We start from the raw sequence: 144,179 nt of genomic DNA on the forward strand, positions 1-144,179 counted from the left end.
TTCATCTCCGCACCGATAACACAAACATATTGACACTTGAAACGCAATAACTTCACTCACTAGATAATCGATAAAGACAGCAGATTCTATCGCACCCGTCGACATATATGTAGATGGCGCCACCAGGGAGCGTTACATTGAAAAAGTATACTTTGGAACGCACTTTGTATACACGAGGTGAGCAGTGCAGAACGGCAATACTCACTAGCAATAGCATCAAGTTACTTCCATATCAGAATATTTTGGGTGCCTGGTCACAACAGATTTACTGGAAACTGAAAAGCTGCTGAACTCGCAACAAAGATCAACAATCTGACCAGACTGAGACCTCAGACTATTGAGTTTAGTAAGCATTGGTTAGCAACCTGCACATGTGACATATGACAGCGAGATTTTTTTGTCCAAAGAAAGAACCTAAGAGGTCCTTTCAATTGCTTGCTTTTAGCAAGGTTTATCTCATCGCAGTGATATCAGGTGAAGCTTAAGATTTTGGAAACCGCAAATTGCTGTATGAGGGAAGGTGAAGCTGAACAATCTAGATAATTTTCTTCCATTGTTGAAGCAACTCGGTAGTCATACCTTCAAACTGGCTGGAGTTGTTATTAGTATCAATGTATCAATACATTTATGCATTATGCTGCTGCTTGTTAGGGTCAAACACAAAAATATTGAATTCTAAGGGGTCCACGAAATTTTATTTGAAATAATCAAGATTTAACTGAGGGGTTTTGTGAAGAGATCAAATGCGGATTACACACAATAACCACTGCGTAATAAACTGGCATGTCTGCTAACAACACAACTAACCACTTCAAGTACAAGTATAATAAATTGTTTCAAGAAATATCACTTCGATTTTGTTTAGATCATTGCCAAGTATTTGAAATTCAAACCTACTACTAATACAATCTCCGCTCCGAAACCTCAAACAAAAACAGACAATAAAAATATTAAATTCAAGTTGAATATTCATGGATAATTCGAATCCTGTTAAAGTTGCTACAGAACATCAGCAATTCAAATTCTACTTCTAGTCCTTTATAACGCGATGCCATTATTTAAAATTTGGAAAATAAAATATTTACATATGAGTAGAAAATAATCATTTGCTCCAAACAGCTGTGAAATATAAAGTCTCGGAAATAATTAAAATCTTTCGGCTTGAAGAACACCTCAATTGAAATCATTTGATCGGTTCGTAAAAACGAAATCACGTCATTTCCATTTGGTTTCTGATTTTCTTCTTTTACATTTGATTATCTATTTGTTTTTCGGGTTTTAATGTTCCGATATTGTCCACTTTTCAAAATAATCGATTAAAATTTCGCAATGTAAATCTCAAATAATTTACTCTTCTTCTCATGTTTGGATTCATGTCATGTCTAGCCCAATATCACATATCGTTCAAAATTCAGGTTTATTATGAATAAACAGATTTAAACTCTGCTAAGAGTTATCTATTTGATTCAAAACTCGAGAACTACATTATCTGAGTTAACAATTTTATTTCTTGGAGAAACTTATTACCAAACTAATGGTCTAAATAAGAGGTGTTGACCTGTTGTATATTGCTTTCGTAAAAGCTGAACATTTTTGATAACTTTCTTATTGTTTGCCTTTTAAAATGAGTTTCCGTGAAAACTAGATGTGGCTATGGTTTCAAAGGCAATAAAGTCATCCAGGAATTGCTGTTGTTAATTACACTGGTAGACACATAATTTGTGGCATGAAAATTCTTAGGTGTTTCTAATACAGTTTGATACCCTGAAGACAAATCTGAAAACATAATTGTTCTATCAGCCACATATATTCTGTAACCTTTGGCTTTAGATTATACAATGCATAAAATTTCATTATATTGCATTGTCTTATATTTTCATACGCTCAGGGATTTATCCGGTTTAGACCGGTTCTGCTTGTGCTAAAAGCTTACGAACTGTATTTTGGTGTTAAAGTTCGGGACCAAGACAAATCATGGGCTCACATATGAGGGGTGTTGTAAAACCTGTGTAACATTGTTAACAGCTTGGTTAAAAGGTTCGAATCGTAAAATGCCCTTTGCAGTGCCAATGGTTTGGAGAGAACCTAAAAACCATACAGACTTCTATTTTCACGAATATTAAAGGTATTGGACCGAAATGTGAACATACATTTAAGTTCTGTAATTTACCATCAGCTTTAGGACCTGTCAATGACAGCGAACAACTTCCTATTCCAAAAGCACCAGAATCTTGGAGTCTCGATGAAGAACTAGAATCGACTAGCTCTTCAAGTGATGCTACAGAAACGGCAAAGGAAATGACAACCGATCCTTTATTTAATTTACCAGGACGTTCAACAGTGCTGCAACTAATTTCACAGGGTGAACTTAATGACTTAGTTCGAGTTCTAAGCCTTTCAAAATCCGAACTTTTAGCATAGTAAGAAGGGGATCTATCGGGTGATTTTTTAAGAGCTTGATAACTTTTTTTAAAAAAAAAACGCATAAAATTTGCAAAATCTCATCGGTTCTTTATTTGAAACGTTAGATTGGTTCATGACATTTACTTTTTGAAGATAATTTCATTTAAATGTTGACCGCGGCTGCGTCTTAGGTGGTTCAACAAGATGGCGCTACATGCCACACAGCTCGCGATTCTATGGCCATTTTGAGGGAAAACTTCGGAGAACAATTCATCTCAAGAAATGGACCCGTAAGTTGGCCACCAAGATCATGCGATTTAACGCCTTTAGACTATTTTTGTGGGGCTACGTCAAGTCTAAAGTCTACAGAAATAAGCCAGCAACTATTCCAGCTTTGGAAGACAACATTTCCGAAGAAATTCGGGCTATTCCGGCCGAAATGCTCGAAAAAGTTGCCCAAAATTGGACTTTCCGAATGGACCACCTAAGACGCAGCCGCGGTCAACATTTAAATGAAATTATCTTCAAAAAGTAAATGTCATGAACCAATCTAACGTTTCAAATAAAGAACCGATGAGATTTTGCAAATTTTATGCGTTTTTTTTTAAAAAAAAGTTATCAAGCTCTTAAAAAATCACCCGATAGTATACTGTTCAGAAGTTAAGTTTTTGCTTAACACACTAGTGTAGAAACATGACACACGTGATTGGCGTCTATTCATTGATTCCTTTAAACTTAGTTTAAAGGCGGTATTGGTTCATAACGGTAACAAATATCAATCTGTGCCCTTAGCTCATGCTGTTCATATGAATTAATCATATGAGAATATGGGAGTTCTTTTAGAGCACATCCGTTATCATGAGTATGGTTGGGCAGTATGTGGAGACCTAAAAGCAATAGCCCTTCTTCTTGAAATCCAACTAGGATATACGAAATGTTGTTGCTTCCTTTGCCAATGGGACAACCGTGCGAGAGACTGCCCTTATGTACAGAAGCAGTGGCCAGTACGCCAGGCACTCACTCCTGGACAAAAAAAAACGTTATCAGTGAACTTCTAGTTGATTCCACTTTTGCATATTAAATTGGTTTTAATGAAGAATTTTTTTCAGCCAATGGAGTCATTGGAACAAAAATTAAGGAGGGCATATTTGTGGGTCCGTAAATAAGAAAACTAATGAAATATGAAACATTTGAGGAAATGATCAATGAAACTGAAATACTAACCTAGAGTGCCTTTAAAAGCCTTGTTAAAAATTTTCTTGGAAATGTGAAAGCTGACAATTACAAAGATCTTGTGACTGAACTACTTACTGCCTATAAAAAAATGGGTTGCAAAATGTCCCTTAAAATTCACTTTCTGGACTCCCATCTCAATTTTTCCCCGAAAATTTAGGGGCCGTAAGTGATGAACATGGGGAACGGTTCCACCAAGATATTTCTGCTGTTGAGAAACGATACAAAAGCAAGTGGAGTGCCTGTTTGCTTGCCGATTACTGCTGGACATTGTTAAATGATGCTCCAAAAACAAAATATTGCCGAAACACATCGACAGTAACATTTTAAGGTTCTCTTTGGTTAATAAAATAATACAACAATAATATATCTATCGCTGTTTTTCTTTAAACAAAAAAACGCCTAGTAAACAAGTAAGGAAGGGCTAAGTTCGGGTGTCACTCTCCCATGATAAAGTGATAATGGAGATTTCATTATCCGTCATTTACATATTTTTTTATTTTGCTGTAAAATTAATTAGATTAGTAGTTCCTGGGATATGGTTTTTGGTCCATAAGTGGGCGATGCCACGCCCATTTTCAATTTAAAAAAAAGTCTGGGTGCAGCTTCCTTCTGCCATTTCTTCCGTAAAATTTAATGCTTCTGACTTTGTTGTTAGTCGGTTAACGCACTTTTATTGATTTTCAACATAACCTTTGTATGGGAGGTGGGCGTGGTTATTATCCGATTTCTTCCATTTTTGAACTGCATATGGAAATGCCTGAAGGAAACGACTCTATAGAGTTTGGTTGACATAGCTATAGTAGTTTCCGAGATATGTACAAAAAACTTAGTAGGGGGCGGGGCCACACCCACTTTCCCAAAAAAATTAAGTCCAAATATGCCCCTCCCTAATGCGATCCTTTGTGCCAAATTTCGCTTTAATATCTTTATTTATGGCTTAGTTATGGCACTTTATAGGTTTTCGGTTTCCGCCATTTTGTGCGCGTGGCAGTATGCCGATTTTGCCCATCTTCGAACTTAACCTTCTTATGGAGCCAAGAAATACGTGTACCAAGTTTCATCATGATATCTCAATTTTTACTCAAGTTACTGCTTGCACGGACGGACGGACAGACATCCGGATGTCAACTCTACTCGTCACCCTGATCACTTTGGTATATATAACCCTATATCTGACTCTTTTAGTTTTAGGACTTACAAACAACCGTTATGTGAACAAAACTATAATACTCTCCTTAGCAACTTTGTTGTGAGAGTATAAAAAACTGTAGGTGATAGAAGAAATCTGTAGCTATTTTCTGCATTTGTGGTCATTTTTACATAATGAACACTTTGCTCTGTTCGTGTCACAAAAAATAAGGAGTTTTTGTTTACCAGTGTTATCAGAGTAACAGTGATTGATTTCATTCGTGCCACGTTATATAAACCGAAAACCATAAATGCTAGTTATTATCAAGCTATCTCAATATTTACATAAGCACGGATGTATGTATGTACATATTATAATTCTATAGCCTAGTTATAATCGATTCTGCCGAGTATATTGTCAATTTTTTTAAGATATTGTAAACAACCGTTAAGTGAACAAAACATTACACTTTCGTGTAAAATATTGAGACCGTATAGACATTTGCTGTCTTCCTTCTTTTTCTAACACTTAATACCCAACAACACATAACACCATAAATAAGATAAGAATTCGTTCTGTAATAAAACTGACAATAAATTTTGTGAAGAACATTTGTGATAGGTTGAATAAACGCGAGGGACAAACATTTTTCTTCGTCAACTGAGGTGCAAAATGATGAATTGCGCTATAGATTGGAGGTATGGAGCTTGTATTATGATATGTATGTGGTTGCAAGTATGTATCATATGTATTTACATATAAATGTATCTCGGGAATATTTCTCTGTGTAGGTACGCTTTGGAAATCAAAGCACGAAATAATGGGTGGTCGGGCAAAAACTACAACGGTAGGTGTTTCAAATGCATCCACATAACAGTGGTTGCATGCCAAGCGATTGCAATACAACACAACTTCAGAAATTTATGGCCTCTGATTAAAGTACATATCGTCACCTGAAATGCAAAATAACGTAACAACATTTTCCGAAATTTACAGTGGCATGAATGAAAAACGAAATAAAATGGAACATGAGTGAAACAAAATTTTAATATTGGTTAAAACTGGTTTATATCTGACCGCAGAACCTGAAAATGTTGAACATATGTAATATTATGTATGTAATTTGAAGTAGTGAAGCGTAATCAATAAGACACTCAATTTCGAATTTTTTGATGATACGTTAATTTGCATTTAAGGTGACGATATGTATGTATAACCCTAACAAGAAAACAAAAAGAAAGGAAAGTTCGGATGCAACCGAACATTTTATACTCTCGTAATTTGCACGGATTAACAGGCATGATTTGGTAATCCTTTACATTAAAAAAAAATTGCCAATGAATTCTAAATCCTTCATTTGATGAAACCATGAATTTTTCATTTGGTATCTTATTATTTTATATTATAAGGTTAAAGAGACATCTCATTAATCCATTTCTCTTCGTGTCCGAGATAATTTTATTAAACTAAACTTTTTCTACTTCTTTACTGGCGCAGACACCGCTTACGCTTTATAGCCGAGTTAACAATAGCGCGCCAGTCGTTCTTCTTTTCGCTATTCAATTCGAGATACCAAGTGCAGTCAGGTCCTATTCACCTGATCTCTACAACGGAATGGAGGTCCCCTCTTTCTCTGTCGGGTACTGAATCAAAAACCCTTCAAAGCTGCAGTTTTCTTAACTTAAATGAGATAAGTGTGAAATAAACTCAACTAAAGGGGCTATATTGCGTCGTGTACGTTTCAGTGACATAGATTTCTGATTTTTGTGGAGGACATAAAATACAATTATCCTAATTGATTTTTAATCTAATGTGGATATATTTTGCTATAGATGCACTTTTATAAAAGATAAATTACACATTTTTGTGGTAACCTCTGGGCAATCTCCTAGCTCAGAAAAACTTTACAGGATCTGAGAAATTCCGAAAAAACATGAAATTTAAGCATGGACTCTGTGGACAAAGGTATTGAGGTCAACTAGATCGCTGATCATCTGGTAAGAGATCACAAAACCATTAATGCTGAAGCCGCACAATCACAATCACAACCGGTCCACGTGCTATTAAAAACAACATTCAAAAAGAAGAAAAGATGAGAAAGGATTGTTACTGGTGGCAAATACCTGGACTTCTTCGTGCACCAATTTCTTTGAGGATACAACATGACTAATCATCCCACAGACAAAATAAGTCAGGACTATAGGCTGTCACATTCACGAGATGGCAATCTGGTCGATTGAATCTTGGCGCATCTGGAGTATTGAGGCGGAAACAGCGGAAACATTGTAGCTTAGTTGCCATGTAAGTGGAGGAGCCAAGTTATCGGATTTATTCGCTATTGGCTTAAATTTTCTTTATGCGCTTGTATTGAAGGAGTTGATGTAAGAAATGAGGTCAAATTTAATCACGTTCATAGAGGGAAATTCTCCGTTAAATTCTTCAACCTATCACATCTGGTCACTAATTTGTCATTGTTGTTATTATGCAGGTATATCAGCTGCGATAATATAATGCAGACTTCAGAATGCAATTCTTAAAACTAGCCTACGAATCGAGCATATGCCCTTCGAAGGCACTTTAAAACTTGGAAAGTAAACCTTTGGCAAATTTGTCAGTTGGAGACTCATACTTACCCTGATCTCTTTAAATAATGAATTAATGCACGCAGTTTATTTTTAATATTTTATATTTGACGTGGTTTTATTGTTTCTTTGATGATGACTTAATTGAATCTTAAAGTATGTTTATTTGTAATTTTATTACATTTGTGGTTTACACTTTAAAATATACAACAACGCTGCTTCGGCTTACAATTTAACATTTGGATTATACATACATACAATTTATTCTTTATTTATTATATTTACTTTGATAAAAGTTTCAATTAGTTTAGTTAATAAAATAAATAGTTCTTCTTTTGTTTATTGCAAACGCTCTTTACATTTACGATAATTACTTTAATTATTTTATTATAGCTGCATGCAGCACAAATATCAGCATGCTTCATTTTATACATATGTACAGCTCATATGCATACATATTTATGTACATAACACACGTAGAACAATTTACATCACTAGCACTTTACGCGTCCCATGACTCGCCTCTCCTAAGTTTACAAAAAAATTCCCCAGAAGTGGGAAATTATCAGCGTGAGGACATTCAATGTCGAAATTGACTGAAGATATTAAGAATATGTGTAGTATTCATTCAGCAAACCGCGGCCACTTATTTCAAATGCGTTCTGTAGACATCGCGCGTTCTATCACTACCAGCCTCCTACTATGGATGGGAGGAGCCCATGCGCGGCGGTCCGTAGAGAGAATAGGGCGCAAAGTATTGCGCTAGCGCCGGATGTGGTGGCATGGGTAGACCACCCAAAGCGCCGGCAGCAGATGCCAGCGGTGGCGGTAGCATGGAGGGTTTACCGTAGGGATGATAGCGAGCGGCAGACAGTGGACTCAATGGGGGCGTAGGGTAGGTGCGTTGAAACAGTGGATGCGTTGGTGGTATACCGCCTGCTGCGGCAGCGCTCAGCACTGAATCAGGCAGCGATGCGGTATGCGTACGCAAATGTTGGAACAGTTCATCGGAGGTGCCGAAACGCTTGCCACAATACGCCGCATCGGGGCTAATCCACGAACAGACGTACGGCATTTGTGAGGCGGCGGCCAGCGCAGCCAATTGTGCATGATATGATGAAGCAGCTGCTGCGGCGACTGCAGCTGCTGCCGAAGAACCACCTCCGCCCAATGACGATGCTTTGCTGGAGTTGCTATCGCATTGTGGACAACCAGCCGGGCAAGGTTGGCCGGCGGCTTTGTTGAGAAAATGTGGCGAGGATGGACAGCCGGTGCAGTAGGGATCACGACAGATGTTCGGTGTCATTAAAGCGGCCGGATCGATGCCCTTCAGGCGAGCATAATTCAAGTAGGGATGCATTGCGGCCGCTTTGAACATGGGATGATGTTGTGACATAAGCGCACTAGCTGTCATTACGTCCATGGGATATGACAAGCCGCTCGTCGGATTGCCACTCGGATATCCAGCATAGTAAGCGGTATTGCCTGGTAGCGATCCCGCGCTCGTTGTGGGAACACCTGCAGCTACGGCGGCAGCATGCAATGCCTTCACATAGTTCGCCTCTTTGGCTGCAGCTATAGCTGAATCCGTAGCAGACTGCAAACGTGATTGGCTGGCAGCAGCTGCCGCAGCCGCAGCGGTAGGACTAATTTGTGCGCTGCTAATACCGTGACTTAACGCTGCCGATTCTTTAGAGGATGCACGTTGCTGTGGACTACTACTATTACTCATGCGTTGCTGCATATCCATAACAGCGCTAGCGGTACCTATTGGTGAACTCTTTCGCAAACCGTTGATGCCGGTCGCGGGCGAGTCTCGTTGTGAGGTGGCACTTTGGTTTGAGTCACAACGTTGCTGTTGCAGTTGTGCAGCATGCTGCTGGCCATTCAATAGCATTATGCCACCGCTGCCATTACTCTTTGGTGTACGCACTCGGCCGCCGTTGCCGATGAGATTTAAACTGTTCGTCGACGCACTGGTGCTTAAGTTTGTGGCGCGCTCCGTTTCGGCTTCAAGTCTCTCTCGCATGTGATTGTTGTTGATTAAATTATTATTCGACTCATACGGCTTAAAGCTGGACTTGATGTGTTCGACGGAGCCGGTTGATACGGACGATGATTGACTGCTCACTGGTGAGGATTTATCACGTCCATCAGCACCGCTGGACTTCAATGTCGATTTGGTAGATTTCTCAATGTTGGCAGCAAGCAGTTTTGGATTTGTAGTATCCGCACCGATTGCGCTGCACGTCTGCGCCAGCAAAGCTAGCGGGCTGCTTTTGGCGTCCAGCTAGAGGTAGGATGAGAGGGAGAAAAGAATCACAAATTAATAAACATAATCATAAGTGAATTGAATTCATATATTATGTTTGAGTAATATTGAAGTTAGACATAGTTAAGGTTGTATGTTACTGATGTAGAGCTTACCGACACTAAGAAAATAGGTACTGAAGTTCTTGATCATATTTGAAAACAAAGTTTTTATGAAAGTTTTTTTATTCAAAATGAAACAAATCCAATAGAGAGCAGGTATCGAGAGTACAGAAACTTTCTCCACCATATATAGACCGCGTCAGATACGGGACTCGGGAAAACCTCATATCTGAATCAGTTTTGGTGAATAAGCGAGCAATTATTGCTCAAGCGGCCGGTTCTGAAAGACCAACGAGGCTGTAGGTCGAAGTGATTCCCATCGACTAATTATGGAAACAGGTAGGCTTACCAAATAAGTCAAAGCCCATGAATTATAAAAAATCAGCAGTTTAGGAAGTGATGTCATACTTCTTGAACTAAATTCGTATTATAGTGGACGTTATTATTGAAGAAGCAGTCCAAAATATTCTCCATTTATTTCTTGGAAACAATTGCCTTTAGTGGCTATAAATCCAACTTCGGTTGGTGGGTCCATCTGGCATTTGAGCAATACAGTTTAATCCGCGTCTTATCAGTTGTTGGCTCTGTGAGAAAAAATACTTTGTTCTACTATTACTCAGTCCGCCCGGAAGGATCCAAATTATGCAGTATACTAGAGATCTTCAAGGCGCACTCAAATATATGTTTAATACTTCTTAAAGCACAAAACATTTTGAAGTTCCCAAAGTATTTTTTAGTACTAATTGCCACAGGGTGGGAAAAGTAAAGTTCAGATTTCGCCATAAGCAAGTTGCAAGTGACGTAAAAATTAACGACATAAATTCTAAAGATAAACTAAATAAAAACGGAAGTAAATCGAGTGCTGTAAGACGTCAACACACATACACACAACAGCATATCTACTGAAATATTTATGGGCAAGACATCGTTACCGCGCCAGACTGTAAAAACGATCAAAAGGGGGAACATTTTAATGCGTAATGCATGCGTTTTCGCATCAGATAAGCAAAGAAGCAATAAAGCCGGAAAGTAAATGTCGGAAACTCACTTGCTGTTATGTATGTATTTATGTATATGTGAGTATATTCGTACTAACAGCATATAAAAACCACATAAAAATTGCACATTGTGGTTTGTTTGAAGACGGCAACATAAATGCCATAAAATAAACATGCGAGAACATATACAGGGTGACCAAATTGAAATGAGTAATTTGAAAGTTGTATTATATTGTTAGTCGCAAATAAGAGTAGAACAACAAAACGGTTTAAACGCGGACGAAAAATTTAAATTCTAGAGTAAAAATCAATCTCTTTTGACATTCGTTTGTTATAAAGGGTGGTTCACGGTTTATTTCATACGGAATATAAGAAATGTTTTCAGACGATCAATATCTTGGCTTAATTAATTCACAAATTATATGATGTTTAGTGTTTGAATAGTATTTCGATCCACTTTTCCTGCACAGCCCGTCTTATTCCTTCAATAAAACACCTTACGATACAATACAGATTGGTTTCCAAATAAACAATCATAGCACAACTATTGAATTCACCCAATTCCACCATAAGAACTCCAACGGAGTGGAATCACATAACCGAACAGGATCATTTATTGATTGAATCGTTTTCATGTTTGCTAGAACTTGCAGCAGTATCTTGTTGAAGCCATTTTTAACTGAATATTTTAATTTTGACATAAAAATTCAAACTATGTGCCTGTGTCGCTCACTATAGATGAAAATGTTGTGCCGCCGTGCCTTAACTGGTAGAAAGAAAACCTAGATAACTTTCTCCAATATAGATAGTTTACTGCAAGTTGGATATTTTTCTACAAAAGTTACCCAGGAGTCGGACCCGCCCTGACAAAAGAATTGTCAACAATCCTTGGGCCTATTAACGAGCTTAAAACCGCGACAGCCAGAAATCTGCGAGCAAGTAATGCAAAATGTGGAGAAATAAGAGTATGATCATATAGAATGAAACTGTCACTTGACATATGTTTTCTTCAAAATACAGTCTTGACTTAATGTAAATAAGCATGCTTAAAAATTCATTCAAAAAAAGTATTACTTTTCATAGTCATTAAATGTTCCATATAAAAGTGCACATATAAATAGTAAGTATTTAATTGTGTATATTAAGAACACTATATTTAGCGATATATTTATTTAATCAGGCTTGAAAACTAACTAGGTATATTCATTTTTTTTTTTTGGGAGTCTGCTCTTGCCCATTTTTTCAGTGGCGGAAACTCTTAAAGGGCTATACCAGTGTGACACTTTAAAAAAAAAATTTTTTATTTACTTTTTCGATAGCTTATATTTCCATAAATATTCTGTGAAATCGGGAAGGTCGTATCTTGAATAGTTTTTAGATGGCAGCGTTCTAAAGAGCGTAGGTCACTGTATAGAAAATATCTTTAGGTTTAAGAAACTTTTCAATTTTTTTTGTTTCAGCAACGCATTCGGCCGAATCATGCCAGCAGTTGCGGCACTTTTTTTTTGCACCTTCGAAGACAACATAACTCCGTTATTTTTCAACATTTTTGTAAAAAAATCTTAAAATATACTTAAAATATACCTTAATTTGTTCAAAGAAGTTCAAAATATTCAATCGCGTGCTTTCTCTTATAAAAAAGCACGAAAATCGCCTAATTTTTCATGCATCACACTGGTATAGCCCCTTAACAATAAAACAGTTGCCTGATTTTTGTAAATTTAAGGTACGAAAATATTCGAATTATTTATTGTATATATTTAATTTTTAAATGATTTTCAAAAAAATAAGCTCAGAAGTGAAAGAGTATTTGGCATTTGCCTAAGACGATAAATTGTCTAATCTTTCGCCATATAGACTTGTCCATACAGTTTTGGGAGGTAACCCCTAATGTACCGTTGTCTTAGATAATAATCTTTATCAAATTTCATGAAGATAATTTGTGGAGTAAGAAAGTCTTCCATATAAGAGCTTGATTTAGAGCGGTTGGTATTTATGACAGCTATATGCTATAGTGAGCCCATATCGGCGGTTCAGACAGCTTTTTAATAAAAAAAAAGAACGCGTGAAAAATTTTAGATTGATAACTCTAAAACTGAGAGACTAATTCGGGTATATACAGACGAACATGACTTAATGGTTTTAGATCGTTATGTTGATCATTTAGATGTGTGCATATATGTTTTATAGAGTATCTGACATTTCCTTCTGGATATTATAAACTTGGTGGCAGTCTTAATATAGGATATCTCATGTTCAGGGTAAGAAAGTGGTAAATTAAGTAAAAGTAAAGGATTAAGTAAAGGTAGAATATTCTGCATAAAAGTGCGCTAACTCCAAGAGATTTTTTTATCTTGTGAATTTCGTTAAACTCACGACAGAATTAAATTTAACATATGTCTAAAGACAGTTTTGGCATAAGTCATCCTTCTTAACGTATTATTTTACTACGGTCCGTTCTATTGATCTTTTTCTTAAAATACCTAACGGGATTCATTGATAATCCTTAAAGAAATGTAAATAGTAGCTTAATATATGGCATACTAATTTACTAAGCATGAATTATACGTTTATAGCATTTAAGTATTCTCTAGACATCGTACTTCCTTATATTGTATATGTAAGTACCAACTAAAGTTCCTTTATGCACCAAGACTGAGCATCATATATGGTACGTAAAGTGAGTAAATTCTATTTTACGAGTCAGCATCTTAAGTGACAGAACGTGACTTTGCTAATCGACATATTTGTATCCTGGCAAATAAAATATAAACAAAAGAATATGCGTGCTCGTGAAGTAAAATAGGAGAACTGAATGACAGGGCGTACGTTGCTTTAATTTAAGTCATTTAGCTAAATGACAATTGCAATACAACAAATGGTTGCGCAATGAAAAATACACAAGATGACTATAAAAAGTAAAGAGGCCGGTTAATATAAGAATCCATACGAGTGTGTGGTAAAAGTGAACAGAGGAAGTGAACTCAGTAAGTAATAAGTCAACAAAATGTTTATGACTTTAACGTTTTCGTTGTTGCCAATACCAACGAATGCTTTTTATGACCGTAACTATACACATTAATATACGCTGGTGCTCAAAAGGAAAGGCTCAAAGAAAGTTTTGAATGTAAAAAGAAAATTAAGTGTTAGATCAAAAAACCAAGCAAAGGAAACTTCGGTTGAACTGACTTCATTTTGATCGATTAGTTTGTATGGCAGCTACATACAGGCTTTGTCCGGAAAGTAATAGGACTAAGTCGATTTAAAAGAATTTATTGAATCAATCGTTACAATTCTTTAATAACTTTCAAAATAGGCTCTTTCTGCGTCGATGCAGCGCTGCCAGCGCGATTTCCAAGCATTGAAGGCGTCACGGAAGGCATTCTCCGGAATAGCCTTGAGAGCCGAGGTGCATGCTGCTTGCATCCCCTCTGTCGTCTTAAAATGCTTACCTTTCATCGGGCTTTTTAGGCATCGGCCTTCTCAGGAGGAACAAATTCATGGTGGATGATGCCTTTGATGTCAAAAAACACAACGAGCATCGTTTTCACCGTGGATTTGCTAATTTTTCCCTTTTCGGGCGAGTAAACGCTTCCCTCCAAAAAGGCCCGGTGCCACCGAAATACACCAAGAAGTGTAAAGCAACTTCTCAGTAGGCCTGCTTGATCATATCAAACGTTTCTGTAGCAGATTTACCAAGTTTCACAGATTTAATAGCATACCTTTGCACTAACGAATGCTGTATTTTCCACTTGCATCACTCACAAAATCATGTCATGCGAAAAGGTTTGTCCTGACTCTCCAGGTGCTCGGAGACAACTGACCAGCTGCTCGTTCGTTAACTAGGAACCCCCTCTACCGAATCCAGTCGGTGTGCCCACCCTCCGTAGTTAAGTCGCGGAGGAAGAAAATCAGTCCTATTACTTTCCGGACAAACCCTGTATATGCTTTTTTAGTCCGATTTGAACAATTTGTTTATAGATTTTAGCGTTGTCTTAGGCAATTATTTCTTGAATACACCTATATCGTTAACTTAACATACCCTGTCCTGGGTATAAATGGGGAAAATGAGTAGGCGACTTTCACAAAAACATTTTTTAACGCAATCGACGTCGATGGACGTCTTATGTCTGTCCGAAATACTAGCTACCAATTTATTCCTAATTACCATATTTTTACATCAAAAATAACGAGAGCAATAGAAAACACCTCTCTACTTTCGTTTTTTGCTGAAACAATTCTACCGCTGCACCTATTCAGTTGAACCGAAGTGTAGTGTTTCGGCAGAGAGCAATGAGAAACTGCCGCTGCTACTGCTTGCAATTGCCGCAATGTGCTGCTCATTGCTCTTATATAATTGCTTACCGTCATCGTCATGTGGTTTACGCAATATTCATTGTCATCTAAGAAAGCTTGTTGTCTTTGTTGTTTTCGTTACGGCTGTGAGATGCGATAAGAATTTATGATTTTGTTAATGTCTTTTTAGTTTCTTTTTTCGCTCCTTTTCGCTTTGGCGATTTTGAATTTCTTGCTTTGTTCACATTTTGGTTTTTATTTATTTGCTTTATTTATTTATGGTTTGAGTTTTTTGCTTGCGCAAATTTTTAATGTTACCACATTTGTTTGCACATTTGTGCATACTTAGGGATGTGGCATGCAATCTGCAGCAGGCCAGCCGCCACAAAGATAAGATATTTACGAGTGTTCATTGCGTTTCATAAGCTTTCGCGTTGGCAAATCTCATTTGCTGCATATAATTCTTCTTTAATGTCTTTGGTGTTGCAAATTTCGTTTTGTTTTTGCTTTTGCATTTTTATTGCCCACAATTGCTAGAGGCGTAGAAACGCGCTGCCGCCACATTAGCGGTTGTGCCGCTGCCGGTTCTTTGCCACATTGGGTGGCGCGCAAAATTATTTTGGCTAATTTATGGCGCTATTATTCTTGCAGAGTGTTGAATGTTGTTGGATATTCATAAAAATCTACAAATGTTTGCTTGTTTAAGATTGCGCGCTTATTTGGCCTGCTTTTTAGTGCCCATTTTCGCCTCATTAGAGTGTGCAAATAGACATCATGAAGTACTGCTAAGATTTTGCACTTTCGCTTTTGTTAGCGAAAGCTAGAAAATATGTGCATTTGGGCCGTTGGAGACCACATTATTTTTAAGAAACGTTTAAATTTAAAATGCTTTAGAACTTTCGTGAACTAAATTTTATGCTGCAGCAACATATTGCAAAAGAGCGGGACAACTTTACCCAGTACCATCTTAATATTATACGAGTATCAGTTGACTGGTTGCAAAGGTAGGAGCGACTGACCGTACTCAAACCATCATTAAGCCAACTGTTCTCCGAGGCTGTAGCCCATTGCGCCCTATTTGGAGCACATCAGATTTGAAAAAATATGTGGCTTTTTCCTACCTATCTGCAATATCTCTTATGTTGGAACACTGAAAGCTGTACAATATATCCATTGGAACCGGTTGTACATTCGAAAAGGTAGTGTCTTATTATTATCGACACATGTTCTACTGCTTTACCAATATTCTGAAGTTGAAACTTTAGAACAAAATAACCTGTGATGACCCCTACTTACTTACTTATACTTACTTTTATCTATAAGAGCCGACTTTTTGGTTTTAAAGCCATCACCACTAAACTAAAGTATTTTTGTGGTATGCGGTATGCTGTTAGTGTTGCAATGCCATCACATTAGTAAATAATATTATTTTTATGCTCTTGCAACCAGTTGCTACAGAGTATTATAGTTTTATTCAGCTAACGGTTGTACGTATAACCTAAAACTAATCGAGATATATATAGGGTTATATATATACATATAAATGATCAGAGTGACGAGAAAGGTTGAAGTCCGGTCGACTGTCTGTCTGTCCGTTCAACCGTACATCCGTGCAAGCTGTAATTTGAGTAAAAATTGAGATATGTATCTTGATGAAACTTGGTATAAAGGTACAAAACAAATTCGAGTTCGTAGATGGGCGTAAACAGACCAACCACCAGGACTAAATTAAGATATATAGTAAAACTGTAATTTGGCACAGGAGATCGCAGTAACAAGGGACATCTGTGAATAAAAAATTTTGAAAAAGGGGGCTTGGCCCCGCCCCCTAATAGGTTTAATGTGCATATCTCCTAAACCACTAAAGCTACAACGACCAAATTCACCCAGGGTAAATATAACAGAAAAATGGATGAAATCCCCATATAACGGTAGTGTTCAAATCTACAAAAAGTTGAATTAATCAATAAATAAATATGCCCTTATGAACTCTATGAGAGCCGGTGTGAAAATTGGACGCTGGGCGGGGCACCGCCGACCTTTTGGTGAAATCCCATATCTCGGGACCCGACCAAACGATTTCGACAAAATTTAGTAGGTGGCATTATTTTCATATTCCTATATCACGTTGCGAAAATGAGCGAAAGCGGACAACAACCACGCCTACTTCCCATATAGCACAATTTTCTTTTTCCACTTGATTAGTTCAGTTTCCAGTAAAATCAAGAAGCAATTAATATAACGGAATTAAATTTTACACGAATAATGCCTTTAGTGTGGGCCACCTTATGACAGAAAATTGTTCAAATCCAACTAAAACTGTTCAAGACCCTAGGTACCGAGTATGTGGACCCCAGTACCTATAGTTGACTTTTGTTCGAAAATATCAGTTAATGTGTGAGATTTGGAATAGAAATTCAAACAGAATCCCTTTCCTGCAGTAGCAAATCTGTGTATCCAAAATGGGGGGAAACTGGTCAATACTTCCCAGAGCCCCCATATACCTAATATAAAGATTTTAGAACTTCTTGTTGACTTTATGCTGGATATATCGACCAATATTTGAGTTATCTCAATGAGAATTTCAGAACGTATTTGACTTATAACAGTATATAATTGTGCCTAATATAGATATAATTGGGCGGAAACTTGACCTAGCCCCCAAATAACCATTCCCAGGATTTTCGAACATTCGGTTTTTGTATTGAGTTTGGTTTTTCTAACAAATCTTATGCCAAATATATATGTAGGCCAGTATATAAGTTATATATGGTGTATGCATATATAAAACTGCTTAGATTCCGATCCTATGGTTGACGTTTTACATCGTAAAGTATTTTCCTGGCTTTGATTCAAGTAAGTTGCAAGAGTATAAAATTTTCGGTTGCACCCTCACTTAGCCTTTTTTACTTTTTCATATAAATTTTGATTAGAAAGAATCTTATTTAGTATCAATTTGTTTCCTTTAAGAAAATATCAGAATAGTCAGTTGACCCTGAAACAAAAATTTTCATTAAGACAGAAAAACTTTACAGGGTGCCTCAATTATATAATATGCAAGTGGATAAATATGAAATAGTTTCGACAATTGACTGAGGCAGAACTGAAATCAACGTCATGCTTACTTGGCGATTAATAGTTTTCTATCATAGTCATACTATGATTCAACAAAAATTTCGTGGGAGTCTGATGTCTCCACCAGAAATTTGAAACGTAAAGGGCACCTTAACAACCCTTGGAATGTTAACGTTTTAAGACAAAAATTTCCGCTGGAATCAGCACATTATTGAGCACAAATATCAAATAAATGATTTTACTTTCACAGTTGTTTTGACAGTTGTCCCTGTAAGAAATTCTGTGCCTAAAGAAAAATTCCTCATATGAATGAAAAAGCGAATCGGGAACCACATGAATATTATTTTCAGTACTGAAATTGTTGATTAAGTTAGTTTATTGCTTAGTTCTTAAAACCCGCTACGAAAAACCCAAACTACATATATTTTATTTTGGTCATTTTGTTCACCCTTTGAAAAGAAAAAATTACTTCTAAAATTTTTTGTACATTTCCCGATGTATTTTACCCGATTATTTTTACAATCTCTATGTTAGATATCTCGAAAAAAAAACAATTTAAGAATTGCCCACATAAAATTTATAAGCGGCTAAAAATAGACGCCACTGCTGTATCAACTTCAAAGTAACATAATGCAACTTGCCGACACTGATTTTGCAAGGCGTCGTAAATTTCTATAGTTGATGCGAGCGCCAATAAAATATTTTATGAGGTTATTGCTCGGCTAATTTTAATAGGCGTTTTCGAATTCGCGAAGCATTGAAAGTGCACAGAAGACTTCAGCAAACCAATTAGTAGTACAATATGTACACAATACACAACATCTGATATTTTGGAGAATATATGTGTGTATATACTTTGTATTTGTGAGCGTTTGTGCTGTGAAATGCTTTTTTTGTATGTATGTAATTACTCATAAATAACTCGTCATAACGATTAGGCTCATAAAAAGCAACAGTAAATTCAATCATAAATTTAATTACAAAATTGCATGCAATTTAGGTCATAAATGTGGAACTGATATTGGCACGTAACGAAATTGCCTTACACGGGCATATGTACATGCTACATACATATGTATATGTTTTTATATATGCATGCGATATTATCCGCGTTTTGCAAGAAACCCGCATTTATTATTTTTTAATTTTTTACTAGTCTGTCTTTCTAGTAATTGGGAATAGGTTTTCTACTAATTTCAAACGGAGTAATTTATACACAATTATCATATCAAATATACCTAAATATAGTATGTTTTGAAAATATAATGTAAGTACATCGCCTACAAATCAACAAGAGTTCTCATACATCAAAAAAGTTTGTCACATTAAAACGGAATTTAATATAAATATTAATCGTATGTAATATTTTCATAAAAACACCATAAAATACGGCGCCACAAATTGATCCACATCTTCTCCCAGTCCCAAACAAATTATCTTTATCATTTCCATCCCTTCATATATTGTATATCGAGAAATATGTCTTAAGAATGCTAGATGGGAATATTTTACATATAATAATACTTGTACATTTCCAAAATTGTATGAAATTTGGATGTAAATAATTATTTTCTCCTTTAGTTAAAATTAATATAACGATTTTCCTTCAACTAGTGGTCATTAACCCATTAAACGCGAAAGCTAAATAGCAAAGATAGAGGAACCAAACTTTGTGTGGATACTACAAGGGTTGATATGTACACAAAACTGCAAACAAAAGTTTCGACCCCTATCTGGGGGGGGGGGTCTGCACGACCCGTGACATATATGTAACGCTCGCGGGTTTCTGTTATGTAATACAATGTTTGATACTAACATGTAAATAAACACTTCCATTGGATTTAATTCATCAATTTTATTATTTTAATTATAAAGTTTACAAAAAGAAAACGAAACAAGTACAAACGTATGAAAATTCATAAATTTTTGGTTGAGAAAGAAAACTCAAACTGTTCTAAAGTGAAAGTTGTAGCAGCAATCCATACACAAACCTACGTCACACTTTACACATTTGGTGTTTATTGATCGCTGGCAGTTGTTTTCAGCACAGCGTCTCCTGGTATGATTTCTAACTATGAAATGGCCAATTCGGTCATATCTAGCATCAAGCTCAATTTGCGAATCCGGACGTCTAAATCCCCATGGTCAATGGTCAAGCAATGGTTCTTCTAAACTGTAGCTGGGTTAGCCCGTGTCCGCCTTTTCTATGTAAGAGCCAAGCATTTTGAATGGAGACATCAACCAACCAGGTAAAACTTGAGAACCACCACTTCTTCTCTCTAGCTCCAATCCTGTAAGCGTTAACGTTTTGGTCCATACGGTCTGTTCCGCCCATATTCTTGTTATACATTACGATAGCATTGGGGACTTGAACCTGAATTCGAGCATGTTCTGCCCTAGAGTATCTTCCAGCTGTCCCTACCGGTCCCTTCCCAAATAAAGTTGGTGCAACGGAAACTACTGCATTGTCTACGAATTTCGTGACTGTAATATCGCATTCAGAAATCCGGGAACTAGCCACATAACCACGTTCCTTTTTTTTCAACTTAACCTTCAGTGGCAAAGGGCAAGACATTGGTATTGAATTTTGCCGAATTGTTCCAGTTCCCTCATATCCCATTTTTTTTAGTCGAACCAAAACAGGTATTGAAGTGAAGAGATTATCGAAAAAGAATTGAAATGGAAGTGGCTTCCACGTTTCATCGAATTCATCGATCATTGAAAACAACGGAGCAGCATTCTTTCCATAGTTTGCAGCGTACTCTTCGTTCGTCCTAGGGTTTTTTCCCTGATACATCTCGAAGTTTAGAAGATGACCGGAAGGCGTATTGATACAACACATTTTATAACCAAATCTCAACGGTTTGCCTCTAATAAATTGTTTACAACCGTACCTGCCGTAGTATTCCATCATTCATTCATCGTAGGACAAATTCCGCTCTGGATGAAAATTTTTAGCAAAATTCGCTTTCAAAGCATCAGTTAGGGGTCTCAATTTCCATATTTTATCCGATAAATCTGTAAAGTGTAGATTTCCAAAAATAGTTCGAAAACGATTACGCCTCATCGAGTCAATAATCACAAAATTTTGAATATCTTTGTCAACGCTCCAATATGCTTCTTTGTTTGGAGAATAGGTATATCCACTTATTATCAGAATTCCTAAAAAATACTTTCATTTCACCAACTGTAATATTTGGGTTCCTATTGTTATTTAAGAGCGAATATCTGTTTGACTCGTCACACAGCATTTGAAATAATTCATCATCAAAAAACTTTTGGAATTGCTCATATGGCTCTAGGTTGCTGCAGTCACTGTAATTACCCTCAGGGAAAATTGGAGATCTAAGTTCGATATTATCATCGACCCACGTAAAGGATGGTTTGGCTCTCTTAGCCTTACTATGTGACTGACCTGCAGTTATCTTACGACGACGAGAATTGGTTTGCTCCCTAGGCTTTTGAGTTGAACGCGATGTACTCGGCTTTTCGGATGCTTGCGCAGAAGCAAATGATTCCTCCAAAAGGTTTACATACTTCTAACTCTGAGATAGAATGATTCAAACAGTCTAAAATTTCAGCGTCCATGTCAAAGTCGGGGTTCTCTTCAAAGTCGGTATTTTTTCTTGTAACAATTTCACAATCCTCGACAAGCAGTGTATGTGACAAGTTTTCCAAAGTACCGCCGTCTTCATCTGCCGAATCATCACCTGAAAGAGCACCCGCGTCAGGAGCCTCTATACATATAGCTTCCACTTCTTCTTCTTCATTATTTGTCAATTCGTCCAAAACTGCGCAAACTTCTTCAACAGTTAGTTTTACTTTAATAACGGAAGAACACGCACATAAATATGTATATTATATATAGTTATACAATTCATAAGGTGAACCTGCGAACGTGACATATATGTAACAGCTACACAAGACGAAAAAAAAACCTTCAAATAAAGTCATTTTAAATTTTTTTTTAATAGCATAAAATTTCAAACACTATCAAAATATACAAAACACTCTTTTCACATAAATCGGTGACACTTTATTAAAAATCGTACTTACCGACAACGTGTTCCCATTTCGACAGTTTTTTTAGGTGTATGAAATCGGCTTCGTGGTCACTGCGTACCTATTTTTGCTACACTAAACGGAAAGGGCAAAATATAGCGCACACTTATTCTTTGATTTGTTCACTTCAATTCTAATTTATAATTTGGAACATTTAAAATTGCATTTCGATAAAGTCGTAGATTTATGTGAAAGATCGGAGCGTTACATATATGTAACACTAGCGTTTAATGAGTTAAGGCTACCTTCAGCATTTTATATCGCTAGCTATTTTTTTCTTACTCATTTAAAATAAGACGACTCCATATTAGACGAGGATGAATTATTTTTTAAACCAATCAGGATAAACCTTTAACTTCGGTTGCACCAAAGCTGTAATAACCTTCACAGGTGCATTTACTATAGCACAAAAAGGTATAAAAATACTTCTGTACGGCCTTGAATAATAATCTCTGGTAAATTTCTTGATTATACCTCCTCAAATGCAAAATTGTTTAATATAAGCATGATCGTTCAGTATGTATGGGAGCTGTATGCTAAGTTTTTCATGCAAGGACTTGAGTGGTCAGTTGTGTGACTTGATTTTGAAAATACTTCGTCCAATGAAAAAGTTTTATATACAAGCATTTGATTCCGAAAAATACTTTTGTATGGCAGCAATATGGTTAAGTGGTTTGATCACAACTATTTATACGGATATTGCACTGATGCCTTACCAATAATTCATTTCAAATGACTTGAGGATATTTCCTCAAATTAAGCAGTTTTTCATATAATCACTTGATTCCGATCGTTCATTTTGCATAGCAACTGTATGATGTAGTGATGTTGGGCAATAATCCATAACAAATTTCTTGAGAATATATCATCAAATGAAGTTTTTAATACAAGCATTTGGTTTAAAGTACTCTGATTTAAAGTACTTATTTTTTTCTCTCCCTGTCTTGAATTAATATCGAAAGAGAAACGTAACTTTCAATCGAAATATTACTATTAAATTTAATCAAAAATTCTCACCACAAAATATCTTAATTTTATAGTAAGTCGTTTTTTTATTGAAATCAATACTTTTTGTTGATGTAAAACATACTTTTGTAAATTTTTTCATAAAAAAATTCAAAAAAGATCCCACTAAATAAATTCGAAATTAGTTATACTCTTTCCGGAAATCGAAATAAACCGTTTTTGCGCTGAAACACCCAACCGCCCTTCCACATCTTAATCTCACGTTGCCCATAAATTATTTAATTTTGCTTCAATTCACTTACTTTACCAATGACTCTACGACCGTGTTGCCACTTTTAAAGACTTCATGTCTGATCTACATATATCATGTTTTTACATTATCTCTTAAGGTGGGAGCCTCCTTTAGAGGCTTCAAAAAATCGATTTTTTGAGGATTTTTTTGGGAGGGAAAGAAATAATTGATTAAAGCGAAATTTCTAGAATTTATATACTTAAACATCATTCGCAAGTTTTTGGTTACGAAATCTTTGATATTTTGCTTTTGGGAAGCAATTAACCGATGGATCTCGCATGTGCATTTGTCGGACGGCGGGCAGGATGCAGGTCGCAATTTCTATCGGAAACAGAATATTCAAAGAGACTCATATTTTTTAATAATTATCTTCTAGTTAAACTAAAAAAATTCAACAAAAAAATTTTAAATTTTACAAATTTTTGAAAAAATGTAAAGAAGTGGTTTTTGATCAAAAAAATTATACTTTATGTTGTTTAAAAATATGTTCAAACTTGACTTTTCTTAATTTTATGCCAAAGATAATAAACTTTACTCCAATTCTATACGACGTTTAGTTTTTTTCTATCCTGCCCGCCAGTTAAGACGAATCGTAAAAATGAAAAACCGAGAAATCGCGCGTCAAAGTGTTAGCTTTCTGCCCAAGCGCTAATATATCTGCTAGACGCTCTGTCACTATTTCTCTTCTAGCTTTGAAAATATTTCGAATTCCCATCTATAACTTTGGGGACATATTCTTAGATTATTTTTAAAGAGATTTAAGCAAAAAAATCGATTTTTTGAAGCTTCTAAAGCAGGCTCCCCGCTTAATGAAAACTTTAGAAAATAGCTTAATAACTCATCAATCGACTAAAGCAGTCTTTTCAAGCATTGATTGTATGTTATTGAAACATACTGACATAAGAAATAGATGCCTTTATTCCACCTTCATATTCATATTCGAAGACGGCAATTTTTAGTATTTTAAATTATATTTTATTAAACTCTTGTCAGTAAACGTCAAACTATGTTGCCACTGTAAAGATATTGATATTTCACATGGTCATATTCAACTATTTTGTGGTATTTTTGTAAAATTTCAATCATTATATTCAATCTCTTTTAATCGGACTCTTGTTTTTTAGAAAGTTATTATTTCTTTTTTTTTGACATTTTGGTTGTTCAAAAAGTAACATATGTATGTCATTATAGTATATTCATTGGGAGAAGCTGTTATTTCGTTTCTCTTTTCGCAGACCTTTTTACAACAAAAATTGTTCCATAGAAACTCCTAGTGTTTCCAATGAATATCTTAGGAGTTATCAATTTTAAAATTTTCATCTGGAAATAACCAGTTTTAATACTAATTTAAAATGGATATCTAATTGTTGAGTTCAATTTATGACTTCAAGAAAAATTTCAAACTTGTTCAGTTCCTTTTTTGAACTAACTTTCCGAAAATTTTGTGTAATTTGAATTTTTTACTGTGGTGTTCAGTAGTTATGAAATTAGATGCCATGATGATGTTAGGAAGCCATGGACTCATTTTAAACATATGCGTATACTCTCTTCATATGATTAGGTAAATCGTTACTCATGCAGACTCACTGTCTGTCTAGCGCAGTGAAACTTATATGAACATGTATGTTTACAATATTTTACAGCTTCATTTTCATTTTCTATTTAAGTTGATGCCATAAAACCAGCTGCTGCAATAAAACCGATTTCGCCGCTTGCGATAAATTATACAATGCTATATGCCAATACACTCATAACTCATAGGTAGCATATTATAAAAACCACCGAGAGATTCAGCGCGCAGTTGGAGACGCCAAACGAAGAAGCGAATAGAGCGAACGCCCGGTTATACAAAACTTATCAGGGCATAACACAGTTAACGCGTCGAAATTTTTCAAGTGCCTACATGTTACAATTATGATGAGTGTGATATATGATACACATGAGTACCACTCATATATTTACTGGGTCTCATATATTTTTCGTAAAACCTAAGGCAACATTAGCACACCTACCGCGCCACCCTTCCAACCACGGGACCAATTTAACAGCTCAAGTAACTAATAGTCACTGTCAAGCGACCACTCAGCCGATTCGTGAGGATTGCCATAAGTCATCACACTGGCGCATATATGTTTGTATGTGTGTGTGTGTATGTATATTTACGTTCTTTACGGCACACAATGGACTATTATAAATTAAATGGTGTGATATGGTAGTAGATTGCAGCGACAGCCGTCATAAAAAAGAATAGTGACCGTAATAAAAAATTCTTAAATCGTGGCCGTAAACAAGCTTGCGAAATTCATCACGTGTGTGTATACTCATATTTTTCTGGCTAAATTGTCAAATAAAGTAATTTAGTTATAAATATCACTGCGGACAGCCTGTATGTATGCATATACTAAATTTTCGTACACTTCACTTTTGACTTAAAATTAGTTATGATATGTGAATAATGGGCATAAATTTATTTCTACGCTAACGTAATGCCCGCTAATAAAATGGAATATTTTTTGTTGGAATTAAAAATTTAATTTCTTAGAAATAAACAATTTTGACGAAATATAAATTTTGATGTGTGTTTACTTGTGGAAAATACGGAGTGTGTCAGTAGTATGTTTCCATTTGATTTTTGGGAGCTTTTATGGAATGCGTTCGATATAACAGTTCGACTACACAGACTTGTCATCACTAAGACCTAACGTTATCAGTATCTAATGATCGGAATATTTTATTCGAGCTCTGAGTCATTCTTGGGTAGCTTTTAATCTCTGTAAAGGCTATATTTATAGAAGAAGATGATCACTTCCTCCAAAAGTACTCATTATTGACGAAATTTTCAAAAAAATCACAAAATCATTTCGGATGACCGTAAAAATAAGTAGATCGAAATAGCTGATACTATTCTTAAGATAATTGATTATCTGATAGCAGGGCGGCGATACTAGCCTTGAGCTCATCAACTGTGCGTTCAAGGATAGTTAAAGAATACCTTACCTCGTTATTATAAGCATCAAGTCACTTTGTGATAAGACTATGGGTGCCAGGCCCCAGCGGAATCGCATTTAATTGTAAAGCTGATGAGCTGGCAAGGAAAGGCGCCCCAGCCCTCCTATCAGTAGAATGGGAATCGATCGGTGCCCACTCTCCTCGTTTGTTTGACTACTTGCTAGCTGGGTTTCGCGAGCGCTGGGCTACTGTCGCTGTTGCCAAATACTTATGGCCCAAGATCGATCGTAAGAGCACCAGCGACTCTTTATCCTCAATAAGGCTGACCTGTCCTTAGTTGTGGGGTACTAACAGACATCAACGTACATGCTGTAAGGTTGAAAATCTTACCGAATGCCAGCTTTAGAAGCTCTATGAAACAAGACGTGGTTGAAACATTCCAACACTTATTCCTTGATCATGCCGTGTTTGCGATATGTTAACCGATTCCGTTGGTTAATTTACATGATATTATGGTAATCACTTGGTTCCGTCTCACTCTGGGACTATAGTTGATATGCTAAACCATTTAGTATCTAAAAATTGTTCGATTCACCACTTTAAATTTGATTGACTAGTATTTGTAAAATAAAGAAAAAAATCTCTAAATTTTTTTTTCAAAATTCAAATATTAATGGGAATCTAATTATATATTTGTGGGAAACTTTTTCCTTCCAAGTTCAACGAAATGCGCGGTATCAATTTGTGAGTTTAAGAAACAAATATTCGTATATGAATTGTATTGAGTTATGGAATACTGAAATTGTACAGTTCTCACACTCCTTTCGCCACATCCACCCGCCACGATAATCCATTCCAATTTGTTACACTCTCACAAATAATATGAAAACTTTCGTATGTGTTGGCAACAAATTTAATTTCATATGCATTTGCATAAAAAAGAGATGCGCGAACGAGAGACGCGCTATAAAGAAATAATGCTGGAAAATACAATAATAATAAAAATGAAGTAATACAAGCCAACATGCGCATTTATGCAAAAATATTTGGCATAATCAAAATCATAAATGCCATTAAATTTCCATAAACGATTTTGTCTGCGAGAGTCAAGGCAAAAACGAGATGGTGAGCGCGCACACAGCGCTGCAAAAAGAACGCCCAACTTGTAATGCGCTCGCCGGTTATGCGACGGTTAAAATATGAAAACATTTTTTACGACATATTCACACAAATATATACATATATATATGTATATATTTATGTGCATGTGTTTATAATTTTATTTCTATTTTTTTATGAGTGAAATTGTTTTTCGCTTTTCATACGGTCGGTCACCACCCCACACGGCACGGTCCTGGCACAGCCGCCAACGTTCGTTGCAATTTCACTCTTTTAATGCGATTTTATCGGTTATTCTATAATTCCAACTCAGTTTTTTGCAGTGCGGAAGCGGAACGTCGAAAATAAAACCGAATACATAAAAGCGCTATCGTCTGAGCTTAAAAAGGGAGTTTATGGGCGCGTCTCCTTGAGGTCGCTTGAAATAGCGGTGACAAGGGCATGTGTGAGTTAACTTCGGCATGTCTTCAAGGGTGTTCTACACACACAAATGTGTGTATATGGGTGTTTGGAAAAGTATATGTAAAGAAGTGCGCAATAACGCTGCTACTCCTTCAAGTCCCATCGAAAGCACGCGAGCGTGTGAGTGTGCGACTTGTTTATATCGTTGCAGATATTTCAAGACACAATTTCCGTTTTTATGCTTATCCTGTAATTCATATTTATAGCAGCCATTTTTTGCGATAATGTAACACCCACACCCACAGCAACCTGCAACCACCCACACTGTTCTGACAGCATCAGCACTTTTTTGCATTTCTTAATCTTCTTTTCATCCGTTCACAGCAACTAGTCGTAAGAAAGTAAGCCTTTCGGCGGCGGTGTTTTGCATAGGACTTCGAAATTCCAAAAAAAGCATACAAATGCAGATTAAATGTTGTTGTTTATTTGTATGTTTGTACAAATATTTGAATCTTAAAATTTTATGATTAGTTTTATTAGCTGTTCGGGCTTTTATGGAGCAGACAGTGTCAGTAAACGAAAATAGATATATGGACTAATATTTCATGAATTTTATGATGTTATACAGGTATATCTCTATTAGGAAAAAATTCTGCGAACGAATTGGATCATATATCTTTCAGTTTTCTGTCTTCACCATTAATTCACTTCAGGTTGAACGCATATCAATAGAAGCGTATACACTTTACGGCGCTATTCTCGTCTCATTGCTTAGACTAAATATTGTAGAAAAGTTAGAAAAAAATATTAAACATGTTGAAATGTTTATAATATTAAAATTTGACCTAAATTTACCTGATCTATCCAAAAGCTCACAGTTTTAACTGATTGTTATATCCTAATCGAAGCAATCAATGAATCGATCTATGTGAACCCCGAAAAATACCGCCTAAAGCATTCCCTACAAGTCATAGCGTTTTCAAAAACCGGTAACTGACCTTCGAGTATGGTGGACTAGACTTGCAGTAAAACTTGTTTAATATTTTTGCATCAATGGTGGTTTTTACCATCAAGAGACAATTTTGTTTTAGAACACGAAATTCGCTTTTTGCTTTGAAAAAAATCAGCGGTAACTTTATTTTGAAAACAATGTTGTGAATGTTATTAAACTATGATAGTATTCGAGTTAAGTAAAATCTATCATATGTATATAGACATTTTTGGTTTATGGGAATTGCTCGGCTAAACCAAGCACATTTCTTTTTTATTCATGCCGAACCCTGTTTTCGGTTACGTACTGGCTCACTGTCATGCCGTACTACTATGAGCAAAAGTATAGTAAGACTTTGTTCCTAGAGTTCTTAATTTATTCTTCAAAATTTATGTCGTCCCCTCAATGTAATCCCCCCTGACCTCAATAATTTTCCAATCCTCGAACCAGTTGTTACAGTCAATTTATCGAAGAGCCTTCAATGCACGTAGCGATTCACATTAAGTGTATTCTATTGGCTCAAAACGGTTTCGCCGGAGCGGACGTTTGAGTTTGCTGAATAGTCGGCAGTCACACAAAGCTAAATCAAGCGAAAACGGTGCCACAGTACGATATTGGTAGAAAATTTGCGCGAAGAATCAATGTAGTATGCAACGGTGCATTATCGTAGTGCAAAAACCAAGACTTGTCGGCCCAAAATTCCGACAGATAATACTCAAATAGTATTCCTTGTCGACAGTTTGGCCGATCGGAAGAAATTCGGAGTGCACCAGACCTCGATAATCGAAGAAAACTGGCAACATAACCTAAATTTTTGACCTTTCAGTTTCGGCTCACCTTTGCCACAATACGCGGCCGATTGATCGTCTGTTTCCGAGTCGTAAGCATAAATCCAAAACTCATTGCTAGTAATAATACGTTTCATGACATCCTGGTAGCCGGAAAGCATTATTTCAGAGACGTTAACGCGACATTTTTTTTTGGAACCAATCGTGCTTTTTCTTTCTTTAGAAATCTGATTCTTCAAAATGGTTTTCACTGATCTTTCCGATATTTCAACTTCTGTCAGTAAGACATAGATGTCTCTAACAGTCTTACCAACCTAGAAGAAAAATATTTCGACGATAGGTTTTCCTGCGAAATGAAATTTGAAAAGTCTTACTATTTGTTGCTCACAGTTTTTTAAAGTGGATGGATGATTTCTCGAAAAATTATGGATTTAATTCGAATTGTGTACACATCTTTAAAATATCATTATCTCGTTACTGAGCTCTGGTTTTTTGTTTGTTTCATTAAAACTTATTTTTTTTATCAATAAATTGCGAAAATTTTACCAAAAAAATTTGATTTTTTGTTCAAAGTCGAAGAAAATGAAAATTTAATATTTTTTCCTTCAAACGCGAAATTTATATATGTATGTACTAAGGAATATGTTGGATTTTTTTATTTTTCGATGAACCAATATTAAGTTATGCTGTCCACGGCGAGAGCACTTTTTTGTGGGACACCTGGGAATATGAGGTTTCAACGTCTGAACTTTCAAAATTTTTATATCAAAAATTTAGGAGACATTGTTTAAATATGTACCTTTAATATGCCATATTATGTATTTCAAATATATGAGTGCTTATATTAAAAAAAAATCGTAAAAATACCGTTTTATATACCTCTGAAACCCACCTACGCGTTTAAAATACTTCATTAAGTCCCTTGAACTCAAAAATTTCCTTAAGCAGCTTAAGGTGAAATTATCACTTCAATAGTGTATCTAGTTTCAGTATCGCAAAGGAACTGCGTTAATATTGAGTGAAACAATGTTCGATTTCCAATTAATGTTAGATTAGTTGGACATGCTATGTAAAAAACATTTTCCAGAAATCGCCGTTGACAGAATCCAGATATACATACGAGTGTATACCATACATAGACAAGTTTCTTGCTAACCAGACGTATTGAGTCGAGCTGTCAAATTGACAGCACCATTTCAGCTTTAAAATCAACTATTTTGTAAGCCATTGGTTGTTTTATATATGTATGTAGGTATGTTGTATTGCTTGCGGTAGATGGTTGACTTTACTTCAACGTTTCTACTGAAATTCAATCCAATTAACCACTTCAGTTGTCATTCAATTTGCCATAAGTATTTGCATAACATTTCCACATGTCAAAAGTGTCAAAGTGCAGAGCCGTAAAAGCAACGCAACGCTTTTTGTTGAGTCGGAGCGCTGTTTTAACATTTTGCTGTTTTGACGGCGCGTTTCTTTTCGATGTGTCACTTAATCACTCATATTGACAGCAGGCAGATAACTGCGTGCTCTGAGCGATAAAGCGTCAAATATAAACGGAGTGCAATTTTTTCAAGTATGGCTTACTTGTTGTTGGGATTTTGTCTCGCCTATGAATTTGTACATATTTAATTTTCTACTATTGATTCGAATGAATAAATACATATTACTCGCATACAAAGATTTGCGTTATTACATACTGGTAAGTTGTTGGTATTATCATAATTTCCATTATATTTGTTTGTATCTACTAACAAAGGTGCCGCCAACATCGAAACGTCAGCCTTAGAAACTGTCAGTTACTCAGTAAATTTGACGTGCGAAGATATACACTTGAGAAATCATTCGTTGGCGGTCGAAATGAAAAATAAACGAAAACATTTGTAATGACAAAACAACTTGTTTAAAGTTGCTCGCTAACAAATTGACCGACAATCTTCATTTTATAACAGACAGCTCATTGCAACAACATTCGGCGATGGGAACGAGAATGACTCAGCTCAACTGGCTAAGTGCAAATGAAATGCAAGCCGTTTGAGTGAGCAAGTGAATGTGGTATTTCGCACTTTCAATTGATTGGTTTTTTGTTTGATCTTAAATTTTTCTCCGCGCTTTAATATTGGTTTTATATCAACATTTAATTATTTGAATACTTTGGAAAACGGATTGTTGAAAATTCGAGCTTTTGATATCTATAAGAATATGCTCATAGCTTCGAAAAAATACACATAGTACTTTCCCACATCAAAATCTGAAATTCTCTTTTATCACTGACTTTCGCTATTTTGGCATGTATTTATTCTATTAAAATATGCTCACAGTAGTAGTTCGGTAAGATAAACGGTTTAATGACATGTACACCAAACTAACGCGTGCTTTTACTTCCTGTTCGGATATCAGCATTCAAAAAAGCGAAGGATGTGATGATTGGAAATCATCTAGCAAGTGTTAGAGAGATGGAAAGAGAGCTGGACATCTCACGCGAGTCCATTCGAATGATTCGAATGAAAAATTATTTTCAAGTTTTTCGATAGTAAGCAAAGGCTTCTCGGCTGGCTTGGAACCTTCCTGTAAATTTCAAATGCGTTTTCTCAAAACTATGTTTATTGAACTGCTGACCACTGTAGCTCGAAATTCGCTTGGCAGATTTCAATGAAATTTATGCTGGTGTTTTTTTTTTGGAAACCGGAAAAACTAGTGCCTGTTCGCAATATTCTTTTTAATTTAGATTTTAATAAACAAAATTAACTATTGGGTTTTTCCCGAAAATCTGAAAAAAAAAGTTTCTGAGGCCACCAGTTTCTTAATTAAAAAAAGAATTTTAGTCATTAGAATAAATATTATTCCTTTTTTTATGGTTGATTTTAGATTGATGTGAACGGGGTCAACACAAACAGTCATTACTTTGAAAATCATCAATTTTTTTTCCAAATTTCTGTTCAGTCAACTTTTAACTCTAATGATTCTAATTTTTTTTGCTGTTTTTAAACAAAATAATTTACTGGCTAGATTTAAAATTATAATCATATCATACGTCTGACTATACCTAAAGCCATAACAAATCGACAATGTTAAACATTTTCTAAAATCTGTGAAACAAAACTTGACAGCATCGAAAATTACGGTTATACCACTTTAATGGCATAACCGCTTACTCACTTGTATCGAATATTACTCCTAAACTTTGTTCCTGTTTTACATCTTGTGCATTGGCAAGACTACGCTTTAAGCATCTGAGCTCCCCAGAGTATGATACACTGGAGCAGGTAGCGCTGCAGGCCGCAGAGTCTGTAAAAATTCGCGTCAAGCGCAGGCAGCCTAAAGCATGACTACTCTTTTTGGAGTTAGCAATTGAACTCCATCTGGTGTCGCAAGGTACCAAACTGGTTCTTGCTTGGCTTATTGACCTACCAGATTAACCTAACCTACATTTAAAAAGAGCAGAAAAAAGTAGGAAAATAGTGACTCGATGACGGCTATTATTGGAATCTAGAATGATACAGCTATGCAATAACCTACATAGCTAACTAGTCGTCTTATGCCTTGAATTTGTTTGTGCTCCAAATTTAAATACTAACGTAAATAAAAGCCATTGGAGGTTGTATGACCTAAACTTCTTATATATCTGAGTATTGTAGAATACTTACGTATCCATTTAAACAAATTAAATGCATCGCTTACCTAACCAAAACAATTCCACCAGCCATAATAGCTAATATTTGCGTCTTAACTCAAATTTAGGCAGCTGCAATTTCCGAGTTAAGACATAACATTTATTTTTAGTACAAATATTATAAGTTATTGACATAATTTGTTTACTTTATTGAATAAACTCGGCTTTGTTGCGGTTCAGCACACTTCTGTATTCATAAACACTTGTGTAAACAATTAATTTTAAATAATTTCCAAATTAATATTACCAAGGCTTAAGTAATCAGTAATGAAATGTATAAAATGTGTTACTTAACCATTTTTCGAAAGAGCACTCACTGCTGGTAATCAACAACCTAATATAATTGGTAAATACCAGCTATTAGGAAATCATTTAATTAAATAAAGCACTTTAATTACAATTATAAATAACAGTAAAGACCCGTGTAAAGTCGACAACTAAATAAGTGCCATAAAATGTGCAAAAAAAAATTTTCACTCGACCATAATAATGTCAAAAGTAAATATGTACACGGTTAAGCGTACACACATAAGTGTACAATTGTGTATATAATTTTATTTATTTTCATGAATTTTTTATTTTATTTTTAATTTTCAACGCAATGCAGTCACTTGAGCATGGAATAAATACAAACTGTGCAAATAGCAAAACAAACTAATTGTCACAAGTTGACTAAGAAGAAAAACAACAGAGTTGAGGAGGCCATATCTACAGAGAATGCAAATAACTAAACAAACATTATGTATGTATGAAAGTAGGTGAGTAAGTGAAGAAGAAAGACGTGGATCGGTAAAGGAAATAACACAATTTAAATAGAGCTTGAGCAAATAAACGAGCTGCCTACCTGCGCGATGGTGCCGTTGCTGATAAGTTATTATACACACCTATATAAGGTATATAATGGTTCAAAAGGTATTATATCACAATAGTGGATTGTGCTAAAAATGAACATGTGAACATATGATAATTCAATTAATGCCTGAAGTACAATCGTTTCCTTCAGAGCTTCATGCCACTGTATAGATGGGAACGAGAGCCAATGTCAACTCTAGTTTACAATATACATATGTATGCATGTATGTTATGATGGGAGACCTTAAAAAAAAATAAATTAACTGAAGTATAAAAGATCAAAATCAACAAACTTGTGTCTAAAGATCAGATTTGATAGCATAGTAGAGTCTAAACCGAAATAAATACCTTTTTTGTGCTATTCAGGCTATTCAGCGGGTAGTTTGCTACATGGAAAAGGATTACCAACTGTTGTAGGTTACAAGGAATAAGGCAAAACAACAACAAAATTTGATTTTGTAATTGTAAAATTAAAAAAAAAATTGTATATTTGGATAAATTAATATATTTAATTATACGACTTTAACCAACTTCGTTGCATAACATCTTGACATTTTTATTTTATCGTGTGAAAAAGGCTGAAATTGAAACACAACTTCGCATAATTTCCATAAAACGCAATTTTTATTTTCCCGTAATTATTTCACTTAACAGTATAAACATCAAGTAACAGTGAAGATATCGCAATAAAGTTATGCACAAATAGTATCTTCAAGATACTCGTATGTCATCTCAGGTCTAAAGGGTGAAAGCGAAACTTGAACTTTGCATATCACAAATACCGAATATATGGATCTTTTTTTCCTGAAAACATCTCCATTTACGAAATTTAGAGAGACCGTTTTTTTAATAATACTTTAGTGCTGAAATCAGGTAAATAATCAGGGAGATTATTATCATATCAATATCATATATAAAGTCTTATGAACTCCCTTTAGATTTTAAACCGTATAAACTGCTCAACATGTGATAAATTTTAAAGAAATTTAGATATCATTGCGAACATATCTAATAACAGTGTGGCTTTATGTCTAAAATGGATAAATATCGGGTCACATACATAATACATATAATGATTTTGAAATAACTGCTTGCCTTTGTACCGCTTACATCGGTCACATACTGACCTATCTTTATAAAATTCAGAGATCAATTTTGTCTGGTAATAGAACGTCGTGATACCAAAACCGGATAAAATAGGGTTAATACCATCCCAAACAATATAAATATATAGGTATTATATACTTATTATTTCAAACTTTCATTTGGCTTTATACCAAAAACATCGGTTAATATGCAAGATACGTAGGGAAATTAAGTGAACATACATATATACTCCCCCCATGTCCTATATACCTGTACTGCATATGATGATTTCCATTAGTCTTAGACTTTATGGCCAATATGTTGATCTGTGCGTGCGTTATCTTGAAGAAATTGCGAGAAAACATGCTCTCGATTATACTTGAGTAATGTCAACCGTGGATTTAGTCATGTGTAGAAGTTCACGCAAGTGATGAAAGTTTTTTGATTGACAATCACTTGGAAGTTGCCAGAAACGATTCTTTTATATATTACTCAAGCAGCTCATGACTTCCGGTCCTAGACCAAGTATCCTTTGGGTAGCCAAAGAACATCCGTTTGAAGGTGAGCTAAAGTGAGAAGGCAAAACATCCCCTCCACAGGGTTGTGCGCTGAGTTTGGGACCCGGCACTTAAAAAACGCCACCAATGAAAAGTAGTCATCAGCCTCGGAATATAAACCCCTCTTTTGAAGACGACCACAGCAAACGTAATAAGGACTATGATTTAAGGGCATGCACCTGGAATGCCCGCTCCCTTAATTGGGTAGGTGCCGCTGCCCAGCTTGTTGATGTTCTCGTTAGAGTAAAGGGTGATATCACCGCCATTTAAGAAATGTGATGGATGGGACAAAGACTGAGACGAGTAGATCTTTGTGGCATTTACTACAGTGGCCATATAAAGGATCGCAAATTCGTGGTGGGAGAGCGACTCTGACGGTCGCTAAACGAGGTTTCAGAGAAGGTGACTCCCTTTCGTTCGACTTCTTCAGTCTACTTTTGGAGAAAATAATTCGAACTGCAGAACTGAATAGAGAACCGTACGCCGATGATATCGATATCATTGGCCTTAACAACCGCGCCGTTAGTTTTGCTTTCTCCAGAATGAATAAAAAAGCGAAACAAATGCTAGCTACTTCGGACTGAGAAGGCAATTGAGAAGTAAAGAAAAAAAAACAAAAACTAAACTCTATAAGTCACTCATAATTTCCGTCCTGCTATATGATGGAGAGGTATGGACGATGACAACATTTGATGAGACGACGGTACGAGTTTCGAGAGAAAGCTTCTGCGAAAGATTTATGGTCCTCCGCGCATTATCCACGGCGAATATCGAATTCGATGGAACGATAAAGCTATTGGTCCAGATTTTTCCTAGACCCAATCTACGTGATTGATTTCCATCTATTTGGAATTAGGTGGTTTATATTGATGAAAAAATATATAATTGTGACTGAAGCAACTTTTATTGTTGTGAAAAATTGTATAAAAAAAAGAATTTCGTAAAAGAATTTCGTGTGTAAGTAGGCTCCAGCAAAGACGTATTGAATTGTGCATCGACGACGGTGAACGCAGTGGACCCACAAAAGAGGTAATTATCGCCGAAAACAACAAAAAGTGAAGTTGTTCAAGATAGCGGGCACTCTAGAGATATTACTGAACGAATAAGTACGTCATTTGGTTATCGAATGGAATATTTTTTATGTAATACCTTGAGAAAGGAATGATCATCACACATAGCGTTATTAGACTTCTTAAAGTACCAAATCGCCGAAAAATGGTCTCATTTGAAGTAAGAGAAAGTGCTGTTTCACCAAGACAATGCACCGTGTCACAATTAAGTGAAAACGATATAAAGAATCGAAGATTTGGGCTTCGAACTGCATCTGCATGCATGCTATTCTCCAGATCTGGCTCCCAGTTATTAAAATTTGTTTTACTATGGTAAGCCGGGTACTTTTCAATTGACCTGATACATGCCTCAGTCACGAAAATCGTCACGTTTAACACCATTCCTCCTTTCGTTTCTCGAAAAGGCCTTAAATAAATACAAATTAATGCATGTAAATACAATAAAGTGTAATAACAACAAATGTGCGCAACAATAATAAAATAAGGCAAACTAATAAAAGCAGCAAATAAGCCCAAGTCGTAGAACACACGTTGCGCAAATAGTAAACGGCTAAGTGCCAACAATAAACCGCCGCATATGAGTAGTGGCAAGTGCGACTTAAGAGCTAAATAAGCGTCGAAAGGCATACACGCATAAACAAATATGAATATGTGTGTGTGCATTTACATTTATGTGTTTGCCGTACAAATTAAAACTCCGGCAATAACTGCTTGCGCAAACAATGACACAGCCAATGTACAATTTATACACATACATACATATACAATATGTGTGTGTTCTTGCGTGTCGTAACTCATAAAGGCGCTGTGATGCCGCAGCCCAACAATAAATAGCAGCAACACTCAATACTGCAGCGGTAAACAACACGCTGTCAGCTTATTTGGCATTTAGGCGCGCCACACCATATTTCCCCCTTGTTGTTGCAACTTTTTTTTCTGCATGTTGTTGTTTTTTGCGCTTCATCTTGGTAGTCGCTAGCATCCATCAAATATGCTGACAATGACATATTTTGACAGCGACAGCATGACATGGCATATGCCGCTGTGACAGTTACACGACTTCACTTCACTTCGCCTCGCTGGATGGCTCTAGGTTGGCGGGGCGCAAGCGTCAAACAAACTATGTACCTGTGTGTATAATCAATAAATTGGTGGCGGCGAAATCATTAGCAACCCACATTTGGTATGATTTTCGTGTTAACGCCAATATTTGCTAATGTTATTGCATTGTCATTTCCCTTGAATGACAATGTGTTTTCTATTTATTTCGAAATTTGTTACTGTTTAGTTAGAATTTATATTAGCAGCTATTAGCGTATTACTAATAAGAGGTTTCGTAAATGACTTACTTGAGTTATCACAGCGTTTGGTGTTTTCAGCGCGAAGTTCACGCAGTTTACGTTAGCGATTAGCGTTATCTACAAAAGAGCGGCTAAAAATATTTTTGTTATACCTAATTTATTTAAAAAAGAGCGTATTTGTTCAAAGTAGTCTCATCCAAAATATTTGCTTTATCGGTTTAAGAAATAGATGTCTGTAGACTTTGAAAAGTAGACTTTTTGGAAATTAAATAAATAATGTATAGTATATATTATAGTGTTTCTGAAAGCGCGTGACATTAAAAAGGTATTCGAGTTTCGAACCGTAAGCACTAATGATTAGGGACAATAATATGACATTTATATCTACATATCGTAGAATGACAACTGTATCACTTAATGTCTACAAGTTAAACAAGAACCCTGAAGCGAGGTATAATGTGATTTAGGGTGGACAAAAAAACTTTAAACTTTTTTGCTTATTATCCGAAATGACGAAAAAATTGCTATAAAGTATGTATGAGCTTCTAACAGTAACATTGAGGAATTATTTTGCGAAATAATATAGAGAGTAGTAAAAATTATCTTTTCCAACTTAAGGTTACATTTTGAACTGGAAAACGTTTTGAAAGAGTCAACTTAACAAAAAAAATGTTGGACCTTTGTTGCAGATCGGTAGATTCCGTACAAGAATAAGTTTAAAATTTCACTTAACAACAAGTTTTTTAAATGCATTAAGCATCAAAACAAAATGAGAATATATTCCTGTATTAATTATGTGTTGGGAAATCACAATGCACTTCCTGTTAGTAGTAATTTTAAAAGCTCGAACTCCAATAGAATATTTCCAAACCAAAGTTATTGGAAATTATTTGCAACCGTCTTTGATTCCTCACTTTTTTGCTTTGTTTCAGTTCCGCTCTCTTAATAAACATATGTATTTGTACATATATGCACACTAAAGCGCCTATCAGCGCCAATAACAGAAATCAAAAAGATAGAGGAGAAAAATAAGAGCGTAATTACCTCAATCAAAGGACTGTGGACTTGCAGACTTATACCTGACATCCATCCTGGCTTTCCACCTAAACCAAATATTAAGCGGGCATGGGTGCTGCAGAGGATGTCTTTACAAATTTCAAATGTGTACGGAGTCCATGGAACACTCTGAACACGTGTTTTTCCATTGTCCTCGATTTCTAAGCATAAGGAAGAAGTTAGAAACAGGAAGAAGTGGTAGTTTAATGGAGGAAAATTTGACAGCACTTATGTGTCCGTCCTCTGATAAGTGGAAAGCTGTTCGCGAAGCGGCAACTTCCATCATGACCAAGTTAAGACAGCTACAGCAGATTAGGCGTCAGTCCGGGAGTAGGTCAGGTTTAGCGGATTAAAGTTCCGCTCTCCGGCTTTCGATGGTTCCCTCTACTATACAAAACAAAAGGAAAAAAAAAACACTAGAGCAGTAAAAAGTTGCTTAGAAGAATCTAAATTTTCATGCTACTTTAACCACCTGCTGTCCCCTTTCTAACTTACGTAGGTTGGCTTTCATATTTCGGGATTTGGCAATCCTATTGTCGCAATATGGCAACTGACAACTTTATCGTAAAGTTTGACATTCTTGATGTAACATACGTTGTATACAGTAACTTAAAATATTCATCTCGGAAAAAAATTGAATTAAATTGAGCATATTTTTGATTATTTGTCACAATTTTCGATGTGAATTAACTTATCAAGAGTGCATAGATGAACATATTTCAACTTTAGCGATGAAGCTCCATCACGGGCCAGTGTTTATCGATGGTATGGTGAATTCAATCGAAGTCGCGGATTACATCAAAACAGATTTCGTGAAGGTCGTCCAAAATCAGTTTTTGTTCCAGAAACTATTGATGCTGTGCGCAAGCTGACGTTGAAAGAGCGTTATGTGGCCTATCAAAAGATAGAGGCAATAGGCATTAATGGGATCAGCATGCATTGAATGTTGCGTGGACATTTGACTGTAAAAAAATTGTTGCACGTAGAATCTCATACAAGTTGTCGATTGCTCAAAAAAAAAAAGGCTCGTGCCGATTGGTCGCGAAAATTTAAAAAAATACGATAGCGATGCTTCAAAACACGTCTACGAAAACGCGAGAGATGATGAAACGCTCGTAAACAGCAGTCGACCGCATGTATGTTTCAAGATGAGCCGAAACCAACAAAAGTGGTTTGCGCACGAAGCACTTTCGAACGAACGCTTGCCTGTTTTGTTTTGTTTTGGAAAAATACCATATTTTTTTAGCAATAAGTTAATCTTAATATCGAATGTTTGTATGTACTATAATTTTGATCAGCGATGATTTTGATTACGTAAACTTTCATATAATATTTCATATCTAGTATTTATGACAACCATATTGAAACCTCCTTGTACCATAGATATGTGATATTGTCTAAGTTATCCAGCATATGTTTTTTTACATTCCACTCTTGCTGGCGCACAACCATTAATCAAACCTATCACAAGGCTAAAAACCAATATTTTTCTTTTATTACTTATTGTTGAAAATAGAGAGCCCACAAATATCAAACAAAATGACATTCGAACATAGGAAAACAAATATTCAATGAAAGATGTCAAAAACACTAGGCTAAAAGCAACAAATCAACGCAGAGTCAAGCAAAACAAAAAACACAATCACACAACAAAAACAACAACAACAGCAGTAAGTAAATACTATAAATCTACACTTATGGATACACGATTGTATATAGTACATCAATTTCGTATAACCGATGACGTATGCGTGTATGTCCCGTTGTGAGCGGCAACAACGATTGCAAGGCAAACGAAATCTAGCAACTATGCTGAATAAAATGCAAAAATAACAAAACACACACAGTCACAGCCGCTGACATACCTCAAACTGACAAGTGAAAAGTGCAAAAACATCACATCAATCAGCCAACAAATGAAAATGGAAATGAAAATAAAAATGAAATGACGGCAAAAGCGCTGAAATAAATCGATGAGAGGGCAGCAAAGGTACCACACACACCAGCACATACATACATACAAATGCCAACAGTGTTGATGTAAATTTTAGCAACAAAATATTGCTACAGCTTTATTATTTTGTTTTTGTTGCGCCTTTTATGCCACGGCTCGTATTTCATGCGCGTGGAAAGAAATTACTAAACATATTTCTTCGCCTTATTATACGGACGCTTGCAATTGTTGTTGTACTCTACGCTGTAAATAGTCGCTAACTGGCGGGTATGTGTGCATTTGTGAAAAAATATTGCTTTTGAAAAAATGAATTACTGCCGCGAAAAAATTCGTACATTGATAAATGGCATCATGAAAATATTGAAAAGAAAATGCAAACCGTCCAACTGACAGACGGCGAAAAGAACAATAGAATAGAGCGGTAGCAAGAATACAACATTTCCGTTGTGGTGGCGTGGCATAATATATACATACATCTCAATATAATAAAATAGTTTATCGTTCATATGGAGACGGCAAGAGTGCAGATTTATTTTAATTTCTGAAATATTATGTGTCTTATAATATAAGTACAAGCTGCTAAAAGCTTGCCTCGTTCTTAAGACGTTCTAATTCTCACCATCCATGTATTCAAATATTCTATATATAGGAAAATATTACTGTTGGACAGGGCGTATGAGCAACTTTTTGGCGAAAATTGCTCCAATGTGAATTGTAGATTATTTGTATCGCTTAACAGTGGTATTTGAATTACGAAGTAAGTAATATACTAATTTTCTTTAAGTACTTGCAGCTGCTGCGCTAAGCGATACTTGATGCTTCATGCGTCTATGGAGGTTATTATAGGGCTTAAAATGATTTGATTAACAGATATACGTATGATAAGTCAAATGTCCAATGCACAGATTCCTTAAAAAAATATTAAATTCTTAACCAGCGTTTAGTCCTAAAATATCATTTTTAGATATATGGACACATCACAGTCATTACACAACATATCCTTACATGAAAATACCGCTGACTATAGTCAATACACATCTTCATTTTCTCTGCGATAATTTTTTAGTTCATCGGTCAAAAGTAGTTGTAGTATTTGCTTTATTAATTTGGCAAGTGTGAAGAGCAAATAGAAACATGTGCAATTTAATAATTTATTTGCTTTTGCATATGACACATGTCAACACAGCAAGGTTGACGGCCGTCAAACGGACTGACCTTCAGACTGCTGAGTGATAAATTGCGTTTTGCGGCTAATAAAAAAATGCGGTTTTCATAGTTGGGTTGATGGTCGTCCTTACGCAAAAAAAATATATTTATGTATTTTGCATTGTATACTAGTGCCTGTGTAAAAATAATATACCAATGTATATTCAGCTTTTTTGCCACTAGTAAGAAAAAACTGTTGTAAATGAATAATGGCTGCTCATTTTGCTTTCAATCATGCATAGATTAGTCACATGATGTTTTGTTACTGTCACAATCCTGTTTGATGACAGCTAAAAAATACATAATAGATTAAACAATGGTGTTTGCGTAACAATTAAATGATTGATAGATTGATAATTTTTTGGGAAACCGGTTTTTGTATGCACGTATAATAAGCTTCAATGAATAATGGGGGACATTTGATCCTAAAATTATGCCTTTTAGTGTTCAAACCATACAAAATGTTAACATACATAAGTATATTGGAAAATTTTTCATAAATATTTTGGCTTTGAAAACCTTTAGAAATTATATTTTGAACACAAAAACATACTATGAAACAAAGATAAAATATTAAAAAAATTTGAGACGGGTTGTCAAATTTCTCCCTTACGCTTTTTTGTTCTTTATTCAATGCTTTATAAAAAGTGTTACAGTGATCGGTTTTAGTTCAAACATGCGTCGTTTCGTTCGATAATCTGTTTCCATCTAGATGGCAACTACATAATAGCCCCTCGTAGAAGCCCCGCTCCATATTTGCGAAGAACTCGGACAGCCACTTTTCACAACCCTTTTTTGAGTTCAACTTTACACCAACAAGGGCGTTCGTCATGGACAGGAACATGTGGTAATTACTTGGCGCTAGGTCCGGGCTATATGGTGGATGCGATAAAACTTCCCATCCGAGCTTCCGTAGCTTCTGACGAGTCATCAACGAAATGTGTGGTCTGGCGTTGTCCTGGTGGAACACTACACCCTTCCTGTTGGCCATTTCTGGACGCTTCTGGTCGATCGCCTGCTTCAAGCGGTCCAGTTGTTCGCAGGAGATGGTAGAATTAAGCTCATAGTGGATGATTCCCTTCCAATGTCTCCAAACACACAGCAAACCCTTCCTGGCCGTCAATCTCGGCTTGGCCAGTGTTTGGCAGGATTCACTGGCCTTCGACCACGACCGTTTTCGTTTGATATTGACGTATGTGATCCATTTTTCGTCACCAGTTACCATCCACTTCAAAAATGGGTCGAGTTCGTTCCGTTTCAGCAGCATATCGCAGGAGTTGATTCGGTACAGAAAGTTTTTTTGGGGCAAATCATGCGGTACCCAAACATCAAGCTGTTTTGTGTATCCAGCCTTCTGCAGATGATTTAAAATGGTTTGGTGACTAACTCCCATCTTCTGGGCGATGTCACAAGATGCCAAATGCCGGTCTAACTCGATATTTTCCATGATTTGATCGGTATTCGTCGCCAAAGGTCTTCCTCCGGCTTGTTGAACGCAATATCCAAACTAATCATCCTAGCATCCTTTTGTAGGTTATGTCAAGACCTTTCAAAGATGTATAGTATTGCCAGATACAAGCTCTGTTGCGCCTTATCCATAGCCGCAAAATTCAAAAGACAAAAATGCGGAAGGGAGATATTTGACAACCTCATATTTAAAATAACAAAAATAATATAATCGAAATTTTTACTTCAACATAATCAACTGGAATAGTTAATTCAAACATTAGTCCAAAATAAATAATATATAAATCATATAATTTTCTTGCTTATACTCCATTGTAGTACTTTAAGTTGAATCTAAGCTTAAAGGGGACCAAACTTTCTCAGGAAAGATGATGGTTCTTAATGATATATTTCAAACCGATTGGTTTAGTTTACTGTGCTTAGTTCAAAAACACCTGTTTGGCTAAATTCTATGGACAATTTATTTATTTTTTTTTGTTTAGGACGCTTTTTGTGAAAAAGATTTTGTTCGGTCGGTTGCTGTCATACAATCTGCTCTTGTGGTCCTATCTGAACAATTTTGATAATTTTGTATTACTTTGAATATTAATCTGGACTAAATTTCATGACGATATTTTCTGAAATAAAAAAATTTTCGTTAAAAAATATTGATTTTGATCATTCAGTTGTTGTTTATGTAGTTGTCTGATCTGAACAATCTCTTTGGAGGTTGTACGGTTCCTTGGGACAGTAAACCATATCAAATTTCGAGCAGATATCTCGTCAATTTTAAAAATTTCCTACACAAGGACTTGATTCCGATCATTAAGTTTATATGACAGTTATATGCAATAGTAGTACGTTATGAGTGTTTCGACTAATGAAGATCTACTTGAGAAGAAAATGACGTGTGTTATATTTCAGGTCGATATCTCAAAAACTGAGGGACTAGTTCGCGTATATCGTATATACAAATGGACAAACGTACGGTTAGACGAATATCAGCTCACCACGCTGATCTTATATGTACATATTTTTGTTTTAGGGTCCCTGATCATTCTTCTGGGTGTTATAAGCATTGAGCCAAACTTAATATACCCTGTTCAGGATATAAAAAAATCTCTAAACAGCCATACGAGACCAGCTGAGAAGTGCATATGAGAGTTTTTGTTACAAAATTGGGCTGCTGATTCCAAAAAGTAACTTAAAGACTAAAAATGAATGTAGAGGACATTCTAAATAGAATGTTATGACCAAAAATATTCATAAAATGTATAATATTTATTTTAGATGACATTTAAATGATTTTTTCCGAGGCAGCTGATACTCTGAAGATATGGTATCATAGGAATGTGTTAGATATATCTTTCATGAATATTTGGATATGTGATAGGGCTTATAATCCATCGAGTCACAATTTAATGAAAAGCGGTGTCCAATTATTTTTCATTATCCATTATTTTCATTCACAACATCATCCCAATCTGGTCACCAGGAAGAATCCTCTCCTAAGACCTCAAGCGAATAGGTGTTGGAAAGCAAGTGCTTATATAATACAGAGGTTAATTATTAAAGAATTTTTGAAAACTTTGAAGAACGCTATAATCAGCTTATCGCTCTCGATAGCTATGCTGAACCACTCTGATTAAAGTCAAAAATCACCATTCCTTCTCTTCATCCCTATTTTTTAAACTGGGCTGCTTCTTCTTGCCAAATAAACTGTCTTTCACATTTTCGACTTGTGCCACTTTTGCGGTTAGCTAGTGACGTATTGTTAACGCTGATGTTATGTTCGTATGTAAATGTGCTACTTGCTCGTAGGTGCTAGACTTCAAATCATGCGAGTTGCAAACGCATTGTCTCCTTGTCAATTCATTTACGTTGATTGACAATTCAAAAGAATTCGCTGACAACTTGTATATTGCTTTTGTTCTCTGTGCCGCCGTGTGCCGCATTTGCGGGGGTATTGTGTATGCCTTGCGATTTGTCTAACGGGTGGCTGCGCTTCTAAGTTACAGACAGTCAGAAGAAATGAACAGGTATGTATAAGTATATGTATATTTAGGAACATATGTACATATATACATGTATGTATGCATGTATGTTTTTATTTGTTTGCAAGTGTTTTGCATGTTTCTGTTTGTATTATATTTCATGTGCGCTAAAGAAAAAGCAATTTAATGGTGTTGGCGCCGTTTTGACAGCGCGTGGAAATCGTGTGCTTTGAAGTTGTGCAAATATAGGTAAGGTGAGCGCACCTTGACAAGGTGAGGAAAACTGAAACACAAGGAAATAAACGTTTGAAATTTGTAGAAATAGCTACAAAGCAACAAACTGCGTAGTAAATTATATTGGTTGTATTTTCAAATTGAATAGTATGGCAATTTTTGCTCTGACAGCGGTTGTATGCAAGGCAATTCGTTGTGGGTGAACATTTTATATATTATTTAATTCTTAATTTTTGTGTCTGCCAAAAAAGTCTTTGCTTCTTTTTCAAAATTTTTTAATTGATTGCAGACAATATTGAACATGCATAATTACTTTTGATTGATATTGACGCGCTTGGTTGTTACGCCAGCGCAAAAGTTGTCAAGTTATACACATTTCACAACACTCTTTTTTGTGTCTTTTTTGTAAACAAAAACATTTAGTTGTACATATGCTTCCATCGTACTTACTATATATACATACAGACAAGAGTTGTTAATTCGTTGATTTGTGTTTGTGCAGAATTTTTGTCATTACTCAAAGCTGTCAAAAACACTCGTTTTGACGTAATTACTCGTTAGTTCGCAAACTTGGTCTTTTATAATAGTAGGTACTACCATACATATGTATGTATATATGCATGTTGCAAATAATGTACAAATGAGTATGCAAAACCTACGCAGTTATGTGTTTGAGGGGCAAATTGACATGACATGCCAGCTGTCTAGCGCGTCTGTCAAAATGGCACAAGCCGCATAAAAATGTCATGGCGTTTCCTTGATTAGACAATTGAGAGTTGCTGTCGCATACTTGTATTTCAGCTTACTGCCTTATATGCCATCTACATATAGTCTATTTGAGTTAGCGTACAACTTGGCAAATAACTAAGTGCATAATTATCATGCAAAAGAGGTTGTTTTGTCTAAGCAACTGTGAAGAATTGTAAGCGTGTCAATTAACCCCAGTGCCCTGCTAATATGAGAATTTATCTACTTTACTGCATATATTATTCCCATGTGTTATTAATACTTTTTTTTAAATGGCACGTCATTTTTAATTACAGTTAAATTTCACGCCACAGTTGGAAATTTTCATTTACATATATACGCCTTAAGGAAGTAAGTAAATTATGTGGCAGTGACGACGGTAGAAATAAACTAGTTTAAAAGGCTATTAACCACTTGTTCATCTGTCAATTTCACCACATGTATATGGCATTAGCAGCCGTTTACAGTACTGCATAAAATTGTCTGCTATCTTCGAAGCTAGTAACCTTAGCATGGTTGAGAAAAATATATATATTCTTACTATACACAGTATCCGACAATATTTCCAATTTCAATGCCTTTGATTGCTTGTGACTTATTAACTTTTAAAAAATGATGTGCACATGTACGTACATATATTATGTGAATTAAATTGTAAATCACAATTCACTTAAAAAGTGTGAAACCAAATATTTAAAATGCGTAATGGTTTTCTCATAGCCAATAAAATAAATCAGTACAAAGCGAAAAAAAATGTTTAGTCCTTAAAGGTCAATATATTTTTCTTAAATATTCCTTGATATCGCAGCTGACAAGTTAAGGACACAAGTTTGGCGTGTACAGGGTTTGTCCGGAAAGTAATAGGTCTGATTTTCTTCCGCCGCGACAGTATTTCGGAGCGTGCGCGCACCGACTTGATTCAATAGAGGGCGTTCTTAGCTAACGAACGAGGGACTGGTCGTGTTTCTGTGAGTGGTGTAAGCCGAAGCGTTCGTTAGAGCAGAGGTACGCGAATAAATTCTGTGTGAAACTCGGTCAAACTGCGACAGAGACGTTTGATATGATTAAACAGGCTTACTCAGATGTTGCTTCAGCAAGAAGTGGTGTATTTCGGTGGCACCATGGCTTTTTGGAGGACTAGGAAGAAGTCGCTGATGAAGACCGTACTGGGAGACCTGCGACTTCGTCAAACACCGACAATATGACTCGTGTGCGCAAAGTTTTGAACTCAGACCGTCGGTTAAGTATTCGTTTAATTGTCCAGATGTTAAATTTATCAAAATCTGTGATGGAGCATTTGAAAATGCGCCAGGTGTGCGCGAAGATGGACCCAAAAGTGCTCACTCACGATCAGAAATTGCCTCGAGTGGAAGTGTGTCAAGAAAATGTGAACATGTGTGAAAATGACCCCCAATTTTTAAATATGATCCCGATGAAAGATAAGCATTTTAATCCACCGCGCAGCATGCACCTCGGCTCTCAAGGTTATTCCGGAGAATGCCTTCCGTGACGCCCTCCATGCTCGGAAATCGCGCTGGCAGCGCTGCATCGACGCAAAAGGAGCCTATTTTGAAAGTTTTTAAAGAATTGTAACGATTGGTTCAATAATTTTTTTTTTAAATCGACTCAGTTCTATTACTATCCGGACAAACCCTGTATAAACTCTGTAATTAGTGATCTCAATCTTTTATTACGTCGCTTAAAATCCTGTACTGAAAAGGCTCAACATATGAATTATAAATAAATTCAGTCAAAAATCGCAGACAAGAGATTTCCCAATATTTACACTTGCATTTGCATAATAAATACTTTAGTTATTACATTTTAGTTTTAGCTTTAGCCGATTATGGATAACTGACAATATTTCAAACGAACTACTGTCAAACTAATCAAACGAGTTAAACGAACCGTGCACATTTATAAAAGCTAAGGGGCGAATAGACACTTCATACATGTGTTCCAACAGTAATTCCATACATACATATGAATTTATATATACATTTGTATATAAACTGGTGGTGCGTGTAAAAGTTTTTGCCTTAATTTTCCGCTGTGGTTGTTGCTGTCCATTATATCTTACTGCTGTCTGTTGTCACCCAGACAAAACGTGGCACATTAATCAACCTCAAAATTTTGACAGCTGCAACTTTGCATGCGGCGGTAGCAAAATGTCAACAAAATTATGTAAAATTACTACAAACACTAGTATGTTGGGTGGTACCCAATGACCATGCAAGAAATTTTTGTATTTGTGGTGAAATATTATTTATAAAACGAGGGTATTGGTGATACCTGATGATTGGCTATGGCTGATTACTAGTCTAAGTTGAAATAATATTTCTGATATAATTTAACCTTTCTTTTTCAAACTTCTTTTTAAATATTTGCAATTCGTTTGTTTCCTATTTCCAAGCGGGTTGTTTTCATTTCAACTACCATTTCATTTCACGTGGGCTTTTCTCCGTGTAAAGCTTGTCGCATGTCCACCGCCTTATGTGGTAGTTACTTAATATGAAGTTGACTGGTTAGTGTGTGCTGTTATTACTGATTTATAGAAGTCATAATTTATGCGGTGACAAATGTTGCTGCAAATGATTACAAATGTTGTCTAGGTACAAGCATATATAATTTGTGGAAAAAATGCTATCTTGTCAGTGCTGACTGACAGGTAGTTTCGCTGTAAATTACTATCATTAAAATGAGTCAATGTACCGTGCGGTATTTTGGAGAAATATGACGCGGTAGTGTCAAAAGAGAAAAATTGTAAAATCAAGACTGCTTGTTACTATTTCTAAGGAATCATTAATCTTTTGAAATATTAAAATTAATTTGCATACTATATGATATACTCGTATAGTATGTACGCTTGATAACTACATGCTGCAGTACTTAAATATGTGCCTAACATGTACAACGGGTTTAAAACATATCATACATACATACCAACATTTATTTTATATTTGAATTAGACTCACCTGGAAAGAGAGGAGAAAGTTTAATAAATTTAGTGCTTAGTGTTTGGCAGTGGGCTATAAAATATAATATGTGTAAAATATAAAGAATTTTATATTAGTTGGGCCCTTTAAAAACTGAAGGTGACTAATTTCACGAACAGATGACATGAGAGAGAACTCAAGCTGTTTTCCGAAAATCATAATTCTATATGGTATTAAGTCAAACAGTTTTTTAACGCACTTACCAATATTTTGTGTAGCCAATGTAAGGTAATTAAGTTATCAAAAATCATGAATTCTCTTCCTATAATCGAAATATTGGTTGTCAAATATCTTCCTTCCGCCTTTTTGTCTTTTAAATTTCGCGCTTATGTATAAAGCGCTACAGAGATCGTATCTGGCATTACTATACATCTTCGAAAGGTCTTGACATAACCTACAAAACGAGGCTATGCAGGATTAGTTTGGATATTGCGTTCAACAAGCCGGCGGAAGACCTGTGATGACGAATACCGATCAAATAATGGAAAACATCGAATTAGACCCGCATGTGGCATCTCGTGCCATCGCCCAGAAGATGGGAGTTAGTCACCAAACCATTTTAAACCATCTTCAGAAGGCTGGATACCCAAAAAAGCTTGATTTGGGGTTTGGGTGCCACATGATTTGACGCAAAAAAACCTTCTGGAACGAATCAACGCCTGCAGTATGCTGATGAAACGGAACGAACTTGACCCATATTTGAGGCGGGTGGTGACTGGCGACGAAAAATGGATCACATACGACAATATCAGGCGAAAACGGTGGTGGTCGAAGGCTGGTGAATCGTCCCAAACAGTGGCCAAGCCGGGATTGACGGTGTGTTTGGTGGGATTGAAAGGGAATCATCCACTATGAGCTGCTCCCATATGGCCAGACACATAATTATACCATCTACTGCGACCAACTGGACTGCTTGAAGCAGGCAATCGACTAGAAGCATCCAGAATTGGCCAACAGGAAGGGTGTAGTGTACCACTTGGACAACGTCATACCACACACTTCGTTGATGACTCGTTAGAAGCTACGGGCGCTCGGATGGGAGGTTTTATCGCATCCACCATATAGCCCGGTCATAGCGCCAAGTGATTAACACCTGTTCCTGTCCATGGCGAATGCCCTTGTTGACGTAAAGTTGAACTCAAAAGAGGCTTGTGAAAAGTGGCTGTCCGAGTTCTTCGCAAATATGGAGGGGGGCTTCTACGAGGGGGGTATTATGAAGTTGCCGTCTAGATGGAAACAGATTATCGAACGAAACGGCGCATATTTGAACTAAATCCGATCACTGTAACACTTTTTATAAAGCATTGAACAAAGAGCAAAAAAGCGGAAGGGAGATATTTATATTTAATGAAACCTATTCTAAATACTACTGACTAAATTTAAGGTTTGGAGTATTCTCGGTTATTGTTACTATATTAATGTTTTGAATTTTTTTTAACAATTGTTATTTGTAACCCTTCCTAAAAATCACCGGAAAGAATCTTTTAAAATTCTGTTTAGTGGTGGCGGCCTATTATCCATTTATCATACATATTTTAGTATAAAAGAAACCACTGAAAACTCATCTTTAAAATTTTAAAGTCCTTGCCTCAATGGAAGTTAAATCGATCCTTCACAGAGGGCGAAAACCTTTGCAAATGATAAAAAGTGAAATATGTATGGACGGGTGTCTTTTTTAGACGTGTGCTTTTTAATGAGGCAACTTGATTTAACTCAGTTTGGTTGCCATTTAATACTTTCTCTAGAAAAACGTTTGCAACAAATTTTATACCAAAATAATGGTTCGGTTCGCGCGACCTGATTAGAAGGATGTGGATGGGAACGACATTTGGTTACAACAAGAGTGCGTTATATGCAGTAAAGCCAACGAAACAATCAATTTATCGAAAGCAACTTTTTGTAAGCGCATTATCTATCGTCGTGGAACTGTTGTATAGCCGACATGGTCGTGATGATTCGACTGATTTTTTGGGGTTGTCGAAATTTATTGTAACTAATGCGTTTCTTCCCGAGCGGGAGGTGTATTTGTCTCCAAGTTTTCATCGTTCTGTTGACTAACACATTTTCCAAATAATTAGGAATATTTTTCTATTAGCTCAGTTGATTCTTTTTGATTTGTATCGAAAACAGTTCAGTAATAAAAATTTGGAAGAAGCAAACAAGCCATATTACAAAGAGAAGAAGATTATTTATGTTGATCCGGATTCGAAAAAAAACTCTTACTACAGCGAAATTTGAATGCTAAATAAATATTCATGAAGACCATTTAGATGGAGAGTAAATATGATGTTGTGCTTTCACGCGTTCTTTTCAATCGTCTCTGACGAACCAATTCGTGCCTACTTTCAAAGATTTTAGATCAATGTAAACTGTAAACCCACGAAGTTCTGTTCAATATGAATACTATAAAATATTATAATAACTTAGTCACATGCGTCTACCAACTTGTTCTGCGAAAACTTGTGACAAATTAATTCACACTTATTAACCAAATAAAAATTAAAATAAAAATTCAATAGAAAAGTAAAAATAAATGTTAATGAAGCAATTAAATATACAATAACACATGTGAGCCCATACAAATATAAGTATATGTTCGATATACACAACAAAATACACCTTAACATATTTACATCGAAGTGTGCAACAATTTAGGTGCTAATTCCGTCCAAATGCCATTATTGCCATCATAAATTTGTGTTAAATCGCCGCACCTCAGTTTTCAAATTGCCAATGCGCGACGCAACATTTTAGCTGGAGTGTCGCTTATTTACGTATTTACGTGGCCTATTGAAATTGTCACTCAAATGGAAACATTAAATATTTGTGCATATTGACTTTTTAATTAGCTGTTAGCGCAACAATTGCGGCGAGCAGCTAAAGCGTTTAGTGGTCGCCTAACAAATATACTTGCACATATTTATTTACTTGCCATAAATACAAGCTATTTACATATGAGTTACGGATTAGGCTCAATAGTAAATCGGATTATCTACAAACAGTTGACAAACTAGACCGATTAGGAACGGAAAAAATATATTTGTATCTCCTGAACAGGGTGTGCTTAGTTTGCCATGAAATTTGTAACACCCAGAAGGAAACGCGGGAGAGCCGATAAAATATATATACATATGTATATGCATATATACATATGTATATGCATATATACATATGTATATATATACATATGTATATGCATATATACAATAAATGATCACGGTGACGAGCTGAGTCGATTTAGACATGTCCGTCGGTAGATACGCGAACTAGACCCTCTGCTTTCGAGATATCGATTTGAAAAATTGCATATGTTCTTTTCCTCCCAAGAAGCTGATCATTTGTCGGAATCTCTATTCTTGGAACACTATAGCATATAGCTGCAGCAATAAAAGGCTTACAAAATAAGAACAACAAACATTAGAATCCAGGCTGAAAATCTGAAAGTGTGAGTGTGCGTTCTAGACGACTTCCCGAGAAGCTTAAAGCTTTAATCACCGAAGACTATTTAAATCCAACGTTGTGTCAGTACTGTTTTGCGATTTTGAAATTTGGCTTGTAACGGACGACCGTGCTGGGAGTGTTCAGAGCAACGACGATTTATATATAAAAAAAAAAAACAATTTAGAAAACACGACCTACTTATTAAATAGCGAAAATTAATATGAATAGGTCACAAACTGCGAAAGGATGCCAGAGACGTTTGCCGATCAGCACAAGCTAGCAAAAAACAGCTGCAGATGGAAATGCTTTATTGAGCATGAGAAAATGATGATGCTGATGATGTCATCATAACAGTCACTCATTTCGGCTTTGTTCTATTTTAATACCCTGAACACGAAGTTTGTAGCACCCAAAAGGAAGCGTCGGAGACCCTATAAAGTATATACAAGTATAAATGATCAGTATGTTGAGCTGAGTCGATTTAGCCATGTCCGTCTGTCTGCTGCGCGTCTGTATATTTTCGAACTAGTTTTTATACTCTCGCAACAAAGTTGCTAAGGAGAGTATTATAGTTTTTTCACATAACGGTTGTTTGTAAGTCCAAAAACTAAAAGAGTCAGATATAGGGTTATATATACCAAAGTGATCAGGGTGACGAGTAGAGTTGAAATCCGTCCGTCCGTCCGTGCAAGCGGTAACTTGAGTAAAAATTGAGATATCATGATGAAACTTAATACACGTATTTCTTGGCTCCATAAGAAAGTTAAGTTTGAAGATCGGCACAATCGGCTCACTGCCACGCCCACAAAATGGCGAAAAACAAAAACTTATAAAGTGTCATAACTTAGCCATAAATAAAGATATTAAAGTGAAATTCGGCACAAAGGATCACATTAGGGAGGAGCATATTTGGACGTAATTTTTTTGGAAAAGTGGTCGTGGCCCCGCCTCCTACTAAGTTTTTAGTTCATATCTCGGAAACTACTATAGCTATGTCAACCAAACTCTATAGAGTCGTTTCCTTCAAGCATTTCCATATACAGTTCAAAAATGGAAGAAATCGGATAATAACCACGCCCATACAAAGGTTATGTTGAAAATCACTAAAAGTGCGTTAACCGACTAACAAAAAACGTCAGAAACACTAAATTTTACGGAAGAAATGGCAGAAGGAAGCTGCATCCAGGCTTTTTTTTTAAATTGAAAATGGGAGTGGCATCGCCCACTTATGGACCAAAAACCATATCTCAGGAGCTACTAGACCGATTTCAATGAAATTCGGTATATAATATTTTCTTAACACCCTGATGACATGTACGAAATATGGGTGAAATCGGTTCACAACCACGCCTTCTTCCAATATAACGCTATTTTGAATTCCATCTGATGCCTTCTCTGTATAATATATACATTAGGAACCAATGATGATAGCGGAATAAAACTTTACACAAATACGGTATTTGAAAAATATGTAAATGACGTATAATGAAATCTCGATTATCACTTTATCATGCGAGAGTATAAAATGTTCGGTGACACCCGAACTTAGCCCTTCCTTACTTGTTTTAATTAAATATTTCTCCCTTTGTTTAACTTCAGAACAACAAATAGCATAGTGTTTCGAAACAATGATTCAGTGCGTTTATATACATATGTATCTATATATGTGTAAGTTTCCGAAAGTTCTTTTCCATTGCTTCCACATTGTTCAAACAGCAGGTAAACATCTAATCAGGTTTCGGTGAGTCAAAAAGAGTTTATGAAAGGTTTTGGTTTGAACTTTCTGTTATCTACCCGATTATGCTTACCAAATAATATGTCATGCTAATAGCTAGCTCGCTGCGACACATGCAATAGAACAACAAATTAACTAATAAACTAATTGTCGTTAAAAGTAATTTTTCAATGCTTTAGTTGTGATTGTTATAGCTGTCACAACGCGATTTAATAAATGCGAACATTTCCACTAACAAAGTGTCAGACTATTGATGAGTACAACAACAACATAATAAATAGCAATTATTTTTGTATAAGCGACTGTAATGTGTATTCCCCAACCAACAAACCAATTTTGCATGCTAATTTCAATTGAATTTTCAAATTGATTTTCAAATCACAACATGCACACAAAGCATTTCATTAGTATAAATATATATACTTATAGATATAGCAAGCACGTCAAATAAATTCAGCAGATCGCACTGTTGGCGACACGATAAGCAAATTAATATAACCATTTTTTATATGTACTACTCAACAATTGGCAGGCAGATAGTCAATTTGTGGTGTCCAATCTACTAGTTCGCATTATAAACAGGTGTGTGTGTGTGTGTTTATGTTCGGTCTGTGTTTTTGTTAGCTTAAATCTGCATGTGCTTAACGGTTCTGCTATGTGGCCATATTAATTTATGTATACATTTATAATATGCACAACGCATGCAAATTGAGGCGACAATCAACTGCTCAAATGGTGTTAAGGCGTCAAAGCTTGAAGGCATTGAGCGGCATTTAAGCGTTTTTGCGCTTAAAATCAATTCGCTTGGCGCGGCACTGTTAAATCATTTAAATCGGTCGTGTTGCGGCTCTAATGGTGTCCATTATCGTTAAGTGGTTATTGCAGCTTTAATTGTGTTTGATACACGAGTGTTGAATATATGAAGCGTTAGTAAATGACTATTTTTTTGAAGGCTGATTCGAAGAGCTGCCATGTATATTTTTTGAAGTTATGAAAGGAGTTTTTTAATTTCAAATTTTAAAGTTATCGTGGGTAGCACAAACAGCCTTATGATGGCTTAAGGTTGGCCGGTTGTGGTCAGACGTCCTTTCGACCTCCGGAATTTAATCAACCACCAAGGTTTCCTTAATAAAAACTGATTACGCTTTTCGACACAATATTTTGTTGGATAGTGCAACGAAATAAATTTCCATGCGTTATTTATAGAGCATGTTAATTGTCATAACCTTACTATTATACTTGAAATATGCTTTTCGCTTAATATTTAGCTAAACTTCCTTTAGAGTTTCCTGCCACTGCAAATTGTTGAAATCCAAATTTTCAATTTTATTCAGTTCGCATTTGCAAGAGATTTTTGATTATTGGGTATACAAATAGTACCATATATTAAAAATGTAATTAAAATTTGAAATATATTTTTTAGTAGGTAATCCCAAAAATCTTAATTTAAAATTGAGTTAAATTTTCTAATCCCAACTACATATTGAACAAATAAAATAAATTTTGTATCCTTAATATCATATTAAATAATAAAAACTTAATTCCACATATGAAAATTGAAAAAAATGATAAACTAATGTTAAACATCCTAATTATAAATTTAAAAATGTTTTTGTATCTATAATTTTCGCGCTTTCCTGCTGATGTTCTACCATGTTGAACCAGAGCTCGAGAATCGTCATCGTATTCAATTTTCTAGAACAATGGTCGACAAACTTACACATTCCAACGACTTATGTCGGTGGCGGATTGAGAGGGTAGAAATATGGGGCATTTGATGGATTTCAACTAAGTTTGCTGCTTTCTATAAAGGTTGTACTCTGAAAATCGAAGGAATGGAACATTTTATTGACTGCTTGACAGATAGATTCAAAGGTCTTTTGGATAATGCGACGATTGAAGTTCAAAAGTGAACTTGATCAGTGGCAGTGCCATTGGGGGCAGAAGCAAAAGTCGAAAGACAACAAGTTAGGAGTTAGTTGAAGAATTGCGATGTAGACGTATACCCCATTATTCATAGTTTTCTTCGTATATTCTGCACACTTCCTGTGACGGTTTTTTTTCGACACTTCATCACATAAAAACGCGGCTGAGGCCGAACATGCATCAAGATAGATTGATCGGCCTGGCTGCTGCACACGCATCATGCCATTGAAATTACTGCAGAAGGGGTTCTCGAAAGATTCTCAAAGCTAGAACTCCTACTTTATTTAGTAAGATTTGATATTAGAAGGTCGATTTTAAAATTTTCCATCATGATATTACACTGTATAAAAACTACTATATTTAAGGGGACAGTAGGGTAATCCTTTTAACTTTGTTTTTATTTTCGCATTTTTTGTTCCCTTATACCCTTAGAATTAATGTAGAAACTCACTTTACCATAGGAAGGTTTCGAAAAAGGCCCAAACTTAAAAATTTTCAAAACACACTCTTTTAAACTGGCGGACATGATTCCGGTCGAACTACTCAACCGATTTGCTTAGTTTTTTTTTTTTTAATATTCACAAAACGTCTGGCTATCGTCCTTATATTTAAATTATTTTTTATAATTTATTGACAATGTTATGACAAAATTTATGTAAAAAAACATGGGAGAAATTAAAAAAAACGTTAATTACTTTCTTATTTATCAACATTTTTTCATGATTCTAGTAGGAGCAATAACCATTCACGTACTTTTTAAGAATAAATTGGGTTTTTGTGTTTCAGATGATCCAAACATGAGAAATCGTGTCCACCAGTAAAAAAACGCAACTCATTCACCCAGCCATTTCTCCGACAGATGTCATCAAAAAGTAAAAAATTTCCGAAAAAAATTGTTTATACACTCCACGATATACTACTTCATTATATGTGAACAAAGTTCTATTGTAGAATAAAAATTTCTATGATAAAAAAAGTAAAAAAAAAAACTTCCAGATTACCCTACTGACCCCTTAATATAATAATCTTCATGTTTCACATGAATTTGAGTAGGCAACACTGCCCAAAATGGCGGATTTGACAGATGTCGCATGAAGTCAGCTGCCTCCTTTGCGTTTACAGCATCATAGGTAAGCAATTTTATATTGCTAATTAAATTATGTGCAAGTATATTAACAAAAACAAATTTTAATATTTTTAGATGACAGAAAATAAACAACGCACAGTTTGCTATCAATTTTTCCAATATTCTTAACTTTTCACACACTTTTTCCGCATTACAATAGATTATTGCTTTTAACTTTTACTCTATGTATAATCTTTTAACGAAGTTAATAATTAACGAATTTTTTCGTTAAAAATACCAAAATTTCTATTAATAATTTATCTTATTCATTTTTATTTCACTTTTTTTTAATAAATAAACAAATTTCATAATCAGCTGTCTAATTGTACAAGTCTGCCGTCTGTCACCATAAAATTTCAATGCACATTAGCGTTGTTTAAGGCGCTTTAATTTTGCTCGTCTGTCAGGGCTATAAGGTATTTCGCCTCACTCGGCTGTGCGTTGAATATGCACGAAGTTAATACTCTAACGATCCATCGGGATAAGTACATGCACCAGCTAATTCTATCTCATTTTATTACCGAAGCTTTGCTCTCTTTCCCGAAACGTCTGTTCGTCATCCTTACTTCTTCAAAGTAATCAAATGGTGGGCTCTTTATTGGTGCTGTTCTAAGGTCTGAGATGTTTCTCTATAACCAACTAAAAAATTGGTAAATTGGATTCAAAGATGCACTTAAGGTGTTCAAGAAAAGATTTATCTTAATTAAGAATATTCTGCAAACTAGTTTTCTGTTAATGTGAGTCTCAGGCGTGTTATGTTCAAGATTTATGCCAGCGAACGGGTTACCAGAAAACAGTTCAGTGCGAACTATAATATTGCTAAGATCTCAGCCGATTTATATGACAAAATATAATGAAATTAGGTTCAGTGATTGCACTTCTATCAACGTTTTGTGTTTATCATTTTTGTGTTACATACTAAGAGCACTTTCGGATAAAATTAAGATTTTTTTTGAAACTTGTCTCATTTTTGAAAACACATATAAATATGAAACACAAATATTTCAAGAATTTCAACGACAAAATCATCTCAGTCATATATCCTACACGGAGCTTGTCTGCATATAGATATAACAGGAATTTTTTTTATAAAATTATTAATTATTATTATTATTATACGTTATAAAATTTATTGCTACTACATTTCCGCAAAATGTCCGCACAACCTCAACACATATCAAAATAATTGCGAGTGTGCGTCGCTTTTGACGTTTGAAGCTGTCAAACTACAAACACACATGCATACATAATAAATTGAAGGCGACACGATAAATTACAGTCGACAACTTTCTCTCACCCATTGGAATGCAACGCTGTGGCGTACAAAATTCCCACCATTCCTTCCGCGACAACTTGACACAGCTTTGCTGCCCGTTCCGCCATGGCAACAACGGAAGTTGCCACTTTGTCTTGAGCGAAATAATGCAAATGGCAAACGCGTTGTGGAGTAAATAAATTGTTGCATTTCACGCTGAGCTTGTTGACATGATTATACGATGTTTTTTCCACCGGCCTTTGGTGTTGTTTTTGTTGTTGTTACACTCAACAACAACTCGAGGCGACAAATGAATGCGTAAACGAATGTAATTTTATTGCTGCAATTGCACATTTGCATTAACTTTTCATTTTCGCGAAAGATTTTTGACATTTACCACACCACACCATTCCCACTCATCATCCAAGCTAGAGGCTGCCGTCTGCGCTCCTTTCAGTTAGCGCTGTTGTCGTTGTAGTTGTTGCTCTTGCATGTTGTTGCTGACATCAGTTGTCAACGCATGTGTTGTGCTTAATTATAAATAAAATGTAATTAACGCCTGGCACCCCGAAATGGGAGCAACCGCAACTGTCGTAGGCAGCCAAATGTATGTACACATGTATGTGTGTGTCATATTTATACGAGCTGTAGCGACAGCGGCAGCAAATGTTGCAGCCGTGTTGACAAGTGGCAATTGCAAATTATGCATTGCTGATTTGTGCACGTTGAGTGCGTTGGCTGACAGTGAATATGCGCGGATTTGTCATGACTTAAGTAAAGACACACACACACACGCTGAATATATTTCCAACACATCGGCTGTCACTTAGGCTGGGATGTGAGTGTGCAAATACAAACGGGAGAAGTAAAAAAATGTATATTTGCACATACACACGTACAAATACGATTTGTAAAGGATTTCATCAGCAGAGTATTACAAACTTTTCGAGAGTAAAATTTCACAAATTGTGTTCAGTTTTATATGTCAAGCGAGACTTTTGCGATAGAGCCATTAGAACAACTTAGGAATATTAATTTTTTTTTCTTTTTATGATCTCAAATTGAAGTTCGGTAAATGTACAGATTATAATTTTCCATAACAGATGTGTTATCATCTGCCAAAACAAATTTATAGTACTTCTTTGCTTTTATATTAATCGATGATAGAAAATGTATGTCAAGCTACTATCTTATTATTTCGTACTTGCAAAATAAAATTCATTTCTCGCAAGCCATATTTTAGGTAAAATTACATTTGTAACTTAGTTTGTTTAAAAAGCAATTGAGTAATTTTATGATAATTTTTTCTCAGTGTGAAACGATAAATATTTTGCGCCGTGAGATAGCCACACAAATCAACGAAGTAATAATAATCTATATCTTTAAATAAATAATTTTTTTTCCGATATTTCGATGGTTTTCTTTTTTTACAGCCTGGATTTTGTTCACAAAATTTTTTGCGGGTTGTTGTCTAAGTTAAGTCAAAACGAACAAATGGTTCTGATCTGAACTGTTATACAAACTGACTGATCAAAAATAAGCCCTTGCATGGAAAAAGTAGAGTTATAGCTGTCATACGAATTGGCTTATCAAACTTAGCTTCTTATATGAACAAATTTTAAGATGGCTTTACAAAATTTGGCATAGATTATTATGCAAAGCAACGCTTCAAAACTCGAATAGAACTCAAGATATCTCAAGATAACCCTAGATGAGCAATCAACACAGCATAAAGTCAGAAGAAAGTAGCTCAGTCTAAAGCCTTTTAAAATATCGATTTTAGCTAAAATTGAGAATTAAAATCGTTTATAAAACTATTATCTAACCAGTGTGAACAACTGAGATCCAACTGGCCCCTACTAAGTGAAAATTCGTATAATAGATGACGAATGTGCTAAAACAATTTAGTTGATAGCCAAAAAGTTCTAGTATAACGTTTATATGAAAAATATTGCCTCAAAATATATACTTTTCCGTTATATTAAACTTTATTAGTGTCGCAAATGCTTACATACAAACATCAGCACCGATATTTTAAGTTTTTTATTTAATCGACCGGTGTTGATAAAGTTTGAAACAAAAAATATCAGAGTGGGGTGAAACCTAATGCAAAAGGAAACTAAAGTAACAAAAACGAAAATAAATTCATTTCAGTGCCATTCTGGATTGGGAAATGATTTCAGGTGGTTAAATTTGTAAGGATTTTCACGGCTTATCTCGATTTCCGACGAAACTACGAGTCTTTTGAAAATGTTATGAGAAAGTTGTGGGTAATAAAAATGTCTACCAATTTTGTATAAGCAACTTTTACACATAACTTCAAAATTTATGTGCAAAATTGGAATCTTTTAGGGGGATATAGAATTTCAAAATTTTGAAAACTATTCAAAAATATAGTCCCGAAGTTTCATTGGCTTACTCCGAATGTTTTCGAAGAAATAGGCCCCAGAAACACAGCACTTCATGCAGCGGTAGGTACTAAAACTTCGAGGCTCGTTTCCTAGAAACTAACTTTTTTTATCCGGCTATTAAAATTGCGAGGCGTCAAAATTGCGAGCGAATTATTTAAACGATTTACTTTAACTAAAGCCTATTTTATAGATAATTTTATACTCAAGTGCGTGATAGAGCGCTTTTCCGAGAAAAATGGCATTTTCACAGTGGTTTAACTATTTTGGAGTCGAAGAACACAGGTTTAAATGGCCTATGTACATCGCCAATTTTTGGAAATTCTTAAAATGCCTCTACTGTGCACCTGATAAAAGTTTCCTGATAAAAAAAAATTACTTTTTTCGTTTCAGATCAGAAGCGCGAAACTTCCTGGCTAGTTGGCCGCAAAAAATGTCAATCAACGGGATTGTTATTGAACTACAAAATGAAAATTATTTTATGTCATAAAAAACACAAATTATTTCCGCCATTTTGTGTTTTTTTTTTTTTTTTTTAAATATTTCGCCATTGAATGTATCAATGTTCAAAAATATGGGAACCCATGAACAGCAAAAAAATGCAAAGTTGTCGCTACATGACCCAGGCTATTATCTCCTAAAGCTACTTATATTTGTCAGGGAGGAAAAAAGCATGTGTGTGTGTAACGAAATATTTTTTTTGCTCTTTATGGGTTCAGAGTCTCATATTTTATTTTGAAAAAAAGTTGGTGGATAAGCACAAAACACTCTTTTTTTGAAAAAAAAAATGTTTTTTTTTGGATTTTGAAAAGTTTTTTTTTGGATTTTGAAAATGTTTTTATCAGAAAGCTGAGAGTTTTTACATAAAATGTACAACTTCAAAATTTTTTGCACTCAATTTTCAGTCATTAAAAAATAAAAGAAACAGTAATTTTTTTGTTTGATCGGAATACGGGTACAAAACCATGTCGCCAATTGATGGAATGGCCATATGCAAAAAAATCGGATGTGATCTGTTTTTATTCTCCCATAATAAAAGTGGAAAAATTACCTTTTTTGACGAGATTACGAGTAGTACATACACACCGTTATAATTCCAATTTCAAATATTTATTTCCTGTCCTTATATTAACTTAATATCCGAAGACCCTAATTTGCTACAGAAAATTTTGATGGCAAAATATCTGCTTGTTTTGTTTTTTTAAGTCGTCAGGTTTTTTCTTTGTTAAAGTTTCTTCCTTCGGAATATACAAATAGAAAACCACTGAATGGCACAAACATATTTTTGTAAGAGTTGTCAATTAAACAATGATTTTCGAAAATTAATATTAAATTTTAACAAATTTTTTCTTAAAGCAGTAATGTCATTAACCGCTTTCTGTTTCCATATTTCCTTTCATATATGGTTACAAACTAACAGGCTTTGGATCTTAAGAGTTCGCTAATGTGTACACCATTTTCTTGGCCACTCACTACTGCTTCTTGCTAAAAAAGTTTATCGAAAAACAATTGGGAACCGCTGCAACGACAACTCTCTATACACATACACATACTTGGACATTTCGGAATGTGTTCCTATCCGATAGACATGTTGGTGCTGGTAATTAACAGCATTTTTCGCACGTTGCAAGTGCCACTTCCCATAGCCGCCATCGCCATGCGCACGCATTTACATATTTTCGTGAAATTGCATTAACATAAGAAAAAGTCACAGCAACCTTGTCAACGTGGAAGATGTACAAATGTCATGCAATGCGCATGCAAGCAACAAAACGAAGCACAGACACACACGCACAAGCACGAACGCGAATTCGCATTGAATGTAGCAGGCAGGCCAGTCAGCCGTCAATTTAAATGAGTGGCGTGGATGGGTGAGTAAGCGAAAGGCAGCCAGCAGTATAGCAAGTGACAGCATCTAAGGCAGCTGCAGCAACAACATGTAACAACAACAACAAGTTAAGCGACAGTGGCAGTGGCGTGTACAGAATATTCATTAGCGTTGACAGTTGAAATGCTAATTATTGTCAAATTAATTTAGCCAGCTGTCAGCTTAAATGCATTAAGCGCACAAACGCGCGCAAGTGAAATGAATGCATTTAAATGCATATGTATATGCGTGTGTGTATGCATGTATGCGAGCTGTGTTGTGCTTTTGCGATATGCAAAGGGGCGAAATAAAATTCAATAAAATTGCTCGAACTCATATATAATTAAGTGAGCACACACAAGAAAATGAAATAAAATAACTAAATGCCAGCAATAAAATGTGCGAAATAATTGCAGCCAAGTGACTGCACTCAGAAAATATACACGTATACAATATAAGAATGTGCTGCATTTTGGATGGCGGGCGTGGATACCCACGACTCTGTGACGCAGCTAAAAAACTCAAGCTTTAAAATAAAAGAAAAATGGAAAAAAATCGGCATGCTCATAAGCGAGCTGTAGGGTGTGGTCGCTGGTCCGCTTGACTGCCGTTTGACACGTTTCGCGCCAACTAACTGCAAATTAATGCAACTGACGAGCCGCCGCCGCAACACCGCATTAGCCGTGCACCGGAACTGTGGGCGGCGCAGTGAGCGGCAGCTTTTGAGCGCATATGAGTGCTTTGCGACGCCAAATGGGAATGCACAAACAAATGTACAGTCATGTGCATACTAATAGCCCTTTGGATTGAGATATACTTCAATGCAAGAAATTAATCTATTATGCGACGCTTCAATCTTCGAAAATAACGTAAGATATCTTGAAGTAACCCCAGATGAGCAATCAATACAGCATTCAGCCAGAAGAGAGTAGCATAAATTGAAGTTCCAGAAGAAAAGCGGCTTTTAGATACCGATTTTAGCTAAGATTGAGAATTAAAGTCATTTGTAAGACTATACTCTAACCAGTATGAAAAAACGAGATCCAACTGACCTCTAATAGCGCTACCATGGTCAATAATCTATGCCAAATTTTGTAAAGATACCTTGTCAAATAAAAAGCTTTCCATACAAGGACATGTACATTATATGACAACTACATATAGCTTATAGTGTTCCGACATCGACAGTTTCGAAAAACTGGAAGACGTGAGCGAAACACGAATGTATTTTTCGAATATACGCATTCGATGTTCAATTGGCGAAATATTTAAGGATGGACGGAAATATGATACTCTTTGTATGTAGACCTCGAAACTACTCCGATATTACTCAGTATACTGTGGAACCGGAGAAGGAAGCACTGTTTTCAATAATATTATATTTTACAGCTGAAAGGACTAATGATCAATATATTGGGTAGTTGAAAAAGTCTTTTCTTATTTCTAATCAAATTTCAACTTATTTTTTTATATTTAAAATGAACTTTAATGAACCAAATATGTGCCATTTTGGTCGAACGCTTTTTGCTATTTTTCCGCTAGAGACATTATTCCATCAGTGTTTTTCTGGTTTCTCGGCAAAAAACTGCGACAAGTAATTTTCACAGACTTCTATTGAAGCCAACTTTACTCCATTAAGAGAGTTCGCATTGACCGAAACAAATGGTAGTCCGATGGTGCAAAGTCAGGGATATATAGTAGATGTATCAAAACTTCCCAGACAAGCTCTCCCAGTTTCTGCCGAGTCATCAAAGATGTGTGGGGTCTAGGGTTCTCCTGATGGAACACGAAGCCCTTGTTGATCACTTCTGGCCGCTTTTTTCGATTATTTGCTTCAATCTCATCCGTCGTTGACAGTAAAATGTAGAATTATTCGTTCGACCAGGCTGGAGGAGCTCATTGTGGATAATTCCTTTCCAATCCCACCAAACACTCAACACAACTTTTCGACGCGTCGATCCCGGCTTTGCAACCATTGAGCTTCGCCACGATTGGACCATGATCTTTTTCGCACATTAATGTCATATTTGATCAACTTTTCGTCTCCTGTTACCATTCGCTTCAGAAATGGTTCGATTTTATTTCGTTTCAGTAACGGATTTTAAGTTTCATACGGTGACGGTCCTGGTCTATCATTTCCATAGTTTCATCGACGTTTTCAACAATAGGTCGACCAGAGCGATGTGCATCTTTCACATCGAAATTTCCGGAACGGAAGCGAGCGAACAATTTTCGCGCCACACGAACTGATACAGCATCATCTCCGTCATGGTGGCTTGCGTGGAATTCTTCACTTTTTTATACAAAAACTTCAAAATATATTTTTTTTGGAAAAGTGGGCGTGGCCCCGCCCCCGACTAAGTTTTTTGTACATATCTCGGAAACTACTATAGCTATGTCAACCAAACTCTATAGAGTCGTTTCCTTCAGGCATTTCCATATACAGTTCAAAAATGGAAGAAATCGGATAATAACCACGCCCACCTCTCATACAAAGGTTATGTTGAAAATCACTAAATGTGCGTTAACCGACTAACAAAAAACGTCAGAAACACTAAATTTTACGGAAGAAATTGCAGAAGGAAGCTGCACCCAGGCTTTTTTTTTAAATTGAAAATGGGCGTGGCCTCGCCCACTTATGGACCAAAAACCATACCTCAGGAGCTACTAGACCGATTTCAATGAAATTCGGTATATAATATTTTCTTAACACCTTGATGACATGTACGAAATATGGGTGAAATCAGTTCACAACCACGGCTTCTTCCAATATAACGCTATTTTGAATTCCATCTGATGCCTTTTCTGTATAATACGAGTATATACATTAGGAACCAATGATGATAGCGGAATAAAACTTTACAAAAATACGGTATTTGAAAAATATGTAATTGACGTATAATGAAATCTCGATTATCACTTTATCATGCGAGAGTGTAAAATGTTCGGTGACACCCGAACTTAGCCCTTCCTTACTTGTTTATTTTATTCTTAATTTTTTCACTCATATTTGAACAGCTGTAACTTTTTTTTAACTTCCCGAAGTAAATTTATTTTTGGTTAAATGAAGTTTTAAATGTCAGCTCTCCAACACTATACTATGGTTTGACACAATGTGATTGGTAGCACTAGAGATATACGACTGCAACAATGTCTAAACACAAAATGCAAAAAAGACTTTTTTGACTACCCAATATATCGTAATGCCGCATAAACAGACCAATGACCGAAATTTATTAAAATAAGTTTTATGTAATTCTTTAGACTCAAGAAAACTAATGAAGCACAGGAGTGGGATATCATTCAGACCGTTAGATGCAAGGGACCAGAACAAAACTATTCAACAATATATTTGATAAATTACTGCTGCATTTTAGTTAACAATTTAAACCTTGGGTTTAAGTGAATCCTAAGTCTTTTGTGCCAAACTTAATTGAAATAGTGTAAAATATTTAATATATTTACAATATCCAGTTCAGTTAACATTGAATTGTAATTATAAAAAGATATATATTTTTTGTTTCTTTATTCTCAATGAGCTCAGTGCTATTTCTATTAACACAACTGTACGTATAAAGATTTGCTTGGCGGTGAATGCCGTAAATATCTCCGCCACACACATCAAGCGTTGACCGCATTTTGAGCGCGCGCTCGTAAAAAACTAATCAAACGCCACTTCAAGCTCCACACGGTTAACTAATGAATTTCGTGTATGACAGGTACTACCTGCTGCCATGATTCCAGCGCTTCGCTTTGTGCACCTCAAGTGGGCGTTAATGAATGTTTAAACGTAAAAAAGGTAGCTTAACGCCTTTTTTCATCTTTTGCGTTTGATTGAGTTGACAAGTTTAGCTTTTTAATAAGAACGTTCAGTGGTTTTATAAATGATTTTAAAAGTTGTGACGCCTACGCAAGAGCTCTGAATAGCTTTTTGCGTTTGAACTTCATTAAACTTTGTTTGAGCTAAGTTTTTTGCTCTTAGTGTTACTGTTTAGTTCAACCAACGGCTTTTTTTAGCGGCATAAAAAAATGGAATATATTATGAAATTAAACAATCGTGGGAAGCTTGGGCGAGATTTTGCAAGACTAGGCAGATTGAAAAGATACGAGTTGTTATGAGGATTGCCACTGTAATCTTTAGGTTTCATTCAGAGTCTCGAGATCATCGAAAGTTTTCTTAATGCGTTTCGCTCATCAAACTTCGGTAACAAGGAAAAAGGTAAGAGAATCGTTCATGTCCTTTAAACTTAAACATGATTTAACTTGGATGAAAGACGAAGCGTACTCGTAGTTGTCTCTCAACTTGGCCAGAACTCGTTGAAGCAAATGGGATATTAAAATAAGCAGTCATTTCCGATTCGCCACTCCTCGGTTTCCTATATTTGCGTACTTTTCTTCTCTCAAAATTTATACACGGTAGCAGTAATAAGGTTATGTAGTTGAATGCGGCTCAAGATAGTTTCTGGGTATTTCATTAAACTGATATAACTGCAATGGCACTTTTCAAGCCGAATGAATCACGGAAATTAATATTTCGCCCATGGGTAATGTCGGATTTTCCAATTGATAATACATTATTCAAACTATAAATATACAAAGCAAGCAAATTTAAGCATTAGTTTTGACTTCGTCCATTTTCCAAAAATTGTATGGCTGTTTCATAAGGTGCCTATGATATTGACCTATGGTTAACTGCGCAGTCAAAAGGATAAAAAAGTCTTTATATATTACAATATTATTTACTTTACTTCTGATTATCAGAATATGGTAGATAATAAATGAGGTTTGCACCGCAACCTATGGTCTATGGAATGGACCAATTTGGATATTTCCTGTTGCTCATTTTACTTGCGTATCCTACGCAAATAATGCCACATGATATATGTATAGGATTAAGATCTGGGAAGTTGTAGAGCACTCAAAGCTTCACTTTATTTGCGTCAATTTTTACGTTGAGTAATCATATTCAACAAAAAAGTTCCTTGTCGCAAGCAAGTGTTTTTAATTGGTTCAAATTATTCAAAGAGGGTCGAGAACGTGTTGACGGTGAATTACGTACGGACAGCCGTTAACATCAACTGATGATCAACAAGTCAAAAAATAAAGGAATTGGTGCTTTAGAATCGACGATTAATAGTCAGAGATCTTACTGGATTATCCGAAGGATCAGTGAAAACAATTCTGAAAGATATTTTGGGCCTAAGAAAAGTGAAAGCAGGATTGGTTCTAAAATCACTAAATTTTTGACGAAAAAGCGTCGGGTAACGTCCGTGAAATAATGCTTTTCCAGGATGTTATGAAACGTATTAGTACTGGCGATGAGTCTTGGATCTGTGCTTACTACCCGGAAAAAGACGACCAATCGGCCGAATATCGTGGCAAAGGTGAGCCGAAGCCGAAAAAACCACGTTAAAGCAGGTCCAAAATCAAGGTTATGTTGACAGTTTTTTTCGATTATCGAGGTGTAGTGAACTGCCGAATTCCTTTCGACCGACCAAACTGTCAACAAGGAATACTATTTGAGTGTTATGCGTCGTTTGTGTGAAGCTATTCGTAAAAAGAGGCTGGAATTATGAGCCGACAGCTCTTGGTTTTTGCACAATAAGGCACCGTCGCATATTGCATTGATTTTTTGTGAGTTATTTGCCAAATTTTTAGCAAATATGATGACGTAACCACCATATTCGCCTGATTTAGCTCCGAACGAAGTCTTACTATTTTTTGCTCATAGTAGTATAAAAAGGAAAATAGTCCGGTTAATCGAATATATTAAATTTATGCTTTATTTTGATGCATTTTCTGTCAAGTTTATGTATTCACAAACAAGTAAATTATGCTACACTAAGCCATAAAAATATATAAACCTACATATATGCGTATGTCTTTTGCTCAAATCATACGTTTTTTTTATTAGCTCATATTTGTCATATGCAAATATACCATATTTTGCGGCACGAGCGACTCAGTAAGAGGTGAAAAATATTTTCTTAACATCCATCAAGTATGTCAACGTAAAAAGTTTGCGCTAATGCGCACACAAAAGTTATGTTTTCATGATGAATGAATAAATGAATGATGTGTGGTAACAAAACAAATAGCAATCACACATACAAATATATTTTACACATACTATATATTTTAACTGCAGATTCCACCGAGCAAAAATTCACCAAATGTTTACACTTGCCAGCGCGACATACTCCCATGCACACGTAGTTAGTAAGTACTATACATATATTATGTATATTTGTATAGTGGATACTTATGTGTATGCTATATGTACATTATGGTGGTTCATAAAACTTGAATGTTTTTTTCGCTCGGTGCTCAGAGAAATTTGTTGACAGACACCCATAAAAAAGCTCTTCAAGGATGAGCTCATAATTCTAACTAACGGTTTATTTTTCCGACGTATAATAATTGTTTTTCTTTGAGTTATAAAATTCACTCCATTTTTTTCTTTAAAACCCTTAAATTTTATTTAAGATATTGTCTTATAAACGGTTAGGTTTACGAAAACATTGTTTTGGATTTTTTTTGAAGAGCATTCAATTTCCCAAAAAATGCACAGAATTTAATATTTTTTAAAACGATCGGAAGTATACAAATTATTCTATCTAATAATAAGAACGAAGTAGAAATGGCGATGGATCTTTCCGCTACAATTAAAAGCTCATACTTGCAGAGCCTTTCTTAGAGGTCTCTATCAAACAATTTTTCTGTGTACAAAGCGGTAAAAACACATTAATTTCTTTTGACCCACCCTAATGTTCATACTTCTAGCAAATATGTTTTATGTTTTTTCGCCATCACATTGGCATATTTTCACTGACAACAAGTTTGAATTTTCAACGCAAGCCATATTAGTTAATAAAAAAGAAGCAAACACACTAAATAAACAAACAGGCCGGCGAGCAAATACACTCTGCCATTGCCACCCATTAACTGTCAACTCAATTTTAAATGGCACTTGCCACATTGACAAGTGACAGCATCATTTTGCTGTCACACCGAAAAAGACAATTATGTACACACGCACACAAGCACATACAGGCACCAGCAAATACGAATGACAAAAGCGGCACAGAAAATGATGAATGCCGGAATATACCATAGCTATGTATGTGTGTAGAGCACAAACAAAATGGTTGAATGACTGAAGTGAAATATGAAATGCACGAGGGAATGCGTGACTGGTTAAATACAATGAGATTTTCAGTTTTCATACATACGTACTTATAATGCATATATACAGATGCACACAAATATCTCTAAAGTCCGTATGCCCAAAGAAATAGTCACGAGAAATTTAATAAGCCAAAAATTTATTCTGCGGTAAAATCCAATGGATACTGCTTGCCACTTGAAAAAAACGCTGTTCTCTTCTTTAAAAATTTGACTTGTGGAGGAACAACAGGTAAGCCTCATTAAAACTATAAGACCGAATATATAACCCACTTCTCAGGTAGATTTCTGATAGCATAAAAGGGTATAAAAGTATCTTAATCTTGATTTTGATGGGTCAGTTTATATGCCAGTTATACGCTATAGTTTTCCAATCTGAAAAATATATTCGATGATTTTAGCGGAACATTTGACAATAATCCATGCCAAATTTCATTACAATATCTTGTCAAATTAAAAAATTTTCAATACAAAACTTCTTTTGATTTTTCAGATTGTATGGCAGCTAACTGATTTTTCAATAAAAGCGGTACAAAACTGAAAATGAAATTCTTTATTCCTGTGAAAACGCATTCGATGCCACTATGCATGGAATTCAATTTCTTTTTCATGACCACCAGAAGTCTTGCAGTCCCAATTTTCGACTGTTTTCAAGCATAAATCGGCCGAAATTGCTGCAATTTCACGTTCGATATTCGCACGAAGTTCTTTAATCGTCACTGGCTTGTTGGCATAGATCATAAACTTGACGTAGCCCAACAGGAAATAGTCTAATGGCGTCAAATCGCACGACCAAGGCGGCCAATTCGTGAGATAACACGTTCACCAAACTTGGTTTTTAATAAAACGATTGTGACATTCGCTGTGTGGCTGGTGGCGACATCCCGTTGGAATCATATATTGTTCAAGTCAATATCATTCAATTCGACCCAAAAATTTTCGTTTATCATTGAACGGTGGCGATTCACGGAAGAAGTACGGTCCAATGACGCCGCCGGCCCATAAAGCAAACCACCAAACCGTATTTTTTCGGGATTCAATGATGACTCATGAAGTACGTGTCGATTGCTGCGTGACCAATAACGCATGTTTTGCTTATTGACAAAATCATTCAGTGAGAAATGAGCCCCATTGCTGAAGATGATTTTTCGATGAAAATCCGAATCATTTTCAAGTTGTTGCGCAGTCCAATTCACGAATATACGACGAAACTGGTAGTCAAGCGCTTCAGTTCTTACCTCAATTTGATCTTATAAGGATGTAGATCTTTTCGCGAAATTCGCCACAATAGAGGTGCCCAACGCTTGAGAACGACGTGTGAGAGACTGATTTGTATTTTCCTCAATTGACGCGTTACTGGCAGCAATATTCTCGACACTACGGCCACTTTTTTGTCTCACTGGCACGGTAGCATATTGTACTATGCCTGTGGTTTAAAATTTTTACACTAGATGCTTAATTGTTGATCTGACAGGATGATTATGACGACCATAAATTGGACGTAGCGCTCTTAAAGTTGAGGACACTGACTCCAAATTTCGGTAGTAAATTTTATTAATTTCGACTCGTTGTTGGATCGTATGTCTATGTATGTCCGTAATCAAATGGCAAACCTTACTGAGGAGAAATGTCAAGACACCGTGAAAAATTGGCTGCCCCTATCGGTCTACTTTTGTAGCGCTCCTATTGAAAGCCCTGTTATATGCGATAGTTGTCCGATCAAAATAATTTGTTTGGAGAGTGTAGCGTTGTATTGGAAAATAATCCATGTCATTTCGTAAAGATAAATTTTCAAATGTAAAATTCTTCTTATAAGGACTAGATTTTAAACGGTCCGTTTTTATGGTAGATAAATCCTATAGTGGTTCGATATCAATGGCACCGACAAATGGGCAGCTTCTTGAGGATAAAAAAGCGTTTAAAAAAATTCAGATTGATATCTCAAAACCTGAGGAACTAGTTTGTGTATATACAAACTGATATGGCTAGAACGACTTAGCTCGTTACGCTGATCATTTATATATTTACTTTTTGGGTCTCTCACGTTTCCTTCTATAAAATCCTTGCCAAAAATAACAGCGCCTACTTCAAGGTTTAAATACTTACAAAAACTGGGATAGTTCGATCTGCAACTTCCTAAGGCATTGTTAATAAAAGAAAGCTAACAACATAAAGAGAAAATAATGTTCCCCTAAATGCTCTAGCTGCTAATTTCTTACCAGAAACCACACCTTTGTCTTAGAAATATTTCTGTTTTTGATTAATAATACTTACATCTCCTCAATATTGGCCTAGTGTTATTAAATTTTAACTTTACAGAGGTAGGATAGAAGCTTTGACCTTGGAATTTCATAATATTGTATTATAATTAAACTGAAAATTTACGATATAAGCACTTCTAACAATTGTAAGAATTTACATTTGATGACTACCTGGACTTATTTCGATGACCGTTGACGTACATTACGTTCATAAATATGTATAAACATATGCAGTTAGACCTTTGCACTGTGCTGTTGAATAGGTGCGAGGTTAAATGAGTTCTGGAGTGATGAATTTGCGGTTGCATTCATTTGAATGTCAAATTGACATTTATAGCCGTAATTATGTATGTGAGGCTGACACAGCATATACTTGTATGTATGCACGCATGCATTTAGCGGTGCAGTGACAAGTTAATACAGGGTTACTTTGTGCAACATGAGATAAAATCGACAAAAGTAAATAGTTAAAGGGGCATTTTGCAGTTTAAAAGGTTGCTGAAAGTACAATTACACTGAAATTACCCATGACGGACAGTACTCATAGCCGGACATCTCCCAAAACTGGACAAATTTCATGAACACAATATTTTCATTAAAATATTCATACAAAATCAATTCCCATAAACGGATTTCTTACTTTAATAGTTCTGAGGTATAGCTTTTGATTATAAGAATACATTTTAAATACTCGTTTTTGCCGTACCCCATGTATGGACAGCTCCCTTAGCCGCGCAAAACCATTGCGACGGTGTCCGGTTATGGATATAGAACTAAAGATAGATAGGTCCTTGGGATATACCACATCATTTTATTTTCAATTTTGATGATTTAAAATTTACTATGAGCTAAGTCGCATTTAAGATATATAAAATTTTATGTGCTCCGCTCTCAAAATCGCCCTTTTAATATCAAGTCGCCATATTTTTGCACATAACTTCCCTGCCACCACTTAGTCCTTCGCTGCATAATTGCAGTGTAATTTTATTCTACTCGCACATTTCAACCGCCCACCCAGACCCCAGTCAACGTACTAAGCGCTCGAACTCACAGTTACCTCTATTATTGTGTTGCTTATTTGTTATTTTTTTGACAGCTGCTTACATGCAGTGCCATTATTATTATTTTTATTGCAATCGTATGCGTTGAGTGACATATTAATGTCATTTTCATATTTCAGTTGTCGTGTCGCGGGTCGCTCTCATGCCACTTAAAGGGTTAAATGCTGGTTAGTGACCACCATGTACGCTCTGTTGTTGTTGTATAAAAATATACATGAGTGTAATTGCACACTTTTTGCTTTGCCAATTTATGGGTCACACAATGCTGACTTGTTGTTGAAGGAGTGTGATTTGACAGCTGTCAAATTAATTAATGTTTTGAAAAGGCGCAACGTAATTTTTTCAATTGTCATACTTGGAGTGTATAAATTATTATATATTATACACATAATTATTTCCTATATGCTTATTTTATGGAGTTTTCGTTTCTAGTTTGACAAGAAAGCGATTGTTTCTCTGATATATCTGCCATATAAGGCGCTAAATTAAAAAAAAAAACTATAAAACTAACTATATTCACACATAGGTTAGGTATAGTCGTAGGGTTGATCTAAAGTCGATGGGTTTCACTTGGACAGACAATGTTTGTCCTTTGGGTTAGCCGTTGATTCCCAAAAGTATATCACCAGATCCTTCTAGATCGATGAAACGTTTCGAGCTTAACGCAAAGTTATTAAGGCGTTAAATATCGATTCCAGAAACTTCGCTAGGTTGGCAAAAGCCGAGCAATACAGGAGGGAGTAACAAGGTGATTTTATTTCGCCTTCCTCCATATAGCTTTTGCGAAGAGCGTCCGACCGAATGGATAGTGTCCAGTCAAATGCGATGTGATGTGAACAATGCAATGAATTTTAACTCAGTAATAGAAATTCTGTTTTTTCCATTTCTGTTAAGCGTATCAGTCAAAATCATGAATATTTGTAGTGACGAGATTGTAATACCGTTATTTTCTCAGTGTTATAACTTGCTTTCTAATTAGGAATTACTTTTAAGTTCAATAATTCGAAATCTTTAGGTATGTTTCATTACTGAATCTGGCTCTTATTATTGATCTTAAAGAAATTACAGAAAAACTTCAAACCAGGCAACTTGAGAATAGAACCCTCTCAATTCATATACTACACACATACAAGTAATTCTGTAATAAATCCATTAAAAAATACCTTGTTTGAGAACTTTACTGACTAACATTTACCAGCAATGACTTTAGTTAGTACAATCTGTAAACTACCATATATATAAAATTTACTTACTCTGGTTCAACTAAAACTTACCTATGTGCTTGCAGAAATGCCAGCTTTACATAGAATCTTTTAATAGAGGTTTACTTCACTTTCTTTGGCATGTCTTTCAACTACATTTCAACTTGCTTGCTGCGCTAACTACCAACAGTAATTTCCTTTTCAAGTGTCAAATTTGTTGGTTTAACTGCAAATTGTACAGCACCACAAGAGGTGCTACTAAAGGTGAACCCAACGTGTGGCGCTTTGCGAATACAGACATCTTTTAAATACTTATCAGGCCCATCTAAACAGAGCTGTCTATCTGTCTGTCTGTCTGTCTGTCTATTTATCTATGTTGCACACTCGCTTTTGAATTACACTAGATTTCTTCGTTCCGGCTATGTACCCTACTAAAAAATTGCATTTTACCTTGTGCTTAGGTAAAGTGTACTATGTATGCAGATGATAGAATGGCAGCCCAGTAGAACAATTGTAGAAACATTGAATAAATGAAATGACGAATATTTCATTTAAAGGGCAGTCGGGGATTCGGTTTAATTCAGATCAAAAAGCACATTAAAATAAGAAAAGTGTAAAAAAGTGATTTCCACCTCGCTCTATATTGCGAAAGTATAGTTAATCTCGAGAATGTTTATAGTCTATTTCTAGTAATAGGACTGATTTCGGAGCGTTCCTAGCTAACGAACAAACGGCTGGTCAGTTGTCTCCTTTGGTCAGTTTCTGTGAGTGGTGCAAGCCCAAAATGCAGCGTTCGTTAGAGCAGAGCCACGTGATAAAATTCTGTGTGAAACTCGGTAAATCTGCTACAGAGTTGTTTGATATCATATCAAATAGGCTTACCCAGATGTTGCTTTAGCAAGAAGTGGTGTGTTTCGGTGGCACCAGGCCTTTTTGGAGGGCCAGGAAGAGATCGCTGATGAAGACCATGCTGGGAGACCTGCGACTTCGTCAAACTCCGACAATGTGACTCGTGTGCGCAAAGTTTTGAACTCAGCCATCGACTAAGTATTTGTTTAATTGCCCAGATGTTAAATTTATCAAAAAGGGTCAATCGGGTCCCACAAGACATCGCAGCCGATTGGAAGATGCACCACGACAACGCCATGGCTCACACCGCCTTTCTTGTGAACAGCTACCTAACCAAGGCCGACATCCCAACGTTTCCGCAGCCGCCCAACAGCCCAGATGTGGCCCTCCCGGACTTTGTTTGTACGCTTGCCTGAAAAGGCCGATGAAAGGCAAGCATTTTGAGACGACAGAGGGCATCCAAGCAGCATGCACCTTCTTCCGTGACGCCATCAATGCTTGGAAATCGCATTGCCGCAGAAGGAGCCTATTTTGAAAGTTTTTAAAGACTTGTAACGGTTCAATAAATTTTTTTAAATCAAGTCCCATAACTTTCTTGGCAAACCCTGTATGAGTAAGCTCCAATTGGGATAGGTAGTTTTTCAAAAAAATCGGAAACCTTCGTTGGAACCCTCAGACCCGTGTTCCAACGTGGCAAATAAAACTTATAAATGTTCGATGACATTTTTCGTAACATTTTTAATATTTTTGTAGTTTTAACAGTTTTACAGTTTCCTGTCAAGAGTTAGTGTAGTAAAGCCGCTTGACATTTTATGGTAAAAAAGTTGCAAAAACCGAAACAGTATAGTCAAACTTAATATAAATTTAAGGAAAAAAAACAAAACATTAGAAAGAGTAATTTTCGATTTGAAGCTTTTTAAGAGCTGGGATATCCGGGAATGTTTTAATAAAATAGCTTGGCAATACTGCTGACTACTCTTACTTAAGCCCTCAAGATACCTAAATGGAATACCAGGATCAAATTCAAACTAGTGTTGACACTAGTTTTTCCACATCTCGGATTTTGTGTGTTTTCGCCTTGGGCTTATTAATGCGCATACATATTTACTTGCATTTACATGGCTGTATTGCATTACAAAAGCCTCAACACAATAGCTTTTGAGAAGCAGCAAAATTGCCAAAAGATTCTTCACGCCGATAGGTGAGCTAAAGCGAGAAATGTATTACTCAAGGCGATATGGGTGAGCAAGAGCGATACATTTATTACTGAAGGCGAAATGAGTGAACAGATAGTGCTGGTGTGGCAACGTGAGGAGTGCGATTTTAAATTACAAGTTCAGAATTTGGTTTGAGGTAGCGCCAGCGCTGATGAGACAAAGGTGAAATGTATATATGTATGTATGCGCAGGTGCTGCACACCGGGGAACGGCAGTCAGGCCAACACCTTGCAAGGTGTTTCTGTCCACCGATTATACGCTTTAGATAAGCCCGACATGGAAATGAATAGCGCTCAAAAGGAAAAGTGCAAACACTACGAGATAAAAACGAAAGTAAAAGAAATGCAGAAAGCAGAAAGAAAAAAGAAATGTGCAACCAAAAAGGAAATAAAGCAGAGGTTGTGCACGGAAGGAAAGCGTCGGTTGCAACGGCAAATACGAAATTTAAATTGCAAATGCGAAGTGTATGCATACAAAAGAAAAGCCTTAAACACGTGTATTGTATATATGTACACATATGTATGTATATGCATATATACTGTATGTATGTGTGCGTGCGCTTAACATACCGCTGGCAACAAAGTGGCAAAGCTTATACGATTGGGAAAACAAGTGGCAACGCTGCTGCCGCAGTGCTATCGTAGGAAGTGCGGAGCGTGGTTATGAGTGTGTATGGAAAAATCGCTTCAATGGCTCCGCAACACCCGCTTCGCCGCGCTTGTTGCTTGTTGTGTTCTATTTGATTGTGTTGTTGCTGCGGCTTGTTGCCTACTGTTGGTAGTTGACGTTGTCGCTGGCGCGCAAGAAGTGCCGAGGTCGCAAGAGCCCCAAAAGCCACCCCTCTTCACACATAAGTCCTCATTCAGTTCTCTGTGCTTGCCATTCCACGTCTGCCATCCCGTTCCAGCTATTGTTGCAGCGCTTACAAATTGCACTTTTGTTAATGCTACAACCGTATTGCAACGTTGTTGCCATATTACTTTGTTGTTATTGTTGGCGCTTGCTTGCTGTTGCCACCAACGCCATTGTTGCCGTCATTTTTATACAGTTTGAAGTGTGTTGCAAATGAAAAGGAAGTTGCAATGCAATTTGCTGCTTTTGCTTTTACATTATTTGTTTTGTATTTCCTTTTTTTTGGGGTCTCCATTTGTGCATTTGCTTTATTTTTCCGCATCGTTTGTTGTTTTTGTTGTTGCGCTTACAGTTGGCAGCCGCATGTGTGTGCGCTCTTGTGTGGGTGTCAGCGTGACTCTGCGATAATTTCTACTCTGCGGCATTGAAGTTGAAGTGAAGTCGGTCGGCAGTGACTTCAAATGTGGTTTTCAACGCATAAATAGCGGAAGCGGGGCGTTAAAAGCAACACATTTATTCCGGCAACATCAAAGGGCACAAAAATTTGCGATTATTTGGCTGTAAATGGGTATATAATAGTACCTAAACCCATACAGTTATGTATAGTGTATACATTTCAAGTGCTCATATGTACAGTTATACACTTTTATTTGCACTCAAATTTGCAAATGAGTGTGGCGTGTCAAAATGAGCCATAAAAGCTGGTAATTAGAGGAAGTTTTTATTAAAGACAAGTTGAGGCAATATAACGACTGGCTTGTATGTGACAGAACCATGCGCTATTAAGAAATGAGAAGTGAGTTATTATAATTAAAAGAATCGCAATCCATGATATGTTGAATAATAAAGTGGCGCTTTTAAATTATGCAAGGCTGGACGATATTTTCACGGTATCTAAGGAAATGAAATTTGTGAAGTCTACGAAGACGATGCTGTATTAGTTCGTGTAGCACAACAATGGTTCGCCAGCTTCAGTTCCGGAAATTTTGATGTGAATTGCAGATTAACATCTGCGATTCTTTGCTAAAACAAAATGAAATCGAATCATTTCTAAAGCGAATAGTAACAGGAGACGAAAAGTTTATCAAATTCAACAATAATATGCAAAAAAGGCCATGAACCAAGCGTGGGGAAGCTCAACAAATGGTCGCAAAGCCAGAATTGACGCCTTAAAAGGTTATGTTGAGTGAGCCTGGTCGAACTATTGATTCTACATTTTACTGTTAACAACTGATGAGATTGAAGCAAGAAATCGAAAAAATGGCAAGAACTGATCAACAGAAACGACTTCGTCTTCCATCAGAACAACGCTAGCCCACACACATCTTTGATGAATCGGTAAAAACTGGGAGAGCTTGGCTGGGAAGTTTTGATACATCCACCATATAGCCCTGAACTTACACCACCGAACTACCATTTGTTTCGGTCAGTGCAGAACTCTCTTAATGAGTGAATTATTAGAATGAAAGAAATTTTTGGATGAAAATGTAGAACAATTCTTCGAAAAATCTCAATATCAATAAATTTTTTAAAAAAATGTTTTTTCCAATCTTGGTCTCCAAAGTATAAAGCTGTCAAGTTAAAAGAAATGTGTTTTCCAATTTTAGTCTCCAAATTTGGATGAAATCTCTTTCCGCAAGTCACCTTCGAAAGACGAAATAATCCTTGGGGGTAAATGTCACTTTGAGATCAACAATACGAGAACGATGGAAATATTACGGTTAGTACTGTAAGACAAGGATATGCGAGGTTGTATGTTTGTGCAATCTGCCGGTGTTTGTGCGATTTTCTGTTTTTCAAGATTAATTTCATTTAACAAATATCCTTAAAACCTTGGAACCCTGTATGTGATCGACGAAGAATGGGCCGATGAAAGGCAGTCTTTCGAGAAGAGGTGAAGTGCGCATTTTCACAATTGAGTCTGAGCTAAGAGTTAAGGTTTAAGGAAGAGTTGTCTGTAAAGAGCTCCCGTCAGGCTTAGCTTTAGGCTAGCGGACCACTTCACTGTTTTTTGGGCAGAAGTCGCTGCTATTAAGGTAGCATCAGTATGCCTACAGCTTCTTCCGAAGAGAAGTCTATTTCAGAGAGTTAACTTCGCTCTCAAAGTCGGTCAATAGCTACTAGAAATAGTATCAAGCTACTATTATCAGACTTGTAACACAACGACAAGCTTCTGTACGACTTCGGCCTAAAATAGAACACAGCAGATCTACTGAACTGCTTGCTCTTAGCAAAGTTCATCTTGCCGCAATTGTAAAAGTTCTTACTTGACGTTGTTCGATAGGTATTCATGCGCTAAAGCTAACAGTATTGTCAGACATTAATTAACAAAGTTATATGGAAGGAGGAGAGTTAGGGACATCTTGGTAGTCATATCTTCGTCGAATTAAGAGACATAACAGAAACTGGCATTAACCGTCTCAACATACATGATGGCCTTAAAGCGTTGTTTCGACTTATGAGGATATTTATCGTTGTTTAAGTGAGATCGACCTTTTAACATAGCTCAACTATCTTAAATTAAGAGCCAACTATCTTAAATTATATTTAGGAGAATCCAATTATGGAATAATTTTGAAATAGCGAATCAGTCATAGTAAGTAGTTCTGATGAGCAGCACAGTAGTTCGGTCGTTTTTCCCATATATCTACAGAGGAATAAAGAAATAGAGATGGTCGTCCTCCCGTGGTTCGAACCAGTTCAACCATGAAAAATGTTCTTGAACGTATTGGCAGAAATCTTCGAAGAAAACAGAAAATTATGTCAAGGGAAATGTATACATCAACCACTTGTTCGAGATAACGCGCTTGAAGGAAACTAGACTAAACAGATGCAAGCGGTGACACGTAGTCAACGGCCATGAAATTATTTTTAAATCTACGCAAAATTTTCCATTTATTCCGAGGGTTCAACGTACAGCTGCAGTAATGGTTTGGTGGGGAGTCTCCTATAAGTCGTTTGTTTCGAGCAGCATTGTTAATACCAATAGAAACTGTGCGTGCAACTATTGATCAATGGCGGAACTAAGAATATTTTTATACCCTGAACAGGGTATATTAAGTTTGACACGAAGTTTGTAACACCCAGAAGGAAGCGTCGGAGACCCTATAATGTAGATATTTAAACGATCATTATGTTGAGCTGAGTCGATTTAGCCTTGTCCGTCTGTCTGTCTATATACATATATGTATACGAACAAGTCACACAGTTTTTTAAGATATCGTTTTGAAATTTTGCAAACGTCATTTGCTCTTCAAGAAGCTGCTCATTTGTCAGAACTGCCGATATCGTACTTCTATAACATATAGTAGCTGTCATACAAACTGAACGATCGGAGTCAAGTTCTTGTATGGAAAGCTTTCACATTTGACAATGTATCTTCACAAAAGTTGGCACAGGTTATTTTTTAAGGCAACAATGTATTCTCGTAAGAAATTGTTCAGATCGGCTTACTACAGCATATAGCTTCCAAACAAACCGAACGATCGGAATCAAGGGCTTGTATGGAAAACTTTCGCATTTGTCGTGCTATCTTCACGAAATTTAAGATAGATTACTGCTTAATGTAATAACACAATCTCCGAAAAAATTGTTCAGATCGGATTTCTATAGAATATAGCTTCCATACAAACTGAACACTTAGTTACTAAAAGAAATGCACCTGTGAAGGATATATTAGCTACGGTGCAGCCAAAGTTAACGTTTTTCTTGTTCTTATATCGAACAGCTGACTGATTTGGCGACAAACTTTGTGTTCTCAAATATTATGGAGAAAATACAGAAAAAATGTTAAAGCACTATAAATTTTACTACAGTAGAAATGCACGTATTGTAAATGTATTGTACTCTTTTATTATAAACTCATTGTGTTATAAATATTTCTGTCTGTAGCACATTTTACCAACTTTTAACTATCCTGCATTTTTTTACGCATCGCTTTAGTCATTGTTTGCGACCCCTGATCCACCAGCGAAAATAAAAACAAAACGAAACACTCTCATAACAGTATCTTAACCCGTCTGAATGAGCGCCAGCCATAATGGTGCTGCAATAAAACAAATGAGCGCTAATGCCTGACAGTGTGCAATCAACATCAACACAACCCGAGTGCAGTTAAAGCAACAAACAGTTAAAGCTTCGCACATAAGTTGTCATATATGAATGAGTGTATATTATAATGGGTTCAAAAGTAGGTAAGTATGTGCAAACAACCGTTTTTATGGCTGTGTGTGTGTGTGTGAATGAGCACAGTTTATAAATCGCGTGACAATGCAAACAGCAATTCCGTGGCTGGTTGCTGTCAGTTGAGGCATTAAAATCTTGCGCGATTCACACGGACGTGTGCATAGAGCAATACAAAAGCAACAATTACAATGAAAGTAAAATAATAATAATAATAGTACTATCAACAACAATCGTGAGTAGTAGCAAAAGTTCAACAATGCGACAATTTCCAGGCAGCTGTTTGCTACGTTAGGTTGCACGTTTATGCGTGAGTGTGTGTGTGTATAAGAGTGTGGATGTGATGTGACTATGTATGTAGGTTTGATAGCGCCGAGGACGGCGGCATGCAACACTGCAACGGACAGGTCGAGTGACACATGCACTACCAGCCGGCGACATGACATTAAAATATGGCAAGCTGTCATGGTGGCAACTTGTTGGCGGTGCCGAGTGTAATTAAGCAAAAAATAAAAATAAAATACGAAAATAATGTGTAAATGAGGAGGATTAAGGAGGGAGCCTACAGTGTTTGAACAAATAAAAAATTGTATAGTTAAACCCGTAACCATTACGTATAAAGCTTTTCAAGGTTATATAATTGATTAAGTTAGTAATTCATGTAACAATATGTCTTTGGATCAAGTTAAGCTGTTTTCTGAACAAGGTTATATAAGGTTATCAATTATCCCTTCCGCGTTTTTGCTCTTTATTCATTGCTTTACAAAAAGTGTTTCAGTGATCGGATTTATAGTAGTTCAAATATGCCCCGTTTCGTTCGATAATCTGTTTCCATCTATACGGCAACTTCATAATACCCCCGTCGTAGAAGCCCCCCCTCCTTATTTGCGAAAAACTCAGACAGCCACTTTTCACAAGTCTCTTTTGAGTTAATCACTTGGCGCTATGTCCGGGCTGGATACGATAAAACCACCCATCCGAACTCTCGTAGCTTCTAATGAGTCATCAACGAAGTGTGTAGTCTGGCGTTGTCCTGGTGGAACACTATACCCTTCCTGTTGGCCAATTCTGGACGCTTCTGATCGATCGCCTGCTTCAAGCGGTCCAGTTGTTCTCAGTGGATTGTAGAAATAAGCGTCTGGCCATATCAAAACTGTTCATAGTGGATGATTCCCTTCCATTATAATCTGAGGCATCACTATAACTTACGAATATATTGTTCAAATCGAACCACTATAGCATATATACATAGCTGTTCTACAAGCTGATGAATCAAAATCAAGAAAAATATATTTTACCCGGTTACGCTATAAACGCACCTTTAAAGTGCACCGTACCCAACTTATCGTTTTTCTTTTTCTTGTTTTGGACCTGATAATACTTTTTAGTCTTTCAAACTAACATTTTTTCGAAGAAAGAGTTTACAACGTTTTCATTTCAATAAATCGAAGTTATAAACGGTTATGTAAGTGTTTTTGTACTGATAAACAAGAAATGAACTTTATTAAATTCCATAAAGATAAGTATGGAAATAGAATAAATGGATTGTAATTTCAAAAACAAAAAATATACATAAATATTTCAAAAACAGCTGCCGAAATTTGAAGAAGCATCTTTCTCTTGGCTTGTTATATACCACTGAATTTCGAGAAAAGCGTGGACTATCTCTAAGTCCGGTCAGCAATCATCCATCAGTTAAGTTCTGGTTAAATTAACCAAGTAACCTTCTTTCGGTAAAGGATTTTTTTAACCAGAACTCATCTGACAGATGTCTGCTAACCCGACATTGAGAACGACCTTAATAATGATAACTCCAATATACATAATTTCGAAATTCGAAGTTAAATATTTCGACTTTGGAGGTTAACTTTGGAAAACAGAAAAATAGCATTTCACCTTATGTCTGAATCTCTCGAAAAGAATTGGTTTGGTTTAATGCCCAGCCGAGTGTTATACAGTGCTGTGACAAACAGTGTTATGATAACACAGATACTAAGGTGATATACATATGTCGTAGATATGTATAAATGAGACTAACAATATTTATGACATCAATGGAAATAACGATCGATTCAAGATAGGGATTTGAAGATTATTTACCAACGGCTACCCGAGATAGAGATTGTGAAAAGCTTAAGTGCATTTGTAAAAAGCCAATACCTATTCGGTGGTGTGAAGAATGTAGGTTACCTTATATGTTAAATAAAATATGGAGAACTTTTTAGAAATAATATTTATAAAATATTTGGAAGGGTGTTGCCATCTATAAAAACATAATTTTAATAACATAAATTATTTACAACGATTTTCGATGAGACATATTTATAGTAAAAAGAAGCAAAAAAAATATCAAGCAAAGCAGCAAAAACGAATGAAATCCCGAAAAAAATATTTAGACAGTACAAATTTCTTGCTTTTTTCAGCTGCGTATTATAGCGAAACAAATGGATTTTTCACGAAACTATTTTGCTTTATACACATTTTTTATTTCCCCCCCCCCCCCCCCCCCCAACCGCAAAGTTGTTGTTATTGTTTTTTTTTTTCATTTTATGTATTGTGCCACAAGCGCGCGCCCAACATTTCACGTTTTGCCACTGTGGCTGTCAGCAGCAGCAGCAGCGTTGGCTGATGTCGCGCAGCTGTACACATTATTGTTGTGAGTGACGCGGCGACTGTCTGTGCAAAAAGACTGCAGCGACAAGTGCAAAAATGTGACTTCCGACACCGACGATATTGCGGCGAACAGTAACAAAGGCAAGCCAACAGCAGCAATAATAGCAACAAAAGAATTGTCTTTGGCAACAAAAAGCGCAGCAGCGCGCGACAATAGCGGTGGCATGACAGTGACAGCTTGCCGTCACACAGTTGCAATTGTAAAATCGTACAAATGCTGACATTGCCGAAGCGGGCGGCAAGCGGGGGCGGCTGGGCGGCCGAGCTGATGGGGCTTATGATGGCTAACTGTATGTGTGCATGTATTTGTTTTTTTTTTTTGCTTTGTGTGGGTGTGTGTGTGTGTGCCAAGCAAGCAGGACGCCGCTTGGTTTAGCGTGAACGACACGGACATGGACATGACAGGCGACAGCAAAAGTATTTTGCAATGCGCATTTAAAACTCTGATTGTCAGGGTCTTGCACTATTTTTCATAGCGTTTTGTCGACAGCATGTTTTTTATTCAGCGCGCCAAGAGCGTGAGTGCAGTTGCTGTTCTTCATTTCTTATTTACATATTTATCATGGTGTTGCCACAGTTCGAGTACATGTATGTATGAATGGAAGTGTGTTGGCGCTAGATATTGCTGCTGTTGTTGGCGCTATTTGCAAGAGACATATTTTGTTTCTTCAAGCTGAGCATTTATTTTTGGTTCACTTTTTGGCTTGAGTCTTTTTTAACGCCTTCTATTTGAGTACATTTTTTTCTGCCTTGCTGTTGAAAGTAGTTGGCAACGCAGCGTCACGCGTTATCAATACTACAAAAGTTGTCTTGAACCTCGTAAATTCACTACAGTCTTCAACTCGCTTGTGTGCCACTCACCACATTTCAACCCAACTCAATTCATGCCTCATTTCAGCTCAGCTTTAACCACGCCGCCATGTTGTTGTCAGTCCTTGCTTGCATGACCATTTCAGTTTTCTGACATTTGCTCTGATTGTCCTTGTTGACGTTGATATTTTTCTGTCATTGCTGTTGTTGTTGATCTACTATTTACAATGTTGCGGCATTTCTGAAGTTTGCCACTCATCCACACACAAACATTTTTTCGTTACTCAACGCGTCTCTCTTTCTTTAGAGTACCGTTATTTTTGCTATGCGTCAAATGTTATGTCAGTCGTTTATTGCTTAACATTTGACATGACAGCCAAATGCAGCACTACTGCTTGAGTGAGTGACTAGCCGACGGAATACCTAAGTGACAGGCAGACAAGTAAATAGGTAAACAGAAAAAAACTTACAAAAATACAATACTACATACCTTTGTATTGTACAAAAAAAGTGTAGAAGTGCGACAGACGTAAGTGTAATATTTTCAGCTGTCATTTCGCAAAGTGTCTACACAACTGACACATACCTTCGGGGATATATGTATGTATGTACGTACATATATGGCAAAAATCACTTCAGTACACCTTTTACCGTTCACCTGTTCTACCCGACGACCAAGCCAACGACCTAACGTCACTTCAACACCCAAGGCACTTCCAACTTTCCACTACACAACCCGCAAAGTGGCCAAGTGACTGCGCTTACACGGCGCACACCCATGACCCGTTGAAAATGTCAGCCATATATGACAGCGTACTCATGTCATATCGCACGCTTCTAGTTAAATGCCATGGGAATGAGCGTCGGGCACCAACACATGCGAAGTGATTTATGTTTTCACTATTGTTGTTGTTGTGTTGGTGTACTCGGTTGTTTGTGCGTTCGCAATTGGAATTGCGTTCGTTCTAAAATGACAAAATGACAATCAGCGTCAAGTTGAATTTGACATTAGTAAGTCATTTCACACTTTTGATATGAAGCTCGTGACAGTTGTGAAAATCAGAGGAAATTGTGTAAAGGTGCGCATAAATGTATGTATGTACTATATATTAATAAATTGAAATAAATATTATAAATCTTTTTATGCACATCATGGCAGGGGTTACCAAATTTTTGAATTATTTCTTAAGTCATCTTCATAGTGAAAGTTGTCGGAATAATTAATTTTTTTCATTCAATAAAAATAGAAAAGTATAATTTTCTATTTTAATTTAAGTTTGGAGCAATAGGTTCGGGAGATACAGGCCGTTGACTTGGACACGATCAGTTCGCCAATACTCATTCGCCAACGGCATGCCGAACCATTATGCAGATTACTTTGAGATTGATGAAATTTTCACAGAAATTTATTAACGGTTTGGTTAAATCCTTTCAAGGCATATAATCCTATTACTGTCGAAAACAACAAACAATTCACAATTTTTTCTAGATAATAGTAAAATGAAGTTGATCAAGGCAGATGACACTTGGATTTAGTACATGAGAAAACTTAAGTATAATGAGTCAAATTTAACTGCCTTGTAGACTCAGCTCGTTATAGTTAGAATTATTTTTAGTTCCAATCTGGTGACACATATATCTTACCGGAACAGTTATTTGACCACCATTTCTTGCTTGAATTGCAAAACTCACCTGAAAAAAAGGAGAAATAAATTAAATTTCTGTAAACGCATGTTTAATATAAAATAGTTTCTTAAACTAAGCCCATCCATTATTATCATAATAAACATAATCTTCTTCAAGAAAATTTATTTCTGCTCGAATTCAATTTTTGTTTTCTATTTCAAAGCTTTTCATGAAACCATTGAAATCCGAGAGAGAAAAAGTTAACTCGGAAAGAATAAATAATGTAGTATTTCCAACTTCGAAGACTCCAATATATATTATTCAAGAAAAAATTTGTAGTGTGAGTAATTCTTTTTGTTTAAACAACCACTTCTGGCAAATATACAACGACACAAACAGAACAGTTAAGTTCTCAACAAGCCCTTCATCGATGTGTGGTTTACTCTTCCTCTTTGGTATCAATTAATCTACCACTCCTATGGTTATTCTTCCTTAACAACCAGCGTTTGGACATCATGCAAAAGAAGAAAAGATTTACTCTTCTTTCCTAAAGTCACCAATAAAATCCGTTTAGGAAATATTAGAGAGATATATCGGCTCGTTTTCTAAGTACTTTCGATAGTGCATGTTAAGGACGAAATTTTTTATTGTGGAAAACATTATATGAAATCATATATTCTCCGCTTTGATCAAATACCATGTGCTATCTTTCGGACAAGAGTTTGATTCAACGCTCATAAAATTTCTATCCTTGCAGGCAAGAAAACTGGTTCAAGTAGCGTGTTCTGATGTGAGGTGAAGGTTATCCAATCAAAAAACAAAAAAAATCCAGAGACCAGCACAAGTAATAATCCGAAATTACCAAGTTTGGAGAGTATAGTGAGTGTGATAGCTTATCCCATTCATGCTCTATAAGCTTTGTCGAGTTAGCGAACTTGTTTGAGATCTCTCTTTATTCTGGTGGAAAAATACAAATTTACTTTTGATCAATTCAGGCCTCTTCTGTTTTTGTATATCACTCAAGTTGTACAGCTGAACACAATATACTTCGAACTTAATCGTGGTACTTTTGGACAAAAGCTGAAAAGAAACGATCCCTTTGAAATCCCACCAAAGAGACAACACAGCCTTTTTAATGGTGTCTATCGGCTTTCGAACTAGTTTGAGCTGATTCATACTTTCTAAACCAGCATCTCTAGCGGTTAACATTCTTGTAAACAACCCAGTCCTTCCAGAACGTACATAATATCACATATTTTTCGCCATGCTTGAACTTTTGATCGGGCATCAAACAAAAAATGCTCCTAAACTGTCCAAACCGCGTTTGTATGGATGTGTTAGCGCTTATATTTGAGAATTTTGCTACGGTATTAAGGTATTATATTGTCAAATATCTCTCTTGCGCCTTTTTGTCTCTTGAATTTCGCGGCTATGTATAAAGCGTACAGAGATCGTATCTGGCAATACTACACACCTTTGAAAGGTCTTGACATAACCTACAAAACGACGCTATGCATGATTAGTTTGGATATTGCGTTCAACAGTTATAGACGTGTAAACATGGAGTTCACTAACGCCGAAATTCGCGCTATTTTAAAGTTTTCCTTCGTTAAAGGCAAATCCGCTAGAGAAACGTTCCGTTAGATTAATGGTGTGATTACCACGTGTTACTGTTCATGGTGAACGCCCTTGTTGGTATAAGGTTGAACTCAGAAGAGGCTTGTGAAAAGTGGCTGTCCGAGTTCTTCGCAAAAAAGGAAGGGGGTTTCTACGGGGAAGGTGTTATGAAGTTGCCGTCTAGATGAAAACAGATTATCGAGCGAAACGGCGCATATTTGAACTAAATCCGATCACTGTAACACTTTACAAACAATTTAGAAAAAGTGGCATAGTAAACGAAAATACTATTTCAATATTTAAAAAAATTTTGGGAAAATATGTGTGTGTTTCCAAATATTTGTTTTTAGTTTGTTTTCGATTCGGCTCAAACATTTCAGTTGCTCGAAAATTTAGTTTGTGTTATAATAATTCAGCGAGTTATCAGCAGCAGACGGTTTGCCATTATCACACTGATTAAGTTCAACATTTTTAATGGTGTAAGAAGCATCAAAATAGAGTGCTGAATATTTGATTAATAATGTTTCGAAACAAAAATTCGATTCGAGATAGTAAATGTGTAAGATTTTGTAAATACAGCCGCTTTTATTTAACTGATGCAAGAACATCGATCAACCTAATAAAAATGAACTATAGAAACGACACTCATTATTAAGCAGGCAATGAAAGGAGCTTTTTCAATCTTCTCATAAACCCATCTCATCTTAAGCTTTTCGAACGCACGATTTGTGCTATAATATTTGAAAAGGCAACACAAAATTTGACAAAAAATCTGCTCCACAGCCTAAAACCTGAATGCGCGTAATAAATCTTCAAAAACACAATTGTCCGCTTTTGAATAGCGCTGACAACTCATCGCTTAATCTCTGTATTTATTTTCACAATATTTTAACTGCACATAAATTGAAAATTCTCCCGCACTTCATAGCCACTGGCGTGTGCCATAAATCATGCCCACACAAATTCATTATTAGCACTTGTTTCTTTGTATCAATGCTAATTTATAGATTTTGTCTAAATTTCAAAATAACCTTTTGACACATTTTACCAAAAATAAACACGCACACACACAAATCCGCATACACATTAACGATTCGTAGACGCCAAGAGTTGGTAGCGCAAAATTTATAGCGACAAAATTAGCTTTAGCGAAAACCACAAAAATGATAAATATAAAATACAGACCAAATGGCAAAATAATAATGCAAATATATTAAACTGTCACAAGTATGCGCATAAATACAAATATAGTATAACCACGGCAAATCAAAAATGAAAGTACGCCTCAAACACACACACACACAAGCGTAAATATGTGAGCAACTTTGTGCGCGCTGCGCTCGGCTCTCCTGACCCGTCAGCCATATTTCATAATAAAAATGTATACTTAAGTGTGCTATAAAATGCTTTAAAGCAGCCATAAATTTAACGATCAATTTCATTAATAAGCGGGCAATAAATTAAAAACGCACCAACGGGCATGAAGCGGCACAAAAAGAAACAACAACAAAATGTATTAAATGAATTCAAAACAAAATAATAATAACGTGTACAAGTCAGCGCGATGGTCAATGCTAAGTTGGGCGCGAAAAAATCGCAAAGGCGATCGAGCGTTCGAATGGTCGCGCCAGCAAGCGATCGGTGCGGCGCATGTGTGTGTGTGTGAGCGCTGAAATTTATGCCCTCACCAGCGAGGGCAAATTCGTTTCATTTAGAAAGCATTTATATTAATAATTTTTGCACATAAAAAAATATCGAAAATGCTAAAATAAAAACACTTAGCAATAATAATAAAAATATCAAATAAAATTACAAAAAAAAATCTAAAAAAATTTAATTGTGGCGAAAAATTAATGGGTGAAATTCAATGAATTCATTTTACATGCACGTGCGGCATAACAGCACAATAATCATAACAATTTGTACAACAACGACAACAATAACCGCCAACAGTGGTACCGCCTGAACAACAACAACAACTAACAGGAGTAATCAACCAATTGCCCAACTGGCGATGGCTGACAAACCGACAAATATGTCAAAGTATTGGATAAATGAGACGCTAAAAGGCACGCTCGAAATACAAAACAACAACAAGTACACATATGTACATGTATAAGAGTTTGTGCAGCAGCTCGCTAAATCAGGCGTGGGGAGCCTACAAATGTGTTTGCTGTATATATCGATGCCGGCGATCGCATATGGAAATCACGTATTGGCGACAACGCCAACAACAATTCTCATGCAACCCACGAAGCGTTGCGTACACAGGCGCTGGCTTTAATGAAAGGTGGCGATGCGGCCAGTGGCAGTGGATCGAAAGCGGCGCAGCGCCAGCTGCAAGTGTTGAACACTAACATACATACATACATACCGCTTATATAGCTGTAATTCCGAAATCAAAACGAACACTCCTCAACAATAATCGATAACAAATTAGCCCATAAATTATATGCGGGTAATAAGCGTTTTGCGCGTTTTTATGCATGCTCATACATATATACGCATACATATATAATGTATTTACACACATACATACAAATATATTAAATTTTATATGCATACGTCGAGCTTAGTTCGCTTGCTGTCTGTCCGTATGCGTGTAATGAGTCGTTGAAATTTTGTGAAAAATGGCAAAAATGCCATGCAATCAAAATCAAAACAGATTTACGAATACAGCGCGAATATATGTATTAGTCGTACTATACAATCAAGCGAAACGCAATTTTACAGTGTGCCACAAAAGTTTGTGTTTTTTCAAAGTTTTCAGTACGAAAAGCAATTCTCAGTTAAAATTCTTTTTTATGCTTTAATTCAGGATGACAGTTAATTAAACCTGAAGAGTATCATTGATGACGATACCAAGAATAGATAATTACTATGTTTCGACCTCTTGACTACCCGATTTTGCTCCCATATATCAGTTATATTGGGTAGTCAAAAAAGTCTTTTCGTATTTTGTCAATAAATGTCGTTGCTGTCGTATATCTCCAGTACTACCAATCACATTGTGTCATACCATATAGTGTTGGAAAGCTGACATTTTAAGCTTCATTTAACCAAAAAAAAATTTAATTCGAGAAGTTGAAAAAAAGTTACAGCTGTTCAAAAATGAGTGAAAATAATGAAAAAATTCGCTATATTTTGAAATCTTTGTATAAAAAAGTGAAGAATGCCATGCAAGCCACCAATGAAATTTGTGAAGTTTACCGAGACGTTGCTGTATCAGTTCGTGTAGCACAAAAATGGTTCGCTCGCTTCCGTTCTGGAAATTTCGATGTGAAAGATGCACCTCGCTATGGTCGACCTATCGTTAAAAAAGACGATGGAATTATGGAAAAGATTGACCAGGACCGTCATATAAGCAGCCATGGTTCATGGCTAGCTGAAAAAAGAAGCTCGATGTTTGGGTACCACATGAGTTATCTGTGAAAAATTGAATGGACCGAATTAACATCTGCGATTCTTAGCTAAAACGAAGTAAATCGAACCATTTCTGAAACGAATGGTAACAGGAGACGAAAAGTGGATCAAATACGACAATAACGTGCGAAAAAGATCATCGTTCAAGCATGGTGAAGCTCAACAAATGGTCGCAAAGCCACGTTTGACGCCTCGAAAGGTTATGCTGAGTGTTTGGTGGGATTGGAAAGGAATCATCCACTAGGAGCTGCTCCAGCTTGGTCGAACGATTGACTTTTTCGAATACCTTATATAACACTCTAGATTTTTTGGATGAATTTAAGACGTATGTATGGACAATGATCTTCTATCAACAGGACGAATTAGTTGGATTTCACGATTCAAATAACCGATACAAAAGGTTTGTGTTAACTTCATTGATGCAAGAGGGTCTCTTGAACCATCCGTTTGAGTTTTTGGTATTGCAAATGACCGATGTCAAAACTTTCCAGGTAAGATTTCCTTATTTCAATTCCGAAACTTGGCCTAACCTAAAAAAAAGTTACAGATGTTGCTTTCAATCAATTAGATCGGAGTCACTGACGGTGTAACTTTGAACTTACAAGTTTTTTAAATCATGCTGCGACTCTCAATTTAGTGTATAAAATCTTATTTTCGCGCCAAAAAAGATTTTTTTTACTAAAATATTGACTTAGAACAGCGGCTTGGTCGTGTGCAAAATTTTATATTCCAATTCAAGTCTTAAGTTATTAAATTTAATAAATATATGCTTTTAAAACAACAAAATTCGTATTGTTTTTTGACAGCATGTTTAGTAATTTAAAGATAAAAAATCACGATTGTCGTGTATTTTCAATGGAAAATTTTTAAATGTTGATATTAAGAGCACGAATTTTCAGGGAATTTTTTAGGGTATTTCCAAGGAAATTTCATGATGGGATTGAAAAAAATGAATAGTTAAAAAAAACACCCTAATATACATATGTACATATGTGGACCGCTTATAATAGTAGAACATGCCAAAAATCTGGAAACCGAAACAATGTCGAAAATACTAATATCACTTCAAGTGATATTCACATACCCTCCTCATTTTCAACTCACTTGTCATGCTTATTTCTATTACATTTAAAATTTATGGCAAATGGCGTATCGATGAAGACAACAATTTGAAATGTGAATTACTCTTTGAAAAAGAACCTGCTTGGTATTCACATTTACCCATATATTTGATTTAAAAAGTTGTTTGTACAGTTCGTCTCCCCCCAAGTTATGACGAATCGAACGCATCATAATGGCACTCAAGTATCGTAAACATCTTCAGATTTTTAAGCCATAATTTAATTGCTTCGTTATACTACCATATTAATATGATTGAAATAATAATGAAGAGTCATAAGTCGACTGACACCACTTAACTCTAGTCCCATTCCTTTTTCGAACCACTGTATGTAATACTACTATTAGCTATTAGATGCGTGATGAAGTGTTGGTTGTTGCAGCGTGTAATAAAATGTAAAATTTAACCTCGTTGTCAGTGTTCAAAGCAACAGCAAGAAGATATTAATGTTGTAGTTTAAATTTTTTTACAACTATTTTGTGGGGTAAATGTGATAAAAATGAAAATTTAATAAACTGTTGAAATGGCGCACAAACAGAATAATAAACTACACTGGCAATAGAAAGGCGAAATAATTGGATTAAACACATAAAAGTGAGTGCAAACATGCGCCAACAAATATTGCACTAATTTATTTACATATTTATAAATACCCAGTAAGCAAACCAACTGGTGAAAAACTACTTTACAACTAGTTTTAATCACAATTTAAACTAGTCAGTCAAGTGCGTTTCTTCACAGCAGAAACTGGTAGTTTATAGCAGTTGGTGTCATATGAGATGTGAATTATTCGATTTCGGTTAAAAATATATAATTTTGATTTATATACTATATGACTGTGTATTTTAACTTACTTCTAGGAGGTTTCTTTAGATTTTGATCTAGTCTCCCGTTTCGTTTTATGAGATTTTTCTGAGTTAACTCTCCAACTCATACGTTTCGGGTTTATTTGATTTTATTCCTGAAATTAATCATTAACTGCCTTTTGCTCTTACTATATTAACTATATTTTCACCGAGCGTTCCAACTAAAATGAAACTCGAGAGAATGACAAAATGTCAAAATTTTGACAAATTTATTTAGAAATACTCGAAAGTGTTAGGAAACGCTTTGCTTAATAGTGTAATTTAGGGACAAAATACCGGGCAAATGCGTTAGCATCGTAATTCTCAAACCCCCCAAACAACTTCCAAATAATGACTGGGATATGCCATTAACTGTTTCATACTCTATGAAGGCAGCATATTGTTAATTTGATAGGTGATTGCAGTTAAAAAATTTGACACATTTGCACAGGAAACGATTTACAAAATATATGGTGCGAAGCAACCGCAATAAAGAGGCTTTTCAGGAGAGGCAGAATAAAAATAAAAGAGAACAGATGCTACTTAAAATAATACAAGGCTTATTTAGTGCTTTAAGTTTGAGCAGAAAATACTAACTTAGATGTTATTTGAGTCAATGTATGTCTCTTAATATAAGGTTGTCAAACATCGCACTTCCGCCTTTTTGTCTTTTGAATTTCGCGGCTATATATAAAGCGCTACAGAGCCCGTATCTTACAATACTATACATCCTTGAATGGTCCTGACATAACCTACAAAACGACGCTATGCATGATTAGTTTGCAAATTTACGCTATTTTAATGTTTTCCTTCGTTAAAGGCAATTCCGCTATAGAAACGTTCCGTGAGATTAATGATGTTTTGGGTAATGGTACTCTATCACTTCGAACTGCGGAGGAATGGTTTCGACGATTCAGAGCGGGTGAAAACGACACCATAGACAAGTCAGACGGCGGAAGACCTGTGACGACGAATACCGAATAAGAAAATCATGGAAAACATCGAATTAGACCGGCATGTAGCTCCTCGTGTTGTCGCTCAGAAGATAGGAGTTAGTCACCAAACCATTTTAAATCATCTGCAGAAGGCTAGATACACAAAACAGCTTTATGTTTGGGTGCCGCATGATTTGACGCGAAAAAACCTTCTGGACCGAATCAACGCCTGTGATATGGTGCTGAAACGGAACGAACTCGATCTATTTTTGAAGTGGACGGTGACTGGCGACGAATATCAAATGAAAACGGTCGTGGTCGAAAGCCGGTGAATCGTCCCAAACAGTGGCCAAGCCGAGATTGACGGCCAGGAAGGTTTTGCTGTGATTTTGGTGGGATTCATCCACAATTAGCTGCTCCCATATGGCCAGACGCTTAATTCTACCATCTACTGCGAACAACTGGACCGCTTGAAATAGGCGATCGACCAGAAGCGTCCATAATTGGCCAACAGGAATGGTGTGGTGTTCCACCAGGACAACGCTAGACCACATCCTTCGCTTATGACTCGTCAAAAGTTACGGGAGCTCGGTTGGAAAGTCTTATCGTATCCATCATATAGCCTGGCCATAGCGCCAAGTGATTACCACCTGTTCCTGTCCATGGCGAACGCACTTGTTGGTGTAAAGTTGAACTCAAAAGAGGCTTGTGAAAAGTGGCTGTCTGAGTTCTTCGCAAATAAGGAGGGGGGCTTCTACGAGGGGGGTATTATGAAGTTGCCGTCTAGATGGAAACAGATTATCGAACGAAACGGCGCATATTTGAACTAAGTCCGATCACTATAACCTCGAGATATTTGAGAACCTTATTTAACCAGGCACTAGCTTAGTTAATCACTTTTGCACCTTCTTCATTATTCAAGTAACTGAAATAATTGTTTAAACATTTTCTTTTATAAAGAATTTAAGGCCCAGAAGTTAACGATATTTGCTGACTTTTATAACAAGTAATTTCTGCCCACTCTCTCTTTTATTTAAATTTTTATATACAAGTACATACATACTATGTACTCGACTATATGTCGCTTCAAAAATTAATAGTTTACCACTGTCCGCTAATTCTTCTTTCCAATTCCTGTTTCTTTAATTTTAATTTTATTTATTTTTTAGTTAGGTCGTTTAGCGCAATGACCATTTATTTAACTCGTTACCCGCTGTTCGAGTACTTATGACCCCTACCGTGCTAAATAGCTTCACTGCTGTGAAATCGGCGACTCACTTTGTGTCAGAGCAGCAAACGAAGAAGGCTCAACTCCGATAGCGAGGGCTTTGAACTCCACACATGTTTTAATTCATTTATTTCATATTTTTAAACTAATTACGATTTACACTCGAATTTGCAACGGAGAAATTACAGTGACCACTAAAAGGTTATTGAATTATATGAAAACTTCTGCATGACCAAAATACACTCGAACATTTGGCATTTCTTGTCGAGAAGAAATTGCTACGAGTCAAAAAAATTTTTTGTTGGTCGAAAATTGCTAAGGAATCTTGGCACTGCTGAATTCTAGTGTATAATAAACTTTCTATGAGAATCAAGTCAATTTTACTTTATCAAACACTTGAGATTTCAGAACATTTCTTGGTTCATATATAATATTTGGTTGCACTTGATTTATGAGTATGTCATTAAATTAATATTAAATGCTGAGACTTATGAGTATTTCTTCGAAATATGTGTTTGTAGTTATATGTAGATAAAAATACTAGGAATTAGTGTAAATAAATGATGGCGATTTGATTTCAGTTATATCAATTTTATACAATCACCTTACTAATTTAGGGAAGCTTTCAGAACAATGAAAAGCAGCTATAATCACAAAACTCAAGACGAGGGTGAGCCTAAAATATTTAATGCGTACATTAGTTCGAACTCACTTTCATAAAAAACGCGCATAGAGTTCACAACTATAGAACAAATGGCTCAATTCGAGCTGCAGATCTGAATAGAGAAGGTACAATCTTCTAGAAGAATGAACAGCTGCTGGCGTATCACTGGCCTCATCAACCGCGCCGTTAGTTCTGCTTTCTCCAGAATGGATAAGGAAGCGAAACAAACGGGTCTGGTAGTGAATGAGGGCAAGACGAAATATCTCCTGCCATCAAACAAACATTCGTCGCACACGCGTCTTGGTTCCCACATCACTGTTGACAGTCATAACTTCGAAGTCATAGATAATTTCGTCTATCTTCAAACCAGCATTAACAGCAACAACAATGTCAGCCTCGAAATCCAAAGCAGAATAACTCTTGTCAACAGGTGTTACTTCAGACTGAGTGGACAATTAAAAAGTAAAGTCCTCTCTTGACGAACAAAAGCTAAACTCTATAAGTCGCTCATAACTCCCGTCCTGCTGTATGGTGCAGAGGCTTGGGCGATGACAACAACCGATGAGTCGACGTTACGAGTTTTCGAGAGAAAAATTCTGCGAAAGATTTACGGTCCTTTGCGCATTGGCCACGGCGAATATCGCATTCGATGGAACGATGAGCTGTACGAGATATACGACGACATTGACATAGTTCACCGAATTAAAAGACATCAGCTACGCTGGCTAGGTCATGTTGTCCGGATGGATGAAAACACTCCAGCTCTGAAAGTATTCGACGCAATACCCGCCGGGGGAAGCAGAGGAAGAGGAAGACCTCCACTCCGTTGGAAGGACCAAGTGGAGAAGGACCTGACTTCTCTTGGAATATCCAATTGGCGCCACGTAGCGAAAAGAAGAAACGACTGGCGCGCTGTTGTTAACTCGGCTATAATCGCGTAAGCGGTATCTACGCCAATTCAGAAGAAGAAGAAGTCCCTCAGTTTTTAAGATATCCTTTTGAAATTTTGCAAACGTCATTTCCTCTTCAAGAAGCTGCTCATTTGTCGGAACGGCCGATATCGGACCACTATAACATATAGCTGCCATATAAACTGAACGATCGGAATCAAGTTTTTGTATGGAAAACTTTCACATTTGACAATGTATCTTCACCAAATTTGGTATGGAATATTTTCTAAAGCAACAATGTAAACTCCGAAGAAATTGCTCAGATCGGTTAACTATAGCATATAGCTGCCATAAAAACTGTACAAATAGTTACTAAAAGAAATGCACCTGTGAAGGGTATATTAGCTTCGGTGCATCCGAAGCCACTTTGGCCAGAACTTCCGGCGATAGGTCCTCACATTCTTAACGGATATTGTCTTTAAGAGCAGCAAGAGTCTGAGGCTTGTTGACATACTTGTAAACCCGCGACTTCAAAAAGCTCCACAAAGAGATGTCTGGAGCGGTCAAATAAGGCGATCTTGCTGGCCGGTGCATATCGCCAAAACGGGAGATTAGGCGCCCGGGAAATGCATCCTTCAGCATATCGGTTGTGGCACGCAGTGTAGCGTGCCTTTGTTTATTTACGTGTATTTCGCATGTGTTTACTCCACAAATGTCAAAACCGAACTAACATTAGAGGTCAATTGCAAAATGTATAGCATCTTTTGATCATCTTCTGACTTTTGCGCCACCCTATATAAGTACATAAATGAAACCGATAAGTTTGCAGATTGCTATAGTATTGCTCCTTTTGAACCTATGTTGATTAACAAAGTAAATTTTTTTCTTAAAATTGCACGAACTTCTCAGTTTGCTTTTTAATACTTTAAAAAAGTATTATTAATATTCTACAAATGGCAATAATTTATATGTTTTTTATTTCATCTATAATATTTTTCACCAATTTTGCATTTTTTAAACTTTCCTTCATTTCCTTGCCTCGACAATACATTCATTTCGAATATTTGAAAAATGAGCAGACACGACATTAATTTATGGCTCTGTTTGTCATGGCTTTCGCAGTCGTTATGTTACGGTGAGTGGTCTTCGTGTTGTCAGTTGTACTGTTTCATGTTATTTATGTATGTGCAACTATTTTTGTCGTTAAGTGTTATTGTCTTTAAATGGTTGCGTGTTGCTTGTAAAAATGTGATTTGACTAATGTTCGGATGTCAGGTCTATTTGTTTTAGCGCTATCGCTGCCACTAATTGTATGTATGTATATAAGCTTGTAAAATCGAATAGTCTCAACCCCTGTGATGAATTCGAGAAAGTGTGGTGGATACTTTAGCAAAATCGTTTAAGTATAATTATAATTTAAATTTATGGTTTGGTAAGAAATCAAAGAGTGGTTATTAAATTTGTGTTTCTACTTTGAATACAAATGGGCAACGGCAAAAACCTCTGAACTATTAGATAGAAAATTTTTGAAAACAAAAAAAATCGTAGTATGATGAAATCCTTCGAAATATAAAGTATCGCAGCATAAGAGAAAAATAATTTAAGGGCGATCTTAGATATGGCAGAAGAAGGGAGGGGTGTGGTTAAATGGTGGCTACTCTTTAGTACGGTATTTTTTTTATTGCATAGTACGAATTTCTTTCACTTTTTACCATTTTTAAAATCTTTTTTATTTATTTTTTTTTTCATTAAATAAAACGAAATAGTTTTGGTTTTCGAAAAATATTAATTTTCAAAAAAAAAAAAATTAAAACGAAAAAAACATTCGTCACTTAGAAGCTTGTGCCATCTTTCCGTCTACTAGTTAATCTCAAAAAAAACAGTTAATCTGAGGAAAATTTTTTCAAATATTTTGTCGTACTTTTTGAATTTCTTATTTAATCCTAAATGTTGCTGGTGTTTTTGCAGTCAACGCGAAATTTCACTATAATCCACATATATTTTCACATAAATAACTTTGAACAAGCAAGTTTTAGTTAGATTACGAGCATTTCTAAGATACCCCACCCACACAATCTTCTAAATCTCACCACTCGTAATTTATAGCCGGCTCTCAAAAGCGTAAATTACCAAAATATGCGCGACAAAGCCGTTCACATGTCTAACGATATCAAAGCAGCTGCTTTGTGGCTTGTCATGCCGCCAACAATAACGCATGCGATAAATTAAGTTGCTTGTGCCTGTAGCAGATTAAATGCTGGTTTAGTGAGGTTTCGAGTAGCATTATAAAAATTTACGTATGTATAGAAATATAGGCAATTAGACGTGTCTATATTTATGACGTTTGAGAAATAACCAATTTGGGGAAATCCTCAAACACTATTCGAAGATTTATGGACAATGAGAGCTTTCATCGATATTTCAGATAACTGAAAGTAGCGAAAACAAGTAAGGAAGGGCTAAGTTCGGGTGTCACCGAACATTTAATACTCTCGCATGATAAAGTGATAATCGAGATTTCATTATCCGTCATTTACATATTTTTCAAATACCGTATTTGTGTAAAGTTTTATTCCGCTATCATCATTGGTTCCTAATGTATATATTATACAGAGAAGGCATCAGATGGAATTCAAAATAGCGTTATATTGGAAGAAGGCGTGGTTGTAAACCGATTTCACCCATATTTCGTACATGTCATCAGGGTGTTAAGAAAATATTATATACCGAATTAGTTGAAATCCGTCGAGTAGTTCCTGAGATATGGTTTTTGGTCCATAAGTGGGCGACGGCACGCCCATTTTCAATTTAAAAAAAAAGCCTGGATGCAGCTTCCTTCTGCCATTTCTTCCGTAAGCTTTAGTGTTTCTGGCGTTTTTTGTTAGTCGGTTAACGCACTTTTAGTGATTTTCAACATAACCTTTGTATGGAAGGTGGGCGTGGTTATTATCCGATTTCTTCCATTTTTGAACTGTACATGGAAATGCCTGAAGGAAACGACTCTGTAGACTTTGGTTGACATAGCTATAGTAGTTTTCGAGATATGTACAAAAAACTTAGTAGGGGGCGGTGCCACGCCCACTTTTCCAAAAAAATTATGTCCAAATATGCCCCTCCCTAATGCGATCCTTTGTGCAAAATTTCACTTCAATATCTTAATTTATGGCTTAGTTATGACACTTTATGGGTTTTCGGTTTCCGCCATTTTGTGGGCGTGGCAGTTGGCCGATTTTGCCCATCTGCGAACTTAACCTTCTTATGGAGGCAAGAAATACGTGTATCAAGTTTCATCATGATATCTCAATTTTTACTCAAGTTACAGCTTGCACGGACGGACGGACGGACGGACAGACGGACGAACGGACAGACAGATATCCGGATTTCAACTCTACTCGTCACCCTGATCAGTTTGGTATATATAAATCTGACTCTTTTAGTTTTAGGACTTACAAACAATCGTTATGTGAACAAAACTATAATACTCTCCTTAGCAACTTTGTTGCGAGAGTATAAAAACAAGCAACACATTCACATACAAATTTATAACAAGAACAATGCTCAAAAGAACACTTTAAGCAATTCGAGGAGAGTAGTGTCGAAACGAATGGCTATTATTCATGCGAAAGCTCTTTCTTGATCAATTTTGTAGAGTTCATAAATTGATCTTCAGTTAGTCCTTAGCATTTCTTCTCTATTGTCTAATCGCTTATTTGAAATATCAAAAAACAATTCTAAAAGCTATTTCACCCTCTTCTTATCTCGCACATTTTGTTGCTTATACCGTGAATGTCTGTAAATCATCTCCGGTGCGTTTATAAACAACAATCAGCCAAGTTGTAGGTTCCAAAAAACTCACTGAGCACTACACTACATAACTATACTAAATTCTCAAGCGCTAGTGGGTAGTGGTGGGTAGTCGTGAGCACTCATTGCCGCACTAAAGTTCTGGGCTATAACTCTTTGTTGCCATTGTTAAAGCGAAATATTAAAATTTAGAATCTTCTGTCGCTGCCAACGAAACGTAACCGAAAGGAATATTAATATTAATATGTGAAAAAAGAGAAGAAGTCCGAGTAACTACTGCACACTTACATTACTTACACTGTATACTAACAACAACTCAAAATTCCGCAAAAGAAAATTAAAGAAATATAAAAACGTAACAGCGCCAGCTAACTGAGCGGCACTTGCACACACACATAGCCAGACAGCGGCTAAACAACAAACAAATGCGTTATTTACGATGCCGAAAGTTGTAAATCATAAAGTAATAACAGCAACGCCGTGAACAACGAGCGAAAAGCAATTCCATTGTTTATATGCTGGCTCACATACACATCTACCTATGCATGAATATATGTGAGTGTTTGTGTTCGCACATTTGAAATTTTTGCAAAAAGCAAAGAAGTTGGCATAAACGGAAAAAATAACAGAGGATATAGATGTAGTATATGTATGTATATATTACGTAGGTATATATTTTTATGGAGTGCCGAGATATGCAGGTCATACATAAATTATAAGCTTAGCCGCAAATCTATAAATACCGGAATATACACACATACATACATATATAGTTTTATTTATATGAATGTCAAATGAAATGGAAATGCGATTTCATTAGGAGCGTGTCTTTGAAATAAAAACAAGAAAAACCTTTGACTTCGGTTACACCGGAACTAAAATATGGTTATACGACTGCTATTTGTTATAACTGTCCGATCTGGAAAATTTGTTCGAAGTTTATAGCGTTATTTATTATCATTCGAAAGAACATCCTTTGGCATTTATTTTTTGAAGACTATCTCTCGCGAATAACACGCGTGATGTTTTGCTCCAAGACCTGAATCGAAGAGGAATTGTTCACATAGACTTTGGATGATACATATATCCACAGGAAAAAGGCTAACGGTGTTTGGAAAATGACGTCATCTTGTTAAAACCAAATGCCGCCGAGATCCCGAGCTTCAATTTCAGACTTCAAATAGTGGGCTATCATTGCGATAACGGTCGCTATTGACGGTTACGATCTCACCTGCAACGTTTTTGAAGAAATACGACCGATGACTCCGCCGACCCGCAAACCACTACAAACCGTTGTTTTTCTGCATAAAATGGCAACTCTTGAATCTCTTCAGGTTGCTCTTAGTCCCAAATTTGGTAATTTGGCTTATTTACATAATACAGCACAAAAATAATATGACAGCTTAGCACGACTCACGCGTGATCAGACAAAAACAAACTATTCAAAAAAGGACCTCTACTTGGATCACCTGTTATAAGCAAATATATGTATATAGGAAAGGACGATCACAAATCGAAAATATTGTTTTTTACACCCATACAATGTCGGTTTCACATACATTCCGAATTTGTTGTGGGATCTGAGCCAAATGTACTATGTCTCATCAACTCTGAAGATTTCAATAATTTAAAAAGAGACTTAAGCTATGAAATTATATAATATAATTATAAATTAATTAGATTTATTGCTATTGCGATTAAAATTATATTACTAGAAATTAAATATTTAGAATACAAGTGAGAAGTTCGGAGATTTTAAGATGGTGGGTTTTTTTACAACTTCAAAACTATATTAATGCCGACATTGAATACTAAATTGGCTTTTTTTTAACAATTTGTAATCTTAGTCGTTAGTTCGAAGCTTTCACATCCTTAAGAACCTTTTTTCAAGGCTTTCAGATGCGAAAATAAAGGCTGATATCTTTATAGGCCCTGAAAAATTATTATTAGAGTGTGATATTTTTCCGAAGTTATTTACCAATGAGAAGAACAAAATTGGGAACAGTTTCATGGAGCATTGCATGGTTTCCTTGGAAGCCAATAGTCCTGACAAATATTACGAACTGGTCACTGACATGATTACAAAATTCTCCATTATCGGATTAGAATGTCTCTAAAGATGTACATCTAAAATTTTCATTTAGATAAAATCAAAGATATCAAGAGAGCAGGTAAAATGGAATTTAATAGACGTTACTAAGGCCATTAAGCTAAAAGCATGATTGGGAATTACATTTGGGGTTAATAAGAGAAACTTCTGTGAAACAAGCCATTAAAAATAAAATATTTTAATTTTAAACTTTTGTAGTCTATTTTAAAATGTGTATTGTAAGAATGAATCCTAAATGAATGATCGGTATCTTCTAATAAAATATACATTATGTAAATTTTTGTACATGTTTGTTTTTTATACACAAAAAAAACCAAATGGACTACTTTTCTTATTCTTATGTATATTCTAGTTCTTATTATGACGTATAAAAGCAACAAAAATAAGATATATACAACCCATGCGCAAAGAAGCTGTTGACCGGTGTAATGTAAGCCAAAGTTTGTTAAATATCTTGTCAAATATAAAAGTTTCTGAAACAAAGACATGATTTTGATCGATCAGTTTGTATAGCAGCTATGTATATGTTATAGCGATATCGGCGTATCATACAAATAAGCAGCTTTTGGACAGAAAGGACGTGTCTAAAATTTCAGATTAGCATCTCTTAATTGAATAGTTCGCGTTTATACAGACAGACGGAGGCGTTTTTAGGGTTTAATAAATATCTGTAAGTGAATCATATATTTTTATTTATAGAAAGTTAACTCGTTATAAACTAACAAAATCCAAACCCCTTTTAGGTGTCGCTATTTACAAAGAATGAGTTTGAGAAATAAAATATAGTTCAAACAAGAAATATAATTCCTTTCGGCCATACCGACAGTGTACTATCTTTCAAAGTTGCATTTCTTATAACATAAAAGTGTGTACAAAGACCCTTATCTTGATTTTCATTAAATGATTTGATTAAAGACATCTCGTCAGACACAAAAGTTTTCTATACCAGGACTGGTTTTTCATCGAAGAGTTTGTATGATAGCTATATGCCATAGCACTTCGGTAACAGTAGTTCCGACAAATGAGCAGCTTCTTGAGAAGGAAAGAACGTCTGCAAAATTCCAGATCAATATCTCAAAAACTGGGGAACTAGTTCACGTGTTACAGATATATGTTTAAACCTACTCAGATTGTCGCAAATTTGTGGCATTTCGTGCAAATTTCGGAAAATGGTAAAGTTGCAAGACAGCTGTTAATTTTTCTTTACAAAATTGCAACTCTGAAAGACAATTTTCAGTGGTGTCCTATTTAAATTTATCGAAAATCGCAATCAGCTATTTTCTCATTTCGAGCGTTTTGGTTTCTTAGTTGAAAAATATAAAATGCAAGTACATTTAAATACCATGTTATAATACTAATAATGAAAGCAGAACAGAACATTAATAAATGAGTTCTGTTCAGTTCAGTTTCGCTGGTTGCTCTGCGTCGAGGCATGTATAAATTCATGGAGTGATTGATTTCTTTCTTTCGGAGTTTGAATCTATCGATTACTACCTGTATTATAAATTATTATAAGAATATGATCGTCATGCTTAAAAGAAGTAACTAAGAACGCATAATAAGCAGTACTACTTATACTGATCTAACACTATTCAAAAGCTTGTGAGGCGACATAAACTGTAATATTCGTGCCTTCACAAGCTTAGACAGTTGTTTCTATCAAGAAATATAAAATATTAGTATATTTTAAATATAAATGTATTATATTATATATGTACATATGTATATTAGTATTAGTATATTTTAAATATAAAATTATATGAATTTAGTATGATTCATACTTATATGAATGGCATTAAGTTGTCACTAAATCTATTACAAATCTTTCACTCAAAGTCATTGTACGAATGTCATAAAAAGTGACCTCAAAGCATTGTTGCTGTCATGAGAAGAGGCGAATTAAAACGAATGCTAAATCATATCAAAGCGTAAAAAATATGCAATTAACCTTAATTTTTTAATATGCAAAACTTTTTGTCGCTACTCGGTGAAACAAAACACAAATAAAAAGCGTATTAATAATAAATACCACATGTAAAAAAACGCTTACCCTACCTACATGGTGAGCTGGCGTTTTTTAAATGATTTATGATGTCTGTGAATAATTAATTTTAATAAAAATCAAATAAACTAGACTTGACAGCTGTCAGTGTCATCATTTGTTTGCGCATTGCAATGCGAAAACGCGCACACCGAAAATCGCAGGCAAAGCAGATAAAGACGAGTCGCGACGAGTGAACGCACGAACGAGCCAACGGGCCCGGTACCATATAACACAAGTTACGCTATATGAAACAGCAACAACAACAGAGTTATTAAACAGCTAATGTATAGTACATGACAGCCGAGTGGCTACAACAAAAGCAATGGTCGGCAGAAATCATCATCAACGCGCCGTTAAATTACATCTTGTTGATAATTTGCTGTCAGAAAGCGTATGAAAAATTGGATGGACGCATACCAGCTGGTCACAAAGTATTTGTATTTATTATAATTTTAAAGTCATCAAAGAAACAAAAAAAATCAAAAAAGACATTACACAAACAAATTGCTATAGAATGGTAAAAAAAAGTATAAGCGCGACGCAGAAATTAATTTCAATTTTTTTGAATTCATATGAAAGCGCTGAAAACGCGGTAAGTAACGAAGAACGAAAATAATGCTAATTGACAGACAGCTTAAATAGCTGTGCCAGCGAGTCAATAAAAGGCAAACATACAACAATAACGCACGCCTGACAGCAAAAGCTACAACAATATAGTATACGAGTACTCATGCGAGCATGCAAAGTGCAAATGTCAGCTGACTGCAGGAATCATTAATATAATTAAAACTGTCAGTTTAATATCAGAGCAAGTTCTTTTTGAATTGCATGCAATTATGAACTGCGAGGCAATAAAAAGGAAACACCCACATTTTAATGGATTAGCCACGCCTATTTGGTGTTAAATCATAAATTTCTTATTTTACTATATACTATGTTCGGACCGACAACGAAAACATGTTTCGTGGGAAAAACTGGGTTTCGCACGAAAACTTATGTTTTCGTCCATGTAAAATCTGTCAAACGAAAACACATTTTTCGCTGAAAACTACTTGAAAACGTACATTCCACTCATTATAATCGGTGCCTGCTATAGTTTAATCGATGTTTGTGGAAGAGATATAACAGCTGTCGCTTGATATTCTCATATTAGGGGGATTCTCTTGCTCTTGCAAAATCTTGCACGGTGTAGAAATTGAAGAATTTTCCTCTTGGTGCAACGGCACAACAACAAACACACGCAGAAAATTATTTGCAATAGCTATAAATATGTCAGACTAAAACCCACATTTATTTTCGTACCGTCATATATCACTAGATTATGCAATGGGTGCTCTCTTGGCCTTGTATATTTCGGTATAGGAGTTTTGCATGGAGAATGCCGCTATTGATAGTTGTCACTGAAAACTCATCGAAAACACACATTGTCGGTCCGAACGACTTAGATTCCACAACATACAAATGTATTTTCAAAATGTTTTCAATGTCGGTCCGAACATAGTATAAATCACTAAACACTACAAGAACGAGGTTTAGCATTAGCCTTTATATTACAATTAATCATTCAGTTCTTAGGAAGACGGAGTTAGTAGGCAAAATTTTCATATTTGGTGCACCAAAAACATATCTGAGCCCCTTGAAACAACATTCCGCATAAGGTCTTGATCATTACTCTTTTCAACAAGTCGGGACAGCATGCTCCACTGCGCTTTAGATTAATCATTTTTGTTCAGATTTTTTTTTGGTATCGGGCATGCACAGATGATATTCCCTGACTATCAAGATCTTTAGATTTGACAATAAAAGTACAATTTTTTGTAGGATGATTTAAAAAAGGATAAGAAAACAATAACTTCTGCTGTTCTGAAGCTATAATACCCTCCATAACTGCATTGTAGGTGTCTTGAGTTTGTTCTGTCAATTTGTGGAGCAACTACTTGCTGTAGTGGTCCGATCTGAACAATTTGTTTAGAAATTGTAATATTATCTTGAACAATAATCTAAGCAAAAGTTCTTGAACAATAATCTAAGCAACAAGTGATGCCAAGAAACGAACCTGTTTGAGGAGAAAAACGTGAAAAATTTTCAGATTGATATCTAAAAAGCTTGGTACAGACAAACGGATTGGGTATATCGACTCAGTTTCTTGCCTTTGTTCACTAAGTAATTTCTTTAGATGACAACAGCTGATCTTCTTAAATTATTTCGTAGCCTACATCAGGGCGAAATTGTGTGATAGGTACGGAGAAAATGTGTTAACCGAACACCAAAATTGGTTTGAAAAATTTCGTTTACACGATTTCGATTTTGAGGATGCACTACGTCCTGGAAGAACTCTTGAGACCAATGTGGACAAAACAAAGTCGTTTGTCGATGTAGGTCGTCAAATAACAACTACAGAGATTGCTGAAAGAGTAAATTTGTCTGACGAGACCGTTCATAAGCACAGGAAATGTTTAGAATTAATTTCGAAGCTTCAGATAAGGGTCCCTCATGATCTTACAGAGCGAAATTTGCTTCGTCGCATTTTTACTGACGTCCAAAACTGAGTTGTTTAATGTAAAGGACAAGAGAGCGTGGTCTAAAAAGGATGAACCAGTTCAAATCTCTTTGAAGACCGATAATCTCCAAAAAAAGTAATGTTTTGTGGAATTTCTAAGAAGTCAGATATTTTGAGCTTTTGTCTGACAATACCGTGATTAACTCCGAAGTGTATTGCAATCAGCTAGACAAATTGATTGAAGCACTCAAACATAAGAAACCAGAATTGATCAGTTGAAAAGGTGTATGGTTCCACCTGGATATTGGGGAACCTCATACAAATTTGATTACTCGCCAAAACTTTTACAGCTTGAATGGGATATGCTAATACACCCTAGGTGGGTCCTTCGAATTATTACTTGTTCTGGTCTGTGAAATTTTTTTTTGGATTGGGTAACCTTCACCTCAAACCAGGACATCAAAAACCATTTGGACCAGTTTTTTGCTTAAAAGGATCAAAACTTTTGTTAGCGTTGTATCAATCTCGTTGCCCGAAAGATAGCAAAATGCTTCTTAACTTCAATAAGCTTTGACTGCGTTGTTTCGCCGATGAAAAGTCCAAACTGCATTGTTTAGAAGGTGTAAATAGTTGTAAGAATTTGAAACTACTTTTAAGGCTTGCTAATGCGTTCTTTTCGTCAACGTAACTTTCTCTTATGATCATATAAATAGAGTAGACAAAGATATATAAATTATATAACCGTTATATACACTTATTTAGACTTCTATGTCACAATATACTTATATAATATCATATATTATATTGCTCTCCTCCATTTCCCAAAATCGATTCACTGAAATATGGACGGAAAAATAACTTAAATAATAGCTTTGGAAAGTGCACCAGTCTCCGCGATAGTAGTCATTATTATAAGAAAGCACATAAATCGATAATAAATAAATGTATGTAAGCGGACAGCTGTGAAAGGTCTCACGGAAATACTGAATATCTATCACCAACTATTAATTAATAACACACAATGAATGTGTCATTAACACCTTTTCGCTTCCTTTGTTGTTCAGCGTTGTTTTTTGGGTTTTGTTCACTTCGAATTTATAATGCCTTCGTTTCTCATTTCGTTTGTTTGCGCGATCTCTGCTGCGTGATTTCTGACTGCTTAAATTACTTATTGCTAGCGTTCGGTTTCTTTGTATAACAACTAAGTTTCTCAATAATGTTGGCTGCGAATTGATGACACTGACCATAAGCAGCTATCGAGTGCCGCGAAGCCGATCTACAGAGCACATAGTTGAGTTTTAGGATTCGAAAATGGTCACAATGAGCTAAATTTGCTCAACAAGTGGCTTGATATATGTAGGTTATGAGTTCTTCAGACCCCCGTTTGGTACAGAACTTTTATGCATTCAAATATTTATAAATAATATACTCATGAGGCCTGTGGGAATATTCGCAAACTTAGGAATGATAGCTTCGCTAGTCGCAGAGCTCGGATAAAAAATAAAGAAGCCACATTGGGCTACTAGCGTTATTTTCTATATAAAAAAAAAACAAAAAAAATTCGTTTGATTCTTTCTCAAAGTAAAACTTGCATTACTCACTAACCATATGTCCAACAGCTGAGCATTACGTGGGTTCTTTAACGATTAAGTTGAACTACAAAACATACTTATTCAATTTTATTTGTATCCTCTAATTGCTTTAAAGCTAAAGCGTACAAAATATACTAAATATATATGAAGTATAGAATAAAATATCTTTTTATTTGGTTTCATATAGCAGGAGTTCTAAGAATCAACGTCGTCTTTATCATCAAAGTTCCTTAAAAAAGGTAATTCCAAATGCTAATCCATTCCTGCAAAATATCACTACAAATCTTTTTTTTTCACAAACGCACTTATTTAACAAGAAATGAAAGAAATAAGCTCGATTGCCAATTCCTTCAGCTTTTCAATGAGATGCCTCGATTCGGATCAACACTTCAACCTAACTTAACCTGACATATCCTTACTTTCAGTATATTTTGACAAAGCTTGATAGCTCAAATAATTTGTCAAGAAGTTAACTAGATTAAATCGGACGCTTCAAATGATAGAGTTTAGAAAAATATTTGAGGTCGTCAAACCGCCTTTTTGTCTTTTGAATTTCGCGGCTATGTATAAAGCGCTACAATACATCTTTGAAAGGTCTTGATATAACGTACAAAACGACGCTATTCATGATTAGTTTGGAAATTCGCGCTCGTTTAAAGTTTTCCTTCGTTAAAGGCAAATTCGATAGAGAAACGTTCCGTGCGATTAATCATGTTTTGAGGAATGATGCTCTATCACTTTGAACTGCGTAGGAATGGTTTCGATTATTCAGGGCGGGTGAAAACGACTCCATGGATAAGCCAGCCGGCGGAAGACCTGTGACGACGAATACCGATCAAATCATGGAAAACATCGAGTTAGACCGGCATGTGGCATCTCGTGACATCGCCCAAAAGATGAGAGTTAGTCACCAAAGCATTTTAAACCATCTTGCAAAAGGTTGGATACACAAAAAAGCTTGATGTTTGGGTGCCGCATGATTTGACGCAAAAAAACCTTCTGGACCGAATCAACGCCAGCGATGTGCTGCTGAAACGGAACGAACTCGATCTATTTTTGAAGCGGACTGGCCACGAAAAATGGATCATATACGACAATATCAAACGAAAACGGTTGTGGTCGAAAGCTGGTGAATCGTCCCAAACAGTGGCCAAGCCGGGATTGACGGCCAGGAAAGTTTTGCAGTGTGTTTGATGGGATTGGAAGGGAATCATTCGCTATGAGCTGCTCCCATATGGCCAGAAGCTTAATTCTACCATCTACTGCGAACAACTGGACCGCTTGAAGCAGGCGATCGATCAGAAGGGTCCAGAATTGGCCAACAGGAAGGGTGTAGTGTTTCACCAGGACAACACTAGACCACACAATTCGTTGATGACTCGTCAGAAGCTACGGGAGCTCGGATGGGAGGTTTTATCGCATCCACCATATAGCCCGGACATAGCGTCAAGTGATTACCACCTGTTCCTGTTCATGGCGAACGTCCTTGTTAGTGTAACGTTGAACTCAAAAGAGGGTGGTTAAAAGTGTTTGTCCGAGTTCTTCGCAAATCTGGAGGGGGGCTTCTACGAGGGGGGTATTATGACGTTAGCGTCTATATGGAAACAGATTATCGAACGAAACGGCACATATTTGAACTAAATCCGTAACACTTTTTATAAAGCATTGAATAAAGAGCAAAAAAGCGGAAGGGGACTATTTAGTAGACTGTTCCCTCAATGGAAATAAGTTTCACCAGCAGTAAACACTTTTGTTAGTATATTTGCTACATGTCACACTGTATTGAGAGCTGCATTAATTTGAATTGATCTCGGTAATTAGCCGACGAATTAGTGTTTCATGTACATACAAACATATACATATATGTATACACTTACGAAACCTACATGCATATTGGGAGGCTTAAAAAGCAATGCGCGAGAAACACGAGAACTCGCTGCCATTTACAGTGAAATGTCATTTTTGACACTTACAAGCACATTTGAGTGCTCATGTTCGCACAGACAAACAAGCAACAACAAATATGTACGCATTTCTTGCAAGAAAAAACTTATTTGGAAAGTTGCATTTTGTCGTACACGTCGTAATGTTGCTGATAATGGCACAGCAACGAGACACGCGCATATCAGCAACATGCGACAGCTTTTTAAACTTATAAATGCGTGTGTGCTTTTGTATTTGTATGTGTGTGTGTAAGGATATGTGCTCGTGTAGATGCTTTATAACAAAAGTGACTGCTGTCAATACATCATTGACTGCAGTGCGAGTCGTTGCTGTAGACTTGACGATGCCTGCGACTATGTTGTTGTTGTAGTAGTAGTGCTAATGGTGGCACGTAAGTCGCCGTCGCTAAAGTTTAGTTGACTAACAAAACAATAGCAACAACAATAAAAGCACATACCACTGCCAATGAGTGGAGAAAACATTATAAATAGCAATAGCAACAAATGGTGACAGCAACAGCAACATAAGCGTTGCCTGTTGACAGCAAACAGTGACATGAAAGACGACGACAATGACAACAACGACAACGACAACGATGATGATGACGGTGATGCTTGGCACATATTGTTACATTATTGCTATTGCTATTGTTTAATATTTATTGTTACTGTTATTGTTGTTGTTGCTGTTGTTAGCTATTGATGTTCACTAAATGCTGACGATGACGTTGACGAAAAAAGAAACAACAAAACACACTAACATCGGCAACAGCGACATGACAGCACAAACGTGGCATTACATACGTGTGGCAGCCGCTACTTGATATACACGGTAATGAATACTGCTATTGGTAGTCGCAAGTATACGCATACGGCAAGTAATTTACTGACTTTGACAGCTGTCAGACTGATATGCGCCTTTTCATCTTGCGCCGCACTACTTCGACGCAACCACTCAATCTGACTTCTGCTTACATGAAATCGCCTTATATGTGTTCGTAGCTCAGGTCATCTGAATTTTCGGGGTTTTCCCCAGTTGCCTTTCCTATTTTTCAGCTGTTTTCTAACTTCGAACTTAATTTAGCTATTGCCAACGTGACAGCTGACATGCGCTGTTGTCATATGCAGTCTATAAATGTGCAGATGTTTATATGTATACTATACTATAGTGTAGTATGTGAACTCCACCTACAACCACATCAACTGCAGACCCATATTTATGTAAGTATTTATAGCGCTGCTGTCACTCCTTTTCCATAGCTTACAGCCTTTATATGTTCTTCCAATGTCATATGTGCTTAGATAAAATTTATCAACCATAATCCACGTACATTTCATTTACTGATTTATGTCAATACACCCGTTGTCACCTCGTTCCTAACGCCATCTCGGTGCCTTTGAGGTGTGTCACAACAATAATGTGACAGCTCAAACGTATTTAAGCGTCGCGCTATGCATTTGATAAATCATATGAGTATATGTATGACATATACATCGTATGTATAGTATACACCTAGTATGTACAGTTATATATGAACAGATTGAAAGTATTAAAAATGATGAATCGTTTTGTAGGATTATTTGCGATTGGTGGGGGGTTCATAGGCTTTTACCGAGCATGTCACATGAATAGTGAATTTTAATGCAGATGTTCTTTCAAACAAAGTATAAAGTAAGTATTTCATAATAATCTAGCGGAATAGACGTTTAACTTATATTTGATGTTAAAAAGTCGGTATTTCGGTATACCGGAAATAGTCAATGTATTACTTCTGAAAATGGACGAAGATTTAAATAAAAACTTTCATACACACATCTACTGTTTTTCTTTCAAGGCAAGGTATTTATACATCTGGTAGAAAGTGTTATACAAAGCTCTACAATGTTATAGTCTTAAAACTTTACAAATTGTGTGTGATATCTAATTAAAATCCATAATATTGTTCCGGCTTCCTACAAATATAGCAATTTGTTGCTTCAGCGAATATCCTTTATGACGCCAATCTATCTGGGATCGAAAATTTTTTTGGAGCTAAATCTATAATCGTGTTCTCCCTGAAAGCGATATTTGATCTAAGGAAAGATCAGAAGAATTAAAAAATGCGAAAAATTGCCCTGGCTTTCCTTTATAGTTCAACATATCCTCTATCTGAACGTCGTTTGTGAAAAAATCCGACTTTTGATACGAGTTTGGTGGCAAAACAAAAGCATATCCCAAGCATAAACCGCAATCCATTGAGTTTATTCATGAAATTTATTTGGAAACGCAACTATATTACTAATACTAATACTACGATTGTAATGTTATCTTAAGGGGTCTGTAGGGTAATCTGGCCTGTATTTTTGACATTTTTTTTATTGAATTTTTTATTCTAGAATAGAACTTTTATCATGAGGTATATCGTGCAGTGTATAAACAAATTTTTTCGGAATTTTTTGATGACATCTGTCGGAGAAATGGCTGGGTGAATGAGATGCGTTTTTTCACTGGCCGACCCGATTTCTCATGTTTTGATCATCTGAAACACAAAAACCCAATTTATTCTTAAAAAGTACGTGAATGGTTATGGTCCCTACTAGAATCATGAAAAAATGTTGATAAATAAGCCACTAATTAACATTTTTTTTTAATTCTTCTCCATGTTTTTTTACATAAGTTTTGTCATAACATTTTCAATAACAGTCAAGATGGAAGTCTTGAGTTGTGTCTACCTCATTTTCTTCCATATGGCTTCTGTTAATGGTGTCTGGATTCCAAGCCTTGCTGGACAATGGCCCTTTAAAAGCCCCACAACTAGAGAGAAGCTAGCCTTACTGAGGACAACTAGATTATTAGATCTTTTGTGGTCGATCTTGGGCCAAAATGCGTTTGCGACAACGTATGTACCGATGGTGGTCCAGCTTCCGCAAATCCCAGCTATTTAGTAGTAGCACACTAGAGGATACGGGAGCACAGATCCGCTCCCAGTCTACCGATAGTTGTTCTAGAGTGTTTTTCTTACTGGCTCATCAGCTTTACAGCTTCCTGCGACTCCGCTGTGGCCTGGTACCCTTACCAGTTTTATCACAAATACCAGCCCCTAACGCACTGTTAATGAATTCAGGGCTAGTATCGCCGCCATGCTGTCTGAGTGGATGGTCACTTCTCTGAAAGAGGCTGCACTCCTGAGCACTAAATCTACTGCTGAACCTGATGCAACCGCGGCCTGGAAGACATTGTAATAGTCAGGAAGTCTGAAATTGGTGTTGACAGAGAGCTCCCGACAGTAGACCCCTCCACCAAGCTTTGACCCATCCGTGAAGAAAACCACTGCCCACTCCTCTAACGACTTCTTCCTATCCACAAATGCAACGTCGGTATACAAGTAGAGAAGGAACCGTCAGAATTCGGTTTGGCGACTATATGATCCAAGTGAACCGGTGTGAAGTCAAAGTAAGTGAGGATATGAAGTCAAAGTAAGTGAGCATTTTTGAATGTTCAGACCCGTGTTCTTTTAGGAACCCAGACTCTCCGAGTCTGATCGCAACTTTCGCAGCCATGTACATGAAATTACCTTAAGGCGATGGTCACGAAAAAAATTTCAGGTGAGGTTAGCTGAAAGAGTATACAAGCATTGTAGGGATATAAAATATCATAATGACATTCCTAGAGAGAAAACCCTCACCTTTCCTATAATAAAAACAACCTGAGCAGGTTATATCAAATTTTACACGAAATTTGTAGCATCCAGAACCAAACGTTGGAGTATAAAGTGCAAAAATGTTGAGCGTGAAGAGAAACTGTACAGATCGAACCAGTGTAAAATCATCCATCAAATTGACCCATCAGAATCAAAAAAAAATTGTGGCAATTGTGGTTGACAAAGCAGCGATGATTTCTTTCATGAGCAGACGTATAAAGACTACGCATACATACATGACTACGAACATATTTTACACACTGAAAACCCTCACACATTCTTTAATTCAACAGATGTAAAAGCAAGGGCATGTACGCCCAAACATTCGTCAGCAATTTGTAAAAGCAAAATAAGTTTGTAATTATTGTGCTTGCTATGAAGCATAAGAAGCTCCAGTTGATGAACAACACATTGCGTACAATTGATTTAAAAGCTATAAAAAAGACATGGGCTAAGTTCAATATGGGTGATAAAAGGGAGAGGCTGGGTCAAGTCATTGTTTAAAACAAAAGCACAGTGCTTCTGCAATAAAGAGGTGGGCGGACGAGAGATATGTACATGAAATTGCGTTTACGGGGTTTCAAATTTGATACTCATGTACATATGTATGTAGATACTAAGTGCCCATATGTACGTGTGTTTGTAGAGCGCTATTTTTATTATTCTCGTACGTTTGTGGCAATATAACGCGCTATGAAATCGCTTGTAATTGATGTGATTGAGATTGATTGCCATCTAAGTCCAAGCGCATAACAATTAGTTGCTCACACACACACACACACAAACACACATATAAGCGCTGGTGCGCAAACAAACCACAATTTATATACATACGAGTATTTGTACATGTGTTTGAAAAAAGTTGTGCATTTGTGATGTATTGTATGGTAAAAATATCGTTAAATTGCTTGAGCTTTTTCCATTCAACTACAGTTACAACACTGTTATTGCTTTTTGTGTAAATGAGTTTGATTGTTCGCTTGACAGCCGCAATGTGCTACCCATTTTTATTATGTTTAGCTGCTTTGAAAGGGTTTTTAATAGCTTTCAATATTTTGTTCATTTTGAAGTGTTTATATGGCTATTTTGTCCGTATGTATGCGCATGCATTCATTGTCCGATTTTACGTTGTTCATTTGTTATTGCTTTCAAGTTGATTTTACTGCGGCTTTATTGCATTGTGTAACTTTTGTTTGGGCGCATATGAATGGACAAAAAGAGCGGCATTATGGCGCCAGCGTCTAATAATTGTCAATAGAAATGTTTTCATCTTATTTTTTTTAGTGTATTCAACGAAATTAATATTTATTGCCTTTGAATTTGACTTTTGAGACTATAAGCGTCCATGAGATATTTCTATAAATAGACAGGCTAAAAGGAATCCCAGCAGGTGAGCTGTGGAGGGGAGAAAAACCTCAAAAATTATTATCACTTCAAAGTATTGAATATATTTCTAGAAATAATATTTATATTTTGACATTGCCGAAATAAAATATTTTCTTAAGAAGTACAAACGTCAGCTACATTTAGAGAAATTATTAGTTGATATAGAAAAAACTTATGAATTTCGGAAGTATTTGACTTCTGGAAGGTATTTTTAGGTCTCACACAAACATCTGTTGGTATTTCTGCGCTGCATTTCCCTTGAAAGCGTCTCCCAATTACAGAAAAATCTTGATGAAAGAACTCGCCTTGTTCGTCATTCACAGCATCCACAATTACCAGAAAGAAATCCAAATGAGAGTCTAGCAAACGTATTTTTAAGGACATATGTATTATACCACATAACTTTATATGACATTAAAATTAATTTTTTAAATTTTTGCAATTTTAAGATTTATTTTTTTAAGAAAATTTTGGACAACGGTCACAAAACAGTTCCAGTTGAGTTTTCCTGATCATTCACCAGTTTTTATGGTGATCCCTGACAAGAAATTCGAAGTAGTCTAAATAGCACTGTTCAATTAATAACGTGAAATTACAACGCTGAGTTTCAAATTTAATTCTTCATACATATGACAATAACATTGGGTGTACATTACAATTACGATGTAACCAACCTATGTATAGTGTAAGGTAGTTGATTGCAATAGCTATGCAGTTTTATAAAAGAAGTTATTTAAAAAGGATTCGTATATGAAGACAGAAAATAATAGGTTGCTGTGACAAAGAAAACTGGATGTGATTAAAATAAAATTATTATATTTTGTGAACGAGGTTAAATCAGCATAAACAAAAATCGTGATAAAGTTCGTAAGGCGAATTTTTGCGGCAGATTTTCATAAAGATCAGTTTCCTATTTTAAAATATTTTATTTCTGTAGTGATTCACACTACAGTTTTCCACTAATGCGGCTGCGTAAATTTTCTGTAATTTTGTTTAAGCTTAGTAAAATTATGGTTGACGTCGCTAGCCTTATCTAGTGAAATGAATAACATCTATAAATTAATTACAATTTGAGGCACGTAAATATCAAACGTCAGTCAAGTGATTAAAACTGACCCCACAATCAATCAAATTGTGATTGAATTATTAATTGACGTGTTTTCATATTCTAGCACACAATGTTACTAAATAGAGTTGTATTACATTTGATTAATTAGGGTTTTATATAAGAGAATAGAATAGGGTTTTCATGTGCCGAAGGCGTCATTTTGTTTATTGAATTGTGATCTTTGAAAAACTTTGAAAACTAGATCCGAAAATTTACGCACAAATATTTGTCTGGAGATCGTGGATGTTCCTAGGATTACTCGTGTACATTTTGCTTTTAAAATGTCGAGCAATTTATGTAGTTTCATGCTCGAAAAGCATCCCAAAAGATTCCACGGTTGATAGAATCTAACCGAATTAGTCGGTTATAGACATTTTATGTACTCAAGTAGACAGAATGGTTAATTATGGCAAGTATAACACATATACACACACTTTCGTCTAATTATTCGTTTCTGTTAAGCCGATTGATACATTTTAGTTTCAGTTTAAGGTTGACAGAACAAAGTTGTGCTAACCAGAGGTCATTTTCAATAATCATACAAGTTTAGTTCATAGTTTTTGCTCACCAGCCTCCAAAAGTGTGACATTAGGAAAATGATAAAACGGCAGTTTCGTGAAAGGAAACTAAGGCTGGATTTAGTTCTCTTGCTCCTGCTAGCAGTTCTCAATAATTTCTGAATCATTCAGATATATTTAAAACACATCCTTCGAATAAAATATAAAACTCTGTCTCTAATTTTAGAAGACACTCCACTGGTTACAAAATTTGCCAATGGCCATGGTTCCGCTCATCTTTGGGTGAATTCCGATATCTCAGTAGCTGCTCGACAAATTTCAACAAAATTTAGTGGATGACAATATTTCAATGTTTTTATGGCACAGTGTAAATATTTGTGAAATCGGTCTACAACACGCCTACTACCCATTTGCAATATTTTTGAATTCCAACTGATTCTTTCATTTTACTGTATATAAATGGAGCGTCATTGCTGTTATCAAAATAACATTTTGCTCAAATAGTTATTTTATATACCCTCTAAAAATTGTCGAAATCGTAAAACAACTTTTCAAGCCCCAGATATTCCAGATACCGAATATGTGGCTTTCAGACTAGATAACTATTTACTGAAAACATCGGTTATTGCGTGAGATGTACATAGTATTGAAATTCGAAAATAATAATTTTATGATAACATCATGCCTTTATACTTGTATCAAAAATAGTTAAAATCGGGGCAATACTTTCCCTAGCATATATACCTAATATAAATATTTTCAAACTTCCCGATTGATTTTGTACCTTCACTGTTGTAAGCTCCGCTATAACAGTGGTGTCTACGTCTATAAAGAAGAAGAAGACTTGTATTGGTCAATAAGTGAGTTATTCCAATGGAATTTTTACGTAACATTTTTAACAAACAGTTTCTCAACACCTGAAAGAACTTCCCGCCTTTGATCTTTGCAAATTGCGAGAGTATAAAAGAGAGAGAGAGAGAGACAATTTTCAATATATGTATGTATATATGTATATGCTATGTAACTAATGATCTTTTCCGTCCAAATTATGTATGTACTTACCGCATTCGGTGCGGCCAGATAATCTGGCCGCAAATATTGATTGCTGGATTGCAGCAATTTATTGTAGTTGGTTAAATCCACTTTGAGGCTTTGGCTGCAGACGCTGGACGAAGCGATGAATATTTATAACCTACAAATTTACTAGTTGTAGCGGCGTATCAAATGGGTGGCAACTCCTTGCGAATAAGTAGCAACAGCAAGAAAAATCCACTATACTGACTGGAGAGCACGATGAGCAGCGCAAGTGAGCGCGAGAGCCGAAGTATGCGCACGCGTATGATAAACACGAGTGTGTGCGAGTGTTCTTGCCAGCTTCTATGCTATTTTTCACTGCTACCACTTGCTGCTGCTGTTGCTCTCGCCTTTCGAAATGTAACCGTTCAACGACAAGACAACAGTTGTTGCACGCTTGTTATTCGAGTGTTGATGGCGCATGCGCATGCGTGTGCTAAATGCAACGCGCTTTGTTGCAAGCTGCCACCTTGTTTGCAGCAAATTTGCAATAACGGTATTTTTTTCTGCCGCTGCACTTGATTAATGTGTTTTAATTAGCAATTGCAATGCACTTATTTCACCTTTTTGCTGTTGCTGTTACAATTAATTGTTTGCGTTGTTTTTTCACGCACGGCTGCGCTGTAATTTTTTCCGTTTTATATTTACAAATGCCGTTTATTGCGTGTTTATTTAATATTATTTACATTTGTTTTGTTTTACTAAGTATGGCATACAAATTACGAATTTATTGCCGCTTTCATAGAACAGCACCTTTTTCTCTGCAACATAAAAATAACATTAAATTTCAATGGTTTTAATATAGATATATGTATATATGTACATATGTGTGGCTTTTTGACTGCAAACACATTTCTGCGAAGGGAGTGGGTGGCGGTGTGCTTGTTGTGCGCGTTATTAATTTATATGAGCTTTCATTTATTTTACACAAGTTGCACAATATTTTCGTCACGATCAGTGTGTTCAAGTTGTCCTTTGTTGTTGTTGTTGTTGTTTGTAGTTTGTATTTATTTATTGCTGCACCGTTTGGCAATATTTCATCGCCATTGTGACGAGGCGACGCAGCAGACGGCATTGGTTGAGTGACGTGCGGCTGCTTCACAATTATTTGCACTAATTGAGCAATAAGTTATAATTTGTTGTATAAACTTTTGTTGCAATTTCAGTTATGCAGTTGTTTATGCATATTAAATGAATTTAATTCACGATATGTAGTTGCAGTTAGTGTAATCAACCGCGCCGCGCCGCTGGTAGCGCTGAGAAGCCTACAAGTTATTTAAGTTAGGTTTTCTTGTTAAAACTTGTCAGTCTATATTGTGAATTATACCTATTTTCTTGGCATTAACTCATTAAATAAATGCAATACGTAGGTTAGGTTAGGTTAGTCTGGTAGGGTAGTATGCCAAGCACAGATCATTCTAGTCCCTTGCGATAGCAGATAGAGTTCAGTTGCGAGGTTCATGAGGAGTAATCATCCTTTAGGATGCCTGCGCTTGACGCGAACTACAACAGACTCTATGTCCTCACTATCTATACCTCTTCTAGTGACTCGCACCATACGGCTACCAGTTGCTTTAACGTCATACATGTATATACGTACAAACTTATTCAAAATCCCGAACCTAGGAGCGTGTTTATTTACCCTCTCTAAGTTTTTATTTTTAGAAGTACACCGCTCTTTGAATCCAATGACCACGAAGCTCTCTCTAATATTTTTTAATAGTACAATAAAAATTATGACGTTTAAATTTATGACATTTACATCACTGAACTTTCCAAGATGTCATCTAGGAAAAATTTTTTTGTCCTCATAAAAGTTATTGTAAACATATGTTCACAAGCGAACTCTTTTGTCGCCAAAACCGTTTGTTTGTAAACGCAGGGAGAAGAGAAAAGATTAAGGCACTGTGCCGTTCGTGTTCCGATGGCATGATTTCTGTTTTTTTCGTAACAGTTCACTGTTTGTTAATACAGAACTCCATTCCATATTCCATCGTTGCAATTTGAAACAGAATGAATGCTTCCATCATGTACGGAAATTTGAATATTTGAATTTGAATATTAATATCGTTAGGGTTAAAGAAAAAGAGATAGTAAACATAAAATTTAACCAAAGAAGCGTATAAAATTTGAGAATTTGAAATGAAAGGAAATTCTGAAAATCTAACTCAAGTTGTCGGACTCGTGTCGGTCAAGTGAATGCAATGAGCGATACCGAAACAAAATTTGAGCGACAAAAAAGCATTTGTGTGAACACAGTCTTAGTACGAAGTGCGCAGTTCAATTACTTCTAATCAGAAGATTTGGATCTGTAATTTACCGAAATGCACGAATTTTCGATTCATGGAAACGAAATTTTAAATATGTAACTATCTTAAAGCTAAATTGGGTTGTTTTGAAATCTACAATTAATGAAATAAAATATATGAAAATACTATACTAAATAATTACAGCGATCGTATTCTTAAAACTAATTCATCGCACCACATTTTTCCGTCACAATCAAAGATATACTATGTATGTACGAAATTCCGTAGATCTTTATTCTCTCAATATGCAGGCTAGGTGTAATTTAGGGTTAGAAGATTCAAGAAGTTGACAAAGTTGTCTGAAAAATAATACAGTTTCTACATATAGTTATGTCATCCGCTCTCTTAAAGAGCTCTTTTTCAATATTTTTTTTGTGATATATAACATGACAGTAGATAGAGTCAGGGCGTAATTGATACCCCGGTTATAATTTTCAAACCGGATAAGGATAAAGTATACCATTTACAGCAGTGTTCCATATAATGAGAGCTTATATGCTTTCTTAACTCAATTTAACTCCTCTATGGTTTGAGTTTGTACTTATTTTGAATATTTACTCGGATTAGTTAGACGTTCCAAAAAGCCTTTGAATTCATATAAATAGTAAAATTCTTTATACTTCCGAATAACTTCACCATAGTGATATCTACGTATATTTCAAATAAAGATGGGAAACGAATGGACTACTTTCAAGGGAGAACTTCAAGCGCCATTTTTTGCACTTTCGAAGTGTTCCTGTTATAAATAGATAAATGGCTATGTACATTAGAGCGGGTCCATTTTTTCTGTACAATCGCATATGGGAAAAATATTCCACGTATCATTCTGAACACTTTCGCTTTACAGACTTTGGGTTTAAAACCGGTTTCGACCGAAGTTTATTAAATCTAAATTATCGGTTGTGTGGGAGATATCAATATAATTTCAAAATGCTCTCAAAAATTTACGAAAACATTTTTATGATATCTAAAAACTTTGCCTTAAAAATCGATATACGCATAGTCTCTTAGGCAAAGTTCTTCAGAATGATTCGTAGAATATTTCCCGCACATACGTACGATTTTCCTGTTCTCAACTTTTTCTCTAAATTAACCTGCTTTAATATACATATACATATGAAATGACCGATTCACATACAACTTTCATCAGTTAGCTTGCCAGTTAATACTTTAACAACAAAGCGAAAAAGAAAAGGATTGTTAGAACAAACAATATGCTTTCTGTTCTTCTCTCTATAACAAAAATTGTAAGCGGTGCTTCAAAAAGCGTACGTGAAGCACAAATACTTTAAGCGATACAGTAAACGTGTATACTTTAACCTCTCGCTCCCCCTTCTGGTCCTTAGTCTGTCTCCATAATATTTGTATACCCTGAACAGGGTATATTAAGTTTGCCACGAAGTTGGTAACACCCGGAAGGAAGCGTCGGAGACACTATAAAGTATATATATAAATAATCAGTATGTTGAACTGAATCGATTTAGCCATGTCCGTCTGCATATATGTATGTATGTATACGAACTAGTCCCTCAGTTTTTAAGATATCGTTTTGAAATTTTGTAAACTCATTTTTTCTTCAAGAAATGCTCATTTGTCGGACCTGCCGATATCGGACCACTATAACATATAGCTGCTATACCAACTGAACGATCGGAATCTTGTATGGCAAACTTTCACATTTTATAAGATATATTCACGAAATTTGGCACAGGTTATTTTCTAAGATAATAATATAATATCGGAAGAAATTGTTCAGATCGGTTAACTATAGCATATAGCTGCCACACAAGCTCAACACATAGTTACTAAAAGAAATGCATCCGTGTAGGGTATATTAGCTTCGGTGCAGCCAAAGTTAACGTTTTTTCTTGTTAATCTTCCATATCACCCAAGCCAAGAAGCTAATGCGCTGTTGCTTAATAGTTTGGATACGCTTGCCTTCTCAGCGTCTATATGACGTCCTCTTAGTCGTATAAATAAATCGTCGGAATTACCGTTACTCGTACGCTACCAGACACTATATTTTAATGGACACACACACGAATTTACACGTGTAGTTTGGTGTGAGCGCCCGCGCTTTGGCTTCAAACTCATAAATCATAATTTGCTGCCACTGGCCTGAGTGCCTGCTGTTTATTATTTTAATATTTTCCACACTATTTTTATTATAATTTCTGTTTGTTACACTCATAATGCTTTTTACGAGTCTCGCGCATTTAATAAACCATACTCTATGTACATCCATACATATGTATGTATGTAAGTTTGTATGTGTATGTGTATATTTGTACGTATTCAGCTAGGCTTTTTGTTTTTATTTTGTGTTTTTAATTTTATTATGAAATATGGCATTTAATTTATTATGAACACGTATAGCGGATGTGGTAAGAGATGCGGGTCGTCGCGCGCGCACACACACACCCATGCATATACATCAACGCCCACAAACACACGCGAAAATATTTGAGCATAAAGCCATGGCTGAAGTGGATGGCGCATATGCATACACAAACACAAATACGTGTGTATATGTTTGTTTGTTTGTGTGTGTGCTATTATAGGAAGTGGGCGCGCGCAAATTCTAAAAATTACCAAATCAAACGGTTAACCGCACAGCGGATACGACAAAACGTTTGGTGGCAAGAAAACATGCGATAATATGGAATGTATGTATGGATGTATGTATGTGTAACAGTGTATTTTTGTGGGAAGTCTTTGTGGCCGACTTCGTCAGCAATAAATGTTTACTGCACTTACATATGTGTATGTATGTGTATAGAGGATATTTAAGTAGTATACATATATGTATACATACATATGTATATAGTATAATGCTGTAAGCGTTTTGACTGCCGCTTGTGTTTGTGGGTGTAGTTTTCGCATACCAATTGCGCGTTGCACAAACTCACACTCACACTCCGGCAGGCTGCCGCGCCATTTCGTGCGCCTCACTGGCGCTTTATGCAAAAAAAGTTTGCGTCAATAATTGGTTATTTTTTCAATTAAAGCGCATTTTCGCCGCGACCACGGTATTATGGCGCTCTGTGAAACAGTAAATTTACCGTAATTAAATTTGTATTAATTTACGCCACACACACACTAGTACACGTCTCCGTTATAAGCACTATCAAGTCAATTTATTGCACAATATACATACATACATACATATGTGTGAAATATGATCACGGCAGTGTAATGATCTGGTAATTGGTGCATTTTAGCATGGCATTAACAACTCTGTATTCGATTAAGCACGTAAAATCGAATTTGAAATTAAATTTTCGAAAGTTTATTACGCTGACGGTTGGTTTTTTCTTGTTGTCCCGGTAATGGAAACTGTGGAAACTGTGGAAATGCTGGATTTTTTGCGGTTTTCAAGCAATTGGTTTTTTATATATGTACAACAAGCACTACCACGTTATAAAATAATACCTTTTATGTATTTTTTTAAGTTTATTTAATGCTGCTTTTTTCCTGCTTTTGTTGCGTTTAATATTTCCTCTCGTGTATTTTTCACATTTAAATTAAATTGTCATTTTTATTGCAGTCACTTTACAATGTACCATTTCTATGCACAGTAAGTTGTCACATTTTATTGCCGCCAATAATTGCTGTGCAACAATTTACACTGTATTTAAATGACTTTGTGCGCTGACAGCTTTTTCTGCGTACGCTTTTGCACGTTGCTTTTTCCTTTGTGCAATTATTACTTAGGTGGCAACATCCGGCAGTTAACAAGCCATAATTTCAATAAATATTCAATGCTTTTAAATTAATATATCACTTCCGTTGCTTGCTATTTATAAAGCGCTTACGTGTGTAACGTCTTTTTTACAAGCATTTAACCGTTAGATAATTTCATGCGACAAACAAGTTTGATAGCAAGAAAATCAGCCGTTAAATTGCTCACATAAATGGTTTAAGAAATGTATTCTAGTGCACTGATACAAAAAAAAAATAAATCACGCTGACGCCACTCCAAACGCTTTCGATATGTGTTGCAACTAACCACATTACCTACCACTTTTGCCACTTGCACGGAACCATGCATTTTACACCTTTCACCAAGTAAATTATATGTGTTAATATGTTTTGTTGTTTTTATTCTTGTTGTTGTTACAATTTTCGACACAAATTATTCTATATAACGTCACGATTTCATATGATTTGCTAGAGCGGCGGCCCGCGCGCGCCACTTTGTACGTGAAATAACAAAATTCGACTGAAAATCTATAAACATTCGCCACAATGCTGTGTTGGTAGTAGTAGTAGTGGTAGTGGTGGCAGCGGCGGCGGCATTGTATGCTTCCCATGCGATAGTGTGTCGAGCGGCTGCGGCGGCAGCAGCGGATTCTCCCATAGTCATCGTCGCATGCCACACACCAACGGCAACGATTACGATGACTACGACTACGACGACGACGACGCCGATGACTACGACAAAAACATCTTCGGCAGCGGTTGAGTTTTGTATAACAAACGACAAAAAATAATTGAGAAAAAACATTTATGATACAATAACAAGCAAATAACAACTACAAAAGCAAACAACAAAAACTCTGCTACTAAATTAGTGTTGCCATTTGCCTTTGAACACTTTATGCCGCCAACTGCACTCATATATTTCATATTGTTGCTATTTTTGTAGTCGCTTTCAACAAGTGCGCCGACAACTCTTTAAGAGCTCACCTACGCGCTCACCTAGCAGTAAGTTCTCACCATCAATAATAGCCGCCAGCCACTTTCGGACGCACTCTTTGCTACTCAACACAACTCATTGTGCTTGCTGTTTTAGCTTTGTTGGTTTCATAAAAGCTCAGTGGCGCTCCAATATGGCCGTACATGCGCAACGGAAAGCTCTCTTTGTATAAAGTAAATAAAAACCGTCACATTTCAATTGTACTCTATTTATTTATCTCTTGCCATTAGTTTGAAAACAAGTTATTGCTTTGCGCTTCTTATTTGCCTTGTGTCACACTCAGCACTGAGAAAAGTCGCGCCGCTGTGGGAGACCAGTGAGTGCCAATATTTATGAGTACCAAATATGTATCAGATTTGTGATGGAATAGTAGTAGCATTCAGTGTATTTGTCAGGCCGCACGAAAAAGTGTAGCAGAATAGTAGTATTTTACTAGTATTTTCGTACTTTAGTATTTTATTTAACTTTATAATTCTATGCGCTTAAGTTGTATGTCAGGATCACGATTATTATGAATCAAAAACTATATTCATGCGTTTTGTTTCTTCTCAAAATTTCTTTTTGTTTAAGAAGAACATGCTTCCTCTTCTTTACTGGGGTAGACATCGCTTACACAATTATAGTCGAGTTAACAACAGCGCGCAAGTCTTTCTTCTTTTCACTACGTGGCGACAATTGGAGATTCCAAGCGAAGCCAGGTCCTTCTCCACCTGGTCCTTCCAACGGAGTGGAGGTCTTCCTCATCCTCTGCTTCTCCCGGCGGGTCACTCATCCCAGACCCAGCGCACAACTTTGCGGAGGGGATGTTTCGCCTTCAAACGGATGTTCTTAGGCTACCCAGAGGATACTTGGTCAAAGACCGGAAGTCTTGAGCTGCTTGAGCTATATGTAAAAGAATCGTTTCTGACCACTACCAAGTGAATGGCGATCAGAGAACTTTTTTCACTTGCGTGAACTTCTACACATGAGTCCATCCTCAGAAGAACATTCACAACAATTATTTCAAGTATAGCTCATATGAAAGCATAACATTTCCATATCCTTCTAATAATTTTTATACTCTCGCAACAATGTTGCTAACGAGAGTATTATAGTTTTGTTCACATAACGGTTGTTTGTAAGTCCTAAAACTAAAAGAGTCAGATATAGGGTTATATATACCAAAGTGATCAGGGCGACGAGTAGAGTCGAAATCCGGATGTCTGTCTGTCCGTCCGTCCGTCTGTCCGTCCGTCTGTCCGTGCAAGCTGTAACTTGAGTAAAAATTGAGATATCATGATGAAACTTGCTATACGTATTCCTTGGCTCCATAAGAAGGTTAAGTTCGAAGATGGGCAAAATCGGCCCACTGCCACGCCCACAAAATGGCGGAAACCGAAAACCTATAAAGTGTCATAACTAAGCCATAAATTAAGATATTGAAGTGAAATTTGGCACAAAGGATCGCATTAGGGAGGGGCATATTTGGACGCAATTGTTTTGGAAAAGTGGGCGTGGCCCCGCCCCCTACTAAGTTTTTTGTACATATCTCGGAAACTACTATAGCTATGTCAACCAAAGTCTACAGAGTCGCTTTCTTCAGGTATTTCCATATACAGTTCAAAAATGGAAGAAATCGGATAATAATCACGCCCACCTCCCATACAAAGGTTATGTTCAAAATCACTAAAAGTGCGTTAACCGACTAACAAAAAACGTCAGAAACACTAAATTTTACGGAAGAAGTGGCAGAAGGAAGCTGCACCCAGGCTTTTTTTAAAAATTGAAAATGGGCGTGGCCTCGCCCACTTATGGACCAAAAACCATATCTCGGGAACTACTAGACCGATTTCAATGAAATTCGGTATATAATATTTTCTTAACACCCTGATGACATGTACGAAATATAGGTGAAATCGGTTAACAACCACGCCTTCTTCCAATATAAAGCTATTTTGAATTCCATCTGATGCCTTCTCTGTATAATACGAGTATAAACATTAGGAACCAATGATGATAGCGGAATAAAACTTTACAAAAATACGGTATTTGAAAAATATGTAAATGACGTATTATGAAATCTCGATTATCACTTTACCATGCGAGAGTATAAAATGTTCGGTGACACCCGAACTTAGCCCTTCCTTACTTGTTTTTTTTAATTCCATCCCGAAAGAACCTGCTTGGCGGTTGAGAATGGATCAAAATAACTTTTGATATCCTGTTATAATGTTAACCGGACAAAGTTTGGGTGAATATACTTCAAGTTATAGACCAAATGCCACTCAAATTTTCAACTTGTTTTCAATCTGTAGTTACTTTACTAGGAACGTAGAACAAGTACATAATTTCTAAATTTATTATCAGCTCTATCCACCGAAATGCTCGTTACTTTGAAACATATTCTTCAGGGTACTATTCTTCACAAAGTATAAAAGATTGCAGTGGGGTATGGAGCGTCACGTTATAATGATCCAGTTATAAAAATTAATGCATATAAATATATTATTTTGAATGAAGGATGTTTCTTCGGACTACATTTCTCCTTCTAGACCTTACTGAGAGAGGCTTAAGTTAGTCCATGAGGGGCATATCTTACGCGTAAGGAGAAAAATTCCTTATTTTCGCAATTTGGGTCACCTCTAAAAGAACGTAAAATATAATATAAAAGCAAGGCTTGAGAAGTTAGATTCGTAGTTTAGTTGGGTTCATTGTTTAATCACTATATGCCTAAAGCGTTATACGATTATTCGAGATTTCGCAAACTACAAGAATCAAAAAGCATCGAACTTCAAGTATACCAGGAGCTTTTTTGGGTTTACGGATTCGTTTGATATTGAGCCAAAAGAATGCTGAGATTGCATATTTCATGCCGTTATGGACTGGAAAAAATTTTTCCATACAGGATATAACCACTAACCCAGGGAAGTCTGGTCAGAATCACCTAATCCTCCCAAAAATTCGAGTTAGAGAGACCTCGAGTTAAGGAAAGAAAGTTGTATGAAATTGGACTTCTATTGTCAAGTAAAAGATTGGAGAATTTCTAGTTATAGATAATGGAATATTAACTGTATTTGAACACAAAATTTCATCGTTTTGCCCTAGACAAATTATACTTTCATCGCTCGATATTCGACCTTTCCCTAATGGCTTATATTGTACAACTATATTCAAAATCTGTTTTTTTTTATCAGTAATAGTCGAGACTTAAGAACTTAGAGACAAACTTTGACCAACTTTGACATAAGATGGGGAGGGGATGGGATAACATTATTTTAGGCAAACAGCCTATGTGGAATATACGATTTTTTCCCAAATATTTCCTGAGATAGATGGTAGTAAATCTCGTTATCTTTTTTAATTCCAAACTGCAAGCAATATTGTAGTTTTATGAGTATAAGCATATGGCAACCCCTTAAATTGCAAAAGCAATTAATCTTAGTTATTGCTATGCCAGGCATATCCCTTTGACATAGGCGCTCTCCCAACAAGTTATAAAGATGACCTTACGGTCTACAAGCGTACACTTCACGCAAACTTTGACACCATGAAATTATTGTGCTCCTCTTCCCAAATTCTTACCTATGAATGCGCATAAATAATGCCAAAAGGGCACACGCCTTATGCTTTCACATCCGTTCGAATTCTCTCCATAACTTTCAATTCGCTCACTACGAGTATTTACATAGTTCGTATGAGCATGTATTTTGCTTCGCTGCCCACTCATTTTGTCGGCCATAATGATTTACACGCCACAACGCCTTCCGCTATGTCAGCCATAACTGCATGAGTATGCATAGGCTTTGTCGATTGCTCTCCCACATACACTCCTGTTTCTCAGCTCGTTAAACTTCGTATGTTGGTATGTATATAATGTATAACACGATTTCGTTGTGTAGTGGTATAAGCCACGAGCGACAATATGCCGAACGGAAATGCGACGTAATGCGAAATGCAACGCGAGCGCATACTGATACAGTTTATGGTAAACATAAAACAGCTGTTTTCAAGGCTGAGCGCGTTAAAATATTCTCCAGCCACAGTTCTCATGTGCGTGTGAGTGTGTAGGTGAGAGGACTCGTATAAACCATATGTATGTGTAAGTGGCTCGTAAAGTTAAAGCAGCATATGAAAAATTGACGCGAACATGATTAAAAGAATGCGCCATTTTTAAGGCAGAGCGGCAGCCAGAGAGCGACAATGAGCGATGTGTTTGCGTAACTTAAGTTTTGCCTACGACATACATATGTATATAGGTGCATGCAAAAGGGTAGGGAGAGGACGTGAAATGAAATTTATGGACTTAAGGCACATGCGTTTTAGTTTCGCAGACATTTCACTTTGTAGTTTTCCTCGTTTTGACTTTCGGCAGAATTTATGTCGACAGGATATGAAAGGACGCTTTTTAGCGAGAGAGATAAAATATGATTGAGCCATGAAAATATGAATTATTATACTCGTACTCTAGTAATATTTTCCAGAATTCGCAAAGTGTTGTGTGGTTGACAGTAAGTGTTATATTAAACGCCGTGGAGTCACAGGTCAGCGGAGTTTTACAAGTTAGCAAGTTAGACGCCTGAAAATGATATTAAATGTAGTTAAATATTCAAAAGTTGAAGAAAATATGTTTAAAAGAACTACCAGGAAGTGGTTACATTATAATTTCAAAATCTATATGTTTTATTCAATTAAGGGTTGATTCTCGAAAAAAAGTCGAATTTAGCTTTATCTAGCTGCTATTTTTGTACCCTTGAGTTTAACGCGAAGTTGTAACACCCAAAATGAAACGTCGAGTACCCTAAATCAAACAAAAGAATTAGTTCAGTCGATTTATCCCATGTCCTGTATATACGTGAATTAGCAAGAAGCTGCTCATTTATTTGGAATCACCGATATCGGACCACTGTAGCATATACATAGCTGTTATGCAAGCTTACTGATAAAAATCAAGTTCAAATCAAATCAAAGTAAGTCTTTTTATTTGACAAATTATTTTCCTGAAATTTGGCGCATATTGTCTTCCAAGTTAACGCAATAATCATTAAACACATTCTCCAGATCAGGCCACTATAGTATATGCTTTTTATACTAATGCAACCCGCTATAGAGTACTATATAACAGTTTTGTTCAACTAACGGTTGTGCGTGTCACTTAAAACTAAGCGAGATAGATATGGATTCAATATGTATATAAATGATCAGGATGACGAGAAAAGTTGAAAGCCGGGTAACTGTCTGACTGTACGTCCGTGCAAGCTTTCACTTGAGTGAAAACTGAGATATCTTGATGAAACTTGGTATGTGGGTTCCTTAGTAGAAAAAATTTCAGAGACATTATATTTCATCTAAAAGATCAGATGGGAGGGCTTTAAAGGAGCGGGTGGGAAAAGTGAACGATGTTCATGGAACCGCCCACTATTTGGTGAAGTACCATATCTCAGGACCAGACATACCGATTTCGACAAAATTTAGTACGTGGCATTATTTTCTTATTCCTATGTCGCGTTGCGAAAATGGATGAAATCGGACAATAACCACGCCTAATTGCCATATAGCACAATTTTAAATTCCACTTGATTGTTTCACTTTGCAGTACACACTATGAAGCAATTGATATAACGGCATAAAACTTTACACGAATAATGTCTTTAGTGTATGCCACTTTGTGATCAAAAATTGTTCAAATCCAACAGAAACTGTTCAAGCCTCTAGCTACCGAACATTTGGACCCCAGTATCTATAGTTGACTTTTGATATGTATGTATATTTGAAATTCAAGGATAATCTTTCTCTGACAATAGTATGTCTGTATGCCAAAAATGGGTTAAATTGGGCCAATTGATCCCGTAGCAGCCAAATATCGAAAATAAAGATTTTCGGTATTCCGGGTGACTTACACCGCATATATCGGCCAATATGTGAGCTATCTCGGTGTATCTTTGTGATTAAAATAGATAATTTGGGGGGAAAACTTGACCTAGCTTTATAAAACTAATATCAGGATTTTCAAACATCCTGCTGACTTTACTCTATATGACTGGATTCTTAGTATGTGATATTGGGAAAATAGATAAAATCGGCTGGATACTACCACAAATTATCTAGTGATTTTCGTTGTTTTAGTAAACCTTATGTGTCTGTCAGTGTATGAATTATATTTTGTATAGGTATACATATATAGAGATGCTTAGATTTCGATCCTCTGATTGGCGTTTTACACCTTAAACTATTTCCTTGGCTTTGAGCCTTGCAAGTTTCAAGAGTACAAAATGTTCGGCTGCAACTAAGCCATTCTTTACTTGTTTTTTTAATATTTCTTTCTTTACTACGTAGTCTTAATTCGACTTTAAGATTGTTAATATCAAACTTTGGATGCATACCCATCGGGTTACGTTTTCCAATTGAGTAAAAATGGTTGCTATAAGAAATGCACGTGTATACCCCTCACACTTCAGTGACGCCGAAACTAATAGTGCTGATACCAAATATTCGAAGGTGGGCTGAATTCCGCACTGCGAAGAGGATTGTACTGCAGGCGTGGGTAGATGCAACAGTCTGTAGGCAAAACAAAATAATAAACCTTTTCATGACCTCAAACTTGAAAAGAATTCTTCCTGGCAAAAAATTAGCGACAATGTAGTGGCTCAGTCAGAATGGTATTAAAAAGTCATGGCTTCAAAGAGTAAATTATTTTGTTTTCAAATAACGATCCTCTCTCCGTAGAAAATGACAAACTTTCAAGAATAATATTTCGAAGAATAATATCAGACCATGGTTCTCGGCATTTTCTTCCCTTTTGGGGTTTCCAAACTAGTAAATAAACGTATGTTGGTATCATAGCTACATAATGTCTAATCCGAATTTAGCTAATTATGTAATAATGCTGCCCTATTAAACAAAGGCGGAAAAATTAAAAGCTAACGCGCTCTTTCAAGACCAACAACACTGACTTGACTACACTAAAATATTATCCATAAACACCTAATTCAAAATACGCTTTTCGCATTCGTAATATTTATTTATACGAGTATGAATCTACGTGTATTCCCCCGCTCAGCCTCACGTCGACGCCATTGTGCCGTGAAAATCGTTAAATGCAAAATTTATTTGTTTATTTTATGCATTTGACATACCAAAGTCCCACGACGACACTCAATTAACAAAACATTAATTTTTGTGATGTGCCATGATAATTTTATGACTTTTTGTTGTTTCAACGTTTTATTTTATGATTATGGACACATTGATTAAATTTCAAGTTTTTTTATAGCCATTAATATTTTTACTTATACATACGCATATGTACATATATATGTATTTTTACGCATGACACAAATTTAACAAACGTCAAATTTCGAAGTGAGGCATTAAAATATGTATACATATCCACACGCATACATATGTATATACAAACGAAATTGAAATGCTTGCGGATGACAAAAACTCAAAGTAAAGTGAACGCTCGAATGACTAAAACCAATACACACATACTATATACACCTGCACACATATGTTGATAGCTGTAGCGCGAAATTTGATTTCTTTGCATAGAAATTAGTTAAACACAAAACGGTATTCGCCGAAAAAGCCACTTAAAATATGGCTATTTCATTAATAAAATGACAGTAATCGTAAAAAGTCAACGAAAATATCGCCATTATTGTAAAATTATGCAAGCGAAAATGCCGAAATGGCCTGTTGAGTGGCTTTTGAGTTGTATGAAGCCAAGTTCGTATATTTTTGTTGCTCATTCACAGTTTTTCGGCACTTTCTAGTGATATTATATGCGCCACGGCCTTATTTGAATATTTATGGAACATTAAGTATTTTTTAATATTTTTGTTTCGCTTTAATTTCACTAACGCTATTGTTTTAACAAAAATATATTTCAAATTTTGACAGCCGAAGTAAGGATGCACTATGATACCGAATTATACTGGATGTGCGTAAGAGTCAAATGAAGGGTAATCCATATGCAGGTTCCCTATATTTTTTAAAGAAAAAAAAACACAAAAACTTCAAATTTAATGGAAAATGAAAAAGAACATTCTTTGGTAATAATATTTGAAGACTATCTCTTTCAAATGTTGAGCACGGCTACGTGTCAGATGATCCATCCGTTGAGTTCATCTGCGATGACTCCCAGGAAAAAGTAATACGGCGTGATATCACACATACTTGGTGGCCAATAATAAATCCATTGACTGATGCAATGGCTGGGAAGCGGCGCCGTCTTGTTGAAACCAAATATCGCCGAGATCACGAGCTTCAATTTCAGGTATCAAATAGACGGTTATCTTGGCGCGAAAACAGCCGCCATTGACGGTTACGTTCACACCGAATGTGTACCGTTGATTTCATCGGCCCAGAAAGCACACCAAACCGTTGCATTTTTTAGATAAAATGGCAGCTCTTCAGGTTGCTTTTCGTCCCAAATGCGCCAATTTTTCTTCTTTGCATACCCATTGAGCCAGAAATGGACCTCACCGCTGAACAAAATTTGGCTAGAAAACATCGGATCACCTTGGAACTTTCGAGGACGTCGCTTAGGAAAGTCGAGCTGCTTCAGTTCTTGCACAAGTTGTATATTGTACGCTCTAATTTTACGTTCTCGACGTAAACTGCGCCAAGTCATTCCATACATCTGTCCGAGTTGCTGCTCACGCCGCCGAATCGACTCTGCGTGGTCTTTGTGTACACTCTCATCTACGGCTGCTATATTTTTTTCACTACATGCTGAACGTGGTTTATTTGGTCGAATATTATCCAATAACTAATGCTGAGTTTCAAGATGGGTGATACTGTTGCGAATCGTATGCTCTGTAGACCGATAATAGTGATCATAAGCTAAGCGAAGCGCGCGAAACAAATTATTTACAGAACTTGAATATTCGTAATAAAGTCGCTTTGTAAACGTTGTTCAGGCGAAAGTCTTTCCATGACTAACAATACTGAACAAAAATAATATGAAAGCTTGACACGACTCACGCGTCTGTCAAAAAAAAGAATATTGAAATGAGTACCTCTTCTTGGATCACCTTATTTATATGCTATAGGTCCGTATGCCGCTCTTAAGTAATTGCTTAAGACAAAAAAATCATTAATTCTTGAGCTGTAGTCAAATAATTTTGACAGCTGGTTGCATTGTGAATGATCCCGTTTAGAAGAGCAAGATAAAATAAACAAAGAAAATAAACTTATGTGTGTAAGTATATAAATATTTTCATTGCAATTTAAGGAATATGAAGATTGGGAAGTTCTATACAAAATTTTAAAATGAACTATATTTCATAATAATAATTTTAACTAATTAAAGGATGAATTTAATGATTACTTTGATTTTTCTTCAAGAAACAATTGTTGATTTCATGTTTCTTCGCAAAACCTGGTATGCCATATACGCATTTTATTGAAAAAAATTTATAAGGTTGTCAAATATCTCCCTTCCGCTTTTTTGCTCTTTATTCAATACTTTATAAAAAAGTGTTACAGTTATCGGATATAGTTCAAAAATGCGCCGTTTCGTTCGATAATCTGTTTCCATCTAGACGGTAACTTCATAATACCTTCCCTCATATTTGCGAAGAACTCGGACTGTCACTTTTCACACACCTCTTTTGAGTTCAACTTTACACTAATAAGTGCATTCGCCATGGACAGGAATAGGTGATAATCCGGGCTATATCGTGGATGCGATAGAAGCTCCCGTAGCTTCTGACGAGTCATCAACGAAGTGTGTGGTCTGGCGTTGTCCTGGTGGAACACTACACCCTTCTTGTTGGCCAATTCTGGACGCTTCTGGTAAATCGCCTGCTTCAAGTGGTCCAGTTGTTCGCAGTAGATGGTAGAATTAAATGTCTGGCCATATGGGAGCAGCTCAAAGTCTTTAATTACCTTCCAGTCCTAACAAACACACAGCAAAACCTTCATGGCCGTCAATCCTGGCTTGGCCACTGTTTGGGACGCTTCACCGGCCTTCGACCATGACCGTTTTCACTGGATATTGTCGTATGTGATCCATTTTTCGTCGTCAGTCACCATCCGCTTCAAAAATGGATCGAGTTCGTTCCGTTTCAGCAGCATATTGTAGGCGATTCGGTCCAGAAGGTTTTATTGCGTCAAATCATGTGGCACCCAAACATCAAGCTTTGTATTCAGCCTTCTGCAGATGGTTTAAAATGGTTTGGTGACTAACTCCCATCTTTTGGGCGATGTCACGAGATGCCACATGCCGGTCTAACTCGATGTTTTCCATGATTTCATCGGTATTCGTCGTCACAGGTCTTCCGCCGGCTGGCTTATCCAAGGTGTCGTTTTCATCCGCACCATCCCCCAAAACACCCTTTTAACGATGAAAAACTTTAAAATAGCGCGAATTTCGGCGTTAGTGAACTCCATGTTTACACGTCTATAACTGTTGAACGCAATATCCAAACTAGTCATGTATAGCCCCGTTTCGTAGGTTATTTCAAGACCTTTGAAACATGTATTGTATTGTAAAATTAGTACTAGATTTCTTTAGACCAGCATACTAGCATATGAAAATTTCTTGACCATTTCTTAAGCGTTTTTATACCCTGAACAGGGTATATTAAGTTTGTCACGAAGTTTTTAAAACCCAGAAGGAGGCGTCGGAGACTCTATAAAGTTTATATATAAATGATCAGTGTGTCGAGCTGAGTCGATTTAGCCATGTCCGTCTGTCTGTCTGTCCGTTTGTCCGTCTGTTTGTATATGTACGAACTAGTCCCTCAGTTTTTAAGATATCGTTTTAAAATTTTGCAACGTCATTTTCTCTTCAAGAAGCTGCTCGTTTGTCGGAACGGCCGATATCGGACCACTATAACATATAGCTGCCATACAAACTGAAAGATCGGAATCAAGTTCTTGTATGGAAGATTTTTGCGAAATTTTTATTCACGAAATTTAGTATAGATTTTTTTCTAAGGCAACAATGTAAGTTTCGAAGAAATTGTTCAGATCGGTTAACTATAGCATATAGTTGCCATACAAACTGAACGATCGGAATCAAGGGCTGGTATGGAAAACTTTCGCATTTGACGTGGTATCTTCACGAAATTTGACATGAAGTACTGCTAAAGGTAATAACATAATCTCCGAAAAAATTGTTCAGATCTGATTACTATAGCACGTAGCTGCCATACAAACTGGATACATAGTTACGAAAAGAAATGCACCGGTAAAGGGTATATTAGCTTCGAAGCAGCCGAAGTTAACGTTTTTCTTGTTTTTTACTAAAAATGTACAACAATTTTTCCAGAATACAGGGGAACATTGATTTATAAAAATTTATGTTTAAAAGGGAAGTAGGCGTCGAGGTGTTTAGAAGAACCATTTAGGAACAGTTGCACCAAAGCAACTCCATTACAATACTGTGCATATACTTGGGTGTGGAACATTAGTTATGACATTTCAGCTGACAGCTTCCATGCCTTTAGCGCTTTACAGCCACTTTTTTATAACGACAGGCAGCTGCTTTGAGGCGGCAACAACTGTAAGTGTCACAGTAATGCTGACTGCGTTGGTGGCAGCGACAAAGTCACTGACAGCACTTTTAAGATATATGAACATTTTCAAATGCAGAAATGCAAAACTGCGAGCACATTTGCGTTATAGAATCAACATAAAGCACCAGCGGCAAAATAGCGTCACACATACTTGTATACATATACATACGTCCTATATACTACATGTATATGTAGCTATAACAACAACTGCCTTGCTACGTGAGCGTATCAAGTATTTAGCAACAGGCAAAGACATACTTACACACACACAAATACATTTGCATGAAGGCAGTGCAAATGCACACGGATAGACACTTTGCCGCTGGTTGGCAGGAACAGCTGTCGTACAATAAAATTTCGAGCGCCAACTCATAAATGCAAAAATTTCATATATTTGCACTGACATCGAACGTCCGCCTCGCCCTCGCACCTCCCTTATGCGTTGTGCAATTTATGCTTTTAGTCGTTTTGCCATTCTTTATATGCATGCTGCATGCAATGTCTAGTTTGGCGGTGGCTGACTGCACTTTAACAGCGCTCAGCGACAGTTGCTGTTGTCACATGCGCGAACGCATCTGAAATTTATATGCAAATGAAAAATTATAAATTATGATAAACGTCAACAGTTGTCCCGGCTTTGCCATGTTGGCAAGCATGAATTGACAGCGACAACAAAAACAACAACTGCAAAAATAGCTGCAAACAGCGCTAGTAAAAATAATAATAGCAACAAACAGCGGCGGTTGCAGTGTCACTGCAGTTGCATACATTTGTTTTGTTGCATGCAACAAAGCACATGTGAGCGCACTCGTTAAACTAAGAGTAAGTAGCAAAGCATAAAACTCTCCGCTCGTTTGGCGGCAAGAATTATGCGCACACAATGATAATAATAATAATTTTGTACAAAAGCATAACAAAAACATTACAACAACGTCGTAAGTGTCGCCTACAGCTTAGTCAGCGCAATATGTCATTTCCACATAAGTATGTACCCAGCAGGAAATTCTCAATGAAGTTGGACGAAGTGCCGACTTAAAACTTTTTCAATTTTATGAAGCGTTTACGGTATATGACTATATAGAGCTATAGCTATACCCTTTAAAAAGTTTTTTCAAACCAAAAGGAAATTGTTAGAATCTTGAGTGCTACATTTTTCGGAAATGTTTACCCCTTTTACTTTTTATAACCTCAACAGTAATTTTGAATATGTTTATATAATACAAATAAATATCAATGGAAAAAATAATCATTTTAAGGTTGTTTTTTCAGTTAGATTAACAGCATCTATCAGTTCTATTTAAAAAAAAAAGGTTCTTTACCAAAAGAAGGAATCTTGGTTAAGTTTACCAGGACTTAACTGACAAATGGCTGCTAACCAGACATTGAAAAAAAGGCCCTTAAAATTTCGCATTTTGCTGAAAATTATAATTACAGTTGAATTTTCCTAACTCGAATCATCATAGTCCAGAAAAAACATTTCGAGTTATGGTAGAAAATTTATATGCAATTTGACTTCTATTGCTAATTCAAGAGTGCGAGTTATGGAAGTTCAACTCTGTTATATTTTTTTGGGGGGATTGCGAATATTTACATGCGTATGCTTAGAAGTATATACAGTGAAATCTCTCATAAACAGACACTGACGAACCAGCCTTTCTGTCCAGTTATTAGAGTTCTCTGCTCTCCGCTCCGATAAATTCAAACAATAAATTGTGGATCGGTCGATATATTAATGGAGATGTCCGCTTAATAGAGCGGCCATTTAATGCAGCTTTCACTGTATTTCTTATTTATAAATTGTTTTGACTTTTCTATCTTTTAAGTTGCTTCAAGGGTCAAAGCTTGGGGGGAAGGTTGGTGGAGGAGTCTACTGTCGGGAGCTCTCCATAAAATCCAGCTTCAGACTTCCCGACAATTGCAGTGTTTTCCAGGCTGAGGTTGCAGCCATCAAGGTAGCAGCAGATATGCTGCTCAGTAGAGCGTCTAACTTCAGGGAGGTGACCATTCACTCGGATAGCAGAGCGGCGATTCTAGCCTTGAACTCATTCACAGTGCGTTCAGGGCTGGTCTGTGTGTCTGTCTGAAGTCACTGTCTCTGGCGGCGAGAGCTTTCAGTATAAGACTTGTATGGGTGCCGGGCCACAGCGGAATCGCGGGCAACTGCAAAGCTGATGAGCTAGCAAGGAAAGGCACCCTAGAATCACTATCGGTAGAATGGGAACGGGTAGGTGCTCCGGCATCCTCTTGTGTTCTAATACTAGATAGCTGGGCCTCGAGGCTGCTCGGTCAGCGATGGGCCAGCATTAGTAACTGCGCGGTCGCAAAAGCCTTTTGGCCAAAGATAGATCGAAGGAGATCTAGTGATCTCTTTGCCCTCAACAAGGCTAGCCTCTCATTAATGATGGGGATCTTGACGGGCCACTGCCCCATTGGCATACACGCTGTAAGACTGGGAATCTTACCGGACGCCGCATGCAGAAGCTGCCTGGAAGAAGATGCAGTAGAAACTAGACAGCACTTCCTTCTTGACTGCCCTGCTTTTGGGAGAGCAAGACTGAGGCACTTGGGGGCGCATACCTTCAGACATCCCACCGATCTGGCGGGCATTGAAATTAAGCGCCTCTGTAAATTTGTATTGGATACTAAACGGTTTGCCAATCTCTAAGTACGAATACGGGAGTTCGAGTTTCAACGGCTCACAAAGGACTACTTCTAGTCCATGTGCGATCTCCGATCAGCCGTCTTACCTAACCTAACCTAACATAAATTGCTTCAAACTGCACACAGTGTGCCAAATTTTGCTAAAATCGGTTCAGTAGTTTAGGAGTCCATCGCGGACAAACAGCGTGACACGTAATTTTTATACTATATAAAGATGAACAACGTGACGAGCTGAGTTGATTTAGTCATGTCCCATCTGTCTTTATATATGCGAACTAGTCTCTCAGTTTTAGAGACATCGCCATGAAATTACGTACACTTTTTTATGACAAGATATCTTTACAAAATTGTAAAAAGAACATAATTCAAACCCTTGTTTGTTTTCTATTTTTTTTTTATGTAATACGATTTGATTACTCAACATGGTTTCCAACGATTAAAACCATCTTCTAAATTTTCGATATAATGTATTTGGAATGGTTTGCTTTAAAATAATAAGTTACCGCGGAACTTCCCTTTCATAAATGAATTTCATTAACACATCTCGCGCCAAGCTCTAAAATCGAGATGTGCTCATTCGAGCCAACATATTTCTTTTTCTGATAACATTCTGTTTATGTCCATTTATTGTATATCTGAAAAGAGAAAATGAAAATTTTACTTCCTAAGGTCGCGTGATCATTGGTGCACACTTAACATTTTTTCTTCCTTTATTGCTTCAGACGAATTTATTTAGCGAGTCTGAAAAAAATAAAAGATGTCAAGGAAAAAACTTAGTGATAAAGAGATAAATGAATCTTTGAATGCTGATCTCTCCGATCTGTCAGATTTTTGTGACCCAGAAGACGATGATGATGTTGATAGAGATAAAGATTACATCCCTTCTAGTAGTTGCAGATTTTAATGTTATCATTGTTCTTGTTTGACCGTTTTCGCTTGAAGCTGTCGTAAGTGACTAATTTTTCATCACCAGTAATCATCTGTTTGAGAAATGGATCGATTTTGTTGTAATTCAGCAGCGATTCGCAATTAAAAACTCGCTCATCATGCTTTTTATGTTAACACATGTGACACATATACCTAACGATTCTTTGCGCCATGTTTAGCACCTGGGAAACCAAAGTAGCTCTTTCATGAATAAAATAATATCAATATTTTCTGCAATTGCTCTTATAGATCTAGATGCATCTTTGCCATAAAAATTACCGAAAACCAAAATTGTGCATGATTGGCTCTTACTTCATCAGGATAATAAGCACAATTAACCTTTTCAGATGTTTGTGGATGTCCACTTCTGACTCGTGGGCAAACAATAATTGATGAAGCTTGCAGACAACTGTCTAAGAAGCTTTTTTACTATGAAACCTTATCTATCTTGATTATTGAGATTAGTAAAGCCATCTATTAAAAAAATATTTTTTTATTTGGACCATAGCTAACATATTTGGGCATTTACGCTCGTCTTCGGTGCTCATATTGCCAGTACAATGATTGATTCGCCTGGTACAGAGTTTGGATTACATATTCCTACTCATCAAACCACTTTTTCTTATAAGTAAATGTTTTATTCCTCAAGTGCACGAGACTTGGATTCTTTGTTTCAAAACTTAAAATTTGCGCATTTCTTGAATGAAATGTTATTATTGTATTTTCAGACCCACCATCTTGAGCCTCTAAAAAGCGAATTAAAGCTTTGGAAAGTAATTCCGACAGCGTGTAATGCTATCATTCGGCACTTGCAAAAATTGCAAAATAATTGCATATCTGCATTTCAAAATTTATTTTCTTCATACGCTGATTAATGTAATTATTTACAGGAAATAGTATGTTGACGTTGGTATTACTATAATTCGGATATTACCTGCTCTGAATTTGGTATCCCCGCAAAACTAATACGGCTGTGTAAGCTGACGTTGAGCAACACCAAAAGCTCCGTCAGAATCGGGAAGGACCTCTCCGAGCCGTTCGATACCAAGCGAGGTTTCAGACAAGGCCATTCCCTATAGTGCGACCTTTTCAACCTGCTTTTGGAGAAAATAGTTCGAGCCGCAGAACTAAATAGAGAAGGTACCATCTTCTATAAGAGTGTACAGCTGCTGGCGTATGCCGATGATATTGATATCATCGGTCTCAACACCCGCGCCGTTAGTTCTGCTTGCTCCAAACTGGACAAGGAATCAAAGCAAATGGGTCGGGCAGTGAACGAAGGCAAGACGAAATATCTCCTGTCATCAAACAAACTGTCGTCGCACTCGCGACTAGGCACCCACGTCACTGTTGACAGTCATAACTTTGAAGTCTATCTTGAAACCAGTTTAAACCCCATGGCGAATATCGCGTTCGATGGAACGATGAGCTGTACGAGATATACGACGACATTGACAAACATAGTTCAGCGATTTAAAACACAGCGGCTATGCTAGCTAGGTCATGTTGCCCGAATGGACGAAAACACTCCAGCTCTGGGTGTATTCTGAGGGAAGCAGAGGAAGAGGAAGACCTCTACTCCGTTGGAAAAGGTGGACCTGGCTTCGTTTGGAATATTCAATTGACGCCACGTAGCGAAAAGAAGAAACGACTGGCGCGCTGTTGTTAACTCGGCTATAATCGCGTAAGCGGCGTCGACGCCAGTAAAGAAGAGGATGTTACTTGCTTTCTATTGAATATGTATGAAGGGTTTTATGTAATGCAGTCTTTAATTGACCTAAGACCAGGAAAGTCGGATAATTAACTAAGATAATCAGTGAACACCAAATTTTTTGGAACTAAAATACGGTGAAATCAATTATTCATTAAGGAAGAATTTCTGTGAAAAAATTGACGAAACTCTTTCAATTTTCGCGTTTTAATAATTGAGAGTATTTTTCATTTAAATCTGTTGTCACCTTAAAGCGTTCCAGATACAGGAACATTGCTACAAACGAAAAATTTGTGCTCATACGCTTTTTTTTATTATATTTTAAATATTTTTTGTTGTTATTAACTTATTCTAAGACATTTTTTTATCTATTTTATT

General features: G+C 36.3%; 1 protein-coding gene across 1 annotated transcript; it reads right to left on the reverse strand.

Moving 5' to 3' along the window:
* Window positions 1-7,436: 7,436 nt before the first annotated feature.
* Window positions 7,437-120,098, reverse strand: LOC120768549 (zinc finger protein Elbow; the record flags this gene model as incomplete). The annotated part of the gene is made up of 3 exons (XM_040095292.1): window positions 7,437-9,640; window positions 87,525-87,572; window positions 119,976-120,098. Coding segments are annotated over 3 exons (1,761 nt in total), but the record flags the coding sequence as incomplete, so codon positions are not given.
* Between the last annotated feature and the right edge of the window lie 24,081 nt (window positions 120,099-144,179).

This window comes from Bactrocera tryoni, chromosome 2, assembly GCF_016617805.1.
Source record: "Bactrocera tryoni isolate S06 chromosome 2, CSIRO_BtryS06_freeze2, whole genome shotgun sequence".
Classification (NCBI taxonomy): Eukaryota; Metazoa; Arthropoda; class Insecta; order Diptera; family Tephritidae; genus Bactrocera; species Bactrocera tryoni.